Here is a 105981-nt window from a genome sequence, read left to right on the forward strand (position 1 = left end):
TATACTATCATTTGTTGACCACAAATAGAAGGTTTCCTCTCTTTTTTAACTATAATTTTTAAAGTTTTCTAATTTTTTTCGTAAAATTTTTTAGGCGTGATTATCAACAGTTGAATAAATTTGAAGTTCAATGAAATTTCAGGCATCACATAAAAAATAATTGATGAACAAATTATAGCAATCAGTCATCAATTTGCACTTGTATTTTTCTCCTATATTTTCACCACATACATACTTGAATATTATTTATATCATTTTAAAATATTAATACTAATTTATTATGAAATACACGTGCAACACACGTGTTTGAGAATTAGTACAATATATAAACACATGATTAATAGTATATAACCCTCAATTAATATTAATAGTATATGTATTTCAACACAACGATCAAATTTTTAGATATTCGAAATTCATTTAGTCATATTCACTGTTAAACGTTATCAATTATGAAAGGGTAAAACGAGAATCACAAAAACAATTACCACTAGTTGTGTAAGATTTTTTTTCTCTACTGTCGTCATCAGAGACACATGAATACACACGTTATCATATTTGTTCTCTACTAAAACTGATTAATCTATTCTTAATATCAATTTATTCTCTACTAAAATTGTTCAAGTTATTGTTGTTGTTAATTTATCCTCTAGTGAAATTGTTCAAGGTATTGTTATTGTATTTGTTTTTTTATCAAAATTATTCAAATAATTGTTATTATTATTTTATTCTCTGCTGAAACTGAAATTATTCAAATTATTATTATTATTATTGTTGTTGTTGTTATTGTTGTTATTGTTATTATTGTTATTATTATTGTTGTTATTATAATTATTATTATCAATTTGTTCTTTATAGGAACTATTAAAATTATTGTTATTGTTGATATATTATCTAGTTGTAAATTTCCTCGCTCTTTCACTGAAAATACACATGAAAATACATATTGTTATATTTGTTCTCTGCTCAAACTATTTAAGATTTTGTTATTATCGGCAAATAATATTATAATATTATTTATATAGTTTAAAAATATTAATGTTAATTAGTATAAGATATTAGTACAATACACGTGCTCAAGAACTAGTACTATATACAAACATATAATTAATAGTATAACCTACAACTAATAGTACATGTATTTCAACACAAACGTCTAAATTTTGAGATATTCGAAATTCATTTAGTCACATTTAATGTTCACAATCTCAACTATGCAATGGCTTAATCGAGAATTACAAAAAAATTGCCACGAGTTGTATAATTATTCCCACTTTTTCACTATTTTCATCATCCGAAACACATGAATACACACGTTATCACATTTGTTCTTTACTATAAATGTTCAATTTATTGTTAATATCGATTTATTTTCTATTGAAATTGTTCAAGTCATTGTTATCATTATTTTGTCCTTTGTCAAAACTGTTCAAATTATTGTTATCATCTATTTTTTAAAGGAACTGTTAAAGTAATTGTTATTATCGATTTATTCTCTACTGAAATTGTTCAAATTATTATTATTATTATTATTATTATTATTATTATTATAATTTTACTATTATTATCATCATCATCATCGATTTGTTATCTACTGAAATTATTCAAGTTATTGTAAATGCTTATTTGTTTTTTAATTGTATAATTTCTTCCCTTTCTCAGGACATATGAATATTGACATTGTTTTATTTGTTCTCTATTAAAACTGTCAAATAATTTGTTATTATTGAGACATGTATTTCAATATGATTTATATTATTTTAAAAATTAATTCTAATTAATATAAGATATACGCGCAACACACGTGTTTGAGAACTAATATTGTATATACAAACACATGATCAATAATATATAACTCACAATCAATAATATACATATTCCACACAATGGACCAAATATTGAAATATTTAAAATTCATTTAGTTGCATTTAATGTTTAGGATCTCAATTAATTAATGGCTAAAACGAGAATCATAATAGCAATTACCACTAGTTGTATAAATTTTTCACTTTCTCACTATTTTAGTCATTCGAAACACATGAATACACACGTTGTTGCATTTGTTCTTTACTGAAATTGTTCAAATTATTATTAATATCGATTTCATACACACGAAGCTTCTCACCTAAAATTTTTGAACTAAGTTTCTCACTAAAATTTCTGAACTAAATCCGAAAGATCTTCAAAAAAATTAGTATTTAGTACTGGAAAACTTAGTTTAAATGTCAGCACAAGACTTTTATTTTTGAAAATAAAACAAATTAATTTTGAATTAAAAAAGAGTCGGTAGGGATTGAGATTGTTTCTGCTAAAGTATCTCGAAGAACATGGGTTGCAGGGGAGGGGATAGGGTGTTGCAAAATGATTTCAAAATAGTTAAAATATTTAGGTAAATGATACATAACATTTATTCATTAGATAGTTTTTCTTAAATTTAAATTCCACTGTTCAAAAGTTATTTTTGAATAAAGGTTGATTTCGCGGAACTTTTTATGGATTTGTGTTTTTTTATACGTGAAGTTGGTCGATTAAATTTCAAATTTGCCTGAAATTCTTACCAAGTAAGTGTTAATCTTTGTTTCCTTTACTTTTCATTTACATTTTACCCTATTTCTCGTTTAAATATACCACATATTAAGAAAAAAATAGAGATTTTACGTTTTTTTAGCGTTGTAGCTTTATGATATCGAAAAAAAATTACTTTCTCATGCGCCTAATAGAGTGTGTTGTCAATTTCTATACCAGGTGGACAATAAAGATGTACGTGATGGAGGAATAAACAAGTTTGGAAGGAATAATTAAAACGAAATATTATTTAGATGTATACCGAATAAAAAACTTCAAGTTCAGGAGAATAATGAATATTTTTTCCTCCTTATTACTGATTTGTTCTCTATTGAATTTTTAAATTATTATTTTATTGATTATATTTGTCATTCACCGATCGAAAATATAATAAACTTTTTCCTCCTCTCACTTTTTTTCATAATTATTTAATTTTGGTTATTTATCTTATTATTTTCTTACATTTCACATATCAAGGATTAACAACTTTTAAATTAGTTACGTTATTAATATTCTCATTCTAAATAACTGGTTGAACTAATTAATAAATTTCAGCCTTAGTAATGTACAATAAAAATCTTTGTTGATCCGAATAGCAACTAAATATAAAAATTGATCTGAATTATAAAAGAATGCCATTTTTTTAGACATTCTAAAAATATGTTCTATAAGAGCCTACTTGGATGAGATTATAGTAATAAATTACAAATTCCAATTAATAACCTTTGATTTTTTTTTTTTAAATAAGTGTTTAATTTTTTTATTTTTATTCAAACACCGTAAAATTGCTTAAAACTGTTTTGATTTAAATAATAAGTCAATGCAAGCATGCCTTGAATTGGATAAGAGAGTAATAACAAGAAAAATAATGATTAAGCTCTAATTTAATCGTAAATTTGAAATTAAAACTGAGTTTTTGAAAGGGAAAATGATTAGAAAGATACTCCAATCTTGATCGAATTGCTGTTACGATATCAAACTTTATGGAGAACTTTTTTTTCCGAAACTATTTAATAGTAAATGCTAAAGGTATATATGTGTCGGCGTGGATATATAATTACTAGGGAAAAAAGATAAATATATCGCCGAACTACCGTAAATGATATGCAGATACCCGCCATCATTCTTTTGGGACATTGTTGTCCTTGTTATCCATAAATTAGAGCATATATGCCCTTCACTCTAACGAAGGGGCAGGGGCACCAATGTCCCTAAAGCATGACGACAGGGGCATCAATATCCCAAAAGTATGACGACATGGGCATCAATATTCCAAAAATATGACGGCAGGGGCACCAATGTCACAAAAATATGACGAAGTGTATTTGCATATCATTTACAATAGTTGGGGGTATATCTGTCCTTTTTTCCTAATTACTATCTATAATTGTGCAATATTTTTTATATCCACACGAGCACATATATACCTTTAAATTATACTATTAAATAGTGTAGACGGTAAAATATCTTTTCAAAAGTTTAATATCGTTACAATAATTTCGATCAAAATTTAAATTTATTTCAGACTTTTTTTTCTTTTTGATACAATCGTATCCAAACATATAATTTACTTTTGATTTTTTTTTTAAAAAAATTTGTGAGTAGAAATGAAACTGAAAAATTTCCCCAAAAGTAAGACTTGAAAATGATTTTTATGACAGAACAGATATTTATATTTATTTAATATATATATAAATTTCCAAAAAATTGATCCACTTAACTAAAAAAATCTATTGGTTAACTCACCTGCTTGTGACTTTAAACAACCGCCTGGTGCTTAAACCAAAGAACAACACGTCACACTGCTTCCAAATATAACTAAACCAATAAGATACTGCCACCTCACATATTCCCTTCTTTTTTTTCTTCTTAGATTCAGCCCTAATATTCCTTATTATTTACATAAAACACCCCAAAACTTCTTTAGTTATTTACACAAAACCCCTCATTTCTTCACAATTACTTTTATTTCTATCGAAAAGTCACACAAAACGTAATGAGTGATTCGTATTCAAACTTGAGATTTTAAATAAAAGAGTACTTATTAAGATTTTATTAGTAAAACGTATTAATATAGTTTTTTAAAAATAATTTTTCATCATATTAATATATGTTTTGACAAGTGGTCAAAAATCTTAATTTATCGAAAAAATATAACACATTTACACACACTAGCACACCATTTAGTCGCACGTAGAGATAGGCACACTTTATTATTTTGTACATATAAATAAGCTTTATTGTACACTTGATTTCAGTAATTTTTCACTTCCTTCACTTTAATATCTTTCTTTGTTCGTTAAAGGATTGTGAAGGTTTCAGGCGGAGAGATTTCTTCTTCTACATCTTCCAGCGGCGTCGTTTAGGTGTTGTTGTGTGGTTAATTTATCGAGGATTTAGGGTTAGGGTTTGTGGATTTGGGAGTTGTTTGAGTGAAACCCTAGATGTTATGAAGCATCGAGTAGCCGTATCGTTGGGGTTGAGTTGATCGACTGTCGAGATCTCGTCACCGGATGGAGGGAGGTAGCGTCTCTACACTTACTTATTCTGGTACTGTTCATTTCCTCAGCCGTGTTAATTTTTATTTTTTGACCTGTTGTTTTTATCGACAGTAAATGCAGGTGTGTGACTTGTTAGATTGAGAGTTTTGTTTGGCGATATGCTAATTTGGGTTGTTTAAAAGATTGTCCTTTTTTGGTTTTACATAGATAAAGAAGAAGGGTAGTTTATATGAGTTAAACGTTGAGCTCAGGTTCAAATCCCAGCAGAGACGGAAACAGTAGGTGTTTCTTCTTATTTGTCCTAGCGTTGGTGGAGATAGATACTAGGTACCTGTCGTTGGTGGATGGTGGAACAGGTGGATGGTGACGTTAGTCAAGGTGTGCTAATGCTGATCCAGACACCACACTTATAAAAAGACGTTTCTTTCTTTTGGTCTGTACCTAGGTAGCATGTAGTGCAGCTTTAGCTACATCTTAATCCCACATTGGTTACCTTGGCTAGTAGAATTCTCGATATCCAGTTAGTTCTATTTGAACCTATTCCAATACTCATTTCTATGTTTAAGACAAAGGGGTCTTTTGCCATAGGTTCTTAAAGCCAGATGCTTTCACAACCGCCTAAGAGTTTCTAGTCAAACTAGAAAGATTCTTGGAAAAATGGGGGCCTTTTTCTTTTTACGTAGCATCTTCTGGATTTTCTTCTATTTCTAGAGGTTTTGGTTTGAAGTAGTGTCTCATTGTAAAACATTTAATTGAGGTAGGATGACTGAAATAGACTTGTGTGGGTGGGGGTGTGTGTGGGGGTGGACTTGTGCTTAATTATTTTAGATAACACCCCTTTCTCTTTAGAGAGATTTTCTATAGTTCTAACCTTGATGACTTCCTTGCTAGTTTATCGACTTCCTTAGGTTTGGGTGATTTTATATCAATCTCTCCCTCTCTCTCTTCTTGATTAATATTGGTGCCGTTAGTGTAATAATATATTGGCTTTATGACAAAAATAGTGCAAAATTATATTGGCTGAATAATAAAGAAGGTAATTGAGTCATAGGTCGTAGTTTTAAGTTGGGTCTGAAGGTCAGTTCATATGCCAATCTATGTTGCTAAAAGCTCGCTTAAAGCATGCTTAACCCCTGAAACTTGGAGAAGTGCAGGTTATGCACTTGTATTTGTTTATATATTTTATGATTATATATATATCTTTGCTTGCCTAAAGCCCAAGCTCTAATTACGCTTAAAGTTCCAAGAGAAAGTTGTCACATTTTTGTGCTTATCACTTTTGGCTACTCTAATGGCAATTTATAAGTACAACCACCATATTTATAAAAAGAGGTACAACCTCAATCATTTGGCTTTCCTATTTATTTTCTTGGAAGATTTGGATGGCTTTAGGAGGAAAATATTTGAACTTATATGATTTCTTTTTTTAGTCACTAACTAATTGTTTTTGCTGTCCAGGGATATACAGATGGATTACAATGACAATGATTATCAAAGTCATTTAGCCGGTGAAGACAGCTCCAAAGTTTCCTCTGTTTTGCATCCCTATGCTCTTCCCAAGTTTGATTTTGACGATAGATTTGACAGCTTAGTTGAAAACGAGGTTTTCCTTGGTATCCCCACTCAGGAAGACAATCATTGGATAGAGGATTTTTCTCGAGGAAGTAGTGGAATAGAGTTCAGTTCAAGTGCTACCGATTCTTGCTCCATACCAAGACGTAATAATGTTTGGTCTGAGGCAACATCAACAGAATCTGTTGAAATGTTATTGAAATCGGTTGGTCAGGAAGACATGGTTCCAGGGGACACTATTATTGAGGAGTCAGATGCTGGAAATGAATTGGGTTGCTTAATCCAGCCAGCAGAATCTAGTTTGAAGTTGGATGATAGAAAAGATGATGTTAAAAACTCTATCTCAGCAACACCAGCGGTTGAGTCAGTTGAGTTTAGTGGTTCGTTTTCTAGGTGCGAGAGAACAAAGATAGAAGCTATTCATATTGTATGTGCTCCAGAAAGGCAGGAGGTGGGACCTATTGCTGATGGATGTTCTGGTGTTATTACTGAGGAGAAGTTACAGACTGAAGTAAAAAGCATTGATGAAAATTTAGGGGAAGTTAGGACAGCACAAAGTGAATCTCTACCCGATAATTATAATAGGAAACCATCCATTCCTGTAACTGAAAGTGCAATTAAAGAGTGCGTTACAGATTCTCTTACTGCGAGTATTGAGATTTTGGCTAGTCAGCATAATCCAACCAACTGTCATAGTGGGAATACAAGTGGTCTACCAAGTGAACATCACAAACCAGTAGAGAAACAAATATCTGTTAGCAAAGAGTCGAGTTTGGGTGATGGAAAGACGCATGGATGTGCTGTTGATAGTGAAACTTGTACCTCTAATGCCAGTCCTCCCTCTCTTGCTGCTTCAGAGCTAGAAGTAGGCAAAGAGCTTTCAACCGAAACCAGAATGATTACATCAGGGGAACCTTGTGTGCAGAGGAACAAATGCAGTCTTACTACTGAGGGATGCAAAAAAGATACTTCTTCGGTTGAACATGCTGAAGCGGTTTTCTCAAAAGGCTTGAAAGATAAGCTACAGGCTGAAGGTAATAGCAAACTATGTGAGAATGAGGAGGCGTCTGTAACTGAGAATTGCTTAGATACAAGAGACACTAAGAATCAAGAAGGCAGCTCCAAGGGTCAGACAGAGAAGGTTTCTGCAATGCAGATGTCAGATGGACTGACTACTTCTACTGAGAAAGAGGAGAGTAATCTAGACGGCCATTCCCCACTTAATCTTGGTACTTCAGAGGCATGTACAGTATCAGAGATCTCCGAGCCGTCAAAACAGAATAATGGCAATGGTATTAATGCTCTAGAAGGTCGGAGTAATATACAAGAGACATCTGTTTCTGCTGAACTAGTGGAGAGGCCAGTATCTGAGAATGTAGAAACTGGAAATGATGCTGATAGGGTCTCCGAAGGATATGCATGTGGTGGAGACCACATCTCCTTGTCTGTGCCTGCTGGATCCATGGACATATGTAGGGAAACCTTCTCCCATGTGGTTGATGTTGATTCAACTAATGTGGATGTCTCTGGTGGTAAGGATAAGGAGGAAGTGCTGCCTGTAGAAACTGAGATGGTGGGATCTTGTGTGCGTGACGATGAGCTTAGATCCTCTTCTGTGGCAGGAGAATCTGAACAAATCTCTGATCAAGGTCATAGATCACGATTTGAATCTTCCACATTGAATAATCAAGGTATTATATTCTATTTCTCATATTAGTGCTTAATTATTGTAGGGGGGCCATGATCCAGAAATTGGTCTGTTTAACACTTCTTTTACTTACTGTTACTTGATGTGGCTTTGCAGCATCGGATGTTGGTTTTGACGGTAGGAACTTAATCTTAGGTGGTGACCCAGTGAGTGGTCCATCGCTTTCTGGTAGTGGTGCAATTGCAACTGAAATAATTGATCATGACAATAAGCTAAAGTCAGTATCAGTTATGGTAGGGTCAGATCATTTTTCAGGAAAGGAAGAAATGGAAGCTGTTTTCAGCAGGGAAGCAGAAGTGTCAACACTGAAGGAGTCTTCTGAGGGGGCACGCCAGCTAGGTCTCCTTTCCGACGATGGAAAAGATGCATCTGGTGACTGCCATATGAAAATAAAACCTATGATTGTTGATCAGGATGTTCTTATTCAGGATAATTCCAATTCAGCAAGCCACATTGAGCAAGCAGCGAGTGCTGAAGCAAATATTGAGGGTCCTGGTGCTAGAGCTGAGGCAGCCCCTATTGTGAAGAATCAGGAGATGGAAGTAGAAACAGTGAAATTCGGAGAAGTTGGAGGTTAGTCATCTATTTCTTGCACTCTTAATTATACTGTTGATCTGTTGGTTGTTCACTGATCATTTATTCTTGAAAGCGGGATCATTTGTTTATTTAGATGGGCTCTACTTATTTAAGTGATTTTTTGGCTTTTTAAGCTCTTTTTTAGTCTTGGAAGTGTTTGGGTAACGCAAAAAGTGATTTAAGCATTTTTTAAGGCTGAAAAGTTTTTAGAAAAGCCAAAAAGTTGGGTGTATATAAGCCACTTAAAAAAGCCCATCCGAACACCCACTTAGTTATATATGTATACTTGTTCCCTTAACTTCCTCTGGACCGTGGTACTTCAATTTGTAAGTTCTCCTTTTAAATTTGCCTTGTCGTATGTACCACAACTTTTTCTTGGACTGAAATTTAGCAACAAATTAGTATGCTAAGGAATTATTTACAAGCTAATTTTTCCTCTCACTTCATTACGGTACTTCAATATGTAAATTTTCTATTTAAATTCGCCGTGTCGTATGTACCACAACTTGTTTGGACTCCTGCATAGTTACAAGCTAGTTTTCTAAAGAATTTTTTCAAGCTAATTTCTTCTCTCATTTCATTTGGAGCGAACTTCTTGGTCAAGTACTGAACCATCATCTTTGTGAGCTGAACAGATTTGGCATAAGCAGTAATGTGTTTTTTTTTTCATTGGCTGCTTTGTGGCCTTAGATATCCCCATTTATTCTGGTACTGCAGATGATTATTATACTGACTGGTCTCAGTCTCATATTCTATAGGAAATATCTGTGTTATAAACATATGAAAGTGTATGAATATACTTGAGCAATGTTGAACTAGTGCAAGACTGTTTATCTTGTCACATCATACATAATTATGATGCCGAAAAGAGTTGTAAAAGAAGGAAATAAGAAAAAAGGACTTGGACCCTATGCTATGTTCTGAAATTGTAGAATGTCTCTTGGTCAAGAATGGGCTGAGAGTAGATAAGGGTTGATAGTTTGGATAGAAACAGCAAAAAGAGCAATGTCTGGTTTTAGTCCAATATAATGATATATAGCAGCGAATTGCATGAAAAGTGTCTTGACGTCAGTGGAATTTTGGTATTATTAAAAAATAAAAGGCCTTCTAATGAACGAAATTGAAATGATTTAGTTTCCTTTGCAGTTGAGGGAAGTTCTGATGTTATTGGTGGACTTAAACATGATTCCGCTTCCGTCCCAAGTTATACTGCACTTTCACCAAGTGAAAAGAAAAAAACCCCGAGTAGAAGTAGAGCTGTAGTTGAGAAGGTTGCTCCCCTTGTCGATACAACTGAAATTGGTGGTGAAGCGCTGTCCACCTCCATAAGTTCAGGAGAAAAAGCTTCCACTAAAACAGATAGGAGCTTTACTTTTGATGTAAGTCCATTGGCTGCTGGTAGTGCCAAGGGAGAAGCTGACAAATCAATCATCAGTAGTCAAGCTTGCCAACCAACTGAGGTCTGCTTTCTCTTCTAATATCGTATAATTTAGTTGTGTATTGTGCTTTTTGCAACTCCTCAATCTGTTCTAACTTTCTCAGTCTGAATTACAGTTGAAGGCTGGGGATAGACTGCATTTGACATCTGGCAGCAAGCAAACTGATACTGAGATCATGCAAAAAATTTCTCATGGAAGTCCACTGGTACCTGATGAAGGGACTCCGTCTGGGGGTGCTAAGGGCGATCGCAAGGCAAGCCGTGGCTCAGGGAAATCAGGTAAAGAAAACCCTAGAAAGGGAAGGCAATCGAAGGCGATAAACTCATCGAAGCAGCCGGATAGAGGAGACAAATCTTGTGTCCAGTTTAGCCCCTCTGTGTCTGTGCAAAAAATTCAATTTGAAACTGGAACTGGAACTGTTGAGCGCAATATTACAAAGTCCAGCGGGGTTGTTTCCTTTCCAACTTCAAGTTTACCTGATTTAAACACTACTTCTGCATCCGTATTGTTTCATCAGCCTTTCACAGATCTACAACAAGTGCAACTGCGAGCTCAAATTTTTGTTTATGGATCTCTGATGTGAGTCATAATATCCATTTTCTGAATTTTTTATGCATGTGCTGGTAGCTATAGAGGATAAAATAAGACCAAGTAGTTTAAGCCTTAGTTGCGCGGACTCTCCACTTTTGATGCCGCACCCGTTTCGGATTCTCCAAAAATACACTACTTTTGGCGAATCCGACACGCACCCGTTGACATTTTTGAAGAGTCTGAGCAACATAGGTGTAAGCGCCAAATTCGCTTCAATGGAAAATTGGTAGAACATGTTGTTGGCTTTAATTATGACTTCGTATTATAGATGGGTATATACATTTTTTTGGGGTGGGGTGGGGGTGGGCTGACAAGGAGGATAAGAATTAGCAAAATAACTTTCATACTATCTACCTCTTTCTGTACGACTATAACAAATCTGCTTAGAAGGAAGCTATAAAAGAAGGGAAAATAGGAGATTCAACCTTTCTAAAGAAGAAGGAAGTGCTTCAATTTCACAGATTTGAAGGAGATAATAAGGAAGAGAATGAAAATAGTTATGTATAGTGATGGTAAATACTTTAAAGTTATAGTTTTCCCTTGCTCCCAATTTTGGTTATAGTTCAAAAGTTTGAGTGTTCCTCAAGACTCAGTTCTTTTTGTTCGAGGTAAGAGAAAAACGACCACCTTTTTGGTGGTTGTTTCAGTTGGTCTAATTCATTTATGTTGTTAGACCAATATTGTGTTTGATTTCATTGCTTTTCAAATGGTTGCTCCAGACAAGGTACATCACCGGAAGAAGCTTGTATGGTTTCAGCTTTTGGGACATCTGGTTAGTTGGCTAGCTTCGCGTAGTTTTATTTCATGTTTTATTTTTTTTAAAAAAAATAAAATTGGACAAGCGATTAGTTACTTGAGATACTCTGCAGATGGATGCAGAAGTCTCTGGGACCCTGCATGGCGTGCTTGTGTTGAAAGGATTCATGGACAGAGATCTCGTGCTGGAAACAATGAAACGCCATCTCATTCACGCTCAGGTACTTGAACCTCTTTTGGTTATTTTCTTTCATGTTGTGCTGCTACTGATTGTATCTAAGAAATGAGAAATGCAGGTCCCAGAACTCCAGATCAAGCAAACAAACAGGTCGTGCATCAGGATAAGGTTACTACTTCGACAGCTGGGCGAGCAGGCGGCAAGTCTTCCAATTCTCCTGCTGTTAGTCCTATGATACCACTTTCATCCCCTCTTTGGAATATGGCTACCCCTTCCCGTGATGTGTTATCATCCGCTAGAGGAGCCCTGATTGATTATAAGGCACTTCCTTCTATGCATCCCTATCAGACTCCCCCAGCACGAAACTTTGTTGGGCACACTGCATCTTGGCTACCACAAGCCCCTTTTCCTGGTTCCTGGGTTGCTTCTCCACAAAATTCTTCATTTGATACTAGTGCACAGCTTCCTGCATTACCTGTTACAGAGTCCGTGAAATTAACCCCTGTAAAGGAGTCATCCTTGTCCACAGCTAGTGCAAAGCATGCACCGCCTGGTTCGGTGGCTCATGCTGGGGATAGTGGTATCCAGTCTGGAGCTTTTCCGCATGACAACACGAAGACCCCAGTGTTGCCTGCTCAGTGTTCAGCTGATCAGAAATCTAGAAAGAGAAAAAAGGCATCTGGTACCGATGATCGTACCCAAAAATCTAAGATTGGCACTTCTTCTGAATCAATTACTACCCCTGTCATTTGTACTCAGTTATCAAATAAGGCTCCTGCATCTGATGACTTTGGCCTGTTATCGTCAGTTGCTGTTGCACCGTTGGTTGCTCATAGCCAGACAGGACCTACATCTGTTCCCATAATTGGGGGCCATTTTTCTACATCAGTTGTCATCGAACCACCTTCTAGCTCTGTACCTAAAAACAACTCTGATATACCAATCACCTCCGCCCCATCTTCCACTGAGCTTTCTAAGAGAGTGCTTGATTTAGGAAAAAAGACTCCAACTTTGGAATACTTGAGCAAAGTTGAGGAGGCTAAGCTGCAGGCAGAGGAGGCTGCTGCAAATGCTACTGCTGCAGTCAGTCATTGCCAAGATGTGTGGAGCCAGTTAGACAAGCACAAGAACTCTGGCTTGGCATCAGATGTTGAGGTTAAGCTAACATCTGCTGCCGTTGCTGTAGCAGCTGCTACCTCTGTTGCAAAGGCCGCAGCTGCGGCTGCTAAGCTTGCATCAAATGCTGCATTGCAAGCTAAACTGATGGCGGATGAGGCAATGATAGCATTTGGTGTGAGTAACCCTTCTCAATCCCAAGCCGGCTCTTTTCCTAATATTGTGAACAACTTCGGGAGTGCCACCCCTGCTTCTGTACTGAAAAGTCAGGATGTTGGCAATGGTTCTAGTTCAGTTTTATATGCGGCTAGGGAGGCGTCGAGGAGAAGGATCGAGGCAGCTTCAGCTGCATCAAGGCATGCTGAGAATTTGGATGCTATCGTTAAGGCTGCGGAACTGGCAGCTGAAGCTGTGTCACATGCTGGGAAAGTTGTTGCGTTGGCTGATCCTTTGCCTCTGACTCAATTGGTGGAAGCTGGTCCAGATAGCTACTGGAAAGTTTCCCAAACACTCTCTGGGCAGGGTGTCAAGCCTAACAAGATTAATGGGGATGAATCGGGTAGTCCCATTGTCGAAAAGACTCCTGGCATCTTTTCCAAGCAATCTGAGGGTCCATCTGTTGAAGAGATGCATCCCATGGTTCCTGCTTGCCAGACTACTAGTGTATCTGGTAATATCATAGAGGACAACATGAGGAATGAAGAAGTTATTCAAACTCCCGTTACAAGTGTTGAAAAAGATGTAAGAGGAGCAAAGGGTCATAGTATGCCAGAGGTGAGTAAGACTGTCGCTGTAGCTGCTGAGTCATCCCATGATCTGGTTGAAGCACGTGGAGATGTGGCAAGCTCCAGGATGCAAGAGGGTTCCGTCGTGGAGGTATGTTAATAGTAACTTTATCATCCTGTGTCAGCTTTATTGAATGCAAGATACTGAGTGTAAGTTCCATCGTTTAGATAGATAGTTGAGAATTCCCCAATATTTTTCTCTCATGGGATTGTATTCTTAGAATTTTGTGCATGTAAAGAAGCTATATGTTTAAATCAATTTTTTTTTTACTTCATTTATTGGCTGTTATCCATCATGCTCCATTTTCAGCACTTCAGTGCTTATTTGTATTTTTATTGTACTGATGGTGTAACACATTGCTGCAGTTTAAAAAAAACTCATTGCTGTTTTAATTGATTAATAATATCTTGACTGATAGGTTTTTAAAGATAGTGATGATGGTAAGAGAGCCTGGTACTCAGCCAAAGTGTTGACTTTAAAGAATGGAAAAGCTCTTGTTTGTTTCACCGACCACCAGTCTGATGAAGGTAAGATGAAAATGATACATAGTTTACAAGTTACTTGATTAGCACTGACAGGGATTGATCTTGAGCATTAAATGGAATAGGTAAACTTTCCGTTCTAACTATTCATAGCATTATGGATGCGTGACTCAGTGTTTCATTTGGATTTTGGATGCATCTGCTGCTAAAAATAAACCCTATTGTCATCTAAAAAAGTTTTGCCAATGCTGGTAAGCACTACCACATGGTTGGGGGTTTGAGTCCCGTGGGAAAGAGGAAAGTTTTATCTCACGGCAGTGGGGTTTACCATTTTTTTAAAAAGTCATCCTCGTTTTTTGAACCTATTGAAGAAGAATAGAACCTATGAAATGCAGAAAAGAACTAGATGATTAACTCTCTTATTCTAACTTCCACGTGACATCTTTAAGATCACAAGGTTAAAGGGCATTTGGGTACATTCTCCGTATCTTTAGCTTAAGAGCAGAAGGTTGAAAAGTCTTTTTTACTTAAACTCTGTGCCAAGTCAAAACCAAAGAAACCAATTGAAAAGGAGGGAGTATTTGTTTTAAATATTTGAATGTGCATAATTATCTTTTTAAACGTGATCAAATGTACAATTCAAATTAAATTAGAAATTAAACATTATATCAATAATACATTGCTCCCTCTTTGACTGGACATGGAGTTCAAGAAATAAAGGGGGACTTCTGAATCTTGTGATTTTAAATTGAAGATGTGTACAATCCTTTAAATCTTGTGTTGTTAAACCTGTCAGGTAGGATCTAGGAATTTGGGGATGTACTAAATATAGAATGTGACACTAAAATTGGGACATATTAAAATAGAAAGTCAGACACTTAAATTGGGACATAGGAAGTATAAAATATGGAGCATCTCATTTCAGCAAAGAAAATTGCCTTCATGAGAATCTAATTTTGATGTGACCTGACCCTTGTTTATGTGATAATCCAATATTTTGGGTGCATGTAGAAAATGACTAGGAAGCCAAAAAGCGATGGCATTTGTTGTCGTGGGCAAGGACTTTGTGGCTTAAAAAACTGTTATTGCCTTCCAATCTTTCAGGGCTTGAACAGTTTAAGGACTGGGTACCTCTAGATGCTGGAAGTGATGAACCACCAAGAATACGTCCTGCGCATCCGGTGACTGCTATGCAAGGAGGAAAAAAGAGACGAAGAGCAGTTGTTAAGGAGCATACATGGTATGTAGGAGATAGAGTTGATGCATGGATCGACTACCGGTAAGATCTACTTATCATATTGCTTCGCAATCTTTTCTTCCCAGTGATTGAGTTCAAGTCCAGTTTCTTCTTTGACAATGAATGCTTCCTTGGGGCAGTATTATATATAATAATTTATCAGGACAAATTCTTTGATATGTTTTATGATTTTCTTTGGTTTTTACTTTGCTTGTGACGTTATAAGAACACTGATACTTTAGCTTTGAATGTCTTGAGGTCTTACTCATCTATCTTCAAACTTAATTGCATGTATCCCGATATGTGACAGAAACTATGACTTCTTTTTTGAGAAGGAACACTATATGACTTCTTCACGTCAAAACTTCAGATTTTCATCAATTTGTTCGCAATGTTGTAATAAACATCTTCAAAATCCAGAATGAATTTACATTGTTGTATAAGAACTTCCAATTCAAAGCACTTTTCATGATAGAACTTGTAATGTTCTTTTGCGTTGTGCTTCCCAAAAAAATGGAAGCTTCTAATTATTTTCTCTCTTGGACAAGCCCTGGAAGTCACCATGGCATCAGTGTACTGGTAAGAGCTCAACATGTCATGTGTTGTACACATGTTTTTGAACTCTGCCGCAGACAGAAACACGGCCCTTGGAAATGTCTCGGTTATAGATATAAAAATTGAAGGCAGTAATTTATAAAACCTAATTTTTCTGATCTCATTAATTCAAACTCTGTCAGGTTAAAGTCGGACAAGGAGATACATATATTTTTTCTTTTTCTTTTCTTTGTAGTTTATTTGACTTTTCAATGTGAATCTTATTTTTTCTACGTTTTGCTTTCTTTGTCTTAAAATGTGTTCTAGCTGGCGAGAGGGTGTCATTGCCGAGAAGAACAAAAGGGACGAGACTACATTTAGTGTCAACTTTCCAGGTATTTTTCTGTTTTGAGGTTCAATTGTTTCCATTCATTCCATGTGGTTGATTAATTGATAAGTATTTGGGTCATTTCCACAGCTTATGGAGATACTGCAGTTGTCAGAGCATGGCATCTCCGACCAAGCCTTGTATGGAAAGATGGAGAGTGGGTCGAATGGTCCAGGTCAAGACATGACTTCTTGTCCCAGGTCTGCATGTCTACATACTTTTAGTCTTTTACTATATTCTTTTTTATCAATTGAGCAAGGATTTGATATATTCCAGTTGCTTATCTATGATGGTTTATTATTTTACATAAATAGGGTGATACACCTAAGGAGAAGCGAGTGAAGCTGGGCAATCCTGCTAGTGAGGATACTGGAAATGGTCTGTCAAAAAAAATGGATCCACTGGTGCCAGTGACAAATGAATCAGCAACATTGCTTCCTTTGTCTGTCACTGAAAAAACATTTGATATTGGTAGTAACAAAGATGACAGTAAGCCCAATACACTTCGAACAATGAGGTCTGGTTTGCACAAAGAGGGATCAAAAGTCTTTGGTGTTCCTAAGCCAGGAAAGAAAAGGAAGTTCATGGAAGTAAGCAAGCACTATGTTTCAGACAGAACAGCTAAGAGTAATGCGGCACATGGTTCAGCCAAGTTCACAAAATTTTTGATGCCTCAAGCAACAGGCACTGGTGGATGGAAAACCAATTCTAGAACTGATTTGAAGGAGAAACAACAAACGATTGAAACTCGACGGAAACTTCCTAAACCAAGTAAGCCTTCTAGCTCAGCTAGAACTTTGAAGGATAATAGTATTACATCCACTAGAGATGCTAGTGGAGCTGAGCACATGGTAGGTGATGCAATTGAGTATGATAAGAATGAAGCACAACAGCCTAATGTGGGGAATTTTGTGTCAAATGCGGAAGAAGGGGTTGAAGGTGTGAAATTTCGTTCAGAAGCTCTTCCCACCAACATCCCAAAGAAAGCTTCCACATCATCTAACAGAGGGGAGGGCATGAAGAAGAGAATCCCCATATCCAATTTGAAGTCGAGCAAAGTTGAAGTAAAGGACAAAATGATACCTGAAGTCAGTGAACCCCGCAGGTCAAACCGAAAGATTCAACCAACATCAAGGGTAAGGATTCTCTTTGATTAAAGTATACTCAACTCTGAGAGGATGTCACTTCTTTTTAATCAGTAAATGATGATTCAGTAACAACATGCTGGGATTTATATACAGTATGCATCACAGGTTGTATTATGAGCACAAAAAATCAATCATGGCTTCCATATTATTAGTTAAAGCTGCTGCACAAATAAGTAAAGAGGGTACATCAGTGCATCACTTCAGTTACAAAATTCTTGTGTTTCTTTTGAGCATTTTTGGGGTTTGTTTTTGTGAAATATTGTGATTGCCTTTTCAAGTATGTTGGTCACAATTACTTCTTTATGGGTTAAACCAATACTTCTCTGTAATTATATTAAACTGACTGCATAAGAGAACATTAGTTAAGCTAGCAGATTCTCAGAAATCCTAAAATTAGGTTTCAAGTGATTGGAGTGCTTTTAAGCAGTAAGATATCTTCAGTCTTAACCAATCAATACTCAGCTTAACCTGTTCTGTGTTTTTAAAATTTTGATCACCCATGTCTTGCTTGTTTCCTTTTTACTTCCTGATATGAAAAGAAGGGAAGCAATAAATAATCTTTCATTTCATATGGTTATTTTGAAGTGTGTGTTCTTGGTATGCTCTTTAGAAAAGAACGCTGGGAATTTATTGTGTCACTAGTACCTGGCCTCCACCGTTATGGTGCCTTTCTTCTCCACTAATTTGGCTACCAAGTTAAGATCGAATCAACCCTTTCAAATGTCATCTCCATTGCTAATTGTAACAGTTTGCCCTCCTCTTCATGACTGGCATTTATGTTTTCGTATAAATTTTCTGTGAGAACAGATGTTTTAAAATGTTATTTAATATGTTGCATGCAGTTATTGGAGGGACTACAAAGCTCGTTGATCATCTCTAAGTTTCCATCTGTTTCACATGATAGAAGCAGCAGAAGTCATAGCAGGGGTGCATCAAGGTAAGGTTTGAATTATCTCCCATTTTTTAGGTCCCCCGCTTCCCAGTTATCCGGTCAAAGACATTCACATCCAAATTCTTTCTCCAATCGTTTGCCTCTTCAGTATTTTAGCAAGATCATTGGAAAGCAGGGTTTGGCTTTTGTAAAATTGCTATTTTTAACTTCAGGTAAAGGAGGAGAGTGCTTACAAATGTTTCTGCTCAGCCCAGATTATCATCAAGATGATCAGGATGCCTAGTGTTTGATGTTTTCCTGTACATTTAATTATAGAGTTGAAAATTGGGAAAGGGAAGTTCTCACTTCCTGGCTGTAAAATTTAGGCATTAGATGTTCATAATGATTTAGTCCTTCACATAATTTGTGAAGGACTTTTCTAGCCGGAGTAGGTTGTAAATGGGATTGTCGATGTCAGTTGTTAAATATTGCTAGAGTTATTCTGAAACAATCTTTATTTTCGAATATTTGCGACCTTCTCACCCAACAAGTTTTGCAGATTGATGTTTACCTTAAAAACTAGCATGCTGTCTTTTTGTTATCGTTACTCTTTAAGGTGAAACATGCTTTGTCATTCCATCATTTTACAAGACCAAAACTTGTGCAAATGTTAGTTTCTAAAGTGAATGGTTCATAGATAATCGTCTTTGTTTCCTTATTTTGGATCAATGTTTTTTGAATTGATTCATGATGTTGCTGCAGCCTTAGATTAGAACGTACTGAAAGCCTTGCCCAGAAATTGTAGAATGGCTAAACAGTCAAAAGTAAGAAGACTCTAAATCTGATAGTGTAGTATATGTTCACACCAATTTCACAATAATTAGACTGCCCAATTATTAATCCTCTGGGCCTAAAGTTACCATTCTGACTTTTGCAGTTTGTGTTTGAACAATCGAGATATTAGGTAATCATAGAATTGTTTATCGCACCATTTTATGATAAGTTATTCCACGTCGAATAATCTGTTCCCAATCAAACGACTTGTATAGACAAGAATCAATCTTTTGCCCCTTCAGATTTTGTAGTCGAATTACTTGACGATGAGATTCAAGGCTTCTAATGTAAGTACAAAATTAATTGATTGATAAAACAAAATATAATTAAGTGCTAAAATTGCTAGTATAGTTTGAAATTCTTTTCAAAAGTTTTTTTTTTTTTAAACTCAAAACCTCTGCTATTTGGAACCCTAGGATAACTCACAACCTCTGCCACAGGCCGGGTGAGCACTCTGACTTTTCAAAAGTTACTTTTCTTTTTTTTGAAACTGATCAGTAAGATAATTAAATAACTTAAACAATTGTCGACATTAGAAAACCCTCCACTGGCCGATAATAGCTTTTTCTGTCAATCCCAAGTTGGGGAGTTAAAAGGCTATTATATGCATTATGTGTTTTGAAGTGGTACTGGATAGGCTAAGAATAATTCATGGAAGAGTTTGAAGAGCAAACTTTTTGAAATCTGTAGGAAGAAAATGAAAAAAATTCAAGGCAGAATATGTGGAAGTCCTGTCATAATCAAGTCTGCTTTGAACAAGCTAAACTAGCCTCAACCATGCTTTTGATAAAACTAAACTGCTGTATTTGCAGATGATTGGATATACGATAAAATAAACAAACATAATGATATCTTCGAGCAGGCAATACAAGGTTCCACTCTCCCTAGAGTCCTATCTTACATAACATATATGGACAATTGCAAGATCAGAGGAAGTTACAGGTTTGCTGTACAAAAGCAGCAAGACTGGAAATATTGAGCACTGAATATCTACCTAGCACTGAAACTTCAGCTTTCTGAAGTCGTAGCAAGTGAAAATGACAGCATGTTGGAGAGGAAAAGATAACCATAACAATGCTCGCTAAGCTACTAACCTACTTATGGTATTTATTTTAGTCGGATAAAGGATTATCAGGGTCAATCTCATCTATTAAAGACCCATGCCTGTCTCTCAAGCTCTCTTCATTGAATTTCTGAGAGCTCTTTTGTTCCAGGTTACTGCTATTGGATAGGTAGGTATATCTTGACTCCGAGACAGTCGGATTCCTTCTTGAAATCTGATATTTGTTCTCTTTGCTTGTGAAGTTAGACAAATTGAATGGTCTCTTACAGATACATGTCGATGGAAATTCATGGAAATCTCCACGGCCTGGTTTATTTTCCTCAGGTTCTCCCAAGAAGCCTCTTTGGCATGATTTGACTTTTCTAGAGAATGTGGCCCAATCCATCTTATCCCGTGCCATGAACAATGCACTGAGCCTTTTCGCATTTGGTCTGATCGTCCTCTTGTGCCCCATGTACCTCCTTTGGAGAGAAGAACAAAAGAATGAGTATCCACAAGTGAAACAAGATAGAATAGGAACCAAAAATGTTGAAAGCAATGTCTTAAAATGTATGACAGTTCTAAATTGCAGTTCTCTTTTAAACCTATGAAGTCCTGCAAGAATTATCAGTACGAGGGAATCCATTCGAATCCACTTTGGCATATGTATAAAAATCTAAAGAAAGTACCAACAAATGACCAATTTTGGCAGTGTTATAAAAAGGGTGTGGTTTCACAGGAGAAGACAGAGCCACTTCCATTTTACAGACTTGCAGCATTCATAGAAGTAAGAAGTGTAAAATAGCTAAAAAGGACAGTTAGTAATGCTTTACCTTCTACCAGCAAGGATCTTTGCCATGTTCCCGTTATTGTTAGTAGCAAAGACATCACTTTCATCACATACAATGTAGTCAATTGCAGCAAGACGCGAAGAGTAAGGGAGAAAGGGTTGAAGTTCTTCACCAGCAAGCATCTCTTTAGTATAAAAATTTGGGAAAAGCTCTCTTAGAGGCTGCAGAGTTTTCTCTCCACCATATATTTCACCAGATGCAACATAAAGATATGTGTCATTATTGAAGCCAAGAGCCCGCAGCATAAGCCCGACTTCATGAGGTGTTAGTGGGCATTTCCCTCGTGCTCGTTCTTCATCAGGGCTCAACTCCTGAACCAACAAAATGTACAGAAATCCATTTATGATTTTCTGCTTTAGTATCATCCAGATTTGGGATGGGGTGGTATCAGGCTGAAAAGCACTCATAGTTTCTGAAGAGGATATGATGTAAAGTTTTTACTGAAGACCTAATTTTAACAACATAGCCTCAAATTATCACTATTTTCTTGTGGTGGACAATAATCTTTTTGTTTTTTTGCTATTAACTGCGGTGGATATTAGTTTTAAAATGCAATAGTGATGAATTCGTTGTAACTCTGCAGATGATAGATAACTTTCATAGACAGTAGTTACTACTTACTACCAGATAAGATAGTATGGAAAGAGCGTATGGATGGCCTATTCTGAGTTAAGTTTGCATATGAAGTTGTCGTCAAGTAGACAACAAGAACAAGTATGGCTGTGGAAATTGACATGGAGAAACAAAGCACCTTAACAAAGTAGAGCGCTTCTCATGACTAGGGGCTAGCGAGGCTGCTTGACCCAACAAAGTCTACAAAGAAGAGCTATGACTATTTGCAACAGATGTGTAGTGTGAGAAGAAGATTACAAAATCGTGAAACACTTGTTCATACACTGCAGAATCACAAATCACATTTGGCACATGTTTTTGAATATGCTAGTAGTTAAATGGCAGATACCAGAATCTCCTCAAGACCCGCTACTTTGTTGGAGTGGAAGAAGACGATAAAAAAATTGTAACGGCTATATGGTGGATTGTGCGGAGGGATAAATAAAAGATACTTTTAAGGCATAGATGGTGCCATGGTGGCCTGTGTCGAGTGAGAGAAATCAAATACTCTGAAGGCAAAAAGGAAATGATTTGAAGATTAAAGCATTAATGTTTAGCTCTCTTAGGATTTTAGTGTAAAATTGAGAATGTACAAGTAGACAGGATGGTTAAATACTTAAATTCCTTAATTGTTTTCACATGTAGCTTGTGTAGTAAGATGCACATTGTTGGAGTTGTATTACCTTTCCATTGCTCTCATTGGATGTTATTCTTTAATGAAATTTTCATTACATTTAATTTTTTAAAAAAAAAATCATTGAAACTCAATTGATCATTGCTTCCCTATATATTAGACTTTATCTATTCAGGCTAACCTCCACAAAAAATAGCATTTCAGAATACTAACCCAAGCAGTGACAGTGCTTAAGAAGAATATGAAAAGGCTGCAGCAAGGAAGTATTGAGTTCACAAGCTTGGCAATAAAATTGTAGCTCTACAAATCCTAGATAGACAGCATAATGTACATGTGCAAAAGACACCTAATAGCACAGAAGTGATATCACCTAAATTTGCGTGTAACTAATACATAAGCATAATTCTTCAGTGATTGAGATCTTACAGGTAAAGTAGCCCATCGTTTTCTTATCTCACCCAGTTCATATCTTTCCTTGTCGCCCCCACCATAGTAGCACCCAGAGAATGCCAACATATCAGGTTCAAACCTAAAGAACATAATTAAGCACAAGAGATATGAATAGCCAGTAGAAATCATAAAGTTAAGGGGCTGGTCTGTATTGGCTAAGGAAGATAAGTATCAAATGGCATCAGTAAGATGTAAAGTTTCTCAAGTCTAAGTTGAAAATTTATGCCACAACTCCCGGCAAAGTAGCAAAGTAGTAATAAACTCGAGGGCATCCTCACCCACAGCCCCAGAAAACTTCGGAAATGGAAGTCTGAGAAACACTCTGAGCTTTCCAGTTTCTAAGCAATTAGTGAACTCACACACTCAAGTACAACCAAGAAAGAAGGTCAAGTACAGGTCCCTTCTTATTGAGGGAACATGGATCTACAGCCTATTAAAATTCACTTTCTTTTTTCCCCTTTTGTTATCTTCATTATCATGCCACGGGGGTCGGGGAGAGAACTCCCAACTCCTGAATTGAAGACAAGATCCCTCCTTACAGTACAACAAACTTAAACTGAAGTGCGCGCGAATAGCTCCAAAAATTTAACACACATGAAGAAGATGATCACGTCAAACTCAAAAGGCCTCGACAGTTGCAACTTCAGTTCTAAGTTTTATTTTCACTAAAAAGTCGCTTTACTTAAATTGCTTAGTGAAAAATTTAGCTAAGAGTATCAGAAGGCATGCACCAAGTCAAACTAACCTCAAGTGAACTGCAATGAAGCGTTCTTCCATCCTCCGCATACGGAATACAAGTTTCTGACCAAGATTCCTAATGGGTTTTGTGAATCTTAAGGCATGATAATTCACACGGCAACGCAATTTTTGTAGCTCTTCATCAAGGTCACTAGCAAGTCGATAGTCAAACTTTGTCAACTGAAGAACCTGCATGCAATTCGGAGCCCAAACATCACAAAATGTTAACATAGTCATGCATTTCCTGGAATCCTCTTTTACTTTAATAAGACTTGATCAGCGTAGGTGAACTGTGATGTTGATGAACAAGAGAAACAAGGAAAGTTCACACGTTAAGAGATAGTGTCACTTAGTTTGCTTCCTAATTGGCTAGGTAAACTTCCTTCCAAGAATGATACTTCTTAAAAAAGCATAAATAGATATGATGTCCATCTCCAAAAAAATAAAAATAGACATGACTAGCTCTCGCAGAGATAATTGATTGACTGGTCTAAAAATACCTCTGGACTGAGATAAAGCATAGTGTTACTTTTGAAATGAAATGGAAAGCATAATAGCTAAGTTTATTACTTCTCCACTTCCCCATTTGCCGAGAAGTATGAATTATTTCCTTTCAAGCACACAGTTATAGACAGAGACCTACAACAAATGTCATGATCATGTTAACTAATGACCACAACAAAAGCCTTAACAATGCTGAAAAGAGCTTTATGGAAAAAAAAAGAGATAATGAATTTCCTGACCATGTCATTATCTTTTATGAAATCCAAACATGCTATTATATGGCTAGGCCCAAAAAGAAGAGCAAAAATGGTATATTTTGGCAAAAGAACTAACTGGCTTGGAAACAAGTTCAAGCCATGTCTGAAACTGAGACTGGATAGGTCGCAATGGGTTAAGCTAATATTAGGAGAGCAGAGAGATTTAATCCCTAATCAGAGTACATCTTTTGCTCTTGCAGGTCTACATAGAGCTCACTGAATAGGAGGTCAGGCAGCAAAACAACCATTTCCTAAAGTGCAACACTATATCTTGGAATCATCAGCTCCGACAAGAAATATAGCAGCTAGCTTAGGTGTTTCACAGATATAAAGTGTTGTTCAGCACTAAAGATCACTTACCTTTCTTCTTAAGAGTATGGGCAAAACTTGCTCCAAGTAATATTCAGGCTCCGATTTTCTAGGAACTCGCATGGTATATGGGGGTTTTTCCATTGACATCATGACCTTCTCTGGAACTCTTTTAACAATTGTGACATCCTTTGCAAGGTAAGAGATGAACCAACCAACATCAAAAATGTTTGAAAAATCACTGCAAGTAAACAAGCTGTCTCAGTAAGAAAAAATCACAAACTTGCTTAAGATATATGCACATGCTCCTCCAATAAACTAAAAGAAGCAGACAAACCTTTCGTCCTTCCAAAATGAATGATGATCTAATTCAGGTACAACTAAAGTGGCATTGAGAATCCGTGCAACAACTACAGCATCAGTTATCTGATAAGCAAGAGATATATTTCAAAATTTAGATGATTGTGACATGGAAGTAAAAGAGCAAAACAGAAATATCACAAAAACCCCAAAAATAAGAGAATAAATGAATGTAAAATCAATTTTTTTTAGAGAAAGTCAAGTAAAATATGCTAGATGATTTTTCCCTCTGCCAAAGCCTTGGTGGGCAAAGTTGGGTGGTACCAGCGCTTGGTGGGAGGTAGCAGATGCCTCATGGAATAATTAAGGTGCCACTAGCTGGCCCAAACACCACCATCATTAAACACACAAACAAAAACCAAGTAAAATATACTTACGCCAGTTCTTTGTTGGTTGAGACCTCCACTAGTTGCAATAAGCAAATATCCGTTGGAAAATCGCTCACGCACAGCAGCTACATTTCATTTTGGTAACATTATAGAAGATGGTTATTTTCACTATAAGTAAGGAGTAACAATGGAAAATATGGAAAACAGAGGTGTGTGCCATTGCATGATAGAGACACAAACAAAGCCTTCAAGAAGAAATTATCACAGCTAATCACAAAGATGCCCATAAAGGTTTTGAAAAGCCTAAGTCTCCTGACAGCTAAGCTTTTTTTTTTCTTTTTAAAATAAGTAATGGACAGTTTTAATAGCGCTATCCAGCAAGAAGAGAATTCTGAGAGAGAATTACAAGCAAGGTGTAGCAAGATTATGTGTAGTTTAACGTAAAAAGTAAGTCTAACATGGCTGCAACACCATATACATCATTCACGAAAACAAAAACATACACTTTGTTTGAGTCTAATTTAAGATTAAAAGGTCCTTGTATTCCTTTCTGTCCATGAGCTTGATTTCATAAACTTCAGATTTACCTATAAGGTAGGGAAAAAGGATTGAAATACTTTGGAGAGGACCTTTTACCCCTGCATTATTTAATAGTGTTTTTGAAGGTATATATGTGCCCACGTGGACATCATAATTATTGCATCATTATAAATAGTAACATGTCCACGTGGCACATATATACCTTTAGAATACACTATTACATAGTGCAGGGGTAAAAGGTCCTTTCTAAAGTTCGGTATTGTTCCACCAATTTCGGTCAAAGTTAGGATATATTTTCGAACCCTTTTCCGTATAAGGTACTTATGATTTAAGATGACTGAAGTTTATAACAGATTTGGGTCAAGTAGCTGATGAGTTAGTTACATGTCTTACAACTTTAATTTAGGCATCAAAAGTTCTGGACTTTGGAATACATTCTCTATACTTTATGGCAAACCAAGTAATCAAACAAGTGACAAGACAAACTCCAAGAAAGACATATTGATAGTAGTGCCACCAGCTCACGTAGAGTTCAAAGTAACTTATGCTTGGTAAAGCTGAGAACAATGAAGTTAGGGGAATAAAGGTAAGGGTTGATGGGTCATGGGGTATTCGATTTGAGAGGGGGAACAGTAGAATGCGGCGCTCAGCTCCCCAGTCATTAGAAAGTAGGATGTGACAAGTTAATTCTCTCTCTTTAACTTCCTAGCCAAACTGAATAATAGAATGAAAGAACACAAATCAGGCAGGGGATAATTTCTTGCTTGAACTAGATAACGTAATATACTGCAATAATTAACTAGCATTAATGTTATTATCTTTCAGTTGAAATCATAATGAAAGGTGTAAATGTAACTACTAGATCTTCATAAATTTAAGATGCCAAAGCCATCGAAATTACAGTGTCAAATCAGGTTCATGTTTAAACCAACAAATTAACTCAACTCATGCCAATAACAAAAGGAAATAATTGAAACAGCATTCCAAAGGCACCACATAAAGCACTTATAAACTTACAAGAAAAATGAGGGCCTCTCTCAGTAAAATGAGGGCCTCTCTCACTGCATCCATAGTAAAAACTTGAATACCTTGATTTCCAAATGTCAATTGATAAACGATGACTTCCATCCTGGAAAATATCATAGAACAAAAATGTGATGCTTAAATACACCAGGACACACAATGCAAAAACATAGTTTTTAATGCCATGCATGTTAGTGTCGTAGCCACAAACATTTGCTTTTCCATATTAACTTTTGGGTCAGATTAGCAGCATCGGCATAACAACTCCAGCATTTTGTCATTTCCACATGAAGACATGTCCTTTCTTAATGCTTCTACTAAAACTACAATGCCTCAACCCCATACTAATGAGATTGGCTATATGAATCCTCAATAGTCAATAGTTTAACTTTTATAACAAAAAAGAGGTTCTTTAGAGGAAAAAAGGGCAATTAAGAGTGTTCTCATACAAGTACTTCCCTAAGTTTCTACCGACATACAATGCTTGCAGATTCGCCTAAGCAATCTTTTTGTTTCCATTATGTTATATTCTTCAATGATTCTGCATGAAATTTCCAAGATATAGTAGGTCAACTTGTACAAAGTCCCTCATAAAAAGACAAGCTCCTACCTCTCCTTAAAAAGAACACTAACACCTATATAGAAAGAGCCAAAAGATTTCCAAAAATTGAAGCCCACATTATCAAATATCAATTGTTAGCCATCACTAATTTAGCTGGCGGGAGATGACATGTATCCCGTAGAATTAATCAAAGGTAAGCAAAAGCTGAGCCGAACAACATGATTATCAAAAACATTGAAGACCACAATATCAAATATCAATTGTAGCTAATAATAAAGGTGACAAGTATCGTGAAATTAGTCGAGCCGTGTGAAAGCTGAGCTGGACACCACGATTATCAAAAAAAAAAAGAGGGTAAACTAACTTTTTGGTTAGATTACCAGTTTATAGAACCAATTCCTTTTAACGATTCGCTGAGAATACCATTCAACATCAGATGCCACATGTCCAGTAAAGAGTGAAATCAACCCCAAAGCAAACAACATAAATCCACAAATACATGTCCATGAGATCGGCCTCCGCGACTGCGGCGGCGACGGCGACGCCCCATACGACGGCGACTGGAAACAAGAAAACACAAAATGCTGCTTGTGCTGATGATGCACCGCCGCAGCCAGATTAGAAAACAACCCACCACTATATTTCCACAGTTTGGCCAAACCCATTTGTAAAGCCACTAGCTTTCGATCTTCTAATAACACCCTTTTTGCTCATATTACCATTACCATCAAACCCCACAGCCGTAATCTTTTTCAAGAAAATCACATAAAATGGTGTAAACTCAAATTACATTCACTCTCCCTCTTTCTCTGTTAATAAATGCAGCTTTTTTTCTCAAGAAACCCAAATTGAGTTTTCACTGTAGAGTGGGGTTTTCTAATTTCTACACAAATCTGTAGAGCTCTTCAAATGGGTGGAGTATAAAAACACTCTTGTAGTATTATTTTTTTTTATTTTCCCAAGAAAAAAATTTATATGAGAAATTTGAGAATGAAAAATATGAAGAATAATCAGTGTAATAACTATTACATCAATTTCATTACCTTATTTAAATATACTCTAATTACTTGTCTATTTTTTTTGTTTTTTATCTGTCTTTATTTATCTGTCCATAGTTCATTTTGATAAAATTAAAAAAAAAAAGTTATCTATCGTATACTCAATTAATTAATTTAAAAAAGATAGAACTTATGGAAGATTTCAAACTTTTAATTCTATCATATTCATAACTAATAGAAGTAGAATAGAAAACTCACTACGTCAATTATTATTTTTTAATAAGTATGTCAATTTAATAAATAAGTAATTAAGAACAGAGCGACGGAGAAAGTATTAACTTACTTTATTTCATTGAAAATATTCAAGCACAAAGTTTTAGTTTCATATTCGATAGTCTCAAAAATACTCATCTATCTAACTAAATAGACTTGGATAGTTGGATACAAACTGATCGCCACCTGACATATCTAAGCTAGCGTTTGGCCATAGATTTCCAAATATTCTTGGCAAATATTATTTGAGTGAAAATTTGAGGGAAATTTCACCATGTGTTTGGCCATAAAATTTGAGAAATATATTTCACCTTTTTAGAAAAATATGATTATAAACACAAGTTTTAAAAACTATCAAAACTAACTAAAAGTTTGTATTACAAGTCAATTGAATGTTCGTTACAACAATAACAAATAGTGTCCATGACACTAAAGCAATGTGGTAATTTGGAGTGAGTGCAACAAGAATTATTCCATATCGTGAAGTAGACAAAATACATGACTTTGTTACCTAGAGCCAATTTTTAATAATTTTCATCAACAATCTTATCATTATTTAATATTCACTAAATTTTTCATCACTATTTTGGTGTTCACGTAAAAAATTATGTAATACAACGCAAGCAACTACTAGAGAGGGTGTTTTTGTAAAAGATAAAAGATTGGGGTAAAATTTTAATTTTTAAAATATCCCAAATAATGAGATTTGGCCCAAATACTAGAAAAAACTACTATTTGGAAATTTGGGATATTTGCCAAAATATTTGCCAAATAATGGCAAATTGTATGGACAAACATTATTTGCCAAATTTTTCCCAAATATTATTTGGAAAATTTATGGCCAAACGGGCCCTAAAACTCTTGTAAGGGATGATGCTTTTAATAAAAAATCGAGAAAAGTTATGACCCTATACTTTGTGAGAATTTTGAGGTGTATTTCACTATTGTATTTAAGTTTAGTTAGTTAAGAAAAATAATATTTTTAAGACTGTCAATAAACACATAAATGAAACTAATAATTCACGCATAATATAGGAATGTTTTTATTGTTTTCGATGATTTCCTCTATTGAATTATTATAATTTACTTTAATATTAAAAATTAATTTAATAAATTTTAAAAAACGTAACATAATAATTAAAATGAACGAGTAAATCGAAACGAGAATGGACAGAGAAAAGGGGTGCTTACGAAGAAAGGTTCATAAAGGCCATAAATGAAGGTGAATGCTTAAACGGCGTTTAATTTTTGTGGGAATGGGCAACTCAACTTCTATGTTGTTAAAAAAATAAAATAAATTTGAACGTCCAAATTAGGCTAGAAATAAGAAAAATGAAATTACGTGGAAAAAGTGAAAAGGATAATATATATATATATATTTTATTTTATTTTTTATTTTTTTTAAATGTAACATCATAAAATCTCTTCTATATTATTTTCAAATCTTCAACAACAATCAAGTGTAATTTCATACTTTTGGCCATATGCATTATTACTTTCTTATCAAGAGTACTATTATTATTTTTTATAGAAAAAAGTGATTTTGAAGAATAGTTTAGCTAATTTATTTGAGATGTATTTTTAGTAGTAATTTGTAGTTGATTAATTTTTCTATGAAGTATTTTACAAGTTAAAATATAAAAATTGAGTACTGTTAATTTTAAATTTATAAAATGTATTTATAATATGTGTAACGTTATCATTAAAAAAAATTTAAAATACTTATTTGAATGAGCTGTTTTTTTATTGCTTCAACTTTAAAGCATAAAAACGTTATATATTACTATTCGAAAACACTTATTTCTTCACCAATAATCTCCCTATTTTGATGAAAAAAAAACTAACAACAATTTCTAAATCAAAACCTACATGAGAAATTAGAGGAATTTTATTTTTAGGGCTCCCCACATCACCATGCACATGCCATGTTACAATGCTCTAAATTTTATTATCTATATTTGTTAGTTTCTTTCTAAAAATGGATGAGCAAGGACATGATATTTTTTTAAAATATAAACAATTTTAGCATGATATATTTGCTCTCTTTTGTTAGCATATGTTAAAAAAAAAAAATCAACTCTAGCAATTTAAAGCACATATAATTTAAAAATAGCATATACAAAATTAAAAGAGGTAGTAATAAAAAATTTTGGACTTTTGCATAATCAAAGTCTTGCATGGGATGGAAATTAACAAAGAAAAATGATTCATTCATTAATTAATGCCCACAAAGAATGTAACCATTTTATATCATGATTCGAAATTATTATTTGAAAATTTAATAGTAATGGAGGAATAATTAAAAGAAATTCATTCTTGATCAAAAATTTCATATATTTTTTTGAATGAAAATGTCTCAATCGCTCATGTGTGTGTCTGAGTCAGTGTTGATAATCGCCTTTATTGAGTTAGGTTAGTGTGCTTTGCATGCTTTTCTCGAAGCTCATATTGAAGCTCACAGTCAAAAAGTTGTATTTCGCTAATCTCACTTTGTTCAAATGACTTGATCCTCTGAAAATAGCTTTTCATCAGACGATTTTTCTTGTAACCCTACTCGACTTTTTTATTATTGAAATGTTATGAATATTTCAATAATAAATTTAAATTTAATCGAACCATATCAATTGGAGAGGAATATAAACCAAATAAGTAGAAGTCACTATCAATATTCGAAAGTGTTCACGTAAGAACAATTTTTCGAAGCCAAAAAGAGATTAATTAGCATACGACGTGAACTTTTTTTTGTCGATAAACTTATTAATTTTTGTATTTATATTAAATTATTAATAATGTGACACGTGAATATTAATATACGCCAAATAAGAATAATGTAATATGCATCTCATTCGGGTTCCTTTATTTGCTAGTTCATAATAGCAAATGAATTTTTTGTGGTTCGATTTTATTTAGAATAAAGTATTTAATAAGAATTTTAGTATACCCAACTACTCTACACTCTAGAGTCTGGGCCAACAAAAATTACAAATATGGTTTATGCACTAATTAAACTAATAAATGTATGATATATATTTTTATATAATTTATGATTGATTATGATTAATGTAGGTGTATTCTTAGCTAATATAACTTATCACTTACAGTAAATTATCATATTTTGTTGCGTAAAAAGACCCCCTCTGACTTTAACAATATGTGGTAATAGTATTATTATTTCACATTTTCCATAGCATTACTAGACTTTATTTTTAATACATATAGGCCAAGTGTATAGAGAAAGTATAATGTATTTTAGTTTGCTTACCATTTATATCATAATTTCTTACAATATTCTGAAATAAAAGTTACATATTTGAACTTGTACCTTTCAACTAAATTAGTATAATAAATTTGACTGTAATCTTATATTCTCCTATCGTATAGGAGAGAGTTTCAAGTAGAAATAGACACATCTTTGTTGACATGTTTACTTTAGCAAAGACAATTTCAAATTCTTTTTAACTCTTGTTCTGATTTAATTATTAATATATAATTTTTTCGAAATTATGAAACTGTGTTTAGCTATCTTTTTCCGCCATATGATTATGAAACTAATTAATTAACCAACTCTCAAAGGACAGAGAAAACTAAAGCATCATGATCATCATTATGGAATTGATCACTAATGATGTTTGACTAATTAATGAGCTAGTGCTCTCTTTTAAAATACTTTGACTGTAATTAGTACTAGAAAGGGCCCCAAAGAGGATAATAGTGATTTCTTTTATTACTTTTTCTTTTCTAGAAAGGATCGTAAAAATAAATACATATTCTGTGTGAGTAGATTTTTTTTCAAAATTAAATACGGAGTATTTATTATCATAAAAAATTAAATGATAATTTAATCAATGTCATTGCATTTTGAAAGTTATAAAAATCTTTAATGATATTTATATAAAATATTTGTTATAATATCCATATTTACTTTATTATTTCCGATAAATATAATACGTTAATTGTCGCTAAATTCTTTATTTTGGGTGGTTGATGTCTAACAGTACACAATTAAAATAGGATGCCACATTTGTTTTTTTAGAGGTTTTATTAATTTCAGTTGTAGTTTTTCCGTTGCAACTCAAATTGTTTTTGGATATTGTGAAATCGTAAAAGACAAAATAAAAAATTGTTACAATTCCTCAATTAATTTCTCTATTTTTTATTTATTACGTTTTAGAAATTTAGAAAGAAAAAATAGATAAATTGAAATAAGCATGAAAATATCTACTACCCTAAAATTGTTGGTCAGAAAAATAAAAACAAGTCATAGTTATGAATGTGATAAAATTAAATAACTTTGTTTTTTATAAACTTTGATTTTATGTTAAAAATTCATTAAATATATGTATAAATTATAAATTCAGACTTCGACTCGAGAATGATAAAAAATTGTGTCAATTTGTGCAAGATTATTGATGGTTTATCTCATAAAAAAATAGTTTAATTTTAACTTATGAATTGTCTCATTGTCTAAATACACTTTTGCAATATCGTTACTTTAGATACTAATATAAATTTTGATGGGATTTCTTTACTCTTAATTACAGTTCTAAGGTCGGTCAACTGTCAGGTTAGAATTCATCGAAATGAGAAAAAAATTGTTAGAAGATAGTGTTACACTCAGAAATATATTGGCTTAATTTTAGTACTTTGATTTCAATATTGATATAGAATATCGTATAAAAAATTTTAAAAAATATTATTATATATGTAGACATAAACTCCAGCCAGTGAAATATATATATATAGTCACATATTTAAAAATACTAGGCAAATCAATTTATGAATTTATGTGGGGCTTTGTATGTTCAGATGAATTTATGAAGGGGTGGTAATAAAACTGAATGCTTTTATATTATATTTATCCCAAATTAAATTGCAGGTCCCATGTTGATTAATTTCACATGGACCTAGCTAGCTCAAAGTGAATAGAATAACGCATTAACAATTTAACATGCTGTAGACTGAAACTTAAGAATAACAAAAATAATAGAAAATATTAAATAACTTGTTTTTCTTTAGAACTCTTTTGAAACAAATAATTCACTTTGCTGAAACTTCTCATCTATATGAGAAAGAGGCGCGGAACTAGTGTGTTGATTATGTGTTTGGGTGAATCAGTAACTTTGATTCGAACTCTGAAACGGCAGAGAAAATTTCATTGAATATGTATAAATATTAATTTAGAATTCAGCAACTTATGAGAATTATAATAAAAATTCATAAGCTTCAAATTCTGACTCTACGTTTGATAAGAATAAAGACCTTACTAATCTAAACTATATGATGAAAATAGTACTCTCTGAAACGAATTTAATAATATACTCTAAATATGGATGTTACTATGTATACACTCACTTAAATTAGTGAAAATATTGGGTTTTATATATAAGAGAACGTAAAAATACAAATAACGTGATGGATTTAGTGTTTGGCTTCTAAGTTTTGAATCTATAAATTAAAATCTTAAATTCGTTTGTGAAGACGCACATGATCATAAATCATAATCCTCCATCTATTTTATTTTATTTTATAAAGAGACTAATTAATTGGTTGAGTTTGAATGGTAGCTCTCTTGTTGATGGTTATTATACAACAATAATAATATAATTTACGTGATTTTATAAGTAAAATCTGGAAAGAGATGTGATATATATATGTCTTATCTTTATTTTCGCCGAGTACAAAAATAATTTCTAATAGAAAACTTCTTCTTTTCGTAATAAAATTTAGAAATATAAGAGTAAACGATATGATGAAAAATGAATCAAAAAAGAGTATTGAAAGCAAAAAATGGCAACTGATTATCATTATGACGCTATTAATTAAGATAATATAATGATAGCTACTTCATTGATAATTTAGTCTCTAGATAGTACAATGTAGTTATATGATATGTTATTATATATATATATATATATATATAAAAGTGTTTAAAATCTCATATATAGTAAAAAAAGAAGATGAATGTTTTTTCTTGTCTTTGGTACTTAATTAGTATGTTGTAAAGGGACCAATAAATGTCATTTCCTTGTTTGGTCACAAAGTAAAGGAAGAGGATGTAAATAGATATTGTTATAATTTAATTTTTGAAATAAAATTATTGATTTCCCTATCAAAAAGAAGGAAAATTAGAGGTATAGATTATTACCGAAAATATATATAATTAAGCAAAAAAATTATATTTAGATACTTTAAAACATAGACAAAAATCATTGACTTGTTCCGTTGTTCGAATCCTAATCAATCACTATTAAAAAAAAAAGACATATTTATTCTATAAAGAAATTAAAAATCAAGCTCATACATGAATGACATATTAAAAATAATATATATTTTTACATATACTAAATAGATATATAATTAATTAAATAAAAATATGTTCCCTTGTACTTAAAAAGTAATAAAGATTTCTTCATTATGATCTTATGGACCACTAAGAACATTGCAATCTGAATTAAAAATTTAATACGTGAAACCCTCAAAACATGTAAAATGATGGATTAATGGACCATTTTTTGACAAATCTATTATATTTACTTTTTAGATATATAACTTATACACTCGAATTTTAATGTACTTGATAAATAATTAACTTTAAAAATCTTAATAATTCATTGATTGAGATAAAAAATTAAATTAAAGATTATTTGATGTATTTTGACAAATCGAACATGATTAAATGGACAATTAATTTTCAAATTAAGTGGACCCAAATGTTTAGTCCAAGTTTGACTAAATAGTGGGAATGGACTAATTTGAAACATGATTGATGATATAACTAATCAATAAATAATATGATCAGACAATTATTGTAGAAATCATGACACCAGATAGCCACTTTTAATGGTGCTAAAATATTCACATTATACAATGTATTTGAAATTTATTTAGTAACTTACTTGTTGCCTTCTTAGATTGTGTTTTTTGTCTTTCTTTTTAAACTTTAACAAAACGTAAAGAAGCATAAAAACTGTTGAAGATTATGTTTTAAATACTTTGCAAGTGATAATATTTTAAACAACTAATGTAGTTCTATCGAGTAGGGTACGGAGAAGGTAGAGGGTATGTAGATTGCAGATTGCAGACTCTGCCTCTACCTCTCAGAGGTAAAGAAGTTGTTTTCGATAGATCCTCAGTTAAAGAGAAAATAGTCTAAACTTTAGTTCAATATTGTACCAAACTTTAGTTCAAAATAGTGTCTTGAATCTTGGAGGCCTTTTTCAACATAGAAGCCCAATCCAATCTATATATAGAGCAGCTATGAATGTTAGCCATAGGCCCATATTTAAAACCTCACATGTATCATGTAGGTGTCGGTATAGGAAACAACCTCTCTGTCTCTAAGATAGTAAAAACGTCTGCGTATATTGTACTCTTTCCAAATTCTATATCACGAGATTATACTGAATTTTTTGTTATTGTTATTGTCGTCGTCGTCTTTGCTTATAACTTGTGAACTAAATTTTGGAGCACTACATGCTTTTTTCTGGAAAGAATTTTTGGACCATGAGTAAACACATTTTTCATTAAATGTATACTTAATTCGTGTCAAAAGAAGTGTGATATTTGTATGAAAAAAAAATTTAAGTTCCATGACCCAAAACATTTTTTAAAAAAGTTAACTTAATTATAGGTAATTAATTTCTGGTAAATATTTATAACAAATATTAAATACTCTAGTAACCTACTGTACTAAAATTGGTGATACATAAATTCTTTTTATATTATCAACGTATATAACTTAGATACGTTAAATAACATGGCTATAAACTCTTTAGATACGTAAACTGATCCATCAACCTAAATACTCATAATGATATATGATAATATAATGCATGGGACCAAAGTTAGTTATCAATAAACATATGAAAATACAAATATACCCAATTCCATACTTTTTCATGCCTTATTCGAATCAAAGCACGCAACAGAGGACAAGATAGAGATAAAAGGCGGCTAACCGTACGTCATTCTTTCAGACTTCAATTATAAAATTACAGTAAATATATTGTTGTTGAACGGAGAAAAAATCAACGTTGAATCTTTTTTTAACATATATATGTTGTTACATGTGGAGCATATATATATATTCCTAGTTTACATCACTTTTACTATTAACAGCTATACATAACAAGTTAACAATTTAGAACTTATAATAGAAGACAATTAACACTTATTTCCACTTTGTTGTCCCTTGTACTCCCTCCGTCCACTTTTAGTTGTCATAATTTTTATTTTTAGAGTCAAACTATAAGAATTTTGACTAACATTTTAAGATATATTTTTTCATCATATTGATATACAAAAAAAATACAATTTGTAGTGTTTTTCATATAGTTTTTAAATATCTAAATTTTTTGTTTAAAATATTGGATTAACGTTATCTAGTTTGACTTTAAAAATTGGTCAAATTGACTTTCGAAAAACATATGATAAATAAAAGTGGAAGGAAGAAGTATTATATTAAGCCTATTAAAGTAATTATTATGTATTGTTTTGTTATATTTGTTGAATTCTAAAAAATAAAATTAATTGCATGGGGAGTTTTGGAAAATCCAATGTTATTGTTCATACTTCTTCCTGGCAAAACTTAATCTGGTGTAATTGAGTAAGATGACACTAGGAGACACATTTTTTTTTATCTTGGCAAAAGTCGCCCAATGAAAGAAAATAAATTTAGAAATTGAATTGTGTATAAGCTGATCTGAATGTTTATTAAAAACACACACAAAAGCGTATGATTAAATAATTAATGAAACAAGTTGAATATTACGAGGTCCCTCCTTAAATTTAAAACTTGAAATTACGGTATAAGCAACAATATTAGGTGTTGATAATTTAGGGGTGTGCATCGGTCGGTTCGGTTCGGTTTTATATATAATCGGTTCGGTTTATCGGTTTTCGGTTTTAAAATATGCTAACCCAAAAACAAACCAACAAGAAATTTTTTATCGGTTTATCGGTTTTTGATGTTATCGGTTCGGTTTCGGTTAACCCAATAAGAAAATGTCGATCAAATAATATATAATAGTACGTATGTTATAATTACATGTTACCAACAAAACATTATAGAAAACTTTGAATGTTGATCAAATTACTAACATTCACAAACTTGCAAAAGCTATCGTCTACAATTACGAACTAGAATTAAAACTAAAATAAAATATTTCAATGAGACAATCTTGACCATTTGTTTGCTCAACCAGATAACCAACAAAGTTTTCACCAATTTCCTAACCAAAAAATCACATAGCCTGAAAAGCTAATATTGAATCTATTTATGTATTAAATTATGCATATTTAATATTGAGGAAGGGTAAAGTAGTAAATAACTATCGTCTTATTGGGTTATCGGTTTACCCAATAACCCAATAGAAAAAACAGAAACCGATCCAATAACCCAATAATTATTTTTTCTAAACCCATTAAAAACCCAATAACCCAATAACTCAATAACAATAACCCAATAACATTTTATCGGTTCGGTTTATTGGTCGGTTCGGTTTTTGCACACCCCTAGTTGATATAGAGTTCTTCGAATCTCGATACACTTAATAATTGGAAGTAGATGCATGTATTATATGAAATTAAAAGGCTACTTATAAATTGATTTGAACATTGTAATTATCGAAATAATTTTTGAAGAAAATTATGTGCCTCTTCAAGACCAACTACCACACTAACTTAAAATATATATTGCAATGTGTGTAAACACTTGTCATCCCAATATAGCTTTCACTTGTACGTTGAAAGCGATGTTGGAGAAGATTTAGACCTATAACTTCTATTAACCTTCAAAATTAATCATTCTCATAAGCAATATTATAGTTAATGGTTTGATTTTGAAAGGTTGAGCAAAAAATGAATATAAAAGAATAATTTTTTGGTTGAAATTTTCAATTATGTTTTTTAAGTGTCACCTAATAATATTCTCCAAGAAAAAGTCTAGCATATTCTCAATGTTGGTTCTAATAAAAAAAGAGTTAAGGTTAATGTCACACTTGGTCCTTTAGTTATTTATAAATAACTTGGTCCTTTTAGTCATTTAATTTTAGTACTTGTAATATTTGAAGAAGCATATTTAATTTTCAATGTGCTCTAAATTTCTTTGCTTATGAATACTCAAAATTTCAGAATTATTAATTGTTTATATATTATGTTAAATTTGTATTGCAACTTTATATTTAAGTGTCATACAATTTTTAAAAAAAGTAATTCAAATGTAACACATTTCCTAAATAAAATGGACCACAAATTACATTTTAATTAATTAGACGTTAAAAAGTATTTAGTCATATATCAGAAGGACAAGAATCAAATTTTTATAACAACTGAAGGATCAATAGTGTTATTCTTTCGAATAACTATAAAGTATATTATCCGTTACATTTTCAAAGTTATTTAATTTTTAAGTATGATACTCTTATACTTTTATTATGTTGAGAAAAAAATCAACTTTAGGTTAATAAAATCTGCAAATAGAGTAGTACTATCCATGTATTTTTTTAAAAAATAAGAATTAGTTGTTGCTATTATATATACTTTTTTTGAATTCGTTCAAGTAAGACCTAATAAAAGGTCAATGTATTCCATTTGGCAAATAGATTTCAACAGAGGGAGAATTATATATATATTTATGCGAATCCTTATGCAATTAATTTTTTGATATTAGTCCGATATATCATTTTAAAAAGAAATATAGAATTCTCAAACTTTGGACTATAAGTAAAATTATTCGCACTTCGAAATATTATATGTTGCTTATTAATGTTAAAAAATAACGCACTTGTATTATTTTGACAAAATCTATGTTAAGGCTGATAAAATCCACAAATCGATTATTATATACTCTTTCCTTTAAAATATTTGTCATAATTGTTTTTTCAAAAGTCAAAAGATATGAATTTTGATAATTATATCTTTTCATTATTGATACGAAATTTTTTTTCTAATATCTAATATAATTTTAAATATGATTTAATCTAATCTAATTTAGCTTTAAAATTGATCAAATTATCTCTTAATAGACGAGAAGTGAAATGTGATAACTATTTTAGAAGAAAGGAAGTACATTTTTGAAGAAATAATTAGTTATTACTATTACACTTTTATCAATAAATTATATATGTAATTTAGATAGAATTCTACTATAATCATACTGAAGAGGTCAACTGCACTAAATAAATTTTGTGCGATGAGCTTCACTAAAAAAGGCATGTAAGAGTTGTAAATTTGGGATCTCCATTTAAATGAGCACTTACTCAATCAATTCGATCATGTTTATGAATAATTCAAATAAGAACTGATAAAGGTGTGTTAAATTCCCATTTTAATTTGTTTTAAAAAGAGTATTATCACAATATATGTAATTTTTATTTTGTCATTTTAGGTAAAAGGCCACGTAGCCTGAAGCAGGTAATTAAACATATAGTAGATGTCCTAATTTTTGGCTTTATAATAAGTAAGAAACTCAAGTATTCAGATAGAATGACATATCTCAAAGGTTATGTCAAAATCACCTAATAATTTGGTCAACAAAATGAATAGAATTCTTCAACTAATACTTTAAAATATCCAATCAAACAAGTGTAATTTAGGTTAGAAATTTTGAATATATATTGAATATTGATTTTGTAGGTGACTTAATTGTGGTTCGTTAATCCAACTTGATTTGGAATATGTATATTTTAGGAAGCAAAGACAACTTTGGATTTTAATGCTTGAACAGAAAAACTTAATAGAAATTTAAAAAAAGAAAGGAAATTTTCCTAATTCTTCTAGATTACTTGAATTTTATTTTTTGAAAATGCAAAATAAAATTCGTGTAGGCTTTATCTTCTATAAAACTCATTTTTATTGCTTTTATCATTTCATAATTTTCATAAAGTTTAGGGAGCTTCTAGATTAAAAAGAAAAGAGGTGTTGAAGGTCACGATTCGATTACACCAAATAATAATACGTATTTTTCAATTTTGGCCTAATGAACTTCACAAATTTGCTCTTTAAACTATGCTATTCATGAGCTAAAAGCAAATGTATCGTATGAACTTATTATAAGCTCTTTACTTTTTTTTTCTTTTTTAGCTTTTTTGCTCTAATTCTAATTAACGTGAGAGATGATAGGTATAACAACTAACATGCACCCCTTCTGTTACAAAATTAATCTGCTTTCGTCCTTTTTACGTATTTTTGACGATCTGATTATTATTATAGATATTACATTGAAAAATTATTATATGTTATACATTTTAATTTGTGTAATTATAACCTCTCGAAAAAATCATCTATCCTTTAATTATCAAAACTAGCCTAGTAATAGTCCGTTATATAAAACAATCCTTTAACTTTTATGTAGTACAAAAGAACTAATTTAATTATTATTAGATTATTTAAAAGAAATATTTATTATCATGTCTATAAATTAAATTAAAATTTTAAATGAGTTTTTATTAAAATAATAGGATACCAAATACAGTGGTTCACCCACCAATTGCATCCATGAAAAGTCAGAATCTGAATAGAAAAGGCACACACGAAAGAATCTTCATTAGCTTCATCTCATACTATTTTAATTTCTTGTACCTTCATCTTATCCCTATTAACCAACAACAAATACTATGTTATAAAAAATAAATAAAATAATAACATTGAATTAAACTATAGAATAATAACTTTTTTTTTGATTTTACTATATATAAATCATTAACCAATATCCCTTACTTCTAATAATCCAACAGAAAAAACTAACCTTCATGTCTCCGTTTCCAAATTATTTGTATTTCACTTTTGCTCTGTTCCTTCTCCTCCTTTCGCTCCCATCTTTTCCCGCCAGAATATTACAACAGGATCCGTTAACGGAACTCGCCGCCGATATTCAAAACAATACGTGGCATGCTTTCGTTAAATTAATCGACGCCGGAAAAGGCAGTCAGGTCACCGGCATGTCGGAGCTGAAAAAATACTTCCAGCGATTCGGCTATATGCCAATTCCCGATCAAAATTTCACCGATTTTTTCGACGAGGACTTGGAGTCTGCAGTACTCAATTATCAGAAAAACCTCGGTTTACCAGTCACCGGAAAACTAGACGATGAAACGATGAATGAAATTATGCTTCCGCGTTGCGGTATGAGCGATTTAGTTCATGATCACAGCTCGTTACATACTACGAAAAATTACGCTTACTTTTACGGAAGACCTAGGTGGATGAAAACATCTCCGATGACTTTATCTTACGCTTTTTCACCGAATTCGATGATCGATTACATCGACGCATCGGAAATTAGATCCGTTTTTCAACGAGCGTTTGCGCGGTGGTCTTCTGCGATTCCAGTGAATTTCACTGAAACAGAGGATTACTTCACAGCGGATATCAAAATCGGTTTCTACAGCGGCGATCACGGCGACGGAGAACCGTTTGATGGAGTGCTGGGAGTGTTAGCTCACGCTTTTTCGCCTGAGAACGGGAGGTTCCATTTAGACGCGGCGGAAGCATGGTCCGTTGATTTCGATGAAGAAGGATCAAAAGTGGCTGTGGATTTAGAATCAGTAGCGACCCATGAGATTGGGCATGTACTTGGGCTTGCTCATTCATCGGTTAAAGATGCAGTAATGTACCCAAGTTTAAGCCCAAGAACGAAGAAAAGGGATTTGAAGCTTGATGACGTGGAAGGGGTCCAAGCTTTATATGGGTCAAACCCGAATTTTAAGTACACGTCATCATTGGAACATGACACGTCATCATCAAATAGAAGAAGAACAACAACATCAAAGTGGACCACTTTTTTGGGAATGGTGGTTTTGATATTTTCATTGTGTTTATGATTTGATTGCTTATATTTTTTTTTGGATGGATGTATTTAAAAGATAGTGATGGATAAAGATGATGTTATTGTAAAGATATTTCACACACAAAAAAAATGTAAAAGAACATTCTTTAACAATGTTTTAAAGGTTCATTGATATATTCTTTGTGAATCATTCTTGTTGGGTTGAACTATAGAAAGGGAGACAAAAGAGTCAAAAGAAGAATTGTAAGTTTGGTTACCTTTGTGACGCGCTAGTTTGTATGTGGTTCAGTTAATAAATTTATTAAATATGTAGAAATATTAAATTTAGAGTTCAATTTTATCTTTAAATCGTTAAACTCATGAAATAAAAATTGTAATTTCACCTCTTAGTTTTGAACTTATTTGTTTTTATTTTACTTTTTTAATAGAGTGAAAAAAGAAAAGAGAAAAGCTAAAAGTTAATGGACTTTTTCTATATTTAGTGGTTTATTAATAAAGATATGACAATTTTTTATTGAATGATAAATATTTATTCGTGCATAATATGTATATCAAATTGAGCGATTTAAGCTTAGTGGTTAAAATTATAGTAAGAATATGTTACTTAATCGTATGTGTATGATAAAATAAAAATTTTGTATTTATTAATTTGATATAAATATCACGAACATATGAATTTTTATCATTTCTGCGCATTCTGCAATGATTAATTTCTTTATTGTTTTTAATAAGAATTGGTAATTGCAAGATCAAGGCTGCGCTATTTTGAAAGTAGTTAGGAGAAAAGAATTCAATTTCAAAGTGAGTTATCTGAATTTTCATTATTAATCAAGTAGTAATTGATTAATTGTTTAGATAGATAAGGCATGAATTATACTTTAAATAAACCATGGAAAGAGATGTATTACGAACTAGTTAATTAGAATATTGAAATTGACAAATTTTATAATACAGAGAGTTGAGGAATTCGTTTACGCTATATAGCCATCTATATCATACTAATACTATTCAAAGAAGAGACACTAAAAAATAATTTTGATTATTCGAAATACTATAGAATGATGAAAGGAACATGATGCTAGAAAAGTAAGAAGTAAAACTCCAAAATCATATAATATTGTGTGTTGACATAACTGGTCTAACTTATATAGTGTAAACATATGCATTTTAGCGTGGAGAAAAAGAAGAAGGTGATAGTTACTCGTTCCGTTTTAATTTATTTGTATTAATATTATGTGATATGTCTAAAAAATATGATAGTTATAACCATGTAATATATTTTAGACCAAAAAAATAAATTATATTATTTTAATACATTTCACATATTTTTAATTTAAAATCACAAATTTCAAAAGTTTTTTTTTTAATTTTGTTAATCTCACATAAAATCAAAACAAGAGAATATTAATATTTTTTTTAATGTTTTGTGTCAAGAAGATGTAGATGAAGTTATACTGCTAGTTTGATATAAAAAATAAGAATAAATAGTTTTCGATAAATTTTAGATATCTTGTTTAATGAATATGCTTGAGATAACTTATCCCATAATTTATAGCATAGTGGGACAAGTTATCCATATATATGAATAATTAATGCTGAAATAACTAATTTTCAATCAAATGACCCCTTATTTCTAATTGTTGGACTTGCTTTATTTTGTAGCTTCTTTTTTTTCCCTTGGAGCATTCGAAATTCATACTAATAACACGACTATAATGGAAATTTGATATACTTACAACAAACTACTTACCACAATAGATATTTGGTCTAGATTTTGATGTTGATTTTCCATAGTATTGAAATTGTCTATTGAAAAAAATTAATTCATTTTATTCAATTAAGTGGTTAGCCTAATACGAAATTTCAAATAAAGTGTGAAAGAATCCTAAAGTTTTAGGTTCAGATTTTAATGGAAATGAAATAACATATTGTGTAATTTTTTCTCATATATTCAAATCTTGATAAAGGAGTTACATCGAAATGATAATAGAAACTAACTTGTATTTTACAAATTAACTAGTCGAGATAAGCAAACACTCAAACAATATTTGAATTTAATTAAGATGTTCACGAATGACGAGTTGACACGAACGTTAAAACTTAGAAGAAAAAAAAAAGAGAAAGGATTAAAGTTTACATCTAATAAAACATGTGTGCCAAATATGTAATTACGAAACGACGAATTTGGACAAAGGGCTTTGAGCTAAAACCCTAAACCCAATCAACACTGTATCCACCATAGCTCCGAGATATTCACCCAAAACTCTCCATACAATGGCTTCAAGGTGTAGCAGAATTATCAGTAAGGCTTCGATTTCTTCTATCAGATCCGCCATTAAGCTCAATTCCCAATCAGCTTCTTCTACGACGTCGTTCTCCAGTTTCTCTGCTTCAACCAGATCTGCTTCGTCTCCTCTCCGCCGGTTATCCTTTTCAAGGTACTTTCAGCTACAGTTAATTACAGAATATAGCCGATTCATATTCCGGATATAGCAAAATTACGTTTGCATCATTTTAGTTGATTGATTGAACATTTGTGCGGTAACGTTTGTTAATTTTATGTTTTCCTAGTGTTTTTTGGTATATTTATGTTATTAATTTTTGCAGAATTCCGTCGGAGCTGGGAGGAGTGCAGTCAATGTTGCCACTACACAATGCAGTTGCTACGGCGAGGATGACGTCATGCCTGAGCTCAACATCGAGGAGTTGCAGAGCTCTTTCACAGGGTACACTCTGCTGCACCTCTCCAGACCTCTAGCATGTTCATTTATTACTACCACAAAATAAAAAAGAAGTATGTGCTTGTTCTTACTGTTTGTCCATGGTTGTTAAATGTGAATTTTTCTTTTTGTTATGATATCTGTTTATGTGGATGTTATTATTGGAGATTCAAATCCAAGCGTTTATCGGGAGCTTTTAAAATGCTTAAATTACTAATGATTGCTAATATCCGAAGGAAAGGAAATTCAATATGAGAGACATTTCAATTTTCATAGAATTCAAAAAATTACTAAAACACTTGCAATCAAAATTAGTATTCTTATCAATACGTCTTCTTGCTGGAGCTAATGGTATGTTGAACTACCTAAGAAGGGCAAACCAGAATGGTCATAACTTTGAATGTGCGAAACTATATGACAACAATTACCCGTACCAAACAGAAGTTGAGTTAGTGTTGCAAAGTCTTGAATTGGCTTGATGACATTCTCAAACTTCTGTTTACTAAAACATATATAATGATTTCATCATATTTGTGAAAATTGTTTAACATATTTACCTTATCTGGGCTCTTCTCCTTCCTCCTATTTTAATGTACTAGTGTTATTAGGAAATTAGCTCTATCTATACCTTGAACCAGCTTCATGTTCTTTGAGAAATATTTAGGTATGGTGCATCTGTTTCTTGCACTCTCTGTTAAAAATTAGACATATTTATTCGAACAGGGGCAGAAAAGCTCTTGTGGAATGACTTTCCTCCTCCCTTTCATCAGTAAACTATGGGGGAGAGTCTCTTCTATTGAGTAGAAATTGTAGAGAGTATGCCTATCATCCTTGCCTTACTAGCTCCTTCTAGACTTCCACATAAGATGGGGTAGACAAGTTACGATATAACTTGTTTCACTTTCACAGGGTTTATTATAATTTGTAGTGACTAGCAATAGAAATAGATTCACCCAATAGTGTTGTATCATCTCAATTGTACTATAGAAAACGAAGGACAAATCTGAAAGAAATATTTCTTTATCATGAATGAAAAACCAATGAAGTAAAATTGAGATGGTGAACTCTCTTGTCTCTGTACATCTAAGAACCTAACATATGGTTGTGCAGTTGTGCTCTTACCTTGTTGAATAACTTAGAAGTCAGAACTAGCAAGTAGCAACTAACAGGGATGAAACCAACCATTATTAGTTGTGAAGCTGGATTTTCATTTATGACTTTTGAAAATCATGTCACTAGTCTCTTTTAAAAACAAAGGAAAAGTCAATTTGGGTGAAACATAATAATAATGGTCTGTATTTACCGTTAAAACACCTGTTTTGTTGTTTGACTTTTCTTGAACTCCTGATACTTTTGGTTCTCTCTTCTGGGGGAGTGTGGTGTTGGTTGACTTGTTGTAAAGGGTATGTAGTCGGATTCTTTGAACCAAGGCTTATGCTGATGAACCATTTAAGCTCTAAAGCCTACTTGGGCCTTGGGCTAGTAGTCTTTTTACTCCCCTGAAGCAATTGCAGTCCAAGTTAGTTTGGGCCGAAACCTTCCACTCCTAAACCAGATATAAATCTTCTCATGCTTGTTCTTCTCTATGTTCACTAATATATTTACCAAAACTTTGCTTATATAAGTATGAATATCCTGAACACCTTCCCTAGTAACCAAAAATGGACATATATTTTGAGGTGGAAGGTTTTGATCAGCTTATCTGACTGGAATATTTGGTTCCTGCAGGCACATGAGTTTCCAAAAGCATGAAAGAAATATACTGGAATATGACAGGCCTTCCTATTTTGCTTAAGTGCGTTCCTATCCTAGCACCAAGTTTTATCAGCAGTCTTAAGAAAACTATTAAATGAGTAGGGTAGAAGTGAATTCTGTCTAGGGCTGCAATTTATCTATTTGCAACCTTCACATGCAATTATTGAGTGTAAAAACTTTAATTAAAAGCTTTCTGAATGAATAAAGTTTTATTATCTTGTCGTTGATTATGCCATTTTACCTATTTCTCATGGTAGCACTTTGGGAATTTTGGAAAATTGTGTTGCTGCATCTTACCATTTTTAAGAAGGTTCATTTGATTGGTAATGTTCTGAGAATATGTTTTGGAGAGCTCCTTGCATTCAGGTGATTCCAAAGATTGAGATTTACTCTGCAAACTGAAAGCTAATAATCCCTTAATGATCAAATAATAATATTAATAATAATTGAAAGCTCATAATCACTGAAATTCATCTGTTAGTTCAGTTGAATGATTTTCCCAAGCTTAAAATGTCTTCTGCAGGCTCTGTGTGGTAGTTAGAGTGAGGGAGATTTTGTAAAAGCTGTTTCAGTCTAGTGACGAGACTGTTAAATGTTATTAGGAACCATGTTGTTGTAGGCTATTTCTAGGGTAAAAGAATGATGGGTTCAACAATACTTAGTGAAGTAAATAATCTTCTTCATAGAGCGAACCCCAACTTGCCCGGGAGTTCTTTCATACTCTCATCCACTATTTCTCTTTATGTGATTCGCACTTCTCTTTTATTTGCCGGAGAAGGTTTGCATGGACTTTTAGGTCATAATAATTCCATGTCTGGGCACCATCTGTGTATATAAGCACTTCTAAGTCAAGTCAGCATTAGAAATGCTCTCAAGAATTATAGCAATCTTATCTATGAAAATGATCTTTTCGTTCTATATGAAACCCAAAATATAGGTCTATAATGTAATCTGTCACTGGTCTAGTTTTGTCTTTGAGAGTCCTGCTATGACTGTTAGGTGCAGGTGGAGTCTATTAGGAGAGACTACAAGGAGCAGATTTAATGCCTTGGTGATTGATCTTTAGAAACGTCCATGCATTTTTCTTATAAAAAAAGTAATCTTTAACAACTTCCATGGTTTTGATTTTAAATCATATTATCTACTTATAACATATAGTAGCAGGTAAATTGGAATCTCATTAAATTTGATGTTTGATTAAAGTGGTTAGAAAAGTGGAATAGGTAGATTTGTCTTTCAAATTGTGTAGGACAAAGTATCAGCTAAGAGGCGACCATTTTTTGACTGTTACCTCCAGGGTTCCGCTGAAAAGAAAAAAGAAAAGTCCTACAGGAGTCTGTCATAAACTAATTGTCTGACTTCAGTTGCTTTTATGTTAAAGCTATTATGCCCCTATTTGACAAAGCCTATTTTGGTAACAAGAATTTTCATTTTCCCAGATGATACTGAAGGAACGTGAAATTTTTTGCTCTTCAAGAGGAGGTTGTATCTGCTTGAATTTAGCTACAAGATATTTTGCCTTGGCTTTAAACCATGTTTTCAGACATATCATCTGCTTATTGTAGAGAAACAGATGCATCAGAGATGAACCTACCCTTTTCTTTTTCAAATACTTGAATGCAAAATTTTCTTGTATGTAACACTTAGTTTATATCCCCCTTCTAGTGGCAATTGTATCTACAACAAAATGTATTTGATTAATTTAAGGAATCTAACCTAACTTAGTTTTGATCTTTGAATTTGTATTTCGCCTCTTCATATTTCTCCTGATACGAGTCTTTTGTTTGTGTCAATAGAGCTGGGTCTATCAGTACCAAGGTGACTTTGTTAGCAGATTGTTAAAGAAAGCTGTCAACTCTTTGATGGAAATGCAAGATTTTGTCCTAGGCAAGGGAGTTCTGTTTAATGACTCAAACTTTATAAGGGCGGTAACAATATTTGATTGTATTGAACTGAGTTCTGTTTCCTTGATTACTAGGAAATTTACTATGGAATAATTCTTGTTTCCTCCGTTTTTTTGGCCGAATTTCATAGTGAAAATGGATGAGGTTCATTTGTATAACAAAGATATCTTGTTTTTCCATAATTGTTTTATGTTTTCCATCAGTTTGTTGTGCTGAGAAAAAAAAAAGCTTTGGCGTTGAACATTGCTTTGTTTTTGTTAGTATGAAGATGCCAACTACAATGAATAAATGCTTATTGGGCATAAAGGGCATTGTTATAATCTTTTTATCATATTACAGATGTAACTGTATTTGAGTTTTCCACTTCAATCCAACTCCGACCAGCTTCCTTTTTCACTCTTTTCTCCTTCATCTTCTCCCTCATGTCACCAACATCGATCCACTTCTTATGCAATGCATACATGTTAGACATTAGTACATAAACAAACTCGTTATCGCCTTCCAATTCTATCACCTTTGCAGCTGCCACTTCTGCTATTTCTGTATTCCCACAAGTGACAGAAGCACCCAGTAATGCCTTCCAAACTAATCCACAGTTTTCAAATCCGAGTTCATGAATCATTTTCTCTGCCTTACTCACGTCCCCTTCTTGTCCCATGAGCTTAATCATTGAAGAGCAGTGTTCTGGCATTGGACAGATACCATAATTGTTGACCATCAACTCGAAATACTCATTTGCAGCCTGGAAAGACATTCTGTTATGCCAACATGCAGCCAAGACGTTCACAAACGTAATACCATCTGGTTGTAAATCTTTCACCGATTTCAACTGCTCAAACAGCCGGATCACTTCATCTGAATTACTGTTATGACCATGTCCAGATATAATCGTGTTCCACGTTATCAGATTCTTCACAGGGAGCCATCCAAACAGAATGCCAGCTTCATTCATTTGCCCACATTTAGAATACATGTCAACAAGAGCAGTTCCAACAACAACAGTTTCGTTCACACCATACTTCACTGTGCAACCATGGATCAACTTCCCCCATGTTATAGCTGCTATATTGGCAATGCCACTCAATATACTTGAAAAAGTGAATTGATCCATAAGAACATTACCTACATGCATGTTTTGAAAAAACAGCAGAGCTTCTTCTGCTCTGCCTCGGTTGACATATCCTGTTATTATCGAATTCCATGAAGATGAATTCGCGCTTGGCATTCTTGATAACATATCAACAGCATCTTCTATGTTACCAAACTGTGCCACGCCACTAATTACCTCGTTGTATGACACCGTATCAGGTTCAGGCATTTGACGCAAGAAATCAAATGCCTGATCAAGCCTCTTGTTTCTTGTATTTGCTGCAATGACTGAGTTCCAAGAAATTGTATCTTTCTCCATCATACTATTAAACACCCTCGTCGATTCTTCTACAGAGCTACATTTTCCATACATGTCAATCAAAGAATTCGAGACCACAATGCTGCACTCCACGCCAAATTTCACAATCTTGGAATGTATCAATTTCCCTAGTTGTACTAAACCAAGTGATCCACATGCTGATAAAACAGCTGTAAAAGTGTACGAATCGGAACAAAGCTCCGATCTTTCCAGCTGAATAAACAAGTTGAGAGCAGCAGTAAACTTCCCACAACGAACATAACCCGATATCAACGTATTCCAAGTAACAACATTTGGTTCAGTCATTTCGTCGAACAGTTGTTGTGCATTAACCAAAAGCTGAAATTTGACATAGAAATTGACCAAAGCTGTAGTAACAAAGACATTGCTGACATACCCAGATTTTAAAATGCAGCAATGAAGCTGCTCACCATGAGAAAACCAACCAAGATTGGTACATGAACGGATCAAATTAACCAGAGAATAAGCACTAGGGTTCGAACCAGAATTCAAGATTTGAAAGTACTTAAACAGGGCGATTTCAGAACTAATTTCAGTTTGTGCCTGATTGGAAATAAAGATGATTTTTGAATTGAATTCATCTTCTTGATGGGGTTTTATAGTGCTGCTGAAGTACTTAGAGAAGAAACAATTTTGCTGCCTTTTGCTTAGTAGCTGCACAGAGCATTTCTTGACTAGTTCAAAGTTGATGAATTTTCGGCATAGCTTTGCATGCATAACATTTTGTTTATGAAATCTTGACATGTAATGATTCAAGAAAATTTTGACCTAATTCTATTAAGACATTCGAATTAAGTCTCGTCTCAATTGAACGCGTAACACCAACATTATTCTTAATGAAATTCTTAAGTAGAGTGTGAGAAGAATATAATAATATTTACATTCCCTCTACCTCGTGGAGGTAGTCGGAAAACCCTATGCTCGAGTAGAACAAATCAAAGTTGAAATGGGGAAAAAATGATAGAATTTTTTTTAGCAACTAGTCAAAAGAAACAATAATAACGACAACAACATAATGTGATAACTGAAGCACAACAATCATATATGATAAAAGAAATCAAAAGCAATATATTACAAGAATAGGATTATTACTACTACAAACAACACTTCATTACCCTCTATCCTTCTATTCTAATTTTGACCTTGTGTCATGTCTTGTCTAATCACTTCTCTCCAATACTTCATCTGTCTACCTTTAACTTTACCTTTTCTCATACCAACTATATGTCTTATGTCTATATCCAACCTCTTGCATCTCCTCAATGGACCTTTGCACTTCTCATCTCCACGTCGAAATCATCTCAACCTCGTTTCCTGCGTCATGTCCACCATTGTGCAACTCCCTTCTAATAAAGTATTGATGCTTTTAGATCAGATTTTGGAAATTCTTTTGCGTGTATTTATATTGGTCTATTAGATAGTTAAGTTAACCACATAAAATATATTTTTAACTTCTTTAATTATACACAATCACTTCAATAAGCCGTAAAATTCTAGACATTAAAGATGAGACATATACTTAAAGTAGAAGATATACTTTATGCGGTTAACTTTAACTATTTAATAAAGAAATGAACACTTGCGCAATCATTTTTAAAAATTTGAATCTGATGTGCCAAATTATAATATTTTACTAGGAGTTAAGGTGTTCAATTCATATAAAACTTAGTTGAAGTGTCTAAATAAGATATTTATAAATTTAAAAAATTGACCGAAATAAGACAATCCTTGAAAAACAATAAATGGTTCGTACGATTTTTGAGATATCAATAGCCAAAGGATTAAGCTAAAGATAAACACCACAAATATATGAAGGGAATTTAAATATAGCAAGTACTAAATATGGTTTCAAAAAAAAGAATACATCATTATAAAATATTATTATTAATAATTAAATGTCACAACAATCTTGACAGGTAGATGATCATACGAAGAATATTTGTTGTGTTTCTTCTCTGAATGTTAGCTGTAGAAAAAAAGAAAAGCATAAACTTTTATTCATATTTTTCATGCATGCATGCATGAAAAGTTACAAAAATAAAGACAAATTAAATCAAAGGAATATCGAAATTTCTTCGTGAATAAAGATAAAGAAATGGATATTGAAATTTCTTTGTGAGAAAACACAAAGAAAGACAAATTAAGCCAGGAAGGGATATCGAAATTTATGTTGAACAAACACAAAGAAGGACAAATTAAGCCAGAAAGAGATATCGAAATTTATGTTGAACAAACACAAAGAAGGACAAATTAAGCCAGAAAGGAATATCGAAATTTATGTTGAACAAACACAAAGAAGGACAAATTAAGCCAGAAAGAGATATCGAAATTTATGTTGAACAAACACAAAGAAGGACAAATTAAGCCAGAAAGAGATATCGAAATTTATGTTGAACAAACACAAAGAAGGACAAATTAAGCCAGAAAGAGATATCGAAATTTATGTTGAACAAACACAAAGAAGGACAAATTAAGCCAGAAAGAGATATCGAAATTTATGTTGAACAAACACAAAGAAGGACAAATTAAGCCAGAAAGAGATATCGAAATTTATGTTGAACAAACACAAAGAAGGACAAATTAAGCCAGAAAGAGATATCGAAATTTATGTTGAACAAACACAAAGAAGGACAAATTAAGCCAGAAAGAGATATCGAAATTTATGTTGAACAAACACAAAGAAGGACAAATTAAGCCAGAAAGAGATATCGAAATTTATGTTGAACAAACACAAAGAAGGACAAATTAAGCCAGAAAGAGATATCGAAATTTATGTTGAACAAACACAAAGAAGGACAAATTAAGCCAGAAAGAGATATCGAAATTTATGTTGAACAAACACAAAGAAGGACAAATTAAGCCAGAAAGAGATATCGAAATTTATGTTGAACAAACACAAAGAAGGACAAATTAAGCCAGAAAGAGATATCGAAATTTATGTTGAACAAACACAAAGAAGGACAAATTAAGCCAGAAAGAGATATCGAAATTTATGTTGAACAAACACAAAGAAGGACAAATTAAGCCAGAAAGAGATATCGAAATTTATGTTGAACAAACACAAAGAAGGACAAATTAAGCCAGAAAGAGATATCGAAATTTATGTTGAACAAACACAAAGAAGGACAAATTAAGCCAGAAAGAGATATCGAAATTTATGTTGAACAAACACAAAGAAGGACAAATTAAGCCAGAAAGAGATATCGAAATTTATGTTGAACAAACACAAAGAAGGACAAATTAAGCCAGAAAGAGATATCGAAATTTATGTTGAACAAACACAAAGAAGGACAAATTAAGCCAGAAAGAGATATCGAAATTTATGTTGAACAAACACAAAGAAGGACAAATTAAGCCAGAAAGAGATATCGAAATTTATGTTGAACAAACACAAAGAAGGACAAATTAAGCCAGAAAGAGATATCGAAATTTATGTTGAACAAACACAAAGAAGGACAAATTAAGCCAGAAAGAGATATCGAAATTTATGTTGAACAAACACAAAGAAGGACAAATTAAGCCAGAAAGAGATATCGAAATTTATGTTGAACAAACACAAAGAAGGACAAATTAAGCCAGAAAGAGATATCGAAATTTATGTTGAACAAACACAAAGAAGGACAAATTAAGCCAGAAAGAGATATCGAAATTTATGTTGAACAAACACAAAGAAGGACAAATTAAGCCAGAAAGAGATATCGAAATTTATGTTGAACAAACACAAAGAAGGACAAATTAAGCCAGAAAGAGATATCGAAATTTATGTTGAACAAACACAAAGAAGGACAAATTAAGCCAGAAAGAGATATCGAAATTTATGTTGAACAAACACAAAGAAGGACAAATTAAGCCAGAAAGAGATATCGAAATTTATGTTGAACAAACACAAAGAAGGACAAATTAAGCCAGAAAGAGATATCGAAATTTATGTTGAACAAACACAAAGAAGGACAAATTAAGCCAGAAAGAGATATCGAAATTTATGTTGAACAAACACAAAGAAGGACAAATTAAGCCAGAAAGAGATATCGAAATTTATGTTGAACAAACACAAAGAAGGACAAATTAAGCCAGAAAGAGATATCGAAATTTATGTTGAACAAACACAAAGAAGGACAAATTAAGCCAGAAAGAGATATCGAAATTTATGTTGAACAAACACAAAGAAGGACAAATTAAGCCAGAAAGAGATATCGAAATTTATGTTGAACAAACACAAAGAAGGACAAATTAAGCCAGAAAGGAATATCGAAATTTATGTTGAACAAACACAAAGAAGGACAAATTAAGCCAGAGACGAGACGAACATCGAAATTTCTTCTTTGTTACCAAAATAGAATACATGATTATGGGATCTTCAAGTAGAAAAAGGGAAATTATAGAAGATTTGTCAATAATAGGAGGATTAATAGGGGTACAATTCATGTATGCAGGAAATTCAGTGGTTTCAAGTTATCTTATGTCATTAGGGTTCAAACCTTCATCTTTAATTATCTTGTCTTCATTGGCTACTTTTCTCATCCTTTGTCCATTTTCTTTCATGTTTGAAAGGTACTAATTATATCTTTTTTATCTCATTAATTATCATATTAATATTTTAATTAGTTTTGCTAATGTTTGCATATTAATGTTGATTACAGGAGTCAATGGCCCAGGCAAATGAGTTTAAAGTTATTGATTCAACTATTTCTAATTTCATTTGGAGGGTAAGTCATTTTTTCTTCTTTTCCTCCTTTTTTTTTTCATTTGTATCTAATGGAATTAAAGTTAGTTTAATACTTTAATTCGAAGTTAGCTTAACTTTACCCTCCGTTATGCTTTAAGTTAGAGCTTTGCTAGGGTGAAGGACCAAACAAAGTATAACGAGGTAAAAATTAGGTAAATTTGACCTATATTTGCTCTGACTCTGTAAAAATGATTTCTGTTGTGTGTCTGTCTTCTGGATCATTATGAGTGCATTTTTGGTGGATTAACGTCATTTTTAGAGAGTTTGAATAACATAGTGATTTGAACCTTTTTGTCGTATTGTTATTTGTATTTCAGGGTCACATTATTCCAATCTTTATTCATGGAGGGAATCAAATTTACTTCACCTTCAATGGCAACAGCTATGCCAAATCTTGCACCAGGACTCATCTTTCTCATTGCTTGGGCTTTTGGGTATTTCATCTTCACGAATAACCTTTTGTCGTTAAACAACAAAAATCTATAGCTAATTTTACAAACATATTGTCAAAAAATCTTGTTACCTACGGGCTAAAACCACGAGAATTTATATAGCTGACCTCAATTTACTTGAAATTTACGCGTTTATTGTTAGTCTCAATTTGATTTTTTATGTGCAGATTAGAGAAAGTGGAGCTAAGATGTAAATACAGCAGAGCTAAAATTGCAGGAACATTAATGTGTGTAACAGGGGCAATACTCATGAGCTTAATGCAAAATACAACAAATGCTCAAATAGATTTTCCATCTTCACCTCCTCATGACAAATACAATCTTTTCGATTCGGAAAAGATCAAAGGTTCATTGTATCTCATGGCAGCTATACTCGTGTTATCGAGTAATATAGTCTTACAGGTATATAACACGAGTATTAAAAAATTGGAACGATACAGAGAAGACTAAATAAAATTTACTAATTTTTTGAATTTGCAGGCAGCAACATTAGGTGATTTTCCAGCACCAATCTCTTTATGTGCTATAACATCACTTATAGGCATGTTATTGACTGGATTTGTACAATTAATTCAACACGGATCGATGGAAATTGGATTGCCCCTCTTAAGTATTCGCGACTTAATTGGCTACTCGTTATTGGTAATTCATCCATCCTTTATCAAATAATAAGTCAGGCAACTCGTCGTACAGACGAGTTGCCTGACTTTTTAAGATATTTTATCAATCGATTTATTTTGTGGTTTATAATAGGCAGGTATTGTTAGTGGAGCATGTGTAAGTTTCAATAATTGGGCAATGAAGAAAAGAGGGCCAGTTTTGGTCTCTGTTTTTAGTCCTGTTGGGACTTTGTTAACTGTAGTTCTTTCAGCTGTCACTTTAAGAGACACAATTACTACAGGAAGGTATATATCGCTAAATTAAAGGGATAATGCACAAGTACCCCTCAATCTATGTCCAAAATCTCAGAGACACACTTATACTATACAAAGGTCCTATTACCCCCTGAACTTATTTTAATAATAATATTTACTCTTTTTCGACTTACGTGACACTATTTTGTGGGTCCAACACTGGTTGATTTTTTCTTTCAAACTAGTGCCACGTAGGCCTAAAAGGAGTAGAAAATTACTTATAAAATAAATTCAGGGGTAATAGGACCTTAGTATAGTATAAGTGTGTCTCTGGAATTTCGGGCATAGGTTGAGGGGATACTTGTGCATTTTTTCTTATTCTTTGTTTTTTCTCTTATCAAATTTATTTATTTTTAAAACGATTGTATTTTTTTTTCCGGTCTGCAGCCTTGCTGGTATGTTTCTGATGTTTACGGGTCTATATTTCGTGCTATGGGCGAAGAGGAAAGAGGGTTTTCTAAATAATAACATGACGAATTCATCATCAGAAAGTGAGTACGATGTGGAGAAGCCTCTTTTAAATTGAATTTTTTTTTTATTCATTGTATTATGTAGATTAATTAGTTTGTATATATATATATATACCCAATTAGAAACAAAGTTAGAGAAAGAGCAAGTGAGTTTAGTTGTTTGTATATGATAGTTGAAGTTTGAAATATATTGCAAGTTCAAATCCTAGTAATGTCTTTTATTTTTGCAGTAGCACGACGGAATATAGCCAATCCTAACTTGTATGGGACCGAGGTGTAGTTATTGTTATAGTAACCATGACGGAATGTGCATTGTCACCATTATTATTGATGTATCTCTGTTCTTGTAAACAAATGATTTTATTTATTTTTTGTAAAAACTTGGAGATTTATTTATATGCATTTTTATATATATATAAATAGCCTCTGGGAAATTTAGGTCACATTTTTATTCTTCCTTTGGTTTTTTTTGACGTTAGAGAATTCTCATTCAGTATATAGTCCGACATTAAAACAGACACTTTAAATTCTAAACATGAAGTGAACTCTCTCTAAAAACATACGCCAAAAGGAACAATGGACAAACTATAACTAGCATTCCTTAACCTAGTTCTCCGCGTTAACTCTCAATTTATCCAAAATAGTGTTACACCAACTTTAAAGGTAACTCGCCCAAATGGACTAACTATAATTCCTTTTATTTCTTCTCATGTGTATATATATCTCTTTCTTTCTCACGTGTTTAAAAAATATCCGTGTATTAGTGTTGAATCGTTTTTAGATTATATTTTATATATATAGTACCAACTAATCATAGCTTCAATACTATGATTAATAATTCTCTAATTTAGATTTTGTCATTAAGGCTAGCTATACCAACAAAGAAAATAAATTCTAGTGTTATCACTATAACTTAAAATTTAATGATATTCGATCCATGAGAGTCTCCGACACAATAGATGTGAAATTCAATCTTTTGTTTTCCCTTACCGGAATTTTTAATGGTATTTGATTCACGGAAACGTTCTAAATTTTTAATCGTGATTTTTTTTTTGTCATTCAAACTCGAAATATCTAATTTGTGAAAACGTTCTAATTATGTGTATAATTTCTGTGGGTCATTGTTTTCAGTACTTAATATCATTAGAGAAGTCATTGTCCTTATTTTAAATAAAAAAACATTAATTTTGATCAATCAAGAGAAAATTTGAATATAAAAAGAATGTTTTTCTCTCCATACCATACTCAATAACGTTTTTTTGTTGGTGTTGGTAATAGTGGTGTAAAGTTTAATTCACCAATATAACATGAATTATTTTATCGAGTATCTTGCTATCTTCTATCAATACAATTACGACGCTATAATTCTGTCCACCAACATTTAGACAAACAAATACATATAAAAATCACGCTTTAAAATTTGCAATTCTATAATAAATTGAACGTCGATATTTTATTTTCACTCACTTTATTCATCGATAAAAATCATGTTTTATCTTCATTATTGAATAATTAATCATAATTACCTCTAAATGAGTAAAAATATTGATTTTTTTTCCCTACATGATACATACGTATATAGACTGTCACACTAGTAAAGTAGTCCACTATAACCTTACAAATTTCTTTATAAGTCCCATATATTACGTAAAATGTGTAATCTTGTGTAAGTAAATTTTTGCTATAGAAACACTAACATGACACAATAACCATACGAATTAGAAATAATCTCTCTACCACTCGTGAACAAAACGTTCTACTTGTAACAAACACGTTTTATGTCTTAACTCTCATCCACATTCAATTAACATCAACTATAAACTAGGATAACTTCCCTCACTTTGCTACTGTCACTAACTAATAATTTTTTATATATATAACAACTCTCTTTTAGTACTCTTAGTGCAACATGAGTGAAAATAGCACATAAGATCTCATGGAGCAGTAGGGGATAATAGAAGTAGTAATATAAACTATGGAGAAGAAATTAGTGAAGAAAAAAATATGATGAATAATTTTAGAAGGGAAAAATTGGAGAGTAAAAAACACTCGTATAATCTACGTACTAGTTCTAATCGATTGATGTTAGAGAGTAATCGATCAACAAGTGATCATGTAGATGTTGAGAAATCGGAATATTATTTTTTTGGTCATGATGTTAAGGAGAAACAACATTGTTCAAGAGAAGAAGAAGAAGATCTAGCGAATTGTTTAGTTATGTTATCGAACAAATCTTATGATTTGTTCGATAACAATAACAAGGAGGCCAAAAACAAGGCTAAAGAAGTGGAAAAGGGAATGTTTCAATGTAAAGGATGTAATAAAATTTTTAGTTCTCACCAAGCTTTAGGGGGACATAGAGCGAGTCATAAGAAAGTTAAAGGGTGTTATGCTGCAAAACTCGATGACAATATTAAAGATGATGACAACAACAACAACAACGATGATGATGATGATAATGACATTGATCATGAAGACTCAATGATCTCTTCTAGTGATTTGATTTTGCATCAAGAATCTAACGATTTTCAATCTCAATCTCCGACATCATCAAACTCATTTTCAAGAAAGAGATCAAGGGTTCATCAATGCTCGATTTGCCATAGAGTCTTTTCATCTGGACAAGCCTTGGGTGGACACAAAAGGTGTCATTGGCTAACATCGAGTTTGCCAGAGACTACCTTTATACCTACTTTTCAAGAATATCAATATCACAACCAAGAACAATTACTATACAACAAGCCTTTATTTATCAACTCTCATCGACCACTAGATCTAAATTTTCCAACACAACTAGGCAATCCAATTGAAGTGGGCTTGAAACTACACAATGATACATTTGAACATGAAGGCCCAAGAAGCCAACTCCAACTATGGAAAGACGATATTAATCAAAATCAAAATCAAAATCATAACTACAAAGATTTTTTGCGTAGGGATGAAAATCGAAAAGTCAAAGAAGCAAAATTGAGTAACTTAAAAGATGTGAATTTGGATAAATGTTCTTCTTGGTTACAAGTAGGAATTGGTCCAACTCCTGATATTTTAGCAACCCTATAAGGATAGTAATGAAATGCTAATCAAATATGATACCTTTCGTTTCAATTTATACAAAAAATATTATGGGATGTTACAATGTTTGAATATTTTAATAACACTAATTAGTGAATGATGTTTCATTTTTTCTTTTATTATGTTTCACATAATAAAAAATATATTTTACTTTTTTTACATAAAGAGAATTATTCATAATTAAGAACCAAAAAGAGACGGTAAAGTTACATATTGCCAACGAAATTATATTTGAAAGATTTAATCAGTGAAATCATTATTGCGATATAAGTGTGTTTCTAAATCATTTGCTTAGTTATATATTCATTTTAACGCGAAATTATATTATATTAATTCTTCCCTATGATGAACAATTGTGTTTATATCAAAGAGAAATATTTTATGTGGTCTTTGGAATAATGTAACCTTTTGATATAGTGTATTGTTTTTCTAGGATTTAATTTGTTTAGGTAACATCTTACAAATTTGTGTATATATGTCTCTCTTTTATTTACTTTATAATTTAAGAAAATGTCAAGCACAAAGAGAGTGTCACTACCATAAAAGAGATTGTCAATATAATATTTTTTTTAGCAGTAAAATTTTTCCTCGTAAAATTATTTAGCGACAATTAAGTTAATGTTATGATCATATTTAAACTTGCTAAAACCTTTAACCACATTTATTTATAGTGTTATATTTATTATTGTCTCCAAATATAGTATTACACTAATGCTTTTTGATGCAATGGAAGACATAAATATTGTTTCATGGACTACTACAATTATGGGATTTGCCTTCCAAGCACTTGAACTTTTTCAACATATGGTAAATTAAATGGAAATTAATCCCAATGAAATGATAAAGCTAGAAATAGGAAAAAACATTCGTTTAAAAATTCCAAATTTTGTTTTCACTTAAAACAATATTGAAGATTGTAAAAAAAAAATTTACTTCTTTTAAAAGTAAAAATATTTTAGAACTTTGAATTAATTAACTCAATTTTTGAGATTAATAAATAAAGTTTTTACAGTATCATCGAAAGTTAATGTATTGTAAACACATGACTAGTATCTTATTAAATAGAATTAGTTCTTTGTTTTATATCATTGAAAGTTTTATTTTATTTAAGAGTATTACACGAAAAACAACAAATATGTGAAAATAAAAAACACAACTTTAAATTATTATTCTTTTTTGTGTATTTATATATATATTTAAGGATTCTTATTAAAATTTTATTTCAAACTACTAATTTTATTGAGACATTCTTGACCTCGTGGGCATCAATGGTTGTCAGCACCATGAAACCACATAATGGGCATTCAATACAAAACGGACAATTTAGACTTAATGAAATTAAAAGGATAATTTTTTTCCCCTAAAAAATCAAAATGGCACATAAAAAAATTTTAACCAAAAGAAAAGCATCGCAAACTCTGTATACCTCCTTGCTGGCCGTCTGAAGCCGCCTGACGCAGTCTCGCAGCTCTTGCAATTTCAGAAAGGCTTTTCAAATTTTACAAGGAATCCAGGAAATCGAAAATGAGCTGGGTCAACGTCGATACAATTTAGAAAAAATTATACGGTGAAGCAAACATATACTATTTAATTATTCATCATAATAAAAGTTTGCTATAATTACCACTCGCGACTAACACTATACATTAATTGCATGGGCTGACATAAAGTTTGTATAATTAGTCACGTTTGTATATGTATAATTTGCTAGTATATACAAATACATATGTATAGTATACAATTATTTTGCCTATATAGTTATCTCCCACTCTCTGCCCTCTCTCGCTCGTCTTTCTCCTCCTTCTCCCGGCCCTCTCTCAATATCACTTGTCATATATACAAATGCATATTTATGATATACAATTGTATACATATACAATTCACCTCTCTCCCACTCTCTGCCCTCTCTCGCTCGCCTCTCCCCTCCCTTTCTCAATCTCGCTCGCCTCTCTCCATCATATAACATGTAGCTACGAACTGTAATTATCAAACTATATTTGTGGAGAGTAATTAGGTTATTTTTAAGTGGCGTGAAAATTTCCCTACTATCTATGAGTTCTATTTGTGAATTGAATTTCTAATTTATTATTTGTGAAATGAATTTCTAATTTATTATTTGTGAATTGAATTTCTATTTTGTTTCAACTAGCTATTAATGGGAGTAGAGGTACGAAATCGAATCGAAAATCGAATCAAATTACAAATCGAAAAAAATTCACTTAGTGATTTGGTATTGGAAAATAAAACCCGATTATATTTGGGTTGGTTTGATTTCAACTAAAAAAAAACAACCGAGATTAAACCAACCTGATATTATATATATAATTTTTAAAATTTTATTATATAAGTAAAAATATTTACTTTGATATAATTTTTAAATATTTCTTATATTTTTTCATAGTTTTTATCTTTTAATATATTTATTTCATGTTTGAAAGTAAAAATTCTTAATGATCCAATAAAGATTATAGTCCATACATGTTGGTAATTATAATAAAGCTTAAATCAAAATCAAACTAATACTAATGGAAAATAAAATTCAATTGAGCACCGATAATGACAATAATATTAAATATTTGTTCTTTCGTTCTTTTACATAGGTTTACACAATTAAAATACATTATCTAATTTTACTTTCTTTAAATATTTAGTCATGTAACTAAAAAACTTATTTTAGTATGATTTAGTAGTTTTAAATTATAATCAATGTCAATATGACTTACTAATTTGCAATATTACGCCATTTCATTATGATTTTTTTGTTGGGTATTTTAGTGTCATTAATCATTGTTTTATTAAGAAACAATTTAGATAGTTACATTTTAGTAGGACTAAAGAAATATTTGAAGTATAAGTAAATTATATGTTTGTATGAATATTTTACCGAAAAAATCCAAAGTTGAAAAACTTGAATTTTATTGATTTGATTTAAAAATTTAAAGATCCGACACAAATAATTTAATATAATATTTGAAAAACCGAATCAATCCAATCATGTACACTTAAGAGATTGAAAAACAACCACTTATTTACAACTTCTTACTGTACAAAAGATCATATCAAAAGCCATAAAATGTTTCTTAAGATCCAAAGGATTGAGAGAGGAGTTTCATGAACAAACAAGATTGCAAATGTCTCTTCATTAATTAATTACACATAAAAAAAACATATACTTTCTTATGAAATGATTATTTTCTTTATAAAAAATGATTAGCATATCAAATAGATAAACAATTATAATATACATTAAATATAATTATAACGAGATCTAATATTAAAATTTTTAATTAGGTGAAATTCGATATCTATCGTATCATATCCGCCTTAAAAATGAAAGGCAAAGAGATCAAGTGTAATTAATTTATGAGAGATAAATGTGGTGGCCTTTACTACTATAGTTTTTTTTAAATCATGTGACTGACAATGACAGCTTCCTTAACAACTGCATACAACTAGCTAGCTTATCATTTTCATAATTATATCGAGATCTCTCCATTTTATTTGGAATATTTTTTTTAATTTTATAGTACCAAATTATGCTGTATTTTTAACTGTTGATTAAAAATCTACATATTTGATTTTGTAATAATAACTATGAGTAACTCATAAACTGGGGTTATTACTTAGAGCTTGTTTGAGTTAGCTCATTAAAGTCTTGTTTGATTATGAAATTATTTCGTTTTTAAAAAAATTAATTTTGAAAAAACACTCTAAAACTTGTTTTCCAATTTCTATTTTCCCTTCTACGAATTTTAAACCAAAATACAATTTTATCTTCAATTCTAACTTCATAAATTTCAAACAAAGTAAAAAATATTTGAAATTTATAATCAAACACTACTTAAAGTAATCGATATATGATATATATATATATATATACTAAATGATAACAAATAATATTTTCAATAGTGAAATTGATAATAATAATCAGTATGTATAAAACTAGTGTATAATAAATATTATCTAATACAGACGATTTAGTATTCAAAACTCGAATTCAAATACTTTAAATCACTTTACTATGATATTTGTTGGTCACTTTTTGGTGGTTAATTAACCTCTCACCACAATGGTGAACTTTTGATTATTTTTTTTTTTTTAAATGTCATGTCAAAGTAAAATGAAAAATGGAAAAAGATTGGGGTCCTTTTGGTAATTTAGAAGTAGATTCTGGTACTTATATTATCTGTCACAGACGGAGAAAAACTACTTGTGCAGACTTCAAGTAGACAAATCCATAAAGGCAATGATGAGAGAAAACAAAACAATGGCATTTTTGAAGGTATCTCTTTAATTATACACAAAATGAATTCTTAATGTAATAAAAAGAAATCAAACTAAGCACAAGACACCAGCTAGATATGGTTAACAAAGAAGTAAACATTATTCGAACTTTTCAAAAATATAGTTAAACTAGTACGAATTTTCAAAAATTACATATTTACAAAGAATTTGATGTGTAAGAATGGAGTTGCCCTTGCTCAAGTAGCGTTAAGTGATACCCTTTTGTCAAAAAATATATAAAGTTGTGAATTTTGATTAGTTGTGAATTTTGATTTCATTTTCATATATATTTGATGTCAACAATCTCTTAACTCAAAATACAAAAGCTCTTAATTGTTGGGTGTTCGATGTTCATCCTGGCTCCATCATTGTTAACAGAAATATATATGCAAAAAATATTTTTAAAAAGTCCGAACAACACGACCTCAAATAGTAAGTTGAAAACTTAGCTTTGATATTTTCAAAGACACCAAAACTGAACAAAAGGTTCTTGTACCACAAGCAATACTCATAAGCATCTTCTAAGTAGTTAATAAACCAAAAGAACACAAAAATTGTGATAATATTATATAAAATTCATTCTTTTCTTCTGTTTCACTACTAGTTTATTACTACTACCCCTGCAATAGTTGGTCCCCCACCTCACCCCACAGTACTGTATCAATTGTTTGTATTTTGCAACTAATTTTTCAGATTGCTTGTGAAAGTTTCAAAGCAATGTGTGTTACAAGTTAGAGCTACCTCCCCAAAACAAGAGCAGCTAAAATGGGACTAAAGATCATAACTTCTAATACAAATAAACAAACCCAAAAAATGACTCAACACAATTCTTTAACCTCTCATGCAAATTCTTGTTGAAATTCATTGTCTTCAATTGGTGCTGGCATGTTTAGATCTATGAACCTATTTGGTAAAGTTGTTGATGAACAGGAACCTGATAATGTTGATGAACTCACAACAACAATAAGATGTGATCTTTTATGACCACCTAATGCTTGACCTGACTGAAAAAACTTACCGCAAAATGGACATTCATGCAATTTCTCATCCACATTACTAACTAGTTTTAGTTTCTTCTTCGATGATATTTTTCGCGGTTGCTCCTCTTCATCATCGTCGTCATCGTAGTTGTTTCTGTTTTTGTGAATGGTTTTATGACTACCTAAAGCTTGAGAAGTTTTCAACACTTTGTAACAAATCCCACATTGGTGTTGTTTTGGGTTTGATTTTGAATCCCTTGATAGCATCATTAAACACATAGCGATATCTGCATCATCTGAGTACAAATTCAGCGATCTGAAATCAGCTATGTTTTCTTTCACTTCGTTGATTCGCTCGTGATTTCTCTTAGATCTTCTCCGATTTTCTGTGTTTTTTTCCGACTCAGTTTCACTTTCTCTATCTAAAAACTCAGGATCTATCATTCTAAAGCTTTTCTTCGGATTTTCCCTCAACTCATAACTAAAATCCTTCTCTTCCACCATCTTATCTTCATGATTTTCCGATGAACAGAGCGATAGAGTTGACTCACTCCGGCCGCCGGAATCTGGATTTAACGGCGGAGTTTTAGGTGGAAGTGGTAGAGGTATTAAATGAGACCTCATACGACCACCTAAAGCTTTTCCATTTAAGAATTTTTTTGAACATAGCTTGCATTTATGCTTCTCCATAACTATCATTCAAGAAATAACAGAGCAGATCAAAGATTAGCAAATTTAGGAGAAAAGTTGAAGAAGAGAAGTAGAGTGGGAGTGGGAACTTAAGCTTTTAAGAGGAGTAGGTGACAAGCATTCCTCAACCAAAGAGAAAACACTATGATCCAAAAATTTTGGTCTATGATAAAATTATCTAGATTTACAATTTATTTATTACACTCCATTGAAAACTAAAAATTGCTTTTTAAAAAAATAAAAATAGAGTTTTGGTGTATTTAACCAAGATTTTTAGAAAAAACATTATATAAGTTTAAATACGATAACATATAGAGGTTGTTTCTAAAAGAATGTCGGCTCATGTAAGTGGAAAAAAAATAATGAAAAAATATATTTTTAAAAAGTGATAAATATTATTTTTTTTTAAAAATAATTTCTTTTAATATTAATTAAAGTAACTTTATTTTTCAAATTAATTAATTGAATAAAATTATACTCCTCAAAATAATTAGCAAATTTTGATCAAATAAGTTATTTATGAATGAAAGTATCGAACACCTAGAGAAAGATAAAGAAAGAATTATGCATTTAATTTTAGATATTTTTTATGTTTTATTTGTAATAGAGGTAAAAATGAAAGGATTTTTTATATATAAATGTGTGATTTAAATATTTCATGGGAAGACAAAATGGGGTAATTTAATATAATTTTAAGCAAAGCATGATCATAAGTGGATAAAGAAGGACAACTAACATGCACATGCTGCCTTATGAAGAAACTTTTCCTTTTTTTATTTTCATTTATTACTTTTACCTTTATATTTATTTTTGTACTATGTCTTATTTTTCTTGTCATTTATTCTTGCAATTTTATTTGAAAGCTTTTTTTTTAAGTCAACATTCTATTGAATTAACTTCTCTACTCCAGAAAAAAATGAAAACAGGATCTCTTGTGTGTATATAATATTTTTCCTAAATTTTATTTGCGAGATTATAATTGAGATTTTTGATATGTTAGCTATTAATTACTGGCGTATAATTAGGTTCTTAATAATTCAAATGATTAAATGTCTTTCTTTTTAAACTTTTCCTAAAGATTTTGTAGAGTCGTAGTAAATCATGACATTGATTAATAATATTATTAGTATTATTTCTATTCTAAACAAACCAAATGGGCGATAAAAAATAATATACATTGTCAACATAATTAAGTTTTTCGTTATTAGTATATCATATTTAATATTGTTTTTATACTTTTTATAAAACGATTATATTATTTTATATTTTTTATCAAACGACCACTACGTTATGCAAAAAAATATTTCATTATTTATATTTTCTTCTCATTTTTACTTATCTAGTACTCTGAAAATATAATACTACATTAATATGGATATGGCTGGCTTATGCAATGCTTACTAACTAGAAGTCAAATAAATTGTTGAGTTTGTTGTAACTATAAATCTTTATTTTCTTTTCTCTTTTACCTTTCAATTTCTTTTTACATTTATACAAAAGAAAATCAAATATGAAATTCAAAGAAGAAAAGGTTCTTCCTCATGACTAATTTCTACTCAATTTTTTTATATTACAAACGTTAATATAGTACTTTTTTATAGCATAAGAATTGATTCAACTTTTATTTGTATTAGTTTCATGAAGAAAAAAAATCAATATAAAAAAGTATAACTATGTAGAAAATTAGGTGAGTCTAACATATAGTATGCATATATAAAGAAAAAATCAACCTAGCTAAACAGTGTAATTTTTCATAGAGTGACTGCACTTATTAGTACATGGTATAACAAATGAATATTTAGCATAGGAATCTAAGTTTGATTTAACATAATTTTGTAGCAACACCGATACATAAGTATTACTCTTATTATTTTCAAATTCTAGATACGCTTCTCCTGCTGATGGACGGAAAAATTAAACTAGCTAAGTTTTTAGTCCATGATACAAATAAATGTGTTCTAATCTTTGAAATGTATTTTGTCGTGCATCACACAATCACATGCTTGATTTTGCTTAATCCCAATTTTTTTTATTCTTCTTCCTCTTTTCACGTTTAAATGTTTCTCAAAAGATAAACGTGAAGGCCAATTCACATTTTAATGTCAAATTAAATTTTATGGAAGTGTGTCATTTGTAGTCCGTCCACTCTGCACCAAAGCCTCAAGTTCAAATTTTATATATGAAAAAAAACACTTAATAATAGTATTTTTCCTTTAGAACAGATCAACAACATGACATAAGATTAGTCATCAGAGAACACGTATCGAATATCAGATAAAAAAATAAATTTAATACTGATAAAGTTTAAAGGGGAGAGCTAAAAATGAAATGGAGAAAATATTTTTGTGTATGCAAGTTTCAATGCAAAAGCAATATTACTTTAGTCCTTTTTTGCAGAGCAGAGAGGCTGTGCAGTGATAGTACTAAAGACACTATTCAATGCTTATTCGGCTGGTAATGCTTCTTGTTTCTTCCAGGTAGAAATAGTTTTGTCTTTTTTTTCGTGTTTGATATCTACATCGATATTTATATTGGAGTCCGATTGACATTGAATTCGCATTTAAAAGTTTCATATTGATTAAGGATAGAGTACTTGCTACTCTAATTCGAATAAAAGTTTTTTTTTTCCCACTATTTTTGAGAACATATATCACAATAGTACAAGTTTTCAATACTGCAACTAAGATTTCCCATGATTGAGAAGTAGCTCCTCCTTTATGTTGCAACTACTGAATTTTGTTTGATATGATCTTTTTATGTTTCAAAAATATTTTCAATTATTGACTAATATAACTTGGGAAAACATTTTACATAGTTTTTAAATAAATATAAAAATTTCATTCTAAATTCACAGCTCAAAATTTAAACTCTTAAATGATGTCACGCAGCTTGCTCGGAAAATTTTACTATGATAGGTTAAAAATGAAATATATTGACAAAACAACATTTATATGCGTCATGATATATATTTACTTGACGTTAGTTGACAACTATGACCCTTAACTTTAGATATACACAAGTAGACACTTAAACTTGTACAAGATCAAAAAATTTGACACATTCGTCCTACATGGCACCCTCTATGGAAAATTTGTGTCCTACGTGTATCATGACATGTAAGACACGTGTCTCTACATGTTCAATTTTATACAAATTTAAGTGCCTACTTGTACACATCCAAAGATAAAGGTTATAGTTATCGATTGTCGCCAAGTTAGGGTTGTATTTATGTATTATGCCTATATGTAAATCTTGTTAAGGGACATGTATCATTGGCCACCATAAAACTAGAACCAACTTAGAACTCTTTTGAATGATTAAAGGAAAGAAGTATATCTCTACAATATCTTCTGATTAAGTAATATCTCCTAAATTTTCTAATAGATTTGCAAATGCAAAACCGTTTCCTACCAACAGCTCAACCTTATACTTGAGACATTGCATAACCCAAAAACTAACAAGTATGAGTAAAGGGAAACCTCAAGCAAAGCTTTCTTCCAACTTGTTATCGAGAATTTCCGCAACTAACATGTACTTACTTTCCCTGACCTGTACAACATGATTTGGAGGTAGGAGACTATTCTGGCTTGCCGTCGCCACTTCTCAAAACCCATGCTGATTTTTCTGAATGACATAGTTCCTTCATAACCTGCACAAGCATAAAAAATTATTTACCATACAGCAAGTCTTTCCTATAATATATCAGGAATTAGACAAAAGCAATGAAGCTTCTGCAAAAATTTCAGAAAAACCATTGCAATATGACCGACAACAATATTTCACACTGGAGCTCAAAGACCTACAATCAGTAGGAGTCAATGTAGAGTTGGGAGAGATTAGTTGTACTATGGTTTTGTGATGTTGCCACACAACATTAGGATTTTAAATACCGAAGGAATATTTCATTGCTTGACTAATTCAAAATTGAAATCACTACATCAACTACAATAATGTCAAAAAATGATATTCCTTAACTCTCATTACTAGAAAAGAACTACTCACCTTTAGAAACTCAACATTGGTAATATCCCTATTCAGTTGCAACTTGGCAGCTTCAGTTACAGATGCTTTCTTTAGCTTGGCACTCGGTCCTTCAGCCATAAAAAGATCAATTACGATTTTCCTGAGAACCAACATTATGTATTAGTCATAGGCCTAGGTGTTTATCAAGCAGTTTTACTTATAATAGCAACGGTTACTAACCTCAATGTGTCATACTGTGGATTATCTGGTGACGACTTCAAAACATAGACACCATGGATGTTTACAGCAACCTGATTAATCACTGCCTGTATCTCCTCTTGAGGTGCATCAAAAACATCAACGGATGCAGTTATAGCTTTCCTTGGAGCTCCCTTTGGAGGATATGACTTAGAAACTCCAAGTTTTCGCAGACCTTGGCGGATTTGTTGGAAACTGGCAAAAAGTAAACAGAGGATTCTCAATCTTTAGTGCGCACAAATTTAGATGGAGAAAATTATGCAAATAAAACAAGTCATTCACATTTTTCTCTTAAGAATAAAATGCTATGTTCCTTCTAGATCATAGACAGGTGAGGCGGACAGGAAAAAGACAGTGTAATATATTCTCTATGTTATGATCAATTCCCATTCTAGAGAAGTAAAATAGTTATACCACATACAAGAAAGAGAAAGCGTGAATCATGTAGTGGACAATTTGGACCTAAATACTCGCACAACTCACCTCAACTAATAAGTCTACATAAACAGGACTTTGAGGGGCAATGGATCAACACTGCTCAAACGTATTAAAATATTTGAAAGCAAAGAAATGTGTCCTATTACTAGACCATCTCATCCTTAAGGAAAGCTGGTCATACATGGGATGAAACAATCATATAGCAGAAGGGTGAAATCAGGAAGAATTTGTGTTAAGAGGTAAATGACTTACAGGGCAGATTAAAAAACCACCTATTTACACATTCCTTAAGATCCAACGGATAATATTAAAAGCCATTAAAAAGGTGATGTTATTACTTATTAGTGAGATAACAGGTGACAGAAGTTAAAGAGAGCAAAAGCAATTTCAGAAAGCCCCAGACATGATCGCCAATTTTAGAGCAATCAAACCAAGGTCAATAAACCACCTCATTGACCCAGGTTTCCGCAAGAAACCATTTGGCCATGCGAATTTATCACAATTTGGAGAAGTGCTCCAAAGCTATTTACCAACTTGGTCTTCATCAAATAAAGTGCTCTATTCTCTCCTTCGCAAAAAGTATAACCAACTCCAACTTCATACATTTCAAATAAATGTGAAAATTATTTGAAATCCATGGCCAGACACCTACTTATTCTCAGACTCTAACAATTTGTGTGACTAAGATGAATACCCAAAATCACTGTTCACTGGATATTAAACAACAAAAGCAGAAATTTAACAAGTCATTTTCAGCGATCTCACCTGCAAACCTTATAAGTTCTAAAAACTTCTTGAAGTGCCTTTGGCAAAGCTTCTCGAATTTCTTCGGACATAGATGTTCTCAAAAGTGAGCTAGAAGTGGGCTTATCACCACTCGGCGGCAATGCAGTAATGTCGGCATCACGGTTTATAGGATTCTTCATAGTAGGCCTGGTTCTTCCTCCAGGCAAAACATCATTGATCTGTTTTCCCAAGCACTCCCAGGTAGCTTGCTGCTCTCTCACTACATCACCATAAAGGTTTTCAAATTTCTTGTCAGGATGCTCTTTGAGCTTCCAATCATTCAGGTCAGGCCTCTCGACAGCTAATGATTTTAGTGCTGGTGTCGCAGCTTTAAGGAATTCAGGTCTCCTGCCAAAAACTGACTTTTTAATTAAGATACCCTTGGTAAACTCGTACAGAACGAAATTCCTCGCTAAAACTTCAACTCCGCTATTCGTTCCATAGACTAATGAACTTTTTGGAACCCACAATCCTTGAACTAATTGTGCATATATTTGGAGGACTCTTATAATCTCATCAGCAGAATTATCCGGCGCTAGGTGCATTAAAGCATCAAAACGATGAATTGGAGGCCCCTGTTGCAAAATGAACTCAGATTTAGAAATGTGCTGCCTTTGTGAGCTATAAGGGCCATGGGGCCATGTATATGAACATTGCTGAAGGCATACGAATAATCATGCAGCGCACAATTCAAATAGTGGGTGCAAACCTCAAGAAGCCATATTCTGACACGTTCTTCAAGTGGTAATTGAGACAACCTGAAAACCATCAATTTGACAATTTACAAGCTAGGACCATATAATGGGAAAGAATGTTCATTTAAGATAGTTGAGAAACATGGCATATCAAGAAAGGCTATCTATTCACATGTCAGGGATATTAGAATGAAGAAACAGCAAATTTCTTGCTAGAGAAAGAAAATAAAAGAATCACAAGCAGAAGCAATTCAAGTCAGAGGTTGCACATTTATGTCAAACTATGTCAGGCTGTCAGCACGGTTTGATTTATTTAAACACGTATTGAAGACACCCTTCACGGGCGGGCCTGATTCTTTTTCATGGGACAAGCACGTAAAAAATTCCTTTGATAAAAGTGACGGTGAAACTCAAATAAGGACCTCTTTCTGCTTTGATTTATCCATAGAGTTGTTTGTGTTTATGTTATGTTATCTTCATAGTTTACATGATTCACTTTTTCTACAGTAAAAGGCACACTTCAATTGTGCCATGCAATTCAAGTCTTAGTAACCTCCTTTTCCTGCTGAACTTACCACTTCATGGAGTTAGTATCTACACCTTCATAGCCCCAGCAGACCCATGGGCGGATCTAGAGTTTCGATTACAAGTTCCGTCAATCACAGTAGCTTTGGTTCAAACACTGTATTATTTTAAAGTGCATTGAATAATTATAAATTATTAATTAAGAACCCAGTAACTTCAAACTAGAATACTTAACCCATACGCTTCAAATCTTGGCTCTACCTCTGAGTAAATCAGAGATTTTATTTTTTTTGTTTCGACACTGACAGTACCGAGAGAAATTAGAGTCTAGACTGTTTTTGAAGTATCTCTTAGAGGGAACACCAATATATAGTTAACATAAAATATAGAGCAAGTCCAGACATAGAAGTCGGGGGGGAAAAGAATAGACTTGCTACTAATAGATCCATGGCACAACATTTGCCAATGATTAGCTAGACCTTAGTGTTTGAGTAATTAATAGCTTGCATGCCTTACTTGTGTTTACATTCTATCCTAATTTTCCCTCAAATATTATTTGCTCCAGTTTCATACATGGACAAAGGTTAATTAAACCTCCCAATGTTGCATTCTTAAAAATCCCCTTCACCGTAATCTGCTGAACTTGATTCTGTTAGTGAAATTCTCCCTATACCCAGTGAGTCTAAGCCAGAGAATTCCTGTGTCCCCTCTTTAACTAGAGAGATTTTTCCCCAGCTCAGAAAAATGTATCTACAAATTTAATATATGAGAATTACATTCATTGATGTTGCAACTAGGCTTAACTACTATGTGAATCTGATCTCTGACATTGTAGGAGATTAGCAGTCCATCAACCAAAGACAAGTCAATTGCTAACTAAAAACACTATTTTATGAACAAGTAATCAAAGATCATCACAAACCTCAACTCAACATTATACAGAATGCAAAAAATGAATAAATAAATACAATGAAAGAAAGCAAGAAATAAGCAAATGCATTACAGTAATTTGCAATTTCCATGGAAAAGAAAAAGAAGATAATTTGCAGGTAGTGAAATGGTCCAGCAATAGTGCAATACTGGAGGATGATAACACCCAACAATAAAGAAGAAGACGATCTATATGATCATAGATGTAAATAAAATTTTTGTTTTTCCATAGAAGCTCCTCCAAACCTTCCAATGTCAAAACACACAATGTGAAGGACCAACTAGAGTGGCAGCCATACCTTGTTCGAAGAATTTTTAATCTGTCAGTGTCAGTTGGTCTTCCAGGACAAAAGGCATTCAGATAATCAACCCTGCATATTGAATAAGAAAAGAAAAAACTGGTATTAGAATGAGAGTAGATAAATGTATGATGTGAGGCAGGGAAAATGCTTCTTTTAGTTGTCCTGAACAGCAGCATTTTGCCCCAAAAAAATATTGTTCAAGCAAAGAAAAATAAACCATATTAGCACACATACGGGCTCATTGAAAATGGTACTGGAGAGCCTTCCTCCATGGCCATTTTCTGCAGATATCTGGCTGAAATATCACTCCTAGCCCCATGGTATTTTAGATGTAACCAATGCTAAAACAGGAAATACAACAGATATTAATAACTTCAGAAGGATCTGCATCAATGAAACTTTTTGGAATGATACTTGCAACTGCGTGAAGAAAGCTAACTGCTCTTGAGCAAATATTAATAGAAAACACTTGCAACAGAAACGTCAATTCAAACCATGTAGGTGAAAAATCAGCAGCCACTCAAGCTAAAGAACAATATGGAGAGTTCTTAGTTCATACTGAAGCAGAAATTTTTTGAGTACATGTTCACAGGTGTTCATACCTCTCCAATATCCTTTTCTATCCCAGGTGATTTGTTCTGCACAAAAGGTATATATTTCAAGGCTAAATCAAGGAAAAGGTAACACACTTTTACAAAAAGCTTGTGCAACATCAAGGAAGGATAGCCTAGTTGCAAAAGATTCTCCACCTCCAACAATGAAGTTGGGGTTGACTCGAGTCACCAATTGAGGCGAAGTGGAAAGGCAGGTAGGTGTGGTATTTACCATACAAGAAAAATTAAGACTTGAAGTAGCAGACTGCTTAACTACTGAAGACCTATCTTTAGGCATTCCCGTTATCATTATTTATCCAAAAATGTGGCAAACCTAGTAAAGCAGGAAATGGGAAATCCTTGACATATGATATTTTAAGTGCTAGCCAATAATCCTTACCATAATATCACATGTAAGTGTCATATACAAGGTCCATATATGTTGAGCTTAGGAGCTGTAATCAAAGAAAAAATCTTGAAATGAACCTGCTTCTTTGATGGTCCCACGGGCCTTTTCTCCTTGACGTCTTCATTTTCAACACTTTTTTCATCATTGTTGGTTATAACGTTCTTCTTCAACTCACTTTCCTTAAGATTCCGCTTTGATGGCCGGAGTTGTACAACTGCATGAACAGGATTGAGGTGTAACTGCATAACAAACGGGAAGCAAGAGCGTGACAATGGAGAACATTAGTAAGCTTTAGTATTTTTCTTTTGACTGCAGAAATGAGCTTCATATCACTATAAGCAAACCCAGAAAATTAGTTAAAGTTATTCACACCAATATATATAAGAAACAAAAGAATAACTAGAATAACTTGACAACATTTTGCTACTAAGGAAAAGTTTGGTGAGAAGTATAAGGTATAATAATCCCGGGATAAAATGCAGGATTATTTTATCTTGCATTTAGTTGGAGGTATTAGGTAGTCCTTGGATTATTTATCCCACCATTTATACAATAATGATGGGATAAGTTATCCCAAATACATGGTGGAATAACTTATCACAAAATAATTAATCCCTCGATAACTTGTTCCCAACTAAACAGCCCCTTAGTGGCAAACTTGGGGTGAATAAGAGAGCCAGAAACACTATACTATTATAACAGTTCCAGACCGCTAGATAACAGTAGAGTCAGATTTGACAGCGGATAATTTGCTTCAACTTGAAGCTGATATAAAATTGACTTGATCACACTTGAAGTTGAGAGAGTATCTACTCGACATCGTTATGGTCCTAATTAGATTTTTAAAAAGAAAAGGACAACAACTGAAAAATGCATAAGCACATACAGAAACTGCAGAAGACTAACTACTAGTCAATCAAACTTCATGAAGGAGTTAAAGATGCATTTAAGCCATCACCAACAAATTGTTTACCTTATCACCAATGAGGACCCCAACAGCATATCCAGAGGCGCAAGTTGGTAATGGCATCCATGATGTAGAAAGCATCTGGAAAATGAGAAACAATCAGACTCTGGCTAAAGAAATTAGAACTGAAATTCCTGCTAAGGGAACAAATATCAAGTGCAGATTTTCCAGAATCTAAATGTCAAAGTTAGCCAAAAACAACCTCATTATCCTACACCTAACAGCAGAGTTACAACCAGGAAATTGGACAGGCACCACAATTTTATAAAGCAGTTGCAGGCTTTGAAGGTGACAGGCACCACAATTTTAACATCTTCGTGCCATTTAACTAGTTAAAGTTTGACGTGCAACTGACTTGCACATACAGACATAATTTGATGAAAAGCCAAACGGCATGGCAGCATAAGTTTGCCATTTTTTAAAGGGAGAAAAACTGTAGCCGCCAATTGCTAGCAACACTAAGCCTATCTCTAACAATTTTATGCTCAGAAACTAGGGAAAAGGAGAGCATATATATACATATACGTGTGTGTGCACGTGCGTGTGGTGTAGCTTTTTTGTAAACACCTAGACTATTACATCGGGTACGTGCTATCTCCCACTAACTACCAAAAAATGTACCAGATAACTCTACCCAGAAAAGGCTCACAGACGAAAAGAAATTAACTAGTTCGTTCTTTGTCTACGTTGCGGTTTAAGAAGAGAACAATACATTAAAAGGTCATGCTCCCATACATCTCAAAGATTCTCTTTACATTTTGAGAGGATAAATCAAATGAACCTGCTTTTTTATTGTTGCAGCATGGACAGAGTCTCTGTCAAAGTTTTTAGAATCCAAATCTATTGCCAAATCAACCTCCATTTCTGCAGTTGAAGGTCTCAACCTCACCTGAAAATATAAAAAAAAGGGAATTCAGAACTGATCACTTAAACCCAGCTAGTCCATTCTTATCTTTAACCTCCCATTTTCAATTTAATCTTCGAAGCTACTGATTCATTTGGCATAATAAACGATGACCAAGTTATTCCACCAAATGAAAACATTAAAAACAATTGTAACTCACCTCTTGACATCTTTCCTCCAATTCATACGGACGCCATACGGCCCTCAATGGATATTGAAACACATATAACTGACAAACAAAAAGAAAATTATACTTAACAAATTAAAAAAATGCAAAAATCAACAAAAAGACAACACATTTCTTAAATCGAGTAACCTACCTGAGTGCTGGGATCAAAAGAAGGGTTAATACACACATCAATTTCACGAACAACTTCATCATGATCGCTGTCAGTGACTTGTTCTTCATCTTCTCCCAGGTCGTTTCCTGTAGTCTCTCCCTCCAATGGAACGTCGTCATTACCTGTAACCGCTCCGTTTTCGGCTAAATGAACAGTCAACTCTTCCTTTTTAGTCGAAATGGCTGAATCAGACTGTGGCAGTGTTTCAATTTTTGGTTTGGTTTCCGGTTGAGGCTTCAATTTAGAACTTTTAGGAGCAAAACGGGATTGCCTAGTCGGAACTTTACTTGGACCGTCGAAGTCCAAATCCATCTCCGCCGTGTACTTCACCGGAAAATTAAGCTTCAATCCAGAGGACGAAGGGAGGGTTTAGGGCTTATGAATTGAGGCAAGAAACATGGGATTTAGTGAACTCGAACCGAATGAAACAAAAATGACACCTTAATTTCTCTTTCCCTTGTTGTTCTTCTTTAGTTCTAGTTATTTAATTAGAATTTATTACTACATGCTAAATAGAATTATTATTAATCTTAATCAAAAAGAATCTTTCCCTTTTTGTTTTTCTCCGTCCGATTTTATTTGTCATTATTTTTATTTTTAGAGTTAAATTTTAAAAACATTGACTAATATTTTAAGATGTATTTTTTCTTCATATTAATATGCAAAAAATTGTAATTTATAGTGTTTTTCATATAGTTTTAGAATATCTTTTTTAAAAAAAAAATATCAAATCAATATAATCTAATTTACCTTTAAAAATTAGTTAAATTAACTTTCGATAAACGCAACAGACGAATAATTTCGGACGAAGAAAATTATTACATGCTAAATAGAATTATTATTACTCTTAATAAAAAAGAAACTGCTTGTAGTGTTCGTTTGACACTTCTAAAAAAAAATTGAAGTAGGACATTAAACATCAGAAAATAACATAAATAATGCATTGTTTAACTATGAATTTTAATAGATGTGACAGTTTAAAGGTCTAGAACTTTTAATACTGTGCTTGAAGGTCATAATTTAGAGGGTAACATAATAAAATATGAGTTTTTAACTTTTGAGTAGATTTAAATTTTAAAAACAACCTATGAATATCAATAAAAGAATCCTTTCTAATCTATTTTTTCTTTTATTTATTAGGTATCTTCAATTAGAGTCACAAGATAATATAATCCGTAATTAAAGTGGCAAAATAGCATGAAACTTATTGACCCAAGATTAGATAACACGTAATTCACGCATATTAACCCAAATTTTAGAGTTTGAACCGGTTAAGTTACTCTCTCCGTTTTAAAAAGACCCTATTTCCATTTTAATCCCTTTTCTTTTTTGACAACATTTTAACTTTAACCTTTCACGTGACAGCAAACTGAATTATGAGGTTATTTCAGCCGATGTAGGCGTATATACCCTCAATATAGCACAGCAGACTGAATTATGACATTCAAGTAGTAAGAGAACAATAACTCGCTAAAATCGCCAGGATTATGAAAAATGTACGACTCATCATTTGATCAAAAGCTTCTTGATGCATATGCAAAAGCAGGCAAGTATACCATGATATTAAGAATTTCCAAATCTCACGCCAGAGCTCAAACTTCACTAATCTAGATAAATGTACCCCAAATAAGAACCCTGTTCAATTGTCTTTACAACATCTATGGTACCATCATACTCAGCATCTCTCATGATGCTTCTATATCTCCAAACATTACTTGCGCAGACTGTTTCAACACAGTGAACCTGTGGACTCCACCTACTTGCGGTCCTGAAAGTTTTGAAGTCCTAAAAATAACAGAGCTAATGCTTTAGGTGAAACGTGAAATGAAACTCAGGACTTTTAGCTTGTCAAAAGAGTAAAACAACTCACCACAAAAAAACTCCAATCTACCCATCTAGTATCGATTATAGGCTTTCCCAAAGTCTTCACGCCTCTGACGCTGAAAGTCATCGTAACTGTCATGAGGTCTTGATGGATGATAGTTATCCATAGGGTTTGGATACCTTCCCCTTGGTTCCATTGGTATGTTGGGTCCAGAATAATGTGGATTACCTGCAGAGTTGTCATACTCTTGATAACTCTGTTGATTATAACCACCAAACCCGGAGGCTGACATACGTTGTCCTGCCAGCTGTTGCCTCCTTACTGCATCAATTTGAAGAAACTCTTCCCATTGCTTTGCATGTTCAACTCTAAGGATGGACAATTTCTTCATGTAGTTCTCTCTTACATCTCTAATGGCCTAAAATTGACACACCAAAACAAAATTATCATTGACGCCCTTACATAAACACATAACCTGACTAGAATTTAACACATCTGCATGAGGGACTTCAGAGAAGGTTCTTGTTCAAAGCCAAACAAGTCTGAAATCTAAAAAAAATCCAAATGGAAAAAACAAAAGCAAAGATGAAAGTTTAAGTAAATCTTATACCTCTCTATGCTTGTGATTTTCTTCATCTTCTTCCTTGTCCCGAATTCTTCCTAGATCTATGGCATCCTTTTGGTATTCCAATTCAACACTCTCCATGGACTGTGGAACGGAGGGGCGGTCAAAATCACGGTTAGATTTCATGTCAGAATCACGTCTACTCGCATCCCAACCATCAGACCTGTAGACACCCCTTCCCTGACCATGACCATCGTAGGAATTATATGAGTTACTCATATAAGCAGCACGTGCCGGAGACTTTGACAGGCTTGATCGACCTCTAGCTCCATCATTACCATAAGCTTCATCAAATGAAGAGTGGGTTAAGCACTTCCAGTGAAGAACTCTAACAATGATGGCAGCTTTAACATGGCAAACAATCATAAATTCTCATAGTGAACCCATCTGAAGCAAACGAGTCTCTACATACTTTCAGTGAAAATTTTCATTGGGGGACACAATCCTTTCATTTGAGTCCACCAGGAATGTTACATCAGAATCGAACAGAATGCTTGAAAAGAACTTACCTCTTGCTGCCACAAAAAGAAAAGCAGAGATAAACTAAGCAGCGTATATTACTAAAGCAAATAAATCAACATCAGAACAAGCCTGTGAAGTTCATACAAAACTTAATTGTGAAAGTTACATGTAGAAGAGAAAAAATAAGAAACCAAAAGCAGGCTAAAACTCAAAATGTGATCTACTTGTAGAAGAGACAGCGGACTATTTGCTTTCCTACCTTGTGAACCACCCCTTGCAATTTTGTGAAAATCATCATGACCGCGATCATCAACAACCTTCTCTTGTCTTCCGTACCTATGGTGTAACTGTGATGCACTCTGAGGGCTGTGATTGGATCTCTGAGAATTAGAACGTACCATACGAGCGCTAACAGGACTTCGGCGCTCAGGCGACCTTGATCTGGACACCTGAGAACTAGAAGGACCCTTTTTGTCGGCATCTTCTTTAATTTTATGTACAGCATCCACTCCTTTTCTTAGGATCAATCTGTCCTTCCCGCTGACTATGATAAACTTCTCCTCCATTTTGATTTTGCAGCCAACATCTTTCTCAATTTGATTTATAACTTTCTCGGTGAATAAAGCTTTCACATGGCTTTCCCTTGCAGGCACTCTCTCAAAAAAATCTTGAGACTTCCGACTCGCTCCGAGAGTAGATGGACATCCCTAAACATGGTTTATTTAGCACACAAAATAAAGTTTGACATTTGCATAAACTCTTCAATGAGTCTATGAGAAAAAACCTTTGACAGATATGGAGGTACACACCCTTTTGATTTTTTGATAGGCAGCCTCTTTTATATTTACTTAAACAGTAGTAATATATTCTTGTGCAAGACAAGGTTTGTTAATAAAGCCATCATTGTTTTCCCAAAAGAGAATCCTGGTTGGACTTGATAGAAACAGCATGCGGAAGGATCACAAGAAAACAATTGCCAGTCAATGCATACACACAGCTTGATTTTTCTTTAGTTATGCCTCTAGTTCAGAAGGATCATAAGCAAAATATTGCCAGAGTTAAAGCTCTTACAGGATCAGTTTTAGTTATCAAGTGAGATACTAGTATATGCAAGAAAAGACACCTTTTTGAGAGTTACATACCAGTATATGCAAGAAAGATCTCTCATGGATAGATTTTCAGTTTTCATACTTATCCAAGCCAACCCAAAAGAGTCATTTAAAAGTTCATTAGTTGGAAGTGGGAAAAGGAAAAAGATGAGTGTAATGACCAGTTTATAGTATGCCAACTGACCCAGTATATCAAAAAAACAAAAGTGGATGTTGCTCTACAAGCATCTGATAACTGGACAGCAAGGTAAAATGAAAACAACTGCCTTCACCAGAAAATACAAGAGAATATTAAGAAGCGAGACTAAAAAAAATGAACTATAGTTCTCTCACTAATTATTCTCAGCAAAAAAAAAAATCAACATCCTAGAGAGTAAGCATGAGGAACACAGGAAATTATTTATTAAATGGTTGACTAAAAGTAAATATTTACTGATATAACCCTTGTGATCCTTAAAATCTCTCTCCCTCCTCGACAAATATGCTGGTAAAAAGAATAATAATAAGAATCCCAAAACAAAGCAGTACCTGAGTAAAGTGGCCCGACTCTCCACATATTTTACAAATCATTTCTTCCTCCTTCCGTTTCTTCCAGTTTCTCTCAGTAGCTTTGGATTTAGCTTCCCAAACCTTCGCTTCCCTGCTGGTAAAATCCGTCGGCACAGCATTGGGGTCGCGGGCATCCTCTTCTTCCTCGTCTGAACCAACATGAGGCCTTTTTTCTGTCACAATTTTATCCTGTGCCTTAGTTGTGTTGGATCTAACAGGGCCAGTATATTCCTTGTAAAGATCACTGAAATCATCATCAATATCGGAATCTTGCCTACTAGACATATCAAAGAACACCCTGTTTTGGAAAGATATAAAAGAACAAGGAAAGACAGAAAGCATGTTACTAACACAGACAAGAACAAATTACACAAACAGAACTCACTGCAAAATTCTCTACGGTAATATATTCAATATCAATTTAGCAACCTTAAATGCATTTTGTACTATAAGCAGCCTACTTTTTACAGATAAGGTACATCATTGAGAAGAAGGGATTAATCCATAGAGATGATGTACAGAAAAACATCTTAAAGATTGCAGTTCCAATATAGAGATTCTACGCAATCACTTATTCATTAGGAATGTTGAATAAGCTCCATATGTTCATAAAACATATCGAATTCCTGTAGACGTGGCCTACAGAGATTTCTTTAGCTCAAAGGCTCTCATATTTCTTTCTCCACATGTCCACGTGATTTCCTGAGAAGAACATTCTAGGGTTTCGGCTTTCCATTTCTTCTACCTCTCAGCTACATGACCATTAAATCACCCACAGCCAAGCATAAACCTTAAAAATCATGGTGTTGAACATAACATTATATTGGCACTGGGAATATAGATCAATCTGTCTTTGGTTTCAAAATTGAATTTGGGCTGCTCACTGGTATATCAAGGATAACATCAAAGTTTCGATCAAATTGATCTGATTGAAGTACCTTTCCCTTCTCCCCCGCTATTGCTATCCCGGCCTAAACTAAACCTTTTTTAACATAAGTAATTTGTATTAATAACAAACCAGCTCTAAAAATAGCTGGAATGTAAGTCTACACTAAGAGCTAGTGGTGATAAACAAATGCTCCAGGGCCTGAATTAAATTTTCTGTTATTATACTTCATGTTGTGTTTTTGTCTGATAAAAATTGTCATCCGAATCTAATCTAAATTATAACCAAACAGTATCAAACTTATTATTTCCCATCAACAAACCTTCAAGGGTTATTTACTACATATGTGTAATTAATAAGCTTTCAGTCACACCACATTATACTTCTGAACTTCTTCATTTTCTTCTGGCTAGCTACTCAAACATAAAATGGAATACATGATATCCAGCCTCAAAGTTCCGCTTATATAAATGTTGACAATCTAATTCCTGCACCGAGAACACCTTAGGCACTATAGCTCTCTTATGATTTTTTTTAGTTATACATAGATTGAAACATGAATATTTACTGAATTCTTCGAAAGTCATTGTTTCTATGCAGATACATGAAATGCAGTTTTCAGCAACTGTTGTAAATAAATCAACAGCAGAACAATCAATTCCATAAAGTCATAAACACTACAATACAAAACACTCTCGTTCAAAGAGAACCTAGGTTCAAATTCTAAAATATCACAATAGAATGCAACCTTGTTTCGGACAATAAACATACTATTATCGATTAAATTCCAATACAAACAGCAAAACAGATGCAAAATGAGCATGTCAATATTAACAAAATACAGAAAATAACGAAGAAGCAAACTGAAAGAGTACCTGAATTAAGCAGTCAAAATTCACCGATTGATTTGATATGTGTTCGAAATGAAAAAAATTAAGCCCTACTTACCGGAATCGGGAAAGAAGCTAGGGTTTTGCTCTCTGAGTGTTTGAAAGCGGCGTTGTTAGGAGGAGATTGTGGGGAAAATGAGCAAATTTGTTATTTTTCCGACTGCGCAACACTTGGTTGTATCTCGCCGTTGATCTTATTAATCCTACGGTCCTCGTTTTGTGATAACATCTTTTGATATTTTCTTTTTTATCCTATGCTTTGGGGTTTTTATGGATTTGGCCCCCTTACTTCTTTTTTTCTTTAATAGAGGTAGACATACACTTAGGTATGTTCAAAATCGAATGGAAATTAATAATTTGAATTAAAAAGTGAAAAAATTATTTGAATTGATATTTTTAGTAAATAATTATTGATTTTAAAGATATTTTTATTTTTTAATATTTATAGTAATATTATATTAAATTTATAATATATATTAAAAGTGAATTATGTATATAATAAATATGTATCATAACCATTTTTAAAAATACATCATACTTGTTGGTAGAAAATTGACATATTGTATTATAAGTGTATTAAAATACGTGATAAATGTATTACTCATTAATAAAAAAATTGTATTATATGCGAATAATAAATTGTTTTTTGTAATATGTATTGAAACTGCATTATAAGTATTTTAAAAGTGATCAAATAAATAGTATTACTATAAATGATAAATATTTTCCATAAAAAATATGGACTTATACGTAATGGCTATTCAATTTTTTTCTTTCATAACAATTTTGATTTGTTTTACATCCCGTTATCAATTCTCAACGATTTGAGGATTTTTCTTGACTAGTCATTACTAAAATAATAAAATTTATTTATATCATTCCTATGTATAGTCTTTGACTTAAAATTTAATTTCATATGTTTATTATAAGTTATAACTGTCTCAAACTATTGTTTATGCTATAAACTATTATGAAATTTTTTATCAAAGTAAGTCATTATTAAAATAAATTCACTAAAATAATACGAATTTTTGAAATTTTACAAAATTAGTATAAACATAATTTCAGTAACGTTTTAGGTTATATTTTATTCAAATAAACTCAATAACAAAAGACAAAAGTCTGACAAAGTAAACATACATAAAACGTTATTGTTAGTAACGTTTTACTCTGAGGCACATTATGTTTAATTGAAATATTAACTTGAATTATTTATTTTATTATTTCTATCGTTATGATGAATTAATTTATCTTAAAATTATCTATTTCGAAATTACTTACCTGAACCAAACGACCCTCGACAATAGAGCTCATTTCTCTGACAATACAAACTCAACTATCCCATACTCTTATATAAAGTCTACCATTTGAGCGCAATCTGTCTTTCAAATATCACAATTCTGCAATAAATTTTGAATTTCTGTTACTTCACAATACAATTTCGCTCCTAATTCAACTCCATCAGTGGCGAATTTCGTAGTCTTATTCTCAAGATATCATCGGCATGGCGAGAATCTGCCGAGCCCACACCTTATTCTATAGTATTCCTTTCTACAGAAACCAAATCGAAGTAACAGTTACAAAGAAAGGTTCAGAAATGGATCGATGGATTCAGCAAACACTTCACATTCACCGTCGAAGACTCCACGAACTCCTCGTCGGTCTCGACATCGAGTGGCGGGCGATTCGAGACCCCGCCGAAGAAAACCCCCGTGTTGCGCTCCTCCAGCTCTGCGTCGGCCACCGGTGCATCATATTCCAACTAATTCACGCAGATTACATCCCGGATTCTCTCATCTCTTTCCTGGGAGACACCAATTTCAGTTTTCTGGGTGTGAATGTTAACGGCGATTGTGAGAAATTGCACGAGGATTACGCGTTGTTAGTGGCGAACCCACTCGATTTGAACAAGATGGCGATGGATGTTTATAAAATTGAAGAGTATGGGAGAATTGGGTTGAAGAGAATGGCGCATGAAATTCTTGGGAAAGTGATGCAAAAGCCGTATGGTGTTACGATGAGTGATTGGGATGCAGAGGAATTGAAGTATGAACAAGTTGAATATGCTTGTATTGATGCTTTTATGTCTTTTAAGCTTGGGCTGAAGCTGTTCTACAAAATGCAGTGATTTTTTTGTATTTTGTACTATTACGAACCTGTATCATAATCTTGAATAGTATACGGATTTTCTTGATACTGGTATGGAATTTGTGTTGATTATTTTATCGTCATTTTTCACATTTTGATTCACTTTTTACTATCGAGTAGGCGGATATGTATGGATATTGGTATGGAATTTGTGTTGATTGTTTCATCGTCTTTTTTCATTTTGATTCACTTTCTATTATCGAGTAGACGGATTTGTGTGGAGGGGTTTAGAGGATTTAATTTACGTGAATTCATGTTTTTCGTTAACGAAGCGTTTATGTATCAATTTTGGTTTTATAATGAAAAAAAAATAGAAAAATATTGCAACTTTAACGAAGTGTTTGTGTATCTTTAGTAAGTTATAATTCTTTCAAGTCTTACCATTGTTAAAGATTTGGGTTACTTGAGAACTGATTTACTTCTTTTTTCAGAATAGTAACATCTTCTTTGGTAATAGCGATGATGTACACTTGAGGTTTTTATTTTTTTTTAAAAAAGATTTTCTCATTTCGAAAAGAATGACCTAGTTTGATTTGGAGCAGAGTTTTTAAAAAAAAGACTTTTTAATCTTGTGATTTTAAATTAAAGTCATATCAAATATACCAAAATGCATTTAAACATGTTACGTAGAAAATTAAAGTTGAATTGTTGTCAAAAAATAAAAATGATTATTCTTTTTTAAACAGACAAAAAAAAATAGGATCATTTTTTTTCCAGAGGGAGTATAAAAGAAGGGGAAAAAATTCAATCTATAATATAATACTAAACAAAACCACGGCAAAATAAGTAACTAGTACCATTTTTTTACACTAAAAATTAAAAATTTAACCTAACTCGATAGTATATTGTGATAGTCATAATTAGTTTTATTTTTTATGATTTCCCTAAAATTGGATTAAATGTGGATATTATTAGTTATAAGTTTAATTAGATAAATTTTGAACGGCCTTTCTAATAATCGATTGTTATAAGAAAAAAAAAAGTAATATTTAGTAGGTGTTAAGAACATCTCAACAAAAATTAAATTACTTGACATTATCACATATCTTAAAAATTTTAAATATATAATGAATGATGAAAAATATCTTGACATCCAACTATTTTTATCTTTTACATAATTTATCATAATATATGTTTGATGATATAATTCTCTTGTTAAAATTGAGTGATGTTTTTATATAGCAATTAAACATATTTTTTTTCTATTTTTTGTACATGAAAAACATAAAGCTGATAATTTATAATTAGAATAACTCATTGTTAAATACAAATTATATAAAAGTTTTATAATCAATATAAATTATAAATAAATTAATATAATTATTGTTATTGTTACTTTGTTACTCCGGAGCCCGGAGGAAGGTCGTCTTTAACAAATTTAGAGACTAAATATAAAACCCGAAACTGAAATGTCAATTTAGACTATGTGGTGAAGAACATTTAAGTGGGAGGAGAATCACGAGGTCTCATTTCAAATTCAAGCCGAACCAGTGTGGCTTGTAGAATAGAAATAAGTGGACAGCTGATATAACAAAACATGATAAAGTTTTGAGCTATGAAAACTATCACGCACCTCGACTTCCTCAAAAAAACTGTGTAAAATTTATACTATCACTGATATATTAAGGTTTGAATTTACAAAAAATAAACAAACTCACTACATGAACAAGTAATATATTTTTAAAGGAAAAAAAATCCATCACACAACGGGAGCTAGCAAACAGGAGAGAACAGACTGTTGCAAATTAAGAGATGATACCGCAAAATGCAGGAATCCTGATAGTAAAAACATCTCCTCTTGGTGTTTTAGCTATAAAGTTGAAGAAGTTGTAGACTTTCTCATGTTTTCATCTTGTGAGGCTGTAGGTGGTAATGTGGAAGATGAGATCGCAGCGTGGTAAGAAGAAGATGCTAGCTGTGTAAATGCTGGAACAGCACCACCTGTAAGGTTTCAACCATGGAAAAGAATGTCAAATGGAACCAAATTAAGGGAATACATTCAAGATTTACTCGTTTCAGAAGCATTCAATAATAGGTAAAGGAAAGTGAATAGACGGAGGTAAACACTTGGAAGAAGTAAAGTTCAAACCTGCTATCCCTGCACATGCAGATGAGAAAACAATCACAGGAGGAGCCTGCATAAACCCAACACCAAAAATTACAAAATCAGCATTTAAACCGTCTATGAAAAAAGCTACAGATAAAAAATAAAACCGTTCAAGGAAATAGAGCACTAAAAACAACCAGAGAGGAGTACAACAACAACATATCCACGATAATCCACAAGTTATAATACTTGTCATGTATGTAGATATGCTTTACTATTGCCTAAATTATTTATGACCAGAAGGTAGTGCTGACAATATAAAGAATATGCAAGATGGAAGCCTAGTGCATTTGAATTTTGTAGTTCCAATGCATGCCAGCATCATCTATAAGCTTTAATTGAGAATTCATTACAAACTTCTTCCAAGCCTCCTTGTACAGTATACCCTTTGTATCTCGCAATATAAGGAAATAATAATTAAAAAAAGAATAATAACTTACACCAACAAGGAAATGCAACCACATAGGTCCTTTAACCCACCTTCTAACAATCGGCATCACTGCAAGTAGGAATCAGAGGAATTAGATATGAAACAAGACATGTTGATTAACAATAATATGATTGTCATTCAGACAACTATTTCACATCAACGCGGAAACCAGGTCAATTAAAAAAAAACATTTATGCACAGTATTTGTACATAAATGAATAATCTCAAATTTGACATGTCGATTAAAAAAACAAATTCCACCATATAAAATCGGTAAAAGATAGTATTTACGCTCCAGTAGAGATATGAACTTAAGTAAAAAGGCTCAATGACTCCAGAGATGCTTCAATGACAGGCATACATTATCCTCAGATTACTATAGAAACCAGAAATGCATCTTCTGTAAAGTAAGAAGAATGATTTACAAAGAGACAGCATACTACCAAAGATATTTTCTCATCTTTTACACGTTATTAGTGCATGTGGTGTTGTTCGTCAGAAATCCTTTAATAAGTATACTGTAAACACTAAACAGTACGTAACTACTAATAAGAAGATTATCAACAGTAAAAGAAATTTAACAGCAAACGTTCAACTAAATTGTTAAGACTTCGACGGTTCCTTTCCTTTTCGTCTGTGATAGGCAAGATTTATGAGATAATTGATTTTATAAGAACTGATTAAATCATGATAAACGGTCAATGATTAGAAAGTTGCCACAGCCTAGAAGGGAGTTATATGAAGCTTAAAAATGTGAGCGTCTTTAAATACTCTTCTTAAAGAACCAGCAGGAGAATGTCGAGTTCCCATCAATTTGCAGTTTCTCAATAAGGAAAAATTGATGTTAATTAGCCTCAAATCACATAAGATGTCCAACCAGATGCTGAATTAAAGTCCAAACATTTGGAAATGGAGCTTAGGAGATGCCAAAGGCAATTTCTATGTGGTAGTGGGGTGTGTCGGGAAGGGTATTTTTGAGCCGAAATATAGTTTAAGGGTATATTTAAGCTATTTCGGAGAGTTAAAGGATATTTTGACCCTTTTCCATTAAAAGAACAAGACATTCCATGTTCCTCCCAAACTAAGAATAAGACATTTGCAACTTAGATTGAACGTTTAAGTGACCCAGGAATCTCTGAACATTGTAAAGAAAACAAATATAGAAGCAAATAAGGACATTCCAGATATACAAAAACAAATTTTCAGAACCAAAATTAAATCTTTGGCATCTTCCATTAGATAATATAGCTAAACCAAACAGCACGTTGTAATTATATTATTGTGGAGCCCTAAGAGAGAAATGTTTTAGGAGATAGAACCATTGAGTGAATAATGTAGAATTTCTTCCCATTTTATTTTCATAGAGTTATTTTCATCATGTTACAGCATGGTTGGGTTGCTATATGAAGAAGATTATACAACAAGTCAACAACTACATATTCATACAAACCAATTGAAGTCGGCTATATGAATCACCAATATACGTTTTGCTACATATAAAGCAGATTATAATCAATACACAATATTTCACCTCCGAAAGGGAGTATAAATACATAGAGCATGCTAGAAGCAAGATACGAATACAAAAAGAAACCAAGGAAGATGGACAAAATACTGCTACATACCATGGTTGAAGCCATAGAATGCACTTGTAGTACCACCAACTGCAGAACCAATCTGAAATATCAGGGAAGTAGTTAAGTAAGGGAGTGGGGGTAGGGGAAGATGAATTAGGACAAGCAGATTTAGTAACAAAATCGGAATGTAATAAAATACAAACCGCTAAGGCAAAAATTTAAAACTGTCCTAATTTATGCTATAGATTTTCTACTGGCGATTTCATCAAACACTTTTAAATGGTGGGATTCAGATAACATTTAACACCTCTGAATTGTTGGTATTTTTATTTTATGTAACTGTCATATGTTTCAACATTCAAGAATTAAATTTATTTAACAATTCAACTTCAAATACCAATGTTCCCACCATAACCAATTTTTCAAGTATGAATTCATCAAATTTTCTTTAACTTCTAATGCTTTACACTATGCATATGCGATTTAATTTGTCAAATCCAGTGGTCTACTCAAATTGTGCACCACAAAATAAAGAGAGAACCGGATTTTATCATTCAAGAATTGGAAAAACAAAGTAGTGTCAGTAAATCACTGATATCGAACCATAGAAAAGCTATCCCGGATTAGAGGCGGAACTGTCCACTCGCTTGTCTCCTGCAAAGGAATGGGAGAATCACTCATACAAATAACATTGTATTAACACTCAGAAACACGATGAAAAAAAAAACACAATTTTTTTTTAAAGTACAAGAATTAGTTGTTTACCATCTCCTTAGAAAGAGGACCGGCGCAATGTGGACATCTCACATTACTAAAACTATTTTTGTTCATTTTGTTATAAGATTCTTTGTCTCTTCTAGAAGTTGGTTCATTTGTCATCACCAATTCCACAGAATCTCTGCACACAGGTTCGATCAGCATGAAGGAAGCACAAATATCATATTAAAAGATAGCAAGTAAAGAAATAGTGCACAGGTTCCATTAGAATGAAGGTAACACAAATACTTCAGCAGAATTAAAATTAGAGTGGCATCTGATCTTTCTTCTTCAGTGCGAGGCATAAACGGGAAAGAGCTAGCAATAAGAGCAAAGTCTTGGGGCTAGAGAATACGTTGAGCCAGCTTTGCCAGATCGGACCGCGTTCATCTTAGTCCTTTAGAATAACAATGTGATGCTTAATGTTGGTGCTACACCAGTTGAGTAAATTTGTTACTACTTGTACTCTAGACTTCAAAATAAAATTAACGAATTAGACCTTGAACTATATGCAAACGGGTTTGGCATTAGACTACAATGTAGCTATATATTCCCAACCCTCTTGATCTGTCAGGTATCAGGACGGGAGGTATGGTGCAGCATCATTCAAAAATGAGCATGCAAGGGACTTACATCAGCATCCTTATGGATCCAGCATATCCAACTTTTAATCCCCATTAGTTATAGCGTGTTAGCAATTAAAAAATCCAACCTTTTCAATCCCATTAGTTAGTGTTTCTTTTAATAGTGTGTTAGCAACTAAATATCTAACTATTTATAACTATTCCTTTGGCAAATAGATAACTTGTTGATTCTGATGCCTCAACGATGTGTCATAACGCATGCCATCCAAAGCATGGACAATTGGGGAAAAAAGAAAGTTGGGATCCTTTGCCTAATCTACTCGACAAAGTATTTTATCATAACTATAAAAATGGGAGGAAAGTACTCTAGGTTGTGACAAAGAAATATCCAGCATAGCCAACTTTTAATCCCCATTAGTTATAGGGTCGTTTGGTTGGGAACAAGATATCCCAGGATTAGTTATTCTGGGGTTAGCTATCATGGAACAACTTATTCCACCATGTATATGGGATAACTTATCTCATCACTATGATATGAATGGTGGGATAAGTTATCCCAAACATGACAACCAAACAAGATACAAAAATTTAATCCTATAAAAGAATCAAGGATTACCTCAACTAACAACAACGTATCAAGTGTAATTCCACAAGTGAGGTTTGAAGTATTATATCAACTTTCTCAGTCTAATTAGTTTAGCTTTAACTTAATTTCAACACTATATTCACCAACTAAACCGCATTATATAATTTTAACTTATTTGAAGAACTTAACAGCTTTATAAGTCTAATTAGTTTAGTTTTAACTTAATTCCAACACTATATTCACCAACCAAATCACATTACATAATTTAACTTATTAAATAACATAACAACTTTCTAAGTCTAATTATTTTAGTTTTATCTTAATTCCAACACTATATGCACCAATTTAACTTATTATACAATTTAACAACTTTCTAAGTCTAATAGTTTATCTTTACCTTAAATCCAACACTATATTCATCAACTAAACCACATTATGTAATTTTAATTTATTTGAAGAACTTAACAACTTTATAAGTCTAATTAGTTTAGTTTTAACTTAATTCCAACACTATATTCACCAACTAAACCACATTATATAATTTTAATTTATTTGAAAAACTTAAAAACTTTACAAGTCTGATTAGTTTAGTTTTAACTTAATTCCAACATAATATTCACCAACTAAATCACATTATATAATTTAACTTATTAAACAACCTAACAATTTTTTAAGTCCAATTAATTTAGTTCTAAGTCTAATTAGTTTAGTTTGGTTTTAACTTAATTCACTAACATCAAGAGCTCAACTCAAGTATGGATTCCCGGAATCTTAATTATTTCAAGAGTAGAGAACAATATTCAAGTATAAACAATGAGAGAATGTGAGGGTGAATGAATGTATGAGTGTGAGGGTATGTTCAAGTCTATCAAAGAATGAAAGGGGGCATGCTCATATAATAGATGAGAGAGCACAACACTAAAGGAAGGGAATAAATTAACAGGACATTTATAATATATTTTCCTTAGATTAAACATTACCAAATCAATGAAATATTTTACCATAATAATTCACAATTTTATCAAAAATAAAGCAAGTAAAAATCTACTTAAATTTATTTAAAACAGGCAAATAAACAATTAAGGATAGTCAATTAAAGCAATATAAAAGCAGGTAAGGAAAATTATATTTACGCAAAGGTTAAGGATCAATTACATATCTTCACATACTTATTTCTGGGACATCTACCTAACTTAACTTATGGAAACAAAAGTTAACAGATTCTAATAGCAAAGCAAATAATCAGCAACTACTAATTCAATTATAAAAATAGTAAGGTAGTTTGGATTAATCGATAGAAATAACCAATGCAATTTTTGGCAAATTACTCAATTAATGCCAAATCTCATCGAATCACTTCAAAAGTCAGCCACAATCAATTAAGACTTTTGCAGAAGAAATCCATATGAAGAAAGATTAGATCAAAATCATAATGCTACTTAAATAATGTCAATACAAATGAACGAAGTCATACTTAAGATGAAATCCGCTGCGAGCATTGCACTTTAAGGATAAAGATGTTAATCAAGAATTTTAAAAGAAAAAACTAACCAGGCAATGCATCAAAATATACAAGTGGTTTGTTGAATTTCGAAGCTCGCCTAAGGAGGAAATGCAGCGGCGTCTGGCGGCTGCTTCTTTGCTCGCTACGTTGAGTCGATGTAGCGGAGTTTTCGCCAGTCGGAGGTTCGATGGGCGTTGGAGTTGTTGGCGCTGCTGCTGCCGTCCTCGACGGAGCTGCTGCTGTCCGCGGTTGCTGCTGCTGCTCGGAGAAAAAGAGAAGAAGAGGAGATGGGGCGAGGGAGAAGAGGGAGGTGGAGAGAGGGACAGGAGGAGTCGCCGGATGCTGTTCTCGCCGGCCAAAAATGGGAGGACGCAGGGAAAGGGGAAGGGGAGAAAAAGATGGGGTAGCGGATCTGTTTTTTTGTGGGGAGGGGGGATGGAGAGGAAGAATGAATTAGTTTTAGGAATTTTGGTCTTTCTAGGTTAATAAAGAGGACGGTAAAGATTTGATCTCAATCGTTGATTTAAATAGAGATGAATAGTTAGGATTTTATTTTGAGTTTTAATAAAAGGACGAATGGTTGAGATTATAAAATCAGATTGGATTGAATATGGAATAGCTAATATTGTAATAAGATTGGTTAGAATTGAAAGACAAAGATGATTATAATTGAAATACAATTGGAACTAGATAGGTTAAAATTGAAAGAAATTAGAATAAAATGGCTACATATTAAATGACTTTGAGGAAAATTTAGAAATTGCTATTTAATTAAATACTACTTATATTAAAATACTTTTATATAATTGAAAATCACTTAAATTTTAAAACATTTGAATGAAGTAATTATTTCAAAATTTAGTAATAATTTTAAAATCAATAGAAGTTTAATTTAATAAATTTAATTTATCGATCAAGTTAATTTTATAAATTTAAATTATATACTTTCAAATTATATAAATTTAATTTATCGATTCATATACATTTATCAATATCAAATCTAATATATAAATCTCCTTAAATTGATCATTGATATTTCTTTAATTGATAATGTATTTCATATATAATTAATTAACGTATTTCATACTCAATATGAAATATCCTTTATATGTCATCGTAATTAGGAAGTGACCATTATATTTGACATACATTTTAGATAGAAAGTACATATATAATAGGCCGAAGTCATGTGTAGCCCCTTAAAGTTGTCCGCATAATTCATTTAGACACCTTAACAGACCCCATTTCCTATTAGACACTTCAATCTTAAAAAATAAATACCTATTGAACATTTTTCTGACACTGGGTAAAAAAAGGAAGTGCGTGTGATACACATGCATATGATGTGTCAATATAGCAAATCAAATAAAGACACGTGGCATTTTAATTTAAAAGAAATATAATTATAATTTCTTTATATAAATAAGTCAAAAATTAAAAAGAAAAGTTCCCTAACTTATTTAAAAAAAAAAAAATTATACACCTCACCCACCTCCCATTGCATCCCAACCCCGATGTCCCTTTCTTCTTTTTCCTAATACTCACCCTTCTTCACTATTGTTGGTCTCCATTTTTTTAGCGAATAAGATATAGATTTATATCTTCATTTTTTTCGGTAAAGAACCGCTGATATTGATCTTTATTTTTTCGAAAAAAAGGAAAGTTCTTTTTACATCTACAGAATTAATAATATAATGATAAGAAAATAAATTAAACAAAATTAAGAACAAAAAAATGAAAACTCATATAAGAAAAAAGTGACATCAAATTGTTTTCAAGAATGGCTGCAGAAATGACGGGAGTTATCTGCAAAGGTACAAGACTGTTTTTTTTATAAAAAAAAAAAGAGAAAAAAGAAAATATAGAAAAATAAAAAGGAAAAAAAAAGAAAAAATTGAAAGATAAAAAAGAAAATGTTAAAATTACGATTTCACGCGCTTACCAAGCGTGCATCACACTTCTTATGCCACATCTGCATAAAGTGTTTAAATGGTTCAAATTCTAGAGGGTAGAGGTGTTCAATAGGTATAGGTCCTAGTTAAGGTGTCTAAATGAATTATGCGGACAACTCTAATAGATTATATGTTAGCTCTTCACATCTACATCATAACATGAGATATTAAGTTCATGATTAGACAACGGCCTCATAGATTTATACATTACTGTAGAAATATATGTATTATATCCTAATTCATATCAACGTAGTTTCATACTCCAAATATGAATTCTAGATATTTTTTTATTTATTCCACTAAGTCTAACTTTTTATTTATAAAAGTATGCAAATTTTTTACACTTTTTGAACAATTAATTGTAAGTTTCAAATGAAATTTTAGTATTATGCTAAATATCAAAAATTATAATTAACAGAAATATTTTAAACAAACCAACCTTTGGATGTCGCTTTTATTAAACGTAATTAGATATAATAAAAAAAATACCGGCTTCATGAGGTTGGTATCACATTAAATTTTAAGAATAAATAAAAACTAATCATATTAATTAAAATAATATTGACATCGAGAGGTCTATATATATATATATATATATGTGTGTGTGTGTGTGTGTGTGTGTGTGTGTGTGTGTGTGTGTGTGTGTGTGTGTGTGTGTGTGTGTATGTATGTATGTATGTATCAATAGAAGTTTAATTTAATAAATTTAATTTATCGATCAATCAAAGTTTATCAATATCAAATATAATATATAAATCTCCTAAAATTGATCATCGATATTTCTTTGATTGATAATATATTTCATATATAATTAATTAATGTGCTTTGTACTCAGATAAGTATCCTTTACATGTCATCATAATTAGGAAGTGATCACTACACTTGACATACGTTCAAGATCGAAAGTATATAATAATAATATCTCGCATTTCATACTCAATTAAATTATATGTTAGCTCTTCACCTCTACGTCATAACATGAGATATTAAGTTCATTATTAGACGACAGACTGATAGATTAGTACATTACTCTAGAAATATAAGTATAACTATATCCTAATTCATATCAATGTAGTTTCATGCTCTAAATATGGATTCTAGATATTTCTTTATTTATTCCACAAAGTCTAACTTTTTATTTATAAAAGTACACAAAATTGTTACACTTTTTGAACTATTAATTGTAAGTTTCAAATGAAATTTTAGTATTATGCTAATAGAAAAAATTATAATTAATAGAAATATTTTAAACAAATCGATCTCCGAATTTCGCTTTTATTAGACGTAATTAGATATAATTTTTAAAAAATAACGATCGATGTCGGTATCACATTAAAATTTAAAATAAATAAAAAATAATAATATTGACATTGAAAGGACGGTAGTTTATACTAATTTATTTTTTAACTTATATAAAACAGTCATCCGGAGCACAATTTATTTAAAGTTATTAAAAATATTAATTTTTTATAAAAGCCACAAAATAAATATTTAAATTAAAATTAATATGAATAGATTCCAAAAAGTAGATTACTATCATCTACTTTATAAATGTCATTACAATCATTTCCTTTTCTATATAAACAAATGAATGGAATTAAAGAATTAATTAACAACATAATATATATATATATATTCAAAAAGTTTTAACTATTTTCTGTCCAAAAATTGTTCAAGCGTCTGATGGGTCAATCCAATGGCGTCCATTAACAAAACTCTTGGCTAGAAACTTATGGGCCGTATCATAATCCAGTTCATGGGCCCGTGATACACCCTTCACTGCTGCTGCTCCTGGGCCTGAACATTTGTATACTCCAAAAAATGCTGTCCTGAAAAGAGGAATTTTGACATACGTTTTACGATTCGAACTGAAATTTTTGTGTCCCTACTGTTACAAACATACGATTCATGGGAAGATAAAGAAATAGAGCGAACTAGTTTCCTTTTTGCTTGAAAAGGGTAAAGTGCACAAATAGTCGATCTTGATATCACCGTTTAAAAAAATTAACAAGTTCCGTTTGATTTAAACTCGATCTTGTTATATTCGATATTCAAAACTCACTTTAAACATGCAACAAATAGTCTTACTTGTTCTTGTTGGTGACATGGTCCATTTCATCCCAGCCATCATGGGCCACAACGTCATCGAAGTATGTATACGAATAAACAATTCTTGAATATTGGCCCATAGCACGGCCCACATAAAGTGGGCCTGATCCAGTAACCCTACAGCCCAAGAATGCGAATCCAGTTTTCTCATCTGGGGATTTTCTATCTTGGGCTGCAATGGACCCAAATCTACTGGCTATTGAATGTAACTCACAGTTCTGCACCAACACAAAGTCACAAACAATAATTTGGACAGTTAGAAAGAATTAATTATATGTACAAATTAGAAAAAATACATAATAACATAATTTAAAATCTCATAATCACTAAAATTTTCTATCATTTAAAAAGTTACAAAAATCCCCTCTCGGCACATTCCTTCCATCTCAGATACATATGTATACTCAGATTTTCGAATGTATCCAGAATCCTATAATTTTAAGAGGTTTTTGTAATGGAAAAGAATACTAATAAGATATAAGTAACTTTTAACACGATAAATTTATGTTACTTATACTAAAAAAATTATAAATAGATTATTACGAGTAATAAATTCTATGAAAAAGGTCAATATGACGGTTTGAAATGAAATAAAAAGTGATTATGACATTTTATTCTATATTCTACTTTATCTGTTTCAATTTGTTTGTATTATTTTGACTTGACACAAAATTTTAAAATAATAATTTTTTTTTATATTTTGTAATTTTAAATTAATACATTAACTATGTCAAAATATTCATCTATGTTGTGATATTAAATATCTTAAGTTCTAAATTTTTGACTGACAGGTAGACATAACACTTTACCCTACTAGCTAATTAAGTAGTACAACTCATACAATTATTTTTTGACTTAAGTAATACTAATTAATACTTTTTTCATATAAAATTATACTTATTTTACTGCAGAAGCACGCAAAATTAAAGTATATTATATAATATCATACTTAATTCCTAATTAGGCGTGAATATTTAAATAATGTAAAAAAGTAATCCTCCTTTTATCCTAGATACAGACATTAAGACCAGACAAAGATTCCAGCTTTAGCAAATCTGCGCAATTATCTCACTTTTTTTTTTAAAAAAAATTATCGTACTATTATCTTCTTCTTACTCATCTTTTTCTATGCAAACAAATATTTTAAAACAAATTGTATTATACTTTGTGGAGTCAGGTGAGACGAAAAATTACACTGTATATCTCAGGTTAAAATTAATATATGTATATTTTGTATGTTTATTTATTTATATTTTAAGTTTATCGTTAAAGATCTTAACTTCATGCTGTGCTTGTGCTCTAAGATGTAATTTCAAAAAATTAAACTGTATATATAAAATACGATAAAACAATATATGTTACCTTATACATAGAGCGACCATTGCCAAAAATGAAGTCAATAGAACCCTCAATGTAACATTCTTTGAAGTAATGGCGGCCGGCGTCGTCACAAAGAGTGTCTTGTGCACCGTAAAATCCACAGCCGGAGAAGTAAGCTTTGTCGCCGGAGATTCGAAACGCCACTGCTTGCCATCCTTGCATCCCTGGCAATGGTGCTGGTGCTGTGTTCTACAAGAAATTAGAAGAAAGCACGAGTTTTAATTTTGTTTTTTTCCGCTTAAACTTTAAATACTATCACATAAATTAAAACAACTGATATTAATATATAACATTAAGATAAACTACAATTATATACACTGTTTGAATTTTTTTTTTATTTTATTTATTTTTTTAAATATATAATGGACAAACTTAAATGCATTCTCCCATATTGGTCCAAACTCAAAAATTTATTATATTATTCTCTATCATGCATTATGATCATTTTTTCTGTATTTTTCTTACTTTGGCCACACACAACATAGTGACATGCAAAATTAATGCCCCTTCTCCCTCTATCTTATCTTTAACGGTCAAACCCATTATTATTGTTTTTTTTTTTGTTTTTCGAGTATCTTCGTTAGAATTTGATTAAATTTGAATTTATATCAGGAAGTTTTATATCGAGAGATGAAGTCGTCCTAACAAAAGTGACTCCATATCTACGAGGGACTCAAACATGAAAAAGAATACTTACTACTCTACCGCAATCCTTATTGGTACAGTCAAACCCATTATAATGGAGTCCAGAGCCTAAAGGGTACAAAATATTAACAAAAATTCCAAAATGGTATATAAAATTTTATATTAATCAAAACGGCAAAATCGCTGCATCAACAGTGACTTAGTCCACCGAAGAAAGCAAAATCGCTGCCTCTGCAGCGATTTTGCAAAATGTGATTTTTTTTTTAAGAAATAAGGTAAATCGCTGTCAAGGCAACGATTTTAAAAAAAATATATTTTATTTTACAAAATCGCTGCCTGAGCGATAACACACACAACGTTCGAACTTTAAAATTTTGCTATAAAAGAAACATACAAAAAATGACAGATACAAGAAAATGACTTATCATATACTATATAATATATAAAATAAATAAATAAATAAATATACTTACTTTGAAGCTAATATTTCTAGCTGAAAAATAACTAGCAAAAACTGTAACAGATGCTGTTTGGTATGTACGAAGCTGTTGTCCATTTGCTCCTCTATCACTTGCTCTATCATGCCATTCAATTACTGTTACGTCTCTACCTGCTCCTTGAAATGTTATGTATGGCTTTGTTTCTGGCACCACCACTTTCTCACTGCACCACCATTTAAAAATAAAATAAAATTATACGACCTATTTTTCTTTTTAGTCTGACGAAATATTTTAGTAACTTTTTTTTTAATGTATCATGTAATTTGAGACAGATATATAAAAGAAAGTGACACATGTGACCTAGAAATTATCCATAAAGAGCAAATATCACAAACTATAAAATAAAATTATACGACCTATTTTTTTTTAGTCTAACAAAATATCTTAGTAACTTTTTTTTAATGTATCACGTAATTTGAGACAAATATATAAAAAAGAAAAAGTGACACATGTGACCTAAAAATTATCCATAAAGAGCAAATATCACAAACTATAACATCTTCATTTTACTATTTATAATAATTTATAACTATATAAATATATAAGATAAAAGACATTCAAACTGATATTTTTATTTGTCTACTATACTTTAATTTTTTCTTGTTGTCGATAGCATATAAAGGAAAAGATATATTTTTTTTAAGTTTATTCTCATCATTAACTATTCGTTTTTGACGAGAGGGAGTTGCTCAGATGGTAAACACTCTTACTTTCTTGGGAGCTCGTAGGGAGGGTAGAAAAAGAAAAACTATTATTTTTTCAAGTTAATTGATACTATAAACTAATTATAATGTGTATTATAGTAAAATATAGTACATTTTATGCATTAAAATAAAGTGCAAAAATTATTATGGACCAAAAAAAAATTAAATGAGGAAGTAAGAGACACCCATGACCTATAGAAAGATACTAATAAGGTTAATAAATGAAAATGTACGAAACAATATGTTCACGTACTTAGACAAATAAAAAAAAATGTCCCTCAATTATTATATACTCATATATACCAATATATAGATACTAATTACACATGGCAAATAATTAATATTAGGAAAATTCGTATCATAAATTTTTCAAGTGTCCTGCATTGACCTATAATTAAGAAAGGTGTGAATCATTAAATACACGTATTTAATGAAAGAACAATTAATTTTTATACCAGACAATAGCATCGTAAATTACGTTTCATATATATATATATGTAATTTAATTTGTGATAGTGTATATAATTTAAACGCTTACATATAATAACCGGGGCAAATGTCAATAATGATATTCATGTTGTTATTTTGAGGAATTGAGTCCACTGCAGCTTGAACCGATTGATAATCACCGAAACCGTGAACGTTAACGGAGATATGTCGGGTACCCGATGGCCCGACCCATTTTCGGGGGCGATTTTTAACGGAACTTGAAGGTGACGGAGTAGTACTGGTAACTGAATCTGCATGAAAAAATAAGTAATTTAGGAAGAAAATAGTGAAAGTAAAATAAGAATTAATTAAAAGAGCCATTAATTAAATTAAATAAAATTAAAATAGTAATTAAATGATTCAGAAAAGAATGTGATGAGCTGAGAGAGAATATTTGTGGATTTAGAGAAGAATGTTAAAGAGTGAATGAAGTATATATATGTGGAATATGTAACGGTCATATTTTTTGTGTTGAATGTGTAAATGTATAAAATAATTAAATTGTAAGTATTTTATAATGTGTGACCATTTGCTCCAAAAGTCAAGAAGTTGGACTCTTATATTTGTTCCCATCATTTGTAACTTAGATTTCTGTGCTGATAATTACTGATAAGCAGTAAAAAGTAACACTATTTTAAAAAGCAAATGAGAAAAAAAAGAAACTTTAGTAGTGCTTTTCCTTTGATGGCACGTTCGGATAATTTTATTTATCAAGACTCAGACTTAAAAGAAAATAGCTAAATATTTAGCTAGCGTTATAACTTAATTCAAATATTAATATTTTTTAGTATTTGAGATATTTAGCTAGCGTTATAATTTAGTTCAAATATTAATGTTTTTTAGTATTCGAGAACTTGAAATGCTTGTCACCATGTTATATGACCAAACGTCATTTCTCAACTCATAATTTTCAACCACTTAACTGAGTAACTATGTTATAATATCTTTCAGTACTCGATCACTTGATTGTTATGTAATCTAATTCTTTATTTTAATTTATGTAATATAATTTGATAGGACACAAAATTAAAAGAATTCTTCTATAAATTTGTGTGATATGATAAAACATTTTTAAAAAAGTTGAACCTACCATATATTTTGTGACTATAAAAATTATTTATTAAGTTTAAAGTTAAACTATTTCGATACATACCATTCTTATTGGAACAAATTAATAAGACACCGTGGCACAGAAATTAGAGCTTGATCACACGATATATAGAATATAATAAGTCGAAGAAACTTATCTTTATAAAGTCAAAATAAAATTATGTATACACCACCTTTTTTTAAATACACTCTTAAAATAATATTATTATTTATATAAATAAAATATAAATAATTGTGAGTAGTTATTTTTGAATTTAATTCTCATACTTCAAGATATATAGTACATTTCATAACTGGAAAATAAATTTAGCCTCCAATAAAGATAATTGAAGCCCTTTTAAGTAACTTATTCAAATTATTAATTTTTTTTCTGTTATAAAGACAGAAATGGCTGCTACCTACCAGAGGTCAGTCAGAGACTCAGAATCATCTAAATACCAGATATACATGTCGTCAATTCTGCAACTGTCTGTATACATTAATGTTTTTTTTTTTCCTTTTCAATTTAGTGAATATAATTAACTCACTGTTTTTAAAAATTACGTCTTGACTAATTTTGATAGTCTCGAGATGCAGACGTGACATATAAATTTTGACGTATGAATTGATATAATTATTTTGTAAGTGATGAAATATTGAACTAACGAATTATAAAGATAAGTTATGGTGTCCAGATACACATTCTCAGATCGAGTTAAAACATTTAATTATTCTATGTGTCTTAAATAAATGTTGATTACGAACAAAGTATGGCACAAATAAATTAGCTATTAATCATTCTGAATTTAGGGATAAATAAAATGTTGAAACGGTCATTTTATTAGGCAGCTGCATGTGGGGGAAACATAGGTTAAATAGTAATGGTGGTATGCATGAAGAGAAAAAATGGTCCTAGTATGGCCTATACAATTTTGTACTTAAGAGTAGTTGCTGTCACTATGTGGAGACCCACTATGAGATTTTATTAATAAATTTGTATTCAGTGTTTTGTATCGGAGCTCTAATTAAATCAATATCACGTATTATAAGATTTACTTTGGGAGTGATGCTCCTGTAGTTGTTAGAATATTTTTTATACCTATGACTCGAACCTAAGACATCTAATTAAAGGTGAATCAATCCCTTCTAATATTAAGCAAAACATATTTAACAATCAATCGATTGAATATGCATTTTATTAAATTCTTATTTTAAAAAAAAAAAAGAACAAAAAAGTAACATTATATGTTTAACATAATACATGCTTAATTAACTAAGTGGTCAGAAGATTATTATATTGGGGAAAAAGAATAAATATATCTCTAAATTATCGTAAATAGTATGCAGATATCTTCTGTCATTCATTTTAACGGAAATAGGGATACGTAACACAATCTTATCCGTCGATTCGATATTTAATAAATGTCGAATCTGTAGAGAAAATTATGACACGTATATATCTATTAGTACGAAGGACATCTATGCTAATTTTTTACACAACAAAAACATCAATATTTCAAAAATATGATATATTATTTACTATAGTTCAGAATATAATTATCCGCTTTCCCTTATATCGGAAGTTATGACAAACAAATGTATGAATATTACAAGCAAAGCAATCAAAAGTGTATGTTTGAATTAATTAAAATTAAAATACATTTAATGAGATATTACAAACAGTAAAATGAAAACTTAGCAATAACTAATAACTGGGGACCAAAAGTGTTGTGATCCCTTTCTTTTCTTTTTTTATGTTCATGGAAATGGGCCCTTCGAATTTAAAAGTTTTTTTTTTTAACGTTCGAAAATTTGATGAACTTTACCACATAAAAAAGGGCATTGAGACAAAAAAACTGCTAACTTAAATAAAAATTGAACTTTTTATTATCAAAAGAAACAAAGAAAGCTATTAATGATGGGATGTTGATTTTGCTTGATTATTGGATGTAAATTTAATGACCCGGAACCAAAAAGCTATTCTTTTATAATTTTGAATAGTCCTTCGACTATAATTAATTAATTTGTGGGTAATTTATTTATTGTTAATAATAATGGGTCAAGTCTGAAANAGTTCATCCTGTTTTCCATGTCGCTATGCTTCGGAAGTATATTCCGGATGAATCTCATGTGATTTCACTTGATTCTGTGGAGTTGAGTCCAGACTTGACATTTGAGGAGGAGCCTATAGCTATTTTAGATAGGCAGATTCGAAAGCTTAGGACCAAGGAGATTGCTTCAGTGAAGGTGCAATGGAAGCACCGATCAGTGGGAGAGGCAACTTGGGAGACTGAGTCTGACATGCGTGCTAGATATCCACAACTTTTTAAAGCTTCAGGTACTTTCTTTCACCTTATGTTCGAGGACGAACATGATTTTTAGTGGTGGATAATTTAATGACCCGGAACCAAAAAGCTATTCTTTTATAATTTTGAATAGTCCTTTGACTATAATTAATTAATTTGTGGGTAATTTATTTATTGTTAATAATAATGGGTCAAGTCTGAAATGTTAAAATAGGTTAGTAGGAATTATTATTTTTAATACATAATTATTTAGAAAAGAAAATAAAGTGATGGGAGAAAACTGACCTAAACGTGAGACTAAAACCAAAGAAGTTTGAAAAAAAAAATATATGAAGGAATACTCTGGCGCCGTCGCATAGGAGCAATTCCTTGAGGTAACGATTTTCAATCTGATATTGTTGGAGATGATTAGCGAATTTCCTAATTAACTGAGGGTCATAGTAGTATTATTTTATTATTATTAGGGGGATAGTGTAGCCTACATTTTGAATTCAATTCATATGTGTTGTTTGTGATTTAAGAAAAAAAAAAGATTCGCAGTGTTATAAGTGATTGAATAATGATTAGTTAATAATTATATAGTGATTGCACAATATGTTGTTAGTAGCTTTGGAGAATTTAATGTTAATGCTTCATTTGGCAGTATGCCAATTCCAGTGGAATATTAATATATTGGCATCAATTATCAATAGTTCTTAGGTAATTATTGGACGATGGTTGCAACTAATTGTGGGTAAATGGTGTGTGATTGGATAATTGTTGGAAATAGAAATTTGGCGACAATGCCAATTTAATGATCTTAGGAATTAAGATTAGATTAAGGTTATAAATATTTTAGGCTTTAAATTGTGGTTAAGGTCACTAGTCTTAGGAATTAATGGATCGATTCCTTAAAAAAAAACAAAATAATAATTGGATTATCATGTTATGATTCAAGTGTGATATATTGAGATAGGTAATTAAATATTAGGTATGTTATATTATATAGATATCGTTAAAGTTATGATATTTGGAGAAATTGGAATTTAACCGTAAGCTTGAAATTTGGAAAATATGATAGTTGAAATGTTAATTGACATCAAGAATTACAAACTTGATTATAAAATTGGGTGAATTTTTAGGTCAAGGTTAAACACGTAAAAGTGAGAGTGTTGAACCTTATTGTGATATATATACTTGCATAGATTGCATCGATTTGGAAGCTCAACGGAGAGGGAAGATTCAAGTTCCGAAGTGATTGTTCGACTATTTGAGGCAAGTGGATTTCTAAACCCTTGTTAAGCGTATGAAATTCGTGTATTTCCTTGTGTGGTATTGAGAATGACTTGGAGACTTGTTGCTTATTTGTTGGTGTTGTATTCCTTGCTGTAAATTGTGTTTTGTTATCAAAATGGTTATCTCTTCATTTTCAATTGAGCATGTCATTTGCATTGTATCTGAGACATGGTTGTGGTAAGAGGATGTACCATTTCGAGGGTCGTATCGCGCGCCGCGATGGATATTATATTTCGAGGGACGTATCGCGCGCCGCGAAGGTTACTATTATCGAGGGTCGTGTCGTGCGCCGCGACAGATGCATGGACAGATATGTCCCCCATGGGTCCCGGACTGAGAGACAGCGGGTGTGTATCGTTAGGGAAGACATGCATCACTATACTTGACATTGCATCTCATGGCATTACACATTTTATTATTGATGAACTTGAACATGT

At 32.1% G+C, this 105981-nt stretch overlaps 13 protein-coding genes across 33 annotated transcripts; 6 read left to right on the forward strand and 7 right to left on the reverse strand.

Moving 5' to 3' along the window:
• Positions 1-4772: 4772 nt before the first annotated feature.
• Positions 4773-19030, forward strand: LOC107027921. Of its 6 annotated transcripts, none has more exons than XM_027919239.1 (15): positions 4773-5115; positions 6525-8329; positions 8443-8919; positions 10057-10382; positions 10465-10940; positions 11672-11724; positions 11822-11929; positions 11990-13878; positions 14207-14315; positions 15375-15549; positions 16369-16436; positions 16520-16629; positions 16744-17565; positions 18420-18514; positions 18682-19030. In XM_027919239.1, exons 2-15 carry the CDS (start codon positions 6535-6537, stop codon positions 18683-18685), a joined length of 6507 nt encoding a protein of 2168 aa, XP_027775040.1. In that variant the 5' UTR covers positions 4773-5115; positions 6525-6534; the 3' UTR covers positions 18686-19030. The 6 variants fall into 6 exon arrangements, with proteins under 6 accessions (XP_027775040.1, XP_027775041.1, XP_027775044.1 ...); XM_027919240.1 differs by having other exon boundaries at positions 4773-5088; XM_027919243.1 differs by having other exon boundaries at positions 4774-5115; positions 12005-13878.
• A 1019-nt stretch (positions 19031-20049) lies between these two features.
• Positions 20050-28431, reverse strand: LOC107029092 (O-fucosyltransferase 29-like). 2 transcript variants are annotated; one of them, XM_015230405.2, is made up of 9 exons: positions 27874-28431; positions 26926-27037; positions 25417-25493; positions 25017-25105; positions 24731-24920; positions 23617-23798; positions 22848-22950; positions 21158-21486; positions 20050-20806 (listed from the first exon to the last, which is right to left on the reverse strand). In XM_015230405.2, exons 1-9 carry the CDS (start codon positions 28156-28158, stop codon positions 20395-20397), a joined length of 1779 nt encoding a protein of 592 aa, XP_015085891.1. In that variant the 5' UTR covers positions 28159-28431; the 3' UTR covers positions 20050-20394. The 2 variants fall into 2 exon arrangements, with proteins under 2 accessions (XP_015085891.1, XP_015085892.1); XM_015230406.2 differs by having other exon boundaries at positions 26997-27037; positions 27874-28085.
• A 13009-nt stretch (positions 28432-41440) lies between these two features.
• Positions 41441-42724, forward strand: LOC107027980 (metalloendoproteinase 4-MMP). The gene has a single exon (XM_015229030.2). The coding sequence runs from the start codon at positions 41514-41516 to the stop codon at positions 42582-42584; it is 1071 nt and encodes a 356-aa protein (XP_015084516.1). The 5' UTR covers positions 41441-41513; the 3' UTR covers positions 42585-42724.
• A 1991-nt stretch (positions 42725-44715) lies between these two features.
• LOC107026633 lies at positions 44716-49106 on the forward strand. 10 transcript variants are annotated; one of them, XR_003580083.1, is made up of 5 exons: positions 44716-44988; positions 45158-45344; positions 46999-47065; positions 48465-48507; positions 48822-49091. XR_003580083.1 is itself a non-coding variant. In XM_015227678.2 (4 exons), exons 1-3 carry the CDS (start codon positions 44825-44827, stop codon positions 48482-48484), a joined length of 303 nt encoding a protein of 100 aa, XP_015083164.1. In that variant the 5' UTR covers positions 44716-44824; the 3' UTR covers positions 48485-48507; positions 48822-49091. The 10 variants fall into 10 exon arrangements, 5 of the variants coding, with proteins under 5 accessions (XP_015083164.1, XP_015083161.1, XP_015083163.1 ...); XR_003580085.1 differs by having other exon boundaries at positions 45158-45276; XR_001457615.2 differs by lacking the exon at positions 48465-48507 and having other exon boundaries at positions 45158-45276; positions 48822-49106.
• Positions 49107-49205: 99 nt separating this feature from the next.
• LOC107026631 (putative pentatricopeptide repeat-containing protein At5g47460) lies at positions 49206-51296 on the reverse strand. Its single transcript, XM_015227672.2, has one exon. The coding sequence runs from the start codon at positions 51100-51102 to the stop codon at positions 49258-49260; it is 1845 nt and encodes a 614-aa protein (XP_015083158.1). The 5' UTR covers positions 51103-51296; the 3' UTR covers positions 49206-49257.
• A 959-nt stretch (positions 51297-52255) lies between these two features.
• LOC107026632 (WAT1-related protein At5g47470) lies at positions 52256-57332 on the forward strand. 2 transcript variants are annotated; one of them, XM_015227673.2, is made up of 8 exons: positions 52256-54909; positions 54999-55064; positions 55402-55518; positions 55704-55938; positions 56017-56178; positions 56290-56441; positions 56838-56941; positions 57151-57332. In XM_015227673.2, exons 1-8 carry the CDS (start codon positions 54701-54703, stop codon positions 57198-57200), a joined length of 1095 nt encoding a protein of 364 aa, XP_015083159.1. In that variant the 5' UTR covers positions 52256-54700; the 3' UTR covers positions 57201-57332. The 2 variants fall into 2 exon arrangements, with proteins under 2 accessions (XP_015083159.1, XP_027774765.1); XM_027918964.1 differs by lacking the exons at positions 56838-56941; positions 57151-57332 and having other exon boundaries at positions 56294-56423.
• A 1513-nt stretch (positions 57333-58845) lies between these two features.
• On the forward strand, positions 58846-60072 carry LOC107027863 (zinc finger protein ZAT5-like). The gene has a single exon (XM_027919416.1). It carries the CDS (start codon positions 58925-58927, stop codon positions 59978-59980), a length of 1056 nt encoding a protein of 351 aa, XP_027775217.1. The 5' UTR covers positions 58846-58924; the 3' UTR covers positions 59981-60072.
• A 4637-nt stretch (positions 60073-64709) lies between these two features.
• Positions 64710-66137, reverse strand: LOC107028104 (zinc finger protein ZAT1-like). The gene has a single exon (XM_015229155.2). It carries the CDS (start codon positions 65953-65955, stop codon positions 65116-65118), a length of 840 nt encoding a protein of 279 aa, XP_015084641.1. The 5' UTR covers positions 65956-66137; the 3' UTR covers positions 64710-65115.
• A 3091-nt stretch (positions 66138-69228) lies between these two features.
• LOC107026853 (DNA-directed RNA polymerase III subunit RPC5-like) lies at positions 69229-77533 on the reverse strand. Of its 2 annotated transcripts, XM_015227948.2 has the most exons (13): positions 77037-77533; positions 76877-76945; positions 76594-76701; positions 75819-75893; positions 74923-75084; positions 74446-74481; positions 74078-74184; positions 73841-73912; positions 72101-72149; positions 71371-71966; positions 70150-70362; positions 69949-70069; positions 69229-69595 (listed from the first exon to the last, which is right to left on the reverse strand). In XM_015227948.2, exons 1-13 carry the CDS (start codon positions 77367-77369, stop codon positions 69524-69526), a joined length of 2013 nt encoding a protein of 670 aa, XP_015083434.1. In that variant the 5' UTR covers positions 77370-77533; the 3' UTR covers positions 69229-69523. The 2 variants fall into 2 exon arrangements, with proteins under 2 accessions (XP_015083434.1, XP_015083435.1); XM_015227949.2 differs by lacking the exon at positions 74446-74481.
• Positions 77534-78542: 1009 nt separating this feature from the next.
• On the reverse strand, positions 78543-83616 carry LOC107028857. 4 transcript variants are annotated; one of them, XM_015230081.2, is made up of 7 exons: positions 83462-83616; positions 81607-81925; positions 80229-80676; positions 80017-80022; positions 79493-79791; positions 78928-79300; positions 78543-78842 (listed from the first exon to the last, which is right to left on the reverse strand). In XM_015230081.2, the coding sequence occupies exons 2-6, from the start codon at positions 81910-81912 to the stop codon at positions 78953-78955; spliced, it is 1407 nt and encodes a 468-aa protein (XP_015085567.1). In that variant the 5' UTR covers positions 81913-81925; positions 83462-83616; the 3' UTR covers positions 78543-78842; positions 78928-78952. The 4 variants fall into 4 exon arrangements, with proteins under 4 accessions (XP_015085567.1, XP_015085566.1, XP_015085568.1 ...); XM_015230080.1 differs by having other exon boundaries at positions 83389-83575; XM_015230082.2 differs by lacking the exon at positions 80017-80022 and having other exon boundaries at positions 83389-83573.
• Positions 83617-84601: 985 nt separating this feature from the next.
• Positions 84602-85620, forward strand: LOC107026884 (Werner syndrome ATP-dependent helicase homolog). The gene has a single exon (XM_015227995.2). It carries the CDS (start codon positions 84908-84910, stop codon positions 85529-85531), a length of 624 nt encoding a protein of 207 aa, XP_015083481.1. The 5' UTR covers positions 84602-84907; the 3' UTR covers positions 85532-85620.
• A 1510-nt stretch (positions 85621-87130) lies between these two features.
• LOC107026885 lies at positions 87131-93559 on the reverse strand. Its single transcript, XM_015227996.2, has 7 exons — positions 93143-93559; positions 90431-90563; positions 90269-90319; positions 89714-89765; positions 88099-88157; positions 87641-87686; positions 87131-87492 (listed from the first exon to the last, which is right to left on the reverse strand). The coding sequence occupies exons 2-7, from the start codon at positions 90542-90544 to the stop codon at positions 87362-87364; spliced, it is 453 nt and encodes a 150-aa protein (XP_015083482.1). The 5' UTR covers positions 90545-90563; positions 93143-93559; the 3' UTR covers positions 87131-87361.
• Positions 93560-96533: 2974 nt separating this feature from the next.
• LOC107027133 (probable pectinesterase 68) lies at positions 96534-101274 on the reverse strand. The gene is made up of 5 exons (XM_015228307.2): positions 100924-101274; positions 99655-99844; positions 98519-98725; positions 97136-97374; positions 96534-96876 (listed from the first exon to the last, which is right to left on the reverse strand). The coding sequence occupies exons 1-5, from the start codon at positions 101193-101195 to the stop codon at positions 96720-96722; spliced, it is 1065 nt and encodes a 354-aa protein (XP_015083793.1). The 5' UTR covers positions 101196-101274; the 3' UTR covers positions 96534-96719.
• Between the last annotated feature and the right edge of the window lie 4707 nt (positions 101275-105981).

Source organism: Solanum pennellii, chromosome 8 (genome assembly GCF_001406875.1).
Source record: "Solanum pennellii chromosome 8, SPENNV200".
NCBI lineage: Eukaryota > Viridiplantae > Streptophyta > Magnoliopsida > Solanales > Solanaceae > Solanum > Solanum pennellii.

Coding starts and splice junctions, on each gene's coding strand:
- LOC107027863 (XM_027919416.1), top strand. CDS start 58,925: ATGATGAATAATTTTAGAAGGGAAAAATTGGAGAGTAAAAAACACTCG.
- LOC107027133 (XM_015228307.2), bottom strand. CDS start 101,195: ATGGCTCTTTTAATTAATTCTTATTTTACTTTCACTATTTTCTTCCTA. Junction 99,845..100,923: donor ATTTGCCCCGGTTATTATAT/GTAAGCGTTTAA, acceptor ATGGTGGTGCAG/TGAGAAAGTGGTGGTGCCAG. Junction 97,375..98,518: donor ATGGTCGCTCTATGTATAAG/GTAACATATATT, acceptor GTGTTGGTGCAG/AACTGTGAGTTACATTCAAT.
- LOC107026631 (XM_015227672.2), bottom strand. CDS start 51,102: ATGTCAAGATTTCATAAACAAAATGTTATGCATGCAAAGCTATGCCGA.
- LOC107027921 (XM_027919239.1), top strand. CDS start 6,535: ATGGATTACAATGACAATGATTATCAAAGTCATTTAGCCGGTGAAGAC. Junction 8,330..8,442: donor TTCCACATTGAATAATCAAG/GTATTATATTCT, acceptor GTGGCTTTGCAG/CATCGGATGTTGGTTTTGAC. Junction 8,920..10,056: donor GAAATTCGGAGAAGTTGGAG/GTTAGTCATCTA, acceptor GAAATGATTTAG/TTTCCTTTGCAGTTGAGGGA.
- LOC107028857 (XM_015230078.2), bottom strand. CDS start 81,969: ATGCTTTCTGTCTTTCCTTGTTCTTTTATATCTTTCCAAAACAGGGTG. Junction 80,677..81,606: donor AGTCGGGCCACTTTACTCAG/GTACTGCTTTGT, acceptor AACCATGTTTAG/GGATGTCCATCTACTCTCGG. Junction 79,301..79,492: donor AAAATCACAAGCATAGAGAG/GTATAAGATTTA, acceptor TGTCAATTTTAG/GCCATTAGAGATGTAAGAGA.
- LOC107026884 (XM_015227995.2), top strand. CDS start 84,908: ATGGCGAGAATCTGCCGAGCCCACACCTTATTCTATAGTATTCCTTTC.
- LOC107027980 (XM_015229030.2), top strand. CDS start 41,514: ATGTCTCCGTTTCCAAATTATTTGTATTTCACTTTTGCTCTGTTCCTT.
- LOC107028104 (XM_015229155.2), bottom strand. CDS start 65,955: ATGATAGTTATGGAGAAGCATAAATGCAAGCTATGTTCAAAAAAATTC.
- LOC107026853 (XM_015227948.2), bottom strand. CDS start 77,369: ATGGATTTGGACTTCGACGGTCCAAGTAAAGTTCCGACTAGGCAATCC. Junction 73,913..74,077: donor GTACCATTTTCAATGAGCCC/GTATGTGTGCTA, acceptor TTCAATATGCAG/GGTTGATTATCTGAATGCCT. Junction 70,070..70,149: donor CCACAGTATGACACATTGAG/GTTAGTAACCGT, acceptor GTTGGTTCTCAG/GAAAATCGTAATTGATCTTT.
- LOC107029092 (XM_015230405.2), bottom strand. CDS start 28,158: ATGGGTTTGGCCAAACTGTGGAAATATAGTGGTGGGTTGTTTTCTAAT. Junction 27,038..27,873: donor GGAATTGGTTCTATAAACTG/GTAATCTAACCA, acceptor GATATTTTCCAG/GATGGAAGTCATCGTTTATC. Junction 25,106..25,416: donor TCAACCAACAAAGAACTGGC/GTAAGTATATTT, acceptor CTTGCTTATCAG/ATAACTGATGCTGTAGTTGT.
- LOC107026633 (XM_015227675.2), top strand. CDS start 44,825: ATGGCTTCAAGGTGTAGCAGAATTATCAGTAAGGCTTCGATTTCTTCT. Junction 44,989..45,157: donor CGCCGGTTATCCTTTTCAAG/GTACTTTCAGCT, acceptor TAATTTTTGCAG/AATTCCGTCGGAGCTGGGAG.
- LOC107026632 (XM_015227673.2), top strand. CDS start 54,701: ATGATTATGGGATCTTCAAGTAGAAAAAGGGAAATTATAGAAGATTTG. Junction 56,442..56,837: donor GACACAATTACTACAGGAAG/GTATATATCGCT, acceptor TCCGGTCTGCAG/CCTTGCTGGTATGTTTCTGA. Junction 56,942..57,150: donor GACGAATTCATCATCAGAAA/GTGAGTACGATG, acceptor TTATTTTTGCAG/TAGCACGACGGAATATAGCC.
- LOC107026885 (XM_015227996.2), bottom strand. CDS start 90,544: ATGACAAATGAACCAACTTCTAGAAGAGACAAAGAATCTTATAACAAA. Junction 89,766..90,268: donor TCCGGGATAGCTTTTCTATG/GTTCGATATCAG, acceptor CTGATATTTCAG/ATTGGTTCTGCAGTTGGTGG. Junction 87,687..88,098: donor GGTTGCATTTCCTTGTTGGT/GTAAGTTATTAT, acceptor GGGTTTATGCAG/GCTCCTCCTGTGATTGTTTT.